General features: G+C 47.7%; 5 protein-coding genes across 13 annotated transcripts; 3 read left to right on the forward strand and 2 right to left on the reverse strand.

The window, feature by feature from the left end:
* Positions 1-7,336: 7,336 nt before the first annotated feature.
* Positions 7,337-11,993, reverse strand: calm2a (calmodulin 2a (phosphorylase kinase, delta)). Its single transcript, XM_027002557.3, has 6 exons — positions 11,869-11,993; positions 11,067-11,097; positions 8,719-8,862; positions 8,476-8,582; positions 8,241-8,376; positions 7,337-8,071 (listed from the first exon to the last, which is right to left on the reverse strand). Exons 1-6 carry the CDS (start codon positions 11,869-11,871, stop codon positions 8,043-8,045), a joined length of 450 nt encoding a protein of 149 aa, XP_026858358.1. The 5' UTR covers positions 11,872-11,993; the 3' UTR covers positions 7,337-8,042.
* A 24,139-nt stretch (positions 11,994-36,132) lies between these two features.
* On the forward strand, positions 36,133-38,843 carry epcam (epithelial cell adhesion molecule). Its single transcript, XM_027002579.3, has 9 exons — positions 36,133-36,421; positions 36,827-36,928; positions 37,076-37,334; positions 37,499-37,561; positions 37,670-37,733; positions 37,828-37,926; positions 38,029-38,226; positions 38,318-38,362; positions 38,476-38,843. Exons 1-9 carry the CDS (start codon positions 36,364-36,366, stop codon positions 38,500-38,502), a joined length of 915 nt encoding a protein of 304 aa, XP_026858380.3. The 5' UTR covers positions 36,133-36,363; the 3' UTR covers positions 38,503-38,843.
* A 2,870-nt stretch (positions 38,844-41,713) lies between these two features.
* Positions 41,714-70,092, reverse strand: plekhh2 (pleckstrin homology domain containing, family H (with MyTH4 domain) member 2). Of its 7 annotated transcripts, none has more exons than XM_081724675.1 (30): positions 69,951-70,092; positions 68,019-68,174; positions 62,197-62,259; positions 61,930-62,079; positions 61,660-61,743; positions 61,486-61,567; positions 61,203-61,373; positions 58,262-59,025; positions 57,859-57,934; positions 57,519-57,613; positions 57,268-57,430; positions 56,988-57,130; positions 56,781-56,894; positions 56,594-56,656; positions 56,101-56,259; positions 50,696-50,776; positions 50,186-50,353; positions 49,856-49,964; positions 49,530-49,642; positions 47,311-47,490; positions 46,550-46,647; positions 46,269-46,446; positions 45,980-46,135; positions 45,594-45,691; positions 45,309-45,450; positions 44,893-45,038; positions 43,595-43,724; positions 43,125-43,211; positions 42,880-43,029; positions 41,714-42,684 (listed from the first exon to the last, which is right to left on the reverse strand). In XM_081724675.1, exons 1-30 carry the CDS (start codon positions 69,972-69,974, stop codon positions 42,505-42,507), a joined length of 4,323 nt encoding a protein of 1,440 aa, XP_081580801.1. In that variant the 5' UTR covers positions 69,975-70,092; the 3' UTR covers positions 41,714-42,504. The 7 variants fall into 7 exon arrangements, 6 of the variants coding, with proteins under 6 accessions (XP_081580801.1, XP_026858377.3, XP_081580802.1 ...); XM_027002576.3 differs by having other exon boundaries at positions 56,594-56,680; XM_027002575.3 differs by having other exon boundaries at positions 42,546-42,684; positions 42,880-43,003; positions 56,594-56,680.
* Positions 70,093-70,324: 232 nt separating this feature from the next.
* Positions 70,325-119,536, forward strand: thada (THADA armadillo repeat containing). Of its 3 annotated transcripts, XM_035531387.2 has the most exons (37): positions 70,325-70,723; positions 70,805-70,911; positions 71,683-71,816; positions 71,917-72,065; positions 72,145-72,177; positions 72,305-72,353; positions 72,481-72,674; positions 72,860-72,954; positions 73,110-73,333; positions 74,078-74,790; positions 74,906-75,060; positions 75,384-75,539; positions 75,636-75,743; positions 76,719-76,842; positions 77,857-78,002; positions 78,215-78,446; positions 78,670-78,805; positions 78,939-79,075; positions 79,364-79,477; positions 79,790-79,950; positions 83,614-83,723; positions 85,176-85,308; positions 85,803-85,925; positions 86,033-86,155; positions 87,405-87,496; positions 91,970-92,059; positions 93,898-94,029; positions 98,779-98,947; positions 102,929-103,044; positions 105,964-106,046; positions 109,051-109,454; positions 111,082-111,206; positions 112,708-112,780; positions 113,199-113,358; positions 113,572-113,694; positions 118,343-118,512; positions 118,774-119,536. In XM_035531387.2, exons 1-37 carry the CDS (start codon positions 70,651-70,653, stop codon positions 119,074-119,076), a joined length of 5,769 nt encoding a protein of 1,922 aa, XP_035387280.2. In that variant the 5' UTR covers positions 70,325-70,650; the 3' UTR covers positions 119,077-119,536. The 3 variants fall into 3 exon arrangements, with proteins under 3 accessions (XP_035387280.2, XP_081580470.1, XP_081580471.1); XM_081724344.1 differs by lacking the exon at positions 111,082-111,206 and having other exon boundaries at positions 118,774-119,068; XM_081724345.1 differs by lacking the exons at positions 85,176-85,308; positions 85,803-85,925; positions 86,033-86,155; positions 87,405-87,496.
* Positions 119,537-121,210: 1,674 nt separating this feature from the next.
* Positions 121,211-124,824, forward strand: LOC113572763 (mRNA decay activator protein ZFP36L2-like). The gene is made up of 2 exons (XM_027002584.3): positions 121,211-121,524; positions 121,854-124,824. Exons 1-2 carry the CDS (start codon positions 121,435-121,437, stop codon positions 123,012-123,014), a joined length of 1,251 nt encoding a protein of 416 aa, XP_026858385.3. The 5' UTR covers positions 121,211-121,434; the 3' UTR covers positions 123,015-124,824.
* The last annotated feature ends 577 nt before the right edge of the window (positions 124,825-125,401 follow it).

The raw sequence follows: 125,401 nt of genomic DNA on the forward strand, positions 1-125,401 counted from the left end.
AAAAAAAAAAAAAAAAAAACCCCCCAAACATCGTTATCCTGGCACACAGCGGGTTTGTATGTTCACTCTTCTTCCAGCTCGAGTGCTCTCTCTCTCCTCTAAAGCGAAGCTCCACCGTCTTATCTTGAAGGTCCCGGCGCTGTTAGTAGGCCGGTCCTTGTTTGCAGGCACGTGCGCGACCCTTCCTCCTCGCTCATCACTCAGGTTTTCCACTCGCCCGGCTGGTGGGTAAGGGGAGATGAATGGGTGAACCAGCTAGCTGATGTATAGGACCACATGGGGAGGTCATAACAGTGGCTGGTAAAGGGAGATGGATAAATGAGTGGCATGGTCTGCTGCTCCGCTCCGCGCTCTGACACGCACTGACCGAGCCTGCCAGGCAGTGCCGTTCATCGCCTGTCCAACCCGAGTAATTAGGCAGGCCGGCGGCTGCCCGCGCCTCTCTGCCGCTCGCCTTTCCGGCGGCCCCTGGAGGGGAGGACGAGACGGCCATGTGGGAGAGCGCTGGGAAGCCCGTGAAGAGCTCTTGATGTCAAAATGCATCTTTCCTCACCACGTAGTGCTTGAACAAGTCTCCAGGCCCGTGTCGTCAGAGCGGAGGTGTGTCTGTGGGCCCGTGTCTGTTCTCATACTAGGATGTATGTGTGTGTGTGTGTGTGTGTGTGTGTGTGTGTGTAGGTGGCTCCTCTGGTTACCCCTATACCGCAGGGTGGCCCCTGGTTCTTGGCGCCGCTGTGAGAGGCTGGTTGGGTGTCTAGGCTGGATTACAGCTCTGACACCACGCAGCTTCACAGCCTGATTGATGTGCTTTTGTTTTGATCACAAGAGACTAGCACTGCGCTCTGCCAGGAAAGCTGGCCAGATGTGCTAATCTTGGCTCAAGTTATTCCTTCATCTTTTTCCGTCACAGGAAACCATTGTCATCTGACACCGCATATCCTATCATCTAAATTATTCCCTAATTAAATCCCATTAGCTTCATCATTAGCTGGTTAATGGTCGCATATCTCGGCGTTTGAGACTGCGATAGCGATTCTTAAGATCCGTGGCACCGTAACCCTGCCTTAATACGGGATCACTTATCTGGAACGTCCGCTTCATCGGGACAGGGGCATGCAGCTCATCACTCTCCAAGTCACCCTCTTCGTATTTCACCGCACAAACAATGGGACCGCTCTCAAACGAGCTCCGCCAGACCAACGGCCTCGTCAAAGTTGCATGAGCCATTTAACGTCGCGCTGCTGCAATACTGACACACCTGTCGATGGACAGAGTCAAATGATCTGAGACCACACGCCACTTTTGTTCGGCTAACGCGTGCGCTCCGTGCCTGACCCTGGCCGGGGCGACGCGCGAGCTCCCACGAAGGCCCTCAGGATGTCCCCGGCCACGCGCCAGGGTTTCGCTGTGGACGATTCTGTTTTTAGGAGAAAGCAGGATCAAAATGAATGGGCGCTTTAGCGTTGCGCCGTCGATTCGTTTGTCTCACACAGGTGTGTATGACACTCGACTGCGTGTGAAGATATTTCGTTTCATTATCAGGCTTATGGAGCGTGAAAAATGCAATTCCTCTTGAAGAGTGATTTCCATTCTCTTTTCCCCAGAGAGGCAGATGCAAAAAGCCATGGTTAATAGGCCAACAACAACAGAACAAATAAAAATATCACACACGGATGTGTTGAACTCTCTGTTCTCCTGGGGATAAATCAGAGGTCCTATATTTGAAGAGTTACCCAGGGTTGCACATAGTCACCAGAGGACGCCGGGCAGGCTCCCAGTGTACGCCACGTGCCGGTGGAATGTTTCGGAAGCTCTCGCACTCATTTACTGCTCGGGCTTTGTTTGGTCTTGGTGTGCGATGAGGAGTACTAGGGACAGCTGTTTCACTGTGCCACACTGACCTCTTTGTTCCAACTGAATGAGTTATGTGAGCGCAAGAGTCATCACAAAAGCCCGTGTATTATGTGGATGGCCGGCCTACATTCAGTTCGTGGCATAGCTGAGATAGAAGGGCCCAGTGGTAGGGCACAGAGCACGGAGGGTGGAACAGGTCAATAATGAGCTAGTGTTGTTGCCATTTGCAAGCTATGCGCCACACACCACAGCAAAGGACGAGAAGAAAAATGCTTCTGAAACACTCCGATCCAATGAGTCCAGCGAGCGTGGCAATCCGCTTAACAGGGATCACTTTCGTTCGCTCATGTGTGTAATGCAATATGTGTGAGAAAACGAACATGTTAAAATCTAAGGTCATCTGGCTTTTTAATGTTAATGTGAAATCAACGTGTACAGCAGTTTCTTTGAATGCCAAGGGATGTTGTTAAGCACTCGGTGAGATGGATAGGGAGAGGATATGGTGTAGAGGTTTGACTGACAGGTGAGCGTGCAGCATTAAAATACATTATGGAAGAGGGGGCATGGCTCGGGCCCCGGTTGGCCTTGGTGGTGAGCCCAGGGGCCGTCAGCCGTGAGGGCTTGGAGGAGCCTACTGTCAGGACAAAGGAAAGGTGAACTTAGGAGAAAACAAAACCCAGGTCATGTAAAAATAAATAGACGAAACTCGTTTTAGAGGCGTGTGTATACAAGCGCTTGCTGCAGTCCTGTCAGAAATGAATCTCGGGGTGTGAGGGTAGAGTATCTGAGATTCTAGCTCGACGTGAGATTGTGTGGGAGTTATGATCCTGACACTAGTACCCGGTGTTCTTGGGTCAGTTTTCATGTTTATGCCCACTTGTGAAGATGCTGTGAAATGTTCTCAAGTGCAGATTTTAGATCAGTTTCTGATGACGGAGCACTGTAACTCACGGAGCACACGCTGCAGAGGCGAGGCACTGTAGACCTGAAACAGGAGGGTATGCCATTAGCCAGATGGGCTTTCAAGTCTGGAGGAGGTCCCTTTTTCTAAATCCATCAATCAAAATAAAAAAAACACAGAAAAATGGCTTAAACCACAATGCTGGAACAATAGCCCAGAGCGTCCCATAGACCGCGTCCAAGTGCAAACATAGCAATCACATTAGAAGTTGCTCAGGATACGTCTGTTTCCTTCCTGAAAACAAGCATAGCAGCCCGCGCCCACGGGCCTCGGCCACGTTGCTAGGCTCCAGAGGAGCCGCCTGCTACCGTGCGGTGCCACTCGACTCCGCAGGCGGCTTCAACACGATCTGCCGTGCCGTGCCGGGAGGGAGCGAAGCCTGGCTGAGGTGTTAATGCAGGTGTATTTCACAGGGCAACACGGGAAACAGTTGGCACCGCCTGCAGATAACGAGACGCCCTCCAGACGGTGCTCTGGACGGCGCTCCGTGTGAGGTCCCCTCGCGGCCATGCGTGCTGCCACTGAGCTCCAGACCATAATCTTGTTACGGCGGGCGTCGCAGCCTGGGAAAGCTCTGTTCAGATAATTCCATTTGGGAGAGTATCGGCACAGGAAGCTTGCAGTGTGTTATGTGGCGTGAGAATCTCAGCTAGACTCGCAGGGCTGAAGAAGCCTTTTCACATTTGCCTTTCCAATTCAGCTTTCAGGCCAAATATGGGCAAAGCTGATCAAGACTGATAAAGAGTTCAATGTTCAACGGTGAATCAAAGCCTATTGTTGCGGAACAATTTACTTGCGTTTACAAAAAACACATGCCTGGCTTGTGTTGCTTAGTAACATTAACTCTAGAAAATATGTAACTCTAAACATATTTTTGTCTTCAACATGAAATTTCAATATGAAAATAAAAGTTTTATTATCAGGTGTTTCATGGAAAGGTGATGGTGAAAGAAATTTGTTGTTGCAATTTGTTGTGCTGTTCTGTCTCTATGCTCAGCAAACAGTGACTGATGATTTTCTGTTAATTGAGGAATAAAATAATATTCTGGTTTATTATGAATAGCCAATATTATTATTTAACCACTTCAGTCACAACATAGACTATTTTTCAACTTGGCTCTCAAAATGAAGAAAATGACCACAGATATACAGCGGTGCTTGAAAGTTTATTTCTGCATAAATTTGACCTAAAACTTCATCAGATTGTCTCACAAGTCCTAAACACAGACAAAGAGAACCAAATCAAGCAAATGGGATAAAAATATTATACACATTCAATTATTTGTTGAGTACAATGATACAAAATTCCATTTGTGATATACATAATATATATGTGAGTGGCAAAAAACCTTTAGGATTAGCAGAAAATTTGAAGAATAAATTTGAGGTTGTGTCAATCAATAGGATGATAAACATGTGAGTGGTTTTATTTAAAGAACAGGGATCTAGCCACGTCTGATCATCACAAGACATTTGTGGAAGTATATCATTCTGGTGAAGTTTTAAATCAAATTTATGCAACTTTTGCTTCTCAACATGTCTCAAGTGTCTTACAAAAGATGCTGCATTCCAACCAGTCAAAGCCCTCACACTCGGCCTAATGCAACCCAAAGAGGGTTTTAGCCGCCTGCGGTTCTGTCGTGGGAAGACAGATGCCAAACACGCTCATGGATCCACCCGGCATGGACTCGCTCCACAGCGGAGCTGCTGCCTCAGAGTTCACTGCCAGCCGAGCAACATAACGCATGCCCATGCCCAACATCCAGGAAAATGGACAAATACAAAAGGAAATCCCAAATATATGTCGACGGTCCGATGCAGAGAGCTTTTTGTTTCTCACAGAAAGCGGATATTTGCGGGAAGGAAGCTGAGCCTCTGCGTGGCCGGAGCGGGACATCGCGTGGCTGCCAGGGGAGAGGGGAGGGAAGAGAGAGAGACTAGTCACGGCAGGGGGATACAGTGCAGAGAAACCAGGAGCTGGGAGTTGAAAGCGGTTTCGGACGGAAGGGGAAAACGGCCATTTTACGTGTTACAGTGTGTGTTGCACGATGACAAACCACACCTGGGGGTGTATTTAATTAAGAGTGAATGCTTACTTGCAAGGTAGTATGGGAAAAGGCATCTTGGTCACAACATAATAGCTTGGGCACAGGACTGTGTCATTCGTTGACGTTTATTTTTCTGACCCATTCGTTTGGAAGTGAACAATAGTTTGTAGAACCCTGCCTTGCCACAGCACAGATTCCACAGAGGCCAGTGCTGACAGGACATGCAGGTAGCACTCCCAACATGAGTGCACACACATTCGTGCTGACCCACCTTATCCCATATCCCCAGGACGCGGTGGTCTGGTTTGTGGGACATTCTTGCTGAGGAGATGATTGGGTAGAATCAGTGAAATGACAAGCCCCTGGCGGGAGCATGGCTCCGTTCCACACACGAGCAAAGCAGCCCGTGCCCTCGAAGCCAGTGGTCGTCTGCTCAGTGTTGAGGCTGGCCTCCTCTGTGAAATTTCACGAGCTGTAGGTGACAGGGATTGGTGTGTTCTGGAAAAAAGAAAAGTAGCCTTGTAGCCTGACAGAAATGATTATTATATGTATGTACAGCTCTTGGTTATTTAACGCTGACAGTGGTAATAGATGGTTAGAGGAAAATAGCCTTTCTGGTTTGGAATATCTAATAGTATTAGCCCTTACCATGTCATTAACTACTTCAATCCAACTGGCTGTTTCTCTCAGTGGAAAAACTTTCAAAAGAAAGCAATCATCAGGCTCTTTCAACCAGCCACTTCTGTCCGTCAGTTCTTATTTCTCAAGGTCTTGAAAAAACACATGGTATGGTTTTATTATTTATTTATTTATTTCAAAACCACATTGGTGGTAGACCCAAGTCTTTCAGCTTTCCCTTATAATGTAACGATGCAGAAACAGCCTTCCGAGTGACGTTAGGGCTCTTTCCCGGCCATGAGAAACCACCCTCCTCTCTTAGATGACTGTTGGTAAACATTCCTCGCACTGTCACTCGGTTCATGTCTCTGTCAGCTCTCACACCAAAGGCTATCTGATGTCGAGAAGGAGGCACCCTCCCATAGCCCGTAGGCTGACGGTGGTTGCTTAGGTACGGGCAAATAATGGGCTTTGGTGTTTACCTATTAATCAGTCCACTGAATTTGTGTATCCGTTAATGCTTTATGGCCAGCGTCTTTTACCAGTGGTCATATTATCCTTTGTAATGTGTAATGTGAAACTCTGGATTGTTTTTGACTTAACCAGTCAGTAAAGAGAACTAATTTTCAGAACCAAAACTATGCCAGTAACAGAGAAAGTGTACTTTCAAACAAGACAAAAGTTCTGGATGCATGTAGTTTATTGCTTTAAAATGATGACACTTTTAAGAATGGGCAAATTTTTTAAGATACCTAAAAGGAAATGTGACATTATTTTAATTTATTTTTTTTATCATACCCAATTAATTTGCACAGGCTAATAATAATCTCCCATGAGCTCCTTCAAACCTGCTTCCGTGCCCATGTAGCAATGCGTGATATGGTGCAGTAATCACAACGTGTCAATTAATTTGGTGAAGGGTTGTCCTCTGTTCATTGCATCATCTCCAGTCTGCTACGATCTCTATGGGAGCTGTTGGGGCATAATGTTCTGTTCTGTTGCTAGGCTACCTGGAACATAATGCTTACAAGTAGCTACAGTTAGGCCTTATGTTTATTCATCGTCAGACCTGTCTCATGTACCAGTGAACATGAACACGTAAGGTCTAATGACATTGTGCACGCTGTGTAAGTTCACTCATTCCAGTTACGTGTGGCCATATCAGAGCTTCTGTGGAGTCCTCTGTAGCTGTAGAGGTTCTGGAAGTTTTTGTCTTAGTTGTTTTTATTTCTTTCATTTCAAATTTATTTGTCCATTTCACAACCATCAGCATCTCCCTGAAGAGTTTATGACATGCATGTTTTGTGCCACGTCTGCTACAAATGTAGCCAAGTTCTGTTCCTTGGTGGTTTTAATTAAATGGGCGAGTTACTTTATTAACATAGGAAATTACCCTAAACTGTATATATATCTTCTCAGTAAAATGGCCTTCTCTAAACCAACCAAGCTTTGTAAATCCTATCCCCCCGCCCCCTTTGAAAATCCCACTGAAATGTTTGTCCTTGTAAACCACAGGTTCGCGTTAGTTGTCAAACAAATGGAATGAAATACAAAAGATGACGTGTACCAGAGTTTTTCATTCAAGAGTACTTTAATGAATGTTTATTTTGCTTTGACAAGGAGGCCTTAACTCCCATCCTATCCTGTGATTACACATAGTAATTTGACCAGTTGACTCAGATACATTGTTATGATGATTTACAAATGAACCATTTCTACTACAATAATTGTAAACATTCTGGTTGATGTAACTGGCGAGTTGACTGAAGTGATCCAATCAGCGGAGGGATACAGAACGGTCAGTATAGTTTCGACTCATCTGGGCCTTAAGGATGCTTTACAAAACAAGGAAACCTTTTCAAATCTGGGTTGTAAATTTTATTGGAAAACAAAAATATACAACTTGGAATGGATTATTTGAGGCATGACAATGCCATTAAGCTGTTTAAAAAAAGGAAGGAAAAAACTAAAGAAAATGAAAGTGAATAAAACATTAAAAAGCATCATAAGATTCAAACAAGTTCTCTGGTACAGAACAGCAGATACAAAAAGTTTATGTATGAGTATCTAGAAGATACACCCGTGTCTTTTTTTTATTTATTTTTCTTTTTTTTTTTTTGTAGTAGTGCAATGCTGATAAATTTCATATATATTATATACTTTGTCCATAGTCCATGCAGAGTTACTCCTCTACATTGTTGCCCTGCCAACGTTGTTGCCAAGTGACAAGACGGCTGGCAGGTCTCCGTTCTTGCTACGCATCGGGTGAGGGACAGACAGGCGTGACGTGCAGGTTTTTTTGTTGGGGTTTTTTGTTTTTGTTTTGTTTTTGCACGTCACCGCCTCCTTTTTGCCGCAACAAGCACCTGATCGTGTAACCGCACCGTCACTCCAAAAACACGATGACAGCAAAAGAAAGAGACATGGAGTTAGATCCTATGCAGTTTACATGCAGTTCCTTTGGACAGCCGGGGGGGAGGGAGAACTTAACGGTTTACAGATAAATTAAACAGAAAAAAAGGCAAATTTTTTATAGAAGAAAGAGGATCTGTACAAGGCTTTCACTTCGCCGTCATCATCTGTACAAACTCTGTGGAGACAAAGAATGCCATTAGACTCGACTCTGTGGAAAACACACACACAAATGGGACGACACAGGTGTGTGACAACCGGCCAGCAATTACTCCTTAATCCCAATTGTGTTACAGAAACCTCAAGACCCTGTCCATGAAGTGACATGGGTGTGAAGCGAGACTCACCTTCGTAGTTCACTTGACCATCTCCGTCAATGTCTGCTTCTCTGATCATCTCGTCGACCTCCTCGTCGGTCAGCTTCTCTCCCAGATTCGTCATCACGTGACGGAGCTCAGCGGCGCTGATGTAGCCGTTCCCATCCTAGGACGGGTGGGGAGGGAGCGGCTGGGGTTTAGGAGGACTGCACTGGTGTAAGTGAATACTGCTGTTAGCGGCTCTGCTGCCGAAGCGACGCAGTACCTTGTCAAAGACACGGAATGCTTCTCTGATCTCTTCCTCGCTGTCTGTGTCCTTCATCTTCCTCGCCATCATTGTCAGGAACTCAGGAAAGTCTATCGTCCCATTCCCTGTGTTGCAGGGGTTGGGGGTGGGGTGGCAGGGGACATCAGATCAAAGTGTTCTCGGTATAAACCACCAATTGCACGTGTGTGTGTGTGTGTGTGTGCGCGTGCGTATGTGTGTGTGTGGGTCTCATTATGTTACCATCAGCATCCACTTCATTGATCATGTCCTGAAGCTCAGCTTCCGTTGGGTTCTGGCCCAGAGAGCGCATGACCGTGCCCAACTCTTTGGTTGTGATAGTGCCATCTCCATCTTTGTCAAAGAGTGAGAATGCCTCTTTGAATTCTGCAGGGGGGGGCGGGGATTGGAGTGGCAAAGAAAAAACATGCCACTGAAACAAAAGGCATAAAAAAAAAACCATAGAAAATGCCTAACAGATGAAAAACAAAAAAACAAAAAAAACAAAACACATCTGCAGGTCCCTTTTACAGAAAGAAAATTCCACATCTACGTTACACCTGCTTGCATGGACGAGTAACCATAAAAGGAGAGGGGGGATAAATAAATTCCACTTCAGAGTCCTTCACTGCTGTGGGAGCATGCCAAAACACTTGCTGCCTAATCAGGTCCCATCTATGTCCCTGTGCAGCCAGCTGCCGCAGTTCGAATGCACCAACATCCCAACCAGTGCCCAAGTTTATAATTCATGTGCATTAATCTAAGAGATCATTTGGAAAGTGGGCAGTCAGCACCCATGCGCACACAGTGAGGAGGACCAAAGGCCTGGTATGTCTGCAATGTGACGGGCCGAGCCACATTGAGCTAGGGCATGAGGCAGCTTGTCGGCGCCATGGCAACTGTACCCCGTGCTCTGGTTCCAGCATTCGTTACTCACGCCTATCGAACAAGCTGTCCAACAAGATGGCAGTCCTTTGTTATTAAGCACTTTACACTACGAGGTCAGATGACCAAGGCCCTTTGAACCCTGCTTCTCTGTAACGTGAACATGAGTTTGTGTTGTGCATGGTTAGTAATTATAGCTGAGTCACTCACGTAACTAATGCAGAACATTTTTTTTAATTATATGGTAGGTGTTTCTTTCTGGCAAAAACAGAAACAGCAGTGGCTTCCATAGCCAAGAGAAGGCAATCTAGACAAAAATCCAAAGTGCTGGAATATAACTCCACTGTGACAGGTCCTTACATAAACCTGCTACTGTTACATCACACTGTCCTCAAAAGAACTCACAACTGAAGAATTACTTTGCCATGCACTAGAACATCAACCCACAGAGACCGTTTCTATGGAGATCAGTGTGACCTCACCCTGTTCCTATGGAGACAAGCTACCGAGACCTAGAATGCACCAGATCCAAAGCTAAATTTCCACTGAACTGACAAGATCTTGATTTGTGACCTCACAGCTAGTTGCATCTCTTCCCACCATAATCTCACAGAGAAACATGGAAACACCGCTGTGAACACACAATCTCTCCATGGACACACGCACATACAACTCATGTGCCTAAGTCCCAGCAGACACTGTGACTTCACCATTGCCATGGAGACAGACCACTGTGACCTAAATGATAGCAATCTGGGTTCAGATTTTCCACTGTGACCAAACACCAATCACCATTAGTGATAATGGTCCTGAAAAGAGGATTTTTTTAAAACTTCAAGACCATAGCACCCAGATTATGGGCTGGAATCTGACAATCTGCACATTTTAGGCCTGGAGGGCAGGGCCAGTGCTCCATTTAGGACAACTGAGCATTCTAGTTACAGTTTTGACTAGATAAGGAACTGAACCATCCTTCACTTCATTGGAACACCCTTTATCCATATTTGTGTTGCATCACACTCCATCCAACTGGAATTGCTAATACAATAAAGACCTATACTATTAATAACTATGAAAATTCTAAAGAATTATGGTCTTGCACAAATGGCAAAAAAAAGACAAGCAACAACAAATAAACCAATGTAATTTTATAAAATTGACATCAACACAAAACTACTTTAACTAAACTGTCCAGTGCAGACAAATTCAGAAAAAGAAAAAGAAAAAAACCTTTAGGTTATATTCCACTGCTTAGAAATCACAGAGATATGGGTCTAGGATCACCAATCGAAGGTATCCATTTGTTAATCTAAGTGGCTAAACAAATAAGAGAAGTCATTTCAGTTGGTGGCCAGACGTGCGGTTCAACAGCGGACACACCCTAGTTGCTCAGCCTGGTTATCAGCTCCCTCCGACATCCCAGTGTGTGCTCAATTTAAAAACTAAACCATGCGCAGTAAAATGCAAAATACCGCCAGCGACTCGTCTCCCTGCATCTAAAAGCTCGTTGTTATTAGCGCAAAGCGCCACCACAGCCCGTCCATTCATTCGGCTTCGACATTCCCAGCACGGTTTAAGGCATGCCATAAAAGGCAAAAATATAAATCCAACGGAGAGGGTGGGGGTAGGGGGGGTGGAGTAGGTGGAAAACCACGGGAATCCACACCACCAGCCACGTGCCAACGGTCGGGACGGTAAAAGCTTACCGGCAATCTGCTCCTCTGTCAGCTGGTCAGCCTGCCAAGAATGAAAGGAAGAACAAAAGACATGTAAAACCATTCAACAGGGTCACCCGCCTTCACCTAGACATGATGCACCCATTCTTTTCCCCCGTGGGCTCTAAGCCGGCGGTCTGCAAAAGAGACGTGCAAAACATCGCATCCTACTGCAGCCAGTGGCGCAGTCCCGCTTCACCAGTCAGAGGGTCTCGGTGGTCTCTTAACGCACAAGGAATACTTCATCATAGAATCTAAACCCAAATGACTATAACGCCTGACAATTCCGCCGATACATAGCCGTCAAAAGAGCGCATGTAGTCCACCTACTCAGAAAATGCGTCACACAGTTGATGCTCAAGTTCAGTGGAGAACTATAATATATAAATATTATATAACAATTACGGAATCCATTTTGCAAGCCGTTACACTGTAACAACATTGTAACACTGCATACAGTTGAACATATTTCTATCGGCTACCCAGGGGATGGAGAAAGAACAGATTTCTCTATGCTAACGAGTGAAATTAAATAAAAATAGTGACGGGCGTCCTAGACAATATAACCAGACATAAAATGACCTGCCACACAACATTGCCACTGATGAATCAGGACAGCAGTTTTACCGGATTAGGCGCAACATGTCGCTACCCATTCTAAACCGATGTTCCGCAGACGGACGCATTTTGCTTCCCGATCCTGGGCAACAATATCACATCTTAGGGAGAGTTTATACCTCGTCTTAAATGAAATTAAATCATAACAACATTATAAACAGAGACGGTAACTTACCATCGCGTCGTTTTAGCAAATGTAGCTCCACAAGTACACCACTTCGCAGCTGGCAAACAAACAGGATGCAATAAAAGACGGCTTGACGCGCCTTTAATGGTAGGTTGGAAACTCCTCCCCGTTTTCTGTTCGTCCGCCAACACGCTTCCTTCTGGATGACAATGGACTCCCAAAAAGGCTCGCAATTTTGGCATTCGATGGTACGATAAGGTTGTTTAGAAGCCCCACTCAGATTCGCTTAATAAAAAGCAATTAAAAGCTGCAAAAAAATAAGTACAAATGCGTGTTTCGCGCCGGAACTACCTTAGGGCGGAAAGATACATTCTGCTAGTCTGTAATTCGTCCAGCGCCGCACAGGCCGCTGTAGTAAGAAGAGGTGGCTTGTGATTGGTGTGTTTGTACCTGCAATGCGTCACTCGCTTAGACTTGCGCTGAGCTGCATTCCTAGTTAGTCTTATAGGCTACATGAACTTAGCGAGGGGCTACATAGATTTCACATGGAGATGGGGTGGCAATTCTCAGCATCATATTTATGGACAGGACGCCATTCATTTGAATAATCAGTATAGTGTGAAGTTCCTTCTGTTCCTTATGGGCTCTAAAACATTTGTGGAAAAACTAGTCAAAGAGAAATAACTTTTAACAAATAAACATTATTATAATTCCTACAAATAATAAATAAATTTTAAAAACCCACATTATTTGTGCAGTATTTAATACTACACACATTAAAAGGAACTATCTAAGCATATCCAAAGCACAGTGTATCCAGAGTAGCCCTTTAGGATATTCTGAAAAAAATATCTAGCTTTACCCTACACTGTAAAAAAGAGCTGAGCATTAGTTCTACAGTACAATCCATTTAATTTCTTTATCAGGTTGATTTAGTAATGCGGGCTGGCAGGGCTCTGCTTTCCTCTACATGCAGGGTTGGGCCGGGGGCTGGGGAGACAGCAAACGGCAACAAAAAAACTAGATTAAGTCTTTAAAAGTACAGCAACTTAAAAGACCGTGGGTGAATCAGAACTTCCAAAGCATACTGAACTGTGGGGCTCAGAGGAAATACCAGCCAGCACTTGATTTCGCTGGGTTCGGAGGGGCCCTTGACGTGAGCGTACACGTGTGTCATCGTGCCAGATGTGGTCAGGGAACAGGCAGCAGCAGGAATGCGGGCTTACCGTGGCCTCGCTATGGCCTCACTGTGTTGACTGAGGTGAAGGTAGGATCTGATGGTCCGTTTCTCTATGCTTGGCTGCCCAACATTCTCCCTCAATTCCAGTGGCCACCTGTCTCTAGACGGAGTCCAGAGAAGTCACAGGCGAAAGATTAAAGACTGTGCAGGTGTTGTCGGGGTCAGCACTGAGTTCGCCTTAAGACTGAATGTAGCAGTGTGCCCGACTCCTGCTCCTGGGGTCCTAATTAAGTAAAATGACCCCCATACATATGTACAAACAAACACAACTAAGTTACACGGTCCTTTCTTGTGAATTGAATATTTTGTTCATCTGCAATTACTTTAATATATCCAGATCTAAAATCTAAAAAAGCTAAAATGAGAAGTTGTTTGCCATAGACTTTATTCGGATAGTCATGTAATCGCAGCACTCACACGGTGTTTCATCCCTATGTATCCGTGTCTTTTTTTTGGTACTGACTATTGTAAGCGTCTTTGGGTCCTTGAAAAGCGCTATATAAATACAGTGTATTATTATTATTATGTTCTTTTGAATGTATGTACCACATTTAGCTGACATATAGAAACTTTGAGTCATGTTCATGCAGAGTCACATTCACACCCAAATAGAAAGTAGATCATCAACACCCCACACCCTTCCACCATCACACATCCATCCTGCTCCAATGGCTAAGACAGCTGGTTAGATTCGATCAGACAGCTTTGGTGAACGCCTTGCTCTTGCTGCTGCCTAACCTTCCACACAGTGAGGTCCATTTACTCAAATCTGTTTTTGTGAACTAGGAATGCAACCCACTGTGGAGATTATGCAATACAAGGACAAGAAGACTCATACAGGACCCTGGATACATTGGTAAGAAGTATGACAATCGCCAGATTCTGACTGCTTTGATGCTCAAGCTTGGGTTGGAAGAGACAGTTTGCTGTTAAAAGTCGTGTGTTATCGTAGTGCTGAAATGTTCAGATGTGAACTCAATACCCGGGATTACTTTAAATGGGATTATATTATTCAGTGAGAATGGTAACAGCTTTTCTTTAATGTTTGCCAGCTAGTGTCGATTGGAATAGAGATTGGCTTTGCCCTTTGAATTTCTTGGAACCCTAGATACTTTTTTACACTACATTTGTTCATAGGTTGAAGGTTTCTAATAAAATGATTTATCAGGGGTTTTAAAATCTGAATGCAGCCCATTTGATGTAGAGCAACTAGGTTTCAGCCAAATACTCTGCAAGCATCTCTCATGGACTCATAGGCTGACTACAAGATTTGAAGAGTCACATGAAGAGCTTTTATGGGAATGGAGAATACAAACTTTCCTTCAGGTTTATATATCAAGTGTTACTGTGTCTTCAGCATATACATTTAGGTCTCCTGTTTGTTGCTCCTGTTCTAGAATAGTCACTGATGGTCCACGAGGAGCAAACCTACTGTATGTGGGCTTCAGTGTGAAGGCGAGCCGGCCCATCATTCGGGTCTGTGCTGTTCTAAATGCGTCCTGCTCCTGAAATGACTCACCCTCCTTGGCTCTCCAAGCCCATTTCTCCACTCTCTCCGCTGGGCTCAGCTCTCCCGGAGAGCCAGCGTGGCTGTGGCCCCGTGGATTGGGGGGGGGGGGGGGGGACGAACCTTTATCCAGCAGCGCAACATTCCAGAAGGCAGAGGGGACGGGGAAGGGCGGTCAAGTCGAGGCAGGCCCAGGAGCCGGATGGGGTCGGGCACCGCGCACGCGACCTCCTGCCACGTCATCTTCGCACAAGGGGGGATGGCTCTCGGAGCCGCTGCTCCTGGCCATGCTCGCGTGACGAGGGATCCTCCAGCGGCCTTCTGTCTTCACAGTTGGTCAGGCTTCAAGTCAGTGAGGCCAAGGCCAGCACCTTAGGCCCAGATGCTAGCCCGAGCGATCAGCCAATCCACTATCTCTAATGTATGAGGTCTAACAATGCCCGGGGCTCATGTCACTAATCTCAAGTGCGTGTGGATCTGGAGTCGTGACGGCATAGTGGCCCTTGCGTGGCATTCTCCATCCACCTACATGGAAGTCACCTGCATATTCCAGCAAGATATAGTTGTATACATATTCTCAACCTCTCACTTCTGTTCAGCTGTTTTTTCCGTGCTCAGAGCTGTACTGTTCTCACGTGTCAGTAACATAACTGCAGACACAGCATCAAAAAGCAAAGGCCAGGATTTCCACAGGCGTTGTAAAGAGGCGATAAGGCTTCCACATCATGAAAGACTTCACTTAGAGCTTTATAGGTTTATGGCTGTGTGATAAGTCCCAACAGTGGGCAAAATCCAGCCGGAGGCTCATGAGCACGACGCCTCTCGGCACTGTTACAGTTCCCATGTTATTGATGTGGAGTTATATCATTCCCTGACTTGTATGTAGGCTGCCTGATGTAATAGTGGTCATTAATGTAAGCTGCAGAGGGCGGCGGGGGAAGGGGGTAGAGTTTCTTGCAGTTGAACGTCAGAGATATAAGATGAATAAGAGGTTATAGAGGGACTACGCACTTTGGGAAGACAACAAAGGAGAGTGGATAGTATGCCATTGAACAAAGGAGGTTTGCTGGGTGAGCCAAGAAATCAAAGGGCAGCCAGGAAGAATGCAAGGAACAGGTAAGGCCTCATTTAGTGCAGGCACTTAGAAACAGGCAGTGTGAAGTAGTGAAAGGCGAGAGTCAGAGTGAGAATGTGACTGTGTGTGTGTGTGTGTGTGTGTGTGTGTGTGTGTGTGTGTGTGTGTGTGGAGGGACATGGAGGCAGTGTGTGCATGTACATGCAGTGTCCTGCCCTTGACCCGCACTCCCTGTGTGGGACTCTCTCTGCAGTGCAGGACTGCAAAGCACTTTGATGATCTCATCTTGCAGGGACCACCAAACACACGAATGCATACACCCGAACACACACACAAACACACACACACACACACTGCGTCCATGCTGCATAGGCAGACCAAGAGCTGCAGAGGTGCAGGTGTCTGCCCAGACTAAAACACTTGCCTCTTGTGAGTGGCTGCTACCTAGCACAGAAACTATTGTATACTGCCACACAGTGTTGAAATATGGGGATAGCACCTTTGTCTAACCAGCGCCTTTGACTCATTATCCTCAAGATTTAGTGATAAAATAATTATGTAAACTATATTTTTAATAAGGAATTAAATAATCAACAGAAGCAAAGGTAATAATAATGCATAAGTCTAATTTTAACAGCACTAAAGATATTTAAACCTTGTTATGTAATTAGATAATTTATACAAAAAAAGAAAGAAAAAATAGTTGCCCTCTACAAGGGGACAGAACAAAAAACAAAAGCAAAAGCAGTTATTTTACTTTATTAAACAGCATTGAGTCTTAGAAAATCATAATTTGGGGTTCATAAAATTGATAAAAATTGAGTTTCTTATGCTTTGCGTGACATGATGCATTTGATGTCTCTTAATGCTGTAAATGTAAGGACAGTCTTCTCAAAAGTGTAATGTTGTGCTATATGTTATTAGCCATTTATAGCCTTTGTACATCTTGACCTTTTAGCCCTCCCTTTATTTACAGTTACAGTGCACGACACGGGCTGCAGGAGCCATTTGGCAGAGTGGATGTGCACGGGGACGATTGTATGTGAAGTTGTCAAGGATACGCGGACTGAAGTGGCTATTGTAGTGCAGGGCAGGGTCGTTGTAGTTGTAGTGGGAGGTGACGTGGTCTTGAACATAGGCTGGCAGCAAGTGGGGAATTCTTAACACAGAATAAAAGACGAGCGACAGAGAGCGAGAGAGAGAGAGAGAGAGAGCGAGAGAGAGAGTGTGTTAAATTCCTGGGAGGCAAGTACATTGTCTCATGTATTTCTAGATCCTAGTGCATGAGGTGTGGCTAATTGCCTCTCTACGCCATATCAGCAAAATATTATGATCTTATGAGATCGAAACAATCGATTTACTCATTAGCTATTGATTAAAGTAATTCTCTGTGAAGTCAGCAGTGGCGAACTAAAGGCTAAAAATGTTATCAAAGAGGACACGCCCTACCCTTATACAATATATATACAATATATATATATATATATATATATATATATATATATATATATATATATATATATATATATATATATATGCATTTTTACAAGTATGCCCACTGCTGAGCACACCTTGATGTAGGATTAACCGTGCCTGGCACGCTCTACAGCACTCACTCTCCGCTGACTTTTTTCTTGTGGCAGCAGCAGATGCAGGCCAGGGCGGCCAGCAGCAGCAGCAGCAGCAGGGGGAGGCCCATGCCCAGGACCAAGGCCAGGATCAGGCTCATTGGCTTGTCCAGGGACTTTCCGACTACTGCGCTAGCGTTGCTGAAACCATCCCTGTCTGAGGCACAGGAGCACTGTTACGACGCTGGCTGGCGCTCCACTTTGTGTTTATAATACGACATGCAAGCACAGCAGACAACTATGTTCTGCACTTTTGTAAATACCTTCACTCAATGAATAACTTGGTTTGCGATTACACTGTTCAAAACGATGCTTTCAACGATGCACTTACCGAAAACGCAGGACTGCGTGTCCTTGACGTCAGTGCTGTTACACACACACCTGTAGCCTCCGTAAGTGTTGAAACACACAGCTGGTTTTGCACACATGCTATGACTTGTGCTACACTCATCCAGGTCTGAGAAGAGAGCATACGCAAGGACAAAGAATAACGAAGAGACGATCAAAAAGACAATCGAACATGAAAATGGCAGAAAATGAGGAGGGCTAATTGATTTTACAGGCCTTCCAAGATCAAGTTTATTGAACACAATTACACACATATTTAATTTTACAAACTAAACCATAACTGAATGACAGTCTTAATTAATCTGTTATTGTGCTTTGAGAAAGCGAATTTGGGCAGTGGCTATAAATCTGTCTGCACTCAACATTCACTTGCTTCTGGTCCCTCACCTCCCACGTAGGCTGAAGAGACGGAGTAGTAGCGTCTCACCCGGCTCAGGTAGTCCATGACGTACCAGTGAGGCGTGTCACTGGACACGTTAATGCTGTACTCGCTGTTCCCGGTCCCTGAGCCTGGCACTGTAATGCTGGCATTGTAGAACTTGTTCTGGAAACCCTGGGAAAGGATCTGCTGCAGCTGTGGGGCACATATAATTTCAGACGCGGTTGCTGGAAGAATGAGACGCAGTGTTTTTCTCAAACACCGTTTTAATCCTGTAGGTTTCCTGGACCTGTTGGTGTAGTTGGTGTGTCATCTATGGCATCTCTAATGAGGGACGGTCAAGGTGATGTGTATGTTATGCTATGTCAGCTAGCACTGAGTGGAGAGAGGGACGTTTCTTTCTGTCAGTCCCCGAGAACATGACCAACTGAGTCATATTTTGGCAGGGCAGGGACTCAGAGCAGGGCCCTAGTTTGACAGTGTGCTTCCCCTTGGCCCTCACCTGTTTCAGTCGGTGAGCTTCAGACGCTTGGTTGCTCCAGGTCATCGATACGTTAAAAATGTTCCAACCTGCAAACACCAAGTAAACTAAATGCTCAACGCAACATACTATCTCCCCACAATATAAAAAAAAATCATAACAATGTCACAACATAACAATATCGCCACACTATCACAAAAATATTACAACATAACAATATCAATATCTATATATAACAATATCTCCACACAGTATTACAATATCATAACAACATCACAACATAACAATATCCAGCAGTGTTTGCGGCATTTCACAATGGCATCTTACCTGCAGGATTTGCAGAAACACCTAAAAAGGTAAAACAGTAAACTTAAATGTCCAACCAATACCGAATAAAATAAAAAAATAACGATGAGAGGAATAACAGAGAAGGAATCTATGTTTATTTATAAAAGACGGTCATGCTAAAACAAGTCTAGAAGAAAAAAGGAATCTCACCACAGCCATCAGACTGCATGCTGGTCTGGTAGAGGCAGGTGCAGTGTACTGAACCAGGCGTGTTCACACACTCGAACTTGGCATTGGGGCAGGTAGCAGGGTCCTGACACTCGTCTATATCTGTGTGCGGCAGAGAGCGCGCAGGTTCGCCGACTACGGTCCAGGCGACGGCCAAGGCCGGAAGTTAAAGAGTGTGAGGGGACCGGAGCTACCTGTGCAGTTTTGTCCATCGCCGGCGAATCCGGGCTTACAAGCGCACGTGTAGTTGTAGCCAGTGCTGGAACAGTTCGCCATGGGGTGGCACGGGAAGGGGATGGGAGGGAGACAGAAATCTGCGGGGAACAGATAAGACGTATCACCACATACTGCTTTATCCAGCAGGCAAGAGTGGCACATCGCAGACAGGGGGGAGACCACTTTACCCACAGTAGTGGAGTAGTGGAGGAGAAGTGACCAATTTTCTAGACGCATTTGAGGTAGATGAAAACTCACATGTTGGGCCTCAATGCTATGAGTGTGTATGAATAATAAATAATTAAGGCGAATGGCCTTTACTATACATTTAGCAGGCTTCTGAAAGGACTGTAAGATGTATTGGCCCTGAGCCATGGTGAACAGAATGAACTGCTGACCAACAGATCGACGCGTACCATTCTGAAAGCACTTGTAACCCTGTCTGTTCATGGAGACAGTGGGGTGAGGGCAGGGTCCACAGCTGAAGCTGTCTGCTTCTCTCTGGCTGAAGCAGTCCACTTGAGGGAAGCAGGGCGTGCCTTTACACGCATCTGTTCTACTTTCACAGTACTTGCCGCCAAAACCAGGTGTGCACAAACACCCAACAACCTAGAAAGAGTAGAGTTAAGGTACATGGTGAAACTTCACCATAACTGATAAAGAGAGAAATGCTAAGCTGCATCACTGCACAATTATATGGCTATAAAATTATTCTCCGTTAAGTTTAGGATGTGGAACCTAAGTTTGAATGTCAGAAGAGCTTAACTGGATCTTGCATACAATGAAGAATTTGATAGTTGTGCCACTGGAATGTATAATCTTTCTTAAATCGAGCACAACAATAATCCAGAGCAGCATTTCTAACTCAGCGACTGAGCAGTAAGATGAGAATATAGCTTGTCCAGTCTGGAAGGGGCCCGAGTACCTGGAACTTGCCCTGCAGTTTGTTCTCAGCCACGCTCTGGAATTGGCAGGTTCCTCCGTTCAGACAGTTGCAGATCTGCACCACGGGGGTGAGATAAGAGCTGGATGTGTAGTCGCTCACCTGCACGGTCAGTGGCACAGGCTGGATGTTGAGTGGGGTCCACACGAGAACCCCGTCGCCTGCAGAAAGACGAAAACGCCCATGCGTGATGCGCCACTGTCATACGGTAAATACCCATAATACGCTGCATCGGACATCTTTTAACAATGAATGCTTAATAACAGCAATGCCTTTGCAGGGACGTTACCACTGCCTATGGACGCCTGCGGTGGTCGCGGGAAGAGCAGGGAAAAGGTGAAAGCGTCTCGGTTCACGTCCTGCACTGCAAACTGCACCCTGACCGTGGTGTTCACCTTACAGCGGATCACCAAGGGCCCACTCACCATGGGTGGCATGTTACCTGGTTCAAATATACAGGATTCAGGATTTGACTGAGGCAGGACAGATTTACCTTTGATAATTACATGGTGCAAGTAAGAGGCTTGACACATCAACCTTACTTGACATAATAATGGGCCAGTGGGGGGCGCTCTCACCGAAGGTGACGGCGAGGTTTCGGAGCCTCTGCTGGTCTTGCAGCGTCTGCTGGCCCAGGCCCAAGCTGTCTGACGCCAGGGCGTCCTGCGCACACTGCATGCTGCCCTCACAGGCTTGCAGAAGGCTGGCCAGCATGGTGGGGCTCAGGGGCGCCAGCAGCTCGTCGGCGCTCACGGGCTGGAAGGGCGTCAGCAGATGAGGGGGGGACAGGAGGTTCTCCGGAACGGGAACGGCCCCTGCGGGACAGGACGGCACAGTGGCGGCGGGTGAACGCGGCCGCCTCGGCAACCCGCGAGCTGTTTCTATTACGGGCACACTCTCCCTAGTACTCGCGCCCCGCGACACACTCACATGACTGTCCGAAGAGCAGCACCTTGTCCTCAGAGGGAAGGATGTTGCCGGGGGAAGACAGCGGGAGCCCGTTGGAGAGGAGGAAGTCGTCGCTAGCGTTGGAGCTCCAGAGGCCCAGCAAACCTACGGTGCGGTTGTAGAAGACCTGAGGCACCACGACCAGAGCGCTCAGCCGCCCCGCGTCCCCCCTCCACACGTCCACGCTCAGACCGCCGTCGTAAACCGCAGTGCAGCGCTGCACGGAGGGGCAGCGCACTGCAAAGCCTTGCTGGACGGGATATACTGCATCTGTTTGGAGAGCAGAGGGCAGAAGAGGGCAGCAGAGGGAAATAAATGCAACACCCGTATCACTGGTCGCTCTAGAACAAGCTACAAGCTGCAAAACATCCTCCAAGTTTGAGATGGGAAAACATGTAAAAGCCATGTAACTCAAATAATATCTGAGAGCTGGCTGTGTGTCTGACAAGGTGTAGTCTGCAATACTGCACGGTTCTGTCCTTACTCGCTGAGACAGATATTGCCACATCATTGATTAGCATGGTAAGGCTCTCGTCAGTGAAAGAACGTTGCCATTCTACCTGTAGTAAAACAAATTCAAAACCTTCAGTTATCAGGGGAAGACATTTACCGTAGATCATTTAGGCTTATTTTGAATAAAATTCTCAATACCCAGTTGGAAAAAGAAGTTATTAAGGCTTGTTCCGTTTTTTTTTTGTGAGACGTAAGGAGACAGCGTGTGCCCCTGTCAGCCATTTACACACAGAGCCAATAACGTTCATCCCAAAATAAGGCGCGAACCTTGCCGAAGGCCTGGTGGTGCGCGGCGAGGCGCACCAGTGCAGGAACTCGTCTGGTTTGGTTGTTGGTCACCAGCGCTGTAGTCTCCCCCTGCAGGGTGAAGACATTGGAGCCCGCACTGGAGGACAGGCGCACAATTACAAACACTCCCACGGCCTTGAAGGTGTAGTTACGGCCATCCAACGTAATAAAATGGAGGCTTCCGTACGCCAGTCCTGTCGGGCGCGAAGAGGGCATGGGCAAGTGTTCCGTGGAAAGTTATAGGATGCGTTTTGTTGCGACAGGTTTGCAACATGTTTATAATACAAAATTGCTTTCCCTTGCAGTCAAACACGTGCACGAGGGTGTGTGCAGTGTGGGGAGGAAAAGAGAGAAAAAAAAGGCATTGTGTTGTCCCAACTTGACGGGTGACAGTCGACTCACTCACAATTATCTACAGACATCCTAGAGCACAGGTTTACCTGCAAGGAACTGCACTTTCCCATGCAGGTTTACCGCGCGTGCTACAGTGGGCAGGGTGTGTGAAGCTTGCAAGAAAGCCAAAAAGGCCTGCCAAACGAAAATGAAAGAGGAATGATAACGTTCCCATTGACTGCCTTGCAGACATGCAGACAGTCGTTCACGTGTACGACTGCAAGGGGAAGCGATGACTTGCAGAGACACATCTGTACCTGCAACACTCAACCAAGCATGCGTTAATAGCACAGCTGGAAAAAAAGACTGAAAAGCACAATGATTTGTAATATTAAATTGGGTGATAATTTGTTCATGATTCAGTTTTCAAAACACAGCTAAAATCTGTTGTGTGAGCAAGAGGCCATCTCATAGTAAAGTGTCTGCGTTTAATCTAAAGAGGGTCATAGACCTTACCGAGGCCAGGTGCTCCCCTGTTCCCCGGTATGCTGGGGTCTGGGTTGCCCCAGCCGTATCCCTGACATCGATCCAGGGGCCTCTTAGCCAGGTAGAGATGGCAGAGGGGGGACTGTATACAGCACCATTGGAAGGGCATGAGATCCTTATCTGAGGAGAGACAAACACTAGAATTACACCACTGCCAACACACAAAGCTGTTACTGATGTATGTCTATATCCATAAACAAAAATGGCTGGGTTACCAATGTGATCTTGCATCTTGTCGTCGGAGAAGTAGCGTTCGCTGTATCCGGCCAGCAGGGGGCCCTGTGGGTGGTACACGCATCGTTTCCCTGCCCTTTGCTTGTTGAACAGGATAGACTGAAAGACTTGCCCTGCGCCTCCACCCCAGCGGAGGTCCCTCAGCTCCTTCACACGTGCGGTGCTCTCCACCGGCAGGGTCTCGGGGCCGAAACCAGGGTCTTCCAGGGCCTGGCCACGGGTGCACTGGCATGGTGCCAGGCCCAGTGCCCACTCGCTGGGGTCGGGCTCTTTCAGGGCCCACGACTGGCACTGTCTCTGAGAGTTAGAGCTGGCCACCGTGGCTCCGGTCAGGTCATACACCAGCAGCCCCAGCTCGCCTGTATTACCTATAGTGGTCTGTGGCCGGTAACGCCCACGTGGGCCAAACAGGTTGTCGTGCGGTGTGGGGACCTCATTAACAAAGCTATTGATGCCATTGGTGTAGCCTATCAGAGCGTTGTGGTAAACTCTCTGCCCTGGGCCCCAGTTCATGTCACGGTAGCGGTGCAGGGAGTACGAGCGGGCTCCGTCTGTGGTCAGGATGCACTGAAATGTGTTTGTCTACAAAGCAAAATTGAAATAAAATGGTCAAAATCTTTTCATTAGGTAGAATTGCACCGACACACCCTACCTACTGCATTACATACAATATATCCATCGTGGGAGTGTGGGAAAAGTTATGACATACTGTCTATAATAAGGTGAACACAAAAAAGCTGGCAAGCTTTTAATGTCAGAAATTGACTTACTGTCTTGTAGAATGATTTAAAAAGGAATACTCCAAATTTAAATTGGAGTTATTTAAAAAAAGTGTTGGGTGATTTATGTATTATAGATTTTTGTCAGACGGTTTTAGAATTAAAAACAGATGTGCTATAGTCTCCCTAAGTACATAATTGAGAAAGTCTAATATATTCCAAGGGTAGAGATGCTTTATTCTTGGGTTATTAACTTTATTTCATGTTGATACCTGATAAAGAACAGAACACTTTGAAATCGTTTTACTGATTGACTGAAGTGATGCGTTCTCACACGACACCGCTTTCCCCCGCAGTAGAGCATCTGAACTACTGAAGCATTTTGACAAGACATCAAAAATGTTATGTCATCGTGCTGCTCCAGCATGCCTTGTGACGATGAGTGCTAAAGGTGATCGGTTCCTTTACCGTCAGCCAGAGATATTGTACTTCCCATGTTTCTCTGCATGGGAAAGCAATAGCGTGTTGAAACGCATCCAGACCCACAGAATTCGGTTACACCCAGTACAGTAAAAATACCTGCAGGCAGACTGTAAGATTCACAAGCTTTCTACTCCTTATTAGGTTTCCACAGAAAACCAATGACAGAACACACATCAACACCATCTTAAACTGATATATTTCTGGACTTTAATGGACTAGTGGACTAGGGTTTAATGGACTAGTCCTTTCCTTGCATGGTTCTCCTTTACTGTTTTGTTTAGTTAAAGGGCTTTGGTTTACTGTCGACATTAAAATGTGAGAGATGAACCTGTCTGTTACGTGTTAGGGTAATGCACACTCTCAGTGAAGTGTAAACACCTGCTTACCTCTGATAAGTTGATCTTTTGGTAGGAGACAGGCATCACGTGGTCCCAGGTGATTTTCAGAATCCAGATGGGGCTGTATGCAGGATTCCCTCTCTGTGCCTCAAAGCGACTTACATCAGCCGCTGTGCGGTTGAAGATTATCTGAGAGTAGGCATCTGAGAGGTTCTGCTGAAAATATTCCTGAGAAACATAAAATAGTTTTAGGCCAGAACAAAATAAACTAATTTACTGCTGCATTTAAAAAGACAAAAATGACATTTAGGTTAAAAAACAAAACAAAACAAAACACAATTAAGTCAGATGTTGGAAACCTGCAATTAACCCTGAACTTGAACCTTTCAAGTGAAACACATAGTACCACGTATAGCGTAACTACAGACATCATTACCTTTGCACATCATATATAATCATAGAAAGCATCTATTATGAAAAGCAGACTGGCAAGATAGTTTAGTGTTTTTTGAGAGTTGTCCATTTTTTTGTTTTTTTTTAATTGTTACATTTTAAACATTTTTCCTTTTTTTTTTTTTTTTTTTTTTTTGGGTAACAGCAAAATAATCAATGTTTAAACTACAAGAGTGCTGAAGCATAAGCAAACAAAAGAATAAAAGGATGTGCGACCAGCATCACTAACCTGGTAGAAGAGCTTCCCCTCCCCTAAGGTGAGGTCAGCGTCATCCCAGAACACAGCCAGCAGGGGCAGACTTTCATTACCACGGAAGCCACCTGGGAACGGAGCAGGAAACAGGAGCTTCTCATTCTCACTGACAGTCTGGAACAGCACCAGGCCATTGTCTGAAAACTGAGTGTTCCACACAAAAGGGTTGCTGTCACCTTCCAGAACACACGTATTTACATCGTATACAACAGGACAAAATATGGCAAAGGAAATATTCTGCTTTACATTAGGTTTGCGATAGTTTAAAGCCCATTAAATCTCTCTAATAATGTTAATTCATTCATCCAATAGTGTGCCATAGTAATATCTTTATACTTTTTAATACTTACATAAATCCTGTCATAGAGAATGCCCATGAACGGAAAACCCATTGGAGGAGTAATATATGGCGAGGTTCCATCAGCCGTTGATATGGGTAACCTCATATCACCGACTTCCTTTCCATAAGGGTACAGTATGCTGACTGTGGATATATGCATGAAATTACTACACATGCTCTCCTATACACATTCACATCATATGTCACGCTTGGTGAAATGACGTATACCGTTATTCAGCAGTAAGTTGCTGCTGTTATGTTAAGTTAGTGCTGAAAACTGACTTGAAACTAGGAAAAGTCCTCAGCCTACTACATTTTGTGGTGCATTCCTGTTAAAAGATAATTAAATAGCTGACTGCCATCTGTCAATATTACAGTTCACTTTGATGACTTCTGTAAGAGTTTTCATAAGCAACATTGAACATTGGGTTATGAAACGCTAGTATGTAAACAGCAAGGTTTTTGAAACTGATTTCAGTTAGTTATTACTCTGTTTGAAAAGATCTTCATATTTGAAGTCAAACATTAATTCAAAGGTGTGATCCGGTCACAGCACAACTAAACATTTCTGCAGGATTATGATGCATTTCCTGACCCTTTTGTGCCAGCTGTTGACAGTTCTTATTATCATCAAGGCAGTTGCAGCTGAAGGTTCCCATTGAGTTTCTGCATGTCATATTGCCATAGCAAGCGCCAGGTGAGAGACACTCGTTGCGGTCGATGCACCCGAGTGGTCCGCTCCCATTCTGAGCCGTCACGTCCCAGCCATGGGTACACTGGCACCAGAAACCTCCCACCGAATTATAGCACAGGGCGGCAGGATGGCACCCGCCCCGGTTTTGCTGGCACTCATCTTGGTCCACGCATAGTGGCCCTAGAGCCAGTAGTCCTGGCGCACATGTGCATGTGTAAGATCCTGGTGTGTTGGTGCAGCGGGCTTGCTGGTGGCATGGCCGGGCCGGTGAGGAGCACTCGTCGACATCCTGGCATCGGATCCCGTCCCCAGAGTAACCCATGGGGCAGTAACAGGAGAAAGACCCTAATGTATTCCAGCATCGAGCCAGGGAGTGGCACACGGCTGTGGCGTTCTGGCATTCATCCGTGTCTGCGCATGTCCCATTGGACTCGTGGTACCCCATGAAGCAGGAGCACTGGTAGGACCCAAGCAGGTTGGTGCACACCTGGTCCGGACGGCAGGAGCCGGCGATCAGACACTCGTTGATGTCGGTGCAGTTTGGCCCCTGGGCCTCATAGCCAGACACACATGGGCAAGAGAAGGAGCCTGCAGTGTTTACACATTCTGCATTTTCAGAGCAGGGACTTTGTTTTACACAGCACTCATCAACATCTTGGCAGATGCTACCATTCAGCTGAAAGCCCAAATTGCACTTGCACTCATATGAGCCTGGGACATTCACACAAGTGGAGTAAGGCTGGCATACTGTCCCATTCTGGGCCCCCGAGCACTCATCTATGTCACGACACTCTGTCCCATTACTCCAAAATCCTCTGCTGCACATGCAGTAAAAGGAGCCAGCCGTGTTGACGCAGCTGCCGTTAGCACACAACGGGCCCAAATCTACGCATTCATCTATGTCCTTGCAGAGGGCGCCGTTGGTGCCGTTACTGGAGAACCCAACTTGACATGGGCACAAGAAGGAACCGGGTGTGTTGACGCATGTGCTGTGTTCCGGACATGTCGAATTATACAGGCATTCATTAAAGTCATCGCAGAATGTTTTATTACCAGTATAGCCCTTCCAGCACTCACAGTAGTAGGACCCTATTGTGTTATGGCAGTCAGAAGAATTAGGACACTGCGCCAGATGGGTGGCACACTCATCGACGTCTAAACAGAGGGAATTGTTGGCAACGAAGCCGGTGTCACACGGACAGCGGTAACCCCCGTTTACGTTCAGGCAGGTGCTGCGCTCCGGGCATGTGAAGTTGCCCATGTCACACTCATTGATGTCATCACAGCGCGAACCATTGCGCTGGTAACCTTGCCAGCACTGGCAGTAGAACGAGCCCTCTGTGTTGAAGCAGTGTGCTGACCGCGGGCACGGAGGGCTCCCGCCCCCTGCTGGGCTGCATTCGTCCACGTCGCTGCACTGCATCCCATTTCCATAAAAGCCCTTCCTGCAGGCACAGTAGTGGGAACCCAGTATGGCACTGCACTCGGAGCTGGTGCCGCAACTGGCGGTGGCGTTGCCGCATTCCCGTTCGCTCACACAGGTGCCGTAGTCGTAGACTGCTCCCAACGTGCAGCTGCAGCTGTATGACCCAGGTGTGTTGAGGCAAGTCATGTTGTTCCTGCAGCGTGATGGGGTCAGACATTCGTCCACGTCCGCGCAGGTGAAGCCATCGCCCTGGTACCCATCCAGGCACTGGCACAGGTAGGAACCCACGGTGTTGTTGCACATGGCGAACTGGCTGCAGTTGCTGGGCAAGGTGGAATTCTTTGAACATTCATCCACATCCGTGCAATCAAACCCTGATCCGGGCATGCCAGTGGGGCAGGCACACTTGTAGGAGCCAGGGGTGTTAATGCAGCCGGCGACAGGGTGGCACCCTCCATTTTGAGACTGGCACTCATCAATGTCTATAAGTCATCCAAAATGGGACAGGGTCAGGGAAACGACCCTAAAAGTACTAAAAAGATGCTAAAGAGAAAGTACAGACAAAACAAAGGTGTAACAACTAGCTTATGGTTGGAGAAGATGGCTTACCAGCACAGTTTCTCCCATCACCAGTGAAGCCACTGAGACAGAAGCACAGATAACTCCCTACAGTGTTGACGCACTGCGCAAAATCACTGCATCCATCTGTTCCAGACGTACACTCATCCTCATCTTGATGTCGGTTGGTGGGGGGGGGGGGGGGGGGTGATGGACAAGAAAACAGTAGAAGAAGAATGTGAAGGAAACAATAGCAAGACCAACAAAAAATTAAATCACTCGAGTATTATTTCACACTTTCACTGGTTCAAAAGCCTAAGGAGGACCTATTATGTTTTGATGTGATACATAGAGAAAACGCGGAATATGGCGACATTTGGGTAGGATTTTTAGAACAGGGCAGAATTAAAATGTGGGTAGGAATATGATTGATATACTGTGCATACAAAACCCATACAGTGTGTATCAAACAATTACCACTGCATTCAGTTCCATTTTGAATGTAGCCCATTTTGCAATCACAGGAGAAGGAGCCAGGGCTGTTCACACACACGGTCTCATTCTTGGGGCACACTTTCGCCTGACATTCGTCAATGTCTGAACAAACGAGTCCGTCCCCATCGAACCCCATGTCACACACACACTGGTATCCAGTAGATGAGGGGTGGCAGAGTCCATATGGATGGCAATGGGGGTTGCAGGTCTTCACGGGTGGAGCACAGGTGTTGTTGTACGCCACTGTGCCGTTCAGGCAAGAGCAGACATATGCGCCAGGAGAGTTTATACATACTGAGAAAGAAGGGCAGGTGGAATTGGAGAGTGCACACTCATTCACGTCAGCGCAGGTGAAACCATCCCCTTCGAAGCCCTGCTGGCACCGGCAGTAAAAGTCACCAGGGATATTGAAGCAAAGCGCACGTGAGTGGCACACGCCAGCTTCCGCACATTCATTCACGTCTACGCACGTGGACCCGTTCCCGCTAAAGCCGCGCTTGCAGGTGCATGCGAACGAGCCGACGGAGTTGAGGCACGTGGCGTTGGGGTGGCACGGCCAGCCCATCGAGCACTCGTCAGTATCGGAGCACGCCGCGTCCTTGACGGGCCTGCTGAACCCCATCTCACAAGGGCACTCATAAGATCCCTCTGTGTTGGAGCATCTCTCATTGGCCTTACAAGGCTTTACCAGCGACTGGCACTCGTTGATGTCTTGGCAGACAGTGACGTTGGCCAGCTTGAACCCCAATGGGCAGACGCAGGTGAATGAGCCCATGGTGTTAATGCAGGAGGCCCTGCTGCTGCACCCACCACTGTTGGTGAGACACTCGTCTACGTCCGAGCATTGAGTCACGCCGTCCCCGCTGTAACCCGCCATGCAGCTGCAGTTGTAACCCCCAGGCAGGTTCACACAGACACCATATGCATGACACTTCCGAGACAAGGCGCACTCATCCACGTCGGAACAGGACAGGCCGTTGCCGCTGTAGCCGGGCAAACATGCGCAAGTGAAGGAACCGGGGAAGTTGACGCAGGAGGCATACGGGCTGCAGTGTCCTATGGCGCACTCGTCCAGGTCCTGGCACTGTGTCTTGTTGAAGACGTAGCCCTGGCCACAGTTGCAGTAGAAAGATCCGGCGGTGTTGACGCAGGTCGCGCTGGCTGAACAGATGTTGTTCACGGCACACTCGTTCACGTCTGTGCACTGCAGGCCGCTCCCCAGGAACCCGGGGCGGCAGGAGCACTCATAGCTGCCCAGCACGTTGGTGCACACTGCGTTTTGGTCACAGCTGTTCACTCCGTTGCATTCATTGATGTCCACGCAGGTCAAGCCATTCCCTATGTAGCCTTCCTGACAGGTGCACCGGTATGAGCCGGGCGTGTTCACGCACGTGGCGAACAGACTGCAGATGTTGCTCATGCATTCGTTGACATCCATGCATGTTTGCCCATTGCTCTGGTAACCTGTGCTGCACAGGCAGCGGTATGTCCCTGGCAGATTCTGGCAGCCCTTGAATCCAAACGAGGCCGAGCACACGCTTGGGGTCTCGGTGCACTCATCAACATCTAGGCAAAGATAGATTCCATTGCCTTTATATCCAGGGTTGCACGTACATATGTATGAACCAGGGTTGTTGGTGCATGTTGCATTCCAGTGACAGCGGCCTGACATGAGGCACTCGTTGTTGTCCTTGCACTGAAATCCGTCTCCGCTGAAGCCATTCTTGCACTGGCAATCCCGGCCGCCGTCTATGTTGATGCAAACTGCATCAGCGTTGCAGCCGCCGTTTCCTGTCAGGCACTCATCGATGTCCGTGCATTGGAAGCCATTGCCGGTGTAACCATCCAAGCACACACAGGTGTAGCTCCCCAGGGTATTGCCACAGTGTGCCTTTGGGTTGCAGCTGTTGAGCCCCATGGCACACTCGTCGATGTCCACACACTGGATCCCATCTCCGCTGAATCCGGACAGGCAAACACAGGTGAAGCTGTCCCGTGTCTTGGCACACTCTGCGTAGGCATGGCATGTCTTCCCTATTGCTAGACAGTCCTGGACACTACCAGCTATGAAAAGGGAGAGATGGATCAGTGCAAGTGCCTTTGGGATAAAAGCAGTGGAAAACATAATGCCCAAAATCTGAAGGCGTGACTCACCTGCGCTGGTGTATGTGGGTGCAGCGCATAAACACACCAGGCACAACAATAAAGCCCTGCACGAGAGAACGTCAGAGTGTTATCAGGATATGATAAACCTGTTCTAGAGTTCTGAATACACAGCCAGGGGATGTTCTCAAACTCAGTCCAGTTCACATTTTTTTGCTTCATCGCCGCTCCCAAAACCCCCTGAATTAAGCAAACAAGAACACCGTGTATTCTGGTACAGTTGTGCCAGAAGCTGGGAGAGCATCGGAATGTGCAATGGGAGTTACAGAGAACTGGGAAGAACATTAATCTAATATAGCAGAGGACAATTTTATCTGCATGTGTCCACTGCACACCCAGTCCACCAGCTGATTAAACTAATGGACTCAGATGAGCTCCTTCTGGGTGGAAACAAACACTTGCTGCCACACCAGTTCTCTGCAGATAGGTCAAAGGATGAAATGAAACAGACTGAAATGAATAATGTTATATTATTTCAGAGATTAAGTTCTTAATGTGCTCTAGATTCTGATGAACGATGAGGCATCCTTTATTCAAAGCAGAAAGACGTCAGCGTGAGGAAGTAGGCCAATTTGTGATAGATGATTATATGGGAGTATAAGCCATGGTTTTTGGTTTCACCTGACTGTAAAGGTAATCTATTTGTACATACAACAAAAAAAAGGTAATGTAACAGTGTCCAATTTCAAATTTCACAAGTCACAAAACTCATAATGTAGGAGTCATAGCCTACAGCATAATAGAGAGGAGAGGAGCTGGCATTCAGACCCAAAAGAGATTCCTTGGTTGTGCAAGCACCTTCAAGGAAGTAGTTTGATTGAGTCATCTTCACTCTAAAGTGGAATAGATACTTATTCTTTCTAAAATGGTTCTTATAACACCTGATATAATGTATATTTTTATGTAAATATCCATATTTTTATGTTTCACAGTTTTCCTGCTTTCTTTGGTTCTTTATAAAGGACAACTCAATAATTTGGATATATACAGATACTTGTTAGCTCCCTTTCAAATAATGAAAGGTGTTGTTAAGCAATCTGGCTGTCTGAGAGTACACAAGGCAGGTGTAACATAATTACACCCTGTAGGCTTAAATCTGGCATTGTTCAACTTCAACTTAAACGTGTCATCAGAAGATATGTTCGTGCAGTTATACTCACATTATGTAAGATATATATATATATATATATATATAGTATTAGCAATAATATAATTATTTCTCAGTCCCCTTACTAAGAGTCATAACAGAAAATCCAAAAAATATGTACACAAAATTTTTAAAAACCCACAATTTTCAGAATTTTCAAGCAAATGTCAGTATTTTGTGTGAGCTCCACTGGCACTAAGCACATCTTGAACACTTTTGGGGAGGCTGTCCTGAGGTTTTCTGAAGTAATCATCTGGTTTCTTTCAATACTTCCCAGAATCGTTTCCTGCTATTGATCAAGTGTCACGGGAAGTCACACGAAATACTTGCAACTGTATCCTATTGATACCAATATATACATATGAATGACTATAGATAACAACGATTAAGTGATGTTTTTGTCCTTTGATTTGATGTATTCTTATTCTTACTTCAATGTTCTGTTGCATTAAATTGCCTTGTATGTATGTACATCATTTATATTATGCTCAAAGCACTGAAAGACCAGATGACCCAGCTCCCAAATCAAAAAGACAGGAAGCTGACACCAAGTATACCTTGGCTAAATAAATACTTTTGACTCTAACGAGGGAATTAAAATAGAGAAATACTCACAGCATATCTCACAAATGAACCCAAAATAATGAGATTGGCACTGGGGAAGGCAGCGTGGGTTTTCTCTCTGGCCCCTTGGACTCGCACTGTCCCTCGACCTTGGATGAGAAGGCTCTCTCTCACTTACACTTTCTCATCTCTGGAGACGGAGCACAATGGACCGTCTAACAGTACCTTGATATCTTAAACCAACCAAAAGGGGAACACCCATATTTTCTTATGGTCATGTTTTGTCCTCCTTGCAAGCCAACTGCTTTTTTTTTTTTTTTGGCTATCACTTGTCCTTTCCCATAAAACACATGTGGCAACAATGCAGAGTCTTATTTCATTGTGAAGGCATCTTCCTTAAAACACCTGCAGTGCTCCAGACGAGGCCCTTTTTAAGTGGGAATGAGTTGGTTCTGCTATGTTTCAAATTTGCACTTCCATGTCTCACTCACCACTAACATGAGTAAGAATTCCACATCTGGAGTTTCATATGTATTTATGTCACTGGATAAAAGAATATATTCGACACACTTGCAAGAGTATGTTTTGCTGCTTGGGGAAGGCTGTCAACAAAATTTCATTGTACTCATGTATATTGACAATAAATATTCTCTCTCTTTATGTATTCATCACCTCTTTTTATTTATTATTCTTAAAAGTAATTGAACAAAATGTTATTGAAAATAGGATATTTACATTTGAAGACACTCTCATCCAGAGTGACTTATAATTTCAAGCATGTTACAGAGGTATGGGAATTTAGTGTTTGGAGTCTTGGCCAAGGACTCTTATTGGCATAGGACTGGCCTGCATGGGGTCTGAACCCCAGTCACCTATGGGAGAGGCAGCATTGTCATACCTTAAGCAGGTCAAAAGCTTTGATATTTAAGGAAATCTTGAACACTCTTAGTCAAATATATATTTTCCCAAGTACTTGATAACAGCCATGGGGAAAACCACATTAGACAAATGGGATTCGTAATGAAGCTTTAGACTAGAGGACTGAACAGTGTTCATTAAGCATCTTTGATCATCTGCCACACTGTTGTATTCATGTCTACTCAGTACATATCTACATATATACTCTTCTGGCACACATGACCCTATGAGTAACTCCAATTTAGTTCGTTATTAAGGGATTAAGCCATTTTTAGTTTAAGTACCTTCAGTGTGACTACTCATAATAGTGTCAGAGATATCTTGAATGATGATCATGACTAAATTATGACTAAATCTTACTGTATTAGAATGTGGAATTAATAATATGTAAAACATAAATATTTTAAACATCTTAAACTGCTATTTTGACTGCAGATATATCCTAAATTGAATTAGCACAAGTCTCAAACTTTCAAAAATACTGACTTGCAAAAGTTCTAAATGAATCTACACGGTAGCTCATAGTTGACATGGACCTTTATGTTGTAGGTGATGGAATAAAATAAAAGAGCTTTATATTGTCATTTTACCAGTGATATAAATATAAAAAGTTCATTTAAAGATCATGTTTGGTGAACAATATATAAATGCTGATACTGTCTTCATATAGGCAAACTACGGTTAACTTCATGTTTGTTTCTTTACTTATTTCTTCATTAATACCGAATAATTAATAAAAACCTGGCTGGTGTTTCTGATAGTACTATGACTTGCAAAACCAGGTATATAGAAATCATGAATGATTATTTTCTAGATCTGACACATGGATATCATTAACTAAAACTCTGTTAAATAAGTACTGTACCTAGGTTCCTTTGGTTTTTTCTTTGTTATATAACATAATGTACATGGAAATGCTAGTATATTAGCTACTGTGTTTGTGAAGAAGCAATGAGATAAAGATGAAAATGTAGATTAGCATGTCCAAAACATTCTTGGTTCATAATACTAACTTCATTTGGAAAGATACCAATGCTAACCAGTAATCCAACATTATTGCTTCCTGTTCATGTGTTTTTCTCCCACATCAAAGAGATGTTTTAGAGATGTTTTATCCTTTGTATTTTTTTAAACTTTGAGGGTAGGCATTAATTTCAGTTTTAACGTAAACACCTTCCCCACACTGCTAAAACATAAGCAGCCTGAAACCCAGAAGAAAATGACCTTGTGACACTACAATCTTATACCCTTTTTCAACTATTAATCTTTTCATCACCGAAGGGTAAAGAAGGTGTGGCAAAACAGCCTTGTTAGGTAAAAGGAATGACATCACCTGAAACAACAATAAACACACCGGGCAAACAGGATAAACCCCAAAACAACTGGCTTTCAATAATAAGTGGCCAATGAACTTGAAAAAATAAAATAAAATGAAAGTGGCAAAATGAAATATTGAAGAATAAAAAAAGGAAAAATGACAACAGCTTTATATGTTAAGTAGGGAACAGTGAAACTGATGCTGACAAAATTAGCTATAATGCTTATTACTTTATTACTCATTATTTACCATTAAGCCTGTTCATTCAACAAAGATTAGAGCTGTATTGAGAAGGGAGAGTGAACAGTACAAAACTCAACCATGATAATAAATTGGCTTTTTAGGCATTTGTTTAGTCACTCTTTGAAGACATTGATTTTTGATAGCCTATTTAGCACATTATCACCTTTTGGTGAGTTTATAACGATAGAAAAAGTATAAAGTGAATAGAAATTGTTGATCCAAATAGATGCATAAGAAACCACATATATTTGAGGAGACATTACATATATATCTTTAAAATATTTACTTTTTGTGAATATATGTATTGAAGCTAAGAGAAACCCTTTTCACTTTTAACAAAAGATTATTATATCACATAATTTCGTCTTTTGTTTAGGTGAAGGATTTGTGTAATATACTTTTCCCATCACTGGTCTATACAAGAATTTTATAATCAGACACTGACAGATATTCCAAAACTGAACTCAGAAAATGTGACGTCAGTTTCGGGTTTTGTTGGGTATCACTGAGGTATTAATCGTGACTGAACTGCTGGAAATAGCGGTAGTCGTAGAGTGTAACTTTACGAGCCATTTCACAGTGTCAGTTTTTAGCCTTTTCAGGAAAAAAAATAAATTATATATATATATATATATATATATATATGTTTTTAAAGCTAGTGGGCCAGAGGCACTACCGTCGTCGAAACTTGTTCATCTGGTTTGAACCTACAGGTTTCTTAACATAGAAAGAAAGAGAGAGAGAAAGGACCAGTGCCTTCCAGAAAAAATGAACATTAATAATAATAACTCGTAAACATAAATCCTATATTCAACAGAAATAATTCATGTTCATCGCTTTAGTCGAAGTTTGAAGAACTTTATTTTCTCAACCGAAACAGGAGCTTTACCAAATATGGTTAAGAGGACACGATACAAGTTTGAGATAGGACAGGCCCCGCCCATATCCGGGTCTTCTTCTCACGTCACATCACTGCACAGGTATAACTTGCCACCTGCAGCGAGTTGATGTTAGTTGAGTGCAGGAGCCAGGTGAGGATATATATTGGTGTGCTTTTAGTTGGGAGTAAACTCGACGTAGATTTGTGTGAAAAACCTGATCTGGATTATAACTTTTACAATTTCTAATCCTTTCTTTTTGAAGAGTTTGGAAGAAAGGTTTTTGTGGGTTTTTTTTTTTTTTTTTTTGGCTTTGAGTTCTTCTGAGACGTTTTTGTGTTTGGGTCTGGTTTCTACGATGAAAACCATACTTGCGTTGTGTCTTCTGGCGTTTGTCGTCGGCGCTTCGGCACAAGGTGAGTGCCTTTTACATAAATCACTCTTTAGGGCTGAGCTGTAAAATTGGCTTTGCATTTTAAGTTGTCAACTGTGGCTTGCGTTTAGTTTATTCAACTGGGATGTCTTGGGTCCCCAGCTACTGTCCCAATAAGAGGATTGGTTGTCGTTGGACGGTAGTTATTTGATGTATTTGGCGCAGGAAGCAAGCGCTTGTAAACGACTTGGGGAGGGGAGCCCCCTCCTGCTTGCGCTGCACTCTTCCTCCCCCTCCCGTGGAACACCTATTGGCTAAACACTCGGGCCACACCCATGTCTGCTCAAAACAGAGGCTCCTATAGTGTTTTCATCTCCAGCGGGAAACATTGCGAAAAATGTATAATTCTACTGTACATTCTCTAACTTTGTTAACCTTAATCCTCCAGACACGTGCAGAACCATGAAATGGGCCACCTGTGACGGAACTCCACCATCGTGTGGTATAACTATTGATAATGGAGATAAACAGATTCTGAACTGCAATAATCGTAAGTTCCTGATGTTTTTGTTTAATCTGTATCTGAAGACGATGTCAACATAAGTCCATGGGGAGTGTTCGCAACTTGGTCTTTGTAGCGGAAATGGAGATGAAACGTATACGGGGTAGGCAGCTAACACTTGCCTTCTCTTTGCAGTGGTTCCCAAGTGCTTCCTCATGAAAGCAGAGATGTACCGCGCCAGGAATAACCTGGAGACAAGATCAATCGGTGGCAAGCCAGTTGAGACTGCGTTTGTGGATAATGACGGCATTTACGACCCCGAGTGCGAGGCTGACGGTCGTTTCAAGGCTATCCAGTGCAACAAGACCGACACCTGTTGGTGTGTTAACAGCGCAGGTGTCCGCAGGAGCGATAAAGGCGACAAGAACATGAAATGTGAACCAGTGGAGACCTAGTGAGTGCCTTTGCCGTCCTAGTCTTCCATATGTAACTCCCATGTTGCTGTCGGTACTTGGTACTCTGTACCTGTCTGCAGTTAAGATGGTATGTTCTGTGTTTTAAAAAAAACAAAACCAACTCTTGGTACAGCTTGGCTAATGATGCATCTTGTTTCTTTAGCTGGGTCCGTCTCCAGCTGAAGCATAAAGAAGCTGGCACTTTTGATTCCAACGTACTGAAGACGTATGTAATCAGCCTTTTTAGGTTAACCTGTAGTAGCAAGTTGTCCAAGAGGATTTAAGTGACTTCAGTCTGTTGTGCTAGACTAACTTGCTATTATGTATACCGCAGGGGGATTTCAAATACCATGCAGAGTCGTTATGGCCTGTCTCCTACATTTGTGAAGCAAGTTCAGGTAAGGACCACTTTAGACCACTTAATTAATTTATTTTTTCTATTAGTGTGGTAGTCCTGCAGGTCATAATGGTGGGTTTCCCCCCCTTCCCCAGTATGATGCCGATGCTCATTTGATTGTTGTGGATGTTGAGAAGGATAAGCAAGACCGTGGTACAGATCTGTCCCGTATGGCATACTATATGGAGAAAGATGTAAGTTTCTAAAGATGCAATTTTCAGCTTTTGTGCCTGATCATGTGGGATTACACGTTTGTTGGATTCGCGTGATGCTGAGCTATATGCTTTTATTTCTAGGTCAAAGTCCTGCCCCTCTTCAAAGACCAAACGCCCTTTCAAGTCAAGGTTGGCAATACCAACCTGACCATGGATAGCATCCTGGTGTACTATGTCGATGAAGTCGCCCCTACGTTCACGATGCAGAAACTGACTGGAGGCATCATTGCGGTCATTGTTGTGGTTATCCTTGCAGTGGTCACTGGTCTCCTTGTTCTGGTCAGTATATCCATCTGCCTACATAAGCTGGATCTGAAAAGGCATTTGTTGCCATGACATGACTTTTAATGGAATTAAATTCTCTCTGCAGTTCTTTGTTAGGAAGCGGGGCAAGGCCCAGTACACCAAAGCACAGGTGGGTAGTTTACTCTGAAACATCCAAGTGCAAGATGCTTCCTGATGCACATCTAGTGTTGTGGCTCCTCCCCACCCCTTATAACTGGTTCATTTGTTCTGTTTGCTCTGCAGGCCAGAGAGATGGAGAACATGTCATAAAAGCTGCCATGAAACCAATGCTGTTTGTCTTCACACTGGGGCATTGTGTAGGCGTCTACTGTATATTGTTTGGCTTTTAAGCTTTTTTTTTTTTTTAAGGGGTTCAGAAAGTGCCTGTTACATGTTCCGTGAAGTTGTTTTTAAACAAAAATGGATCTCTAGTTACCCTTAAGCTGTGTTTAAGCATGCAGTCAAGACTGTCCCAATCGGGTTAGATGGCAATCTAAGGAAGAATAGCCATGTCTAAACATGGCCATGTTGTCTATTTAATGAAATCTGACTAGTGTTTTTGGTGGAATTAATATGTACAGTTTGTGTTTTTAATAAAAGTTTCTCTACCAGTGATGTCTCATGTAAGATTATCTGGTGTCTTGGTTTTGAATGTCTGAACCAGTCAGCACAGCCTTGTGACATGTAGGGTGATAGTCATACCAAGGGTGTGTACACCTTTTAAAAAGGTGTTTGTCTTTAGTTTAAAAAAAAAAAAACATTTCATAATGGTCCAGTTCTAAATTAACCACACTACTTCAACCAGTTTTTTTTCATTAAAGCAGTTTTACACTGGAATTCATGACTGGATTTATGGCATTATTCTCACCTGTGTTGCAATAAATGTAGGTGAGGGTGAGCACTGCTTCAGGTATTTACTCTGTGGAAAAGCATTGTGTCTTGGGGGAGGGTGGAGCCTCTGCCCTGTTGATACTGCTTGCTTTGAATGTCCTCAGGGACTTTCATATGCTAACCACTCTTTACTGAGCAATTCTCTTGCTTGCATACGTACTTTGTGCTGTTTTTCCTCATTAGGTTGTTTAAATGTTGTCATAATCAACCACCTCCAGTGCTTTTATGGCTTTCACTTGTTTAATTAAATGGAAGTCATTTTCTGGACATTGTTTAACTAGTTTTAGATTGAAAAGGGTGCCTGGTAAATCTCCACTGGCAATGTAATCCAATACATGACTTAAGCCTGAGTCCAAAAAACCAGCTGTACAGGTTTGAGTCTCCCCCTCCTTTCCCACACTGGCTGCTCTGTTTCTTCAACACAATGGCTCCCCCCCCCCCCCCCCCCCATGTGCTTCTGTCATTTCCTAGCATAGACTTGTAATTGGACACCTTCCATATTAGGTGCACATTTGCCTATAACTACATGTACTAGTTCCACCTAAATCCTACTTGGAAGTGTATTTTCCAAATAGTCTGTTTCAATGTCTCAGAAAAATCAGTGTTTGCTGTCCTGCAGTTAGTATTCTACATTCTTCTTTTCTTTTTGTCTAGGGAGGATGGTGTCATCAGCACAACACATTACCTAGACACAAGAGCTTACGTTAGAAACACGGGCACAATATTTGCATTTCCCTCCAGTTCAGGCAACCAGGGAATGTCTGTGGCTGCCATGCCTGTTCTCATGGAGGTGGCGGCACATTCTTTTTAATGAACCTTTAATTCTGCATTCAAAAGTCACCATGGTCCTCCTCAGCCTGAATGTTCTGTCAAGAGACCTGTATTCACAGAATACATCTTCAGGACTGATTTTTAGCAAGGACCTGTTTTATATTAATACATGAAAGAACTTTATGACATTATGATGGTATATTAAATGCTTTCCCTATATTTCACGGTACATATTTCTTCAGAAACTTTATATAAACTCAGAACATGTAGGTGTACATTCAGAAACCACTGCAAAAATACTGCCATGCAGTTTGTGTTTGCTGTTCTCCGACTCCTGCTCTGTGGTCAGTTTATCACCATAGGATATTTTTACATCTCTCAGTCCCGCACTGCCAACGATTGGCAAAAACAACACTATTGAGTCCACACTCAAATAGCACCTGGTAAATGGGTTGAGAGTAACTGACAAATTGTTTACAGCCACAGATACATTCAGAAACTGTGAATGTATGAGTGAGTGTCCGAGTAGTCATAGTAAGTAATAAATTATAGTAAGTGGTGAGTAATATTAATTAAATACACTTTATTAAGAAAAATCATCACAGAAACAATACATGTGGATTAAACCTGCATGACACTAATGCTTGTGGCTGGAACCAGGTTAGACCTGTCTGACAAGGATCAGTGCTACAGAAGGGGCTGTGGTATAGTCAGACACTCACAAACTGCTCTTTCTGCGTCTCAGTTTCAACCAAGTGACGTGACCAATTTCATTTTGAGGAATGTGTTAGCTTTTAACAAACACACACCTGAATGGCTAACTTGCTGGTAAAATTTAACTGGCTCCACAAAGCAGCAGCGAGCTTGATGTAGCCTCCTCAATATCCTTGATAATGCCAAACTGGCTTTCACATTGCTGCCCTGAGGTAAAGCCATAATATGGCCATTAATATACCTATATACACAATATATCCAGTCCTCCCAACTCTGTAATTTAACATCTCTCCAATTCCCTCAGTCCATGCAAATGTAAACAAATCGTTTGAATTCTGTTCCGTCACCAACTCCCCTCTGGCACTCAAATGTTTGTCTAAAAAGTTTAGAAGAGAAGCATGTTGCCAACTTCCTGCTTTACCTTCTCTAACTGTTTCACTTTTTTGTGGTGGCGGACACTTTGATGTTCTGAATTAACCAAATGGAACTATCAGTGCCTATAATTGTTGTTTCACACTCTAAATTGTGCCTTCTGTGGCGCACTTTTCATTTGTTTCCCAGCCATTTGTCTTTGTTGTTCTCTTTTTTCAATCTTTTCACAACACAGCCTGCAACCTTTGTGTCAGAGACTAGTTTGGACAGGTTTGGGCAGGTCACAGTTAGGCTTCTTGATACATGAAATGAGTAGTCACTCTCAGTGTGTATCCATGGCAATCCAAGGCGGTTCAACATAAAAAGCCAATCAGAAAGGACATTTACAGTGGTAGGAGGGACTGTGTAGTTGCTACTATCGACGATACCATGAAGCTGCTGGTGACTCAGTGAAACCGGAAAGGCGAATAGGAGCTTTCAGCTTTCATTTGTAGTTTCATCTGAGAAGGGGAAAAACAAAAAAACAAAAACAACAACAAAAAAACACCTTGCAAAACTACAAGGGTCTCTTCCAAGAGAAATAACTTAGGACATACGTTGATATCCATTTGTTCCGATAACCAGTTCATTGTTGAGCTTCCCTTGTAAGATTGTCTATGTAAGACACCAAATGATCACACACAACTTGTTTGGACAAATAACAAACATGGGAAATCAATGTTAAACCACTGAATGAAAGTGTTGCTTTGGTTTTAATTCAACTCAAATGCTACAAGATAACAACAAAATAAAATGATGTCGCATGTTAAACTGAGAGGAACCTGCCACTACCTGTTTTTAACTTGAGGTATAGTTAACACAAACATTTTCTCTTTCCTTTGTGATTCTTTACCACACAGTGATATTCTGACAGTCTAGATCTGCACAGAGAAACAATGCCAACAAACATTCATTCTGTAGAAATTCAGTAATCACTTTATAACCTGTCAAAATCAACTTTATCTACATGCTAACACTCATGGAATGACTTGCATTACTTTGAAAAAAACTTATACACCCCTCCGATGTACTGTTCAGCTTTAACATTTTCTAGGGTTTATTTGGGAGAAGAGTAAATAAATTACTTATTAATTTGGAATGTCCTCAGTTAGCGCAAACATGTCTCTGGACTATATCAGTCTTAAATCATGGAACACATAAATTGATTAGAATAATAGGATGGGTCTTTGGTTAACGTTTGCATATATTTCTTTAAAATGAAATTTGCTTATGGTTGGTTGTGCAATGCTGGCTATGGCCGATGGACTATAACACCTAGGACTTCATTGTAGACCTCTGACATACATGACATGGATTAACACAGTGACTTCAGATGCTTTTTATATGGCAAGTACAATGAAAGGAAAGACCACAGGCCACATAAAGAAGTCTTGCACCTGTTCCTCTCCACTTTGAATATTAGTGCACGCCCGCCCTCAGCTCCAGGTCCTGCGGTAGTGTAGCAAATATCCACTAGGGGGAGCCTCAGAGCAGGGTGGGGGCTTTGCTGGGTCTGCAGCAGGCTGCAGGTGGGGAGTTGCTGCATGGCTCTCCGCAGTGAGGCTGGCCCAGCAGGAGGGCTGGGGCCGAGAGATGGTGCGCTGCTGACTTCTGCTGATGGGCACTGTTAATGTAGCCGGCCAGAAGCAGGGTCAACTCCAAGATCTGGCCAGCACGACACAGAAACACACACGCCTGAATCTTCCGCTTATGTTTGTACAGGTACAAGAACATCAAATAAAAATTTCTGCAGTAAGCAGGCCTATAACTTTGCAAACAATGACTCACTGAGCCATAGTGGATTTTAGCATGCAGATTTACTTTACGCAAACGGATAAGACGGGGTTTGAACTACCCCACCTTAGAAGGGTTCATGGAGAACAAATGCTTCCGAGTGAGCTTCTCCCTGGTCGGGCTGGTGCCGGAACTCTGAGCCACCACCAGCATGAAGTCTTGACGACAACCTCCAAACGTTAGAATTTTCCTAAAGGAGTAGGACACCAGGAGTTTCTAAACAATTGAAAAGGAAGGAAGGAAACATGGGTCTTTATAACGCAATAGGAATCACCAGGTAAGGGCAGCATATTTCAGAGAGGTGTTCTTACTATGGATGTGAACTCCAGCACACTCAGGCCTCCCTCGTGTACTGCCAGCCACACACGCGTGCTCTGCTGTGGAGAAGGGCTCAGGGGCTATAGGGAGGAAGCAAAGAAATACATATACACATACACACAATTTAAATGTGCCAAAAACTCCAATCTGCTGCCTGCTCATAACTGTGAGGGTGTGTCAGATCACATGACTGACAGCAACGTAAACAGCCCAGAAGAAGTGGTGTTGGTGAGTGACACAGCACGGAGGATCGGTGTGGTTAAGCTGTGTGTGTGAACCCTGAGAACAAGAGTCCCTATGAAACTTGTGAATAACAAGTCATACTTTGCCAGTTCATCATAAATTACTCAAAAAATCTATAGGTAAAAGTTTATAACCATAAACGAGCAGGTAGGTGCTTTAAGGATTTTCCACTGGTTGGACACTTGGACAGATTCTGACCCACAAAAATGTTCACATTTACCTCGGCCTCAAACAGCTTTGCTCCGAAGAAAGGCCACTTGCGGGCCACTGTCAGGTAGATGCGCACACACTCAGAGGAACCCCGGCCCCTCAGGGACGCCCAGCGGACCGAGAGCCTCTGACCCAACTGCCTGGTGAAACAAGCGAGCAAGAAATGGAGCAGCCACAAACATGAAGCTAAAATAAAACAAAACCCAGAGACTGCACTGATATTAAAGGAATACAGTAATGTTAAACACACAGTTGAATCTCTTGCTCTCACATATATATATCTATATCTATCTATCTATCTATCTATCTATCTATCTAGATAGATAGATAGATAGATAGATAGATAGATAGATAGATAGATAGATAGATAGATAGATAGATAGATAGATAGATAGATAGATAGATAGATAGATAGATAGAAATGTGTATTGTAACTCTCTGCTCTGTGACCCAACAGCAACATGTCCAATGAAAATATGCCAAATGCGCTGTTGTATTCCATACAGAATATTATATTCTCCACAGAGATGTTTACCTAGTCTTAGAAGGTATTTTGTTCCTTTAAGATATACACATATTGAGATTTCTTGAAAGGCCAACCAAAATCAGGAATGCCAATTAGGGAGAGATCCTCACAAACTCCTGGAAAATGTGTTATGTTACAGCATTTAGCAGATGCTTTTATGGGAAGTGATTTACAATTGTGACTGGATACTATTTGAGCAGTTGAGCGTTAAGGGCCTTGCTCAGGGGCCCAACAGTCGCAACGTGGTGGCAATTGGGGCCTTTATAAAGAGATTGTTATTAGAATGGTAATTTCTGAAAAACTAATTTCTGAATTGCCTCTCCATCCACACTGTCTTGCTATATACATCAATAGAACTTTTGAGAATTTCATAAAGTGCTATTCATTACAGTGACACACGGATATTGTGATTCCGTCACAACGTTCAGAGATGTCCCAGATCACATGCTGAGTTGCATGGAAAAGGGATTACCCCTGGGTTAGAGCACGTGAGCCAGAGCATGTTAGCATGTAGAGTTGGGAAGAAGGCCAAAATAACTTGGCACTGTGCTGTTCCAGTAGTAAAAGCGTTATGTCCTACCATTTTGGCTTTCTCGCCAGCTCCACACACTGCACTGCCCACGGTCAAATGCAGAAATGCATCACTACCTTCGACATTCAATCAAGGGCAGAGTGCTAACAGAACTCCTGGTGTAGTGAGATTTGTTTTTTTAATAATTCATTTGACTGCAACAGTGCTGCTTTTGTGGAGCTCTTGGTAACCCGGACCCACGGGTGTTTACCTCAGCTGCTCCTCTGTGCAGGCTCTTCTGTAGTGCTTGGGGTAGAAGTGCTCAAGAACCTGCTTCAGAGTCTGCTTAGATTTAGCCTGCGCGGAGCCTGCAGCAGCCGCGCTGGGGAACGGCTTTTCAAAGTCACCAAACTCCACCTGCGGGGCGCAGGAAGGCCACATTAGCCAGACCCAGGGACATTTGGCTACAGTTCAAGTCTAAAATCGCAACTTTAATCGACTTTAACCCATTCTTAATCCGAGCTTAATTCTTGATTTGAATTCTGTTCATGCTGGGACACAGCCATGCAAATGATAGCAAAACGAGTTGAAACTGGTTAGGCAACGCAGGCGAAAGCGAATCATGGCTTAAGCATGCGGCCCTGCTGGTTTGGGGCTGAACGGACTCCCTCTGAGCCTGCGGCACACCTGAGCGAGCAGAGCGGACATCTCTAAGGCGAGCTCTTTGTTCACTGGGAAGTGACCGGCGGCAATCTCTTCATTTGTCTGGTATGCCAAGAGAAGGCGCTCTCTCTCCGTCTCTCCTCTCAGCTGCTGGGAGAAGTAAAACCTAGGTAGAGGGAGGAGGAGAAACAGATGGAAACAGAGAGAGAGAGAGAGAGAGAAGGGGAAGAGAGTAATGGAGGATGCTGAGGTGTTGCGTACAGTAGCATCTTCCTCAGCTGAGGTTCTCAGGATCTTTTTCTGGGCTACCTGTTCTTGTACGTGAGTTTCACTGTCCGGGCATTCTCCCATTTGCCCGTGTGCAGCTCCTTACAGGCTTGTTCCCATTTAGCTATGATGTCACAGATCTGCGGAAGTGGGCACAACTACCTTTCAGATGACACAAGGAAGCTGTCTCTCTCTTGGCTTCATTTCATGATGCCGTGACAGGAGATTAGGGGTGTATTCAGTGTGCTGAATGTCTCTTATTGTCAAGACAGGAGACAAGATGCTTGACAAGAAGGTGATTAGAAACGTACTTAACCCACTGAATGTCTATAACTGTCAGTGATTTGTCGTTCCTGCTAGAGGTGCCGCTTTTGTGGCATTGCTCGTGACAGTGTGCTGGAGGCGTGAGCCTCAGTGGGGGCTCCGACCTTAAGGCTGCCATGCAGGTAGTGTTCTATGTTTCGGCCGGTGGGGTCATCCGAGTAGAGGCTGAAGCCGGACTGGCCGGTCTTCCTCATGCCCGTGTCCTGGTTCAGGCGACTCTGGAACTCTTCCACCGTGGTGGAAGCATCAAAACCAACGACCTGCCAATAGAACGCACGTGCACACACAGACACATGCAAACACACACACACACACACACACACACACAGCATTGTTAGACAGACCTTTCCACGGCTGCGCGGTTCTCCAGGGTGCATCCTCCGCCCTGCGGACCTGGTAGGTGCTGTTGAGGAAGTGCACGGGCAGACTGAAGGGCAGGGAGTGGTGGTACGGGTTCCTCAGCAGGATGGACAGGATCTCCATGCGGGAGGGCCGAGCCTGCCGTTCGCCCCTCTGCTGGGTCCGCTCCACTGAGCGCTGGCAGTAGATGGCGTACTTCCCCGCCTCTGTCCTGCGGGCAGATAGGCCCGGGTGTCATTTTTCATGCTCGTCAGTCACGGTGTACGTACGCAAGGCCCTGCGCGCCTGCTCATGGACGCTGTGCCCAGGCTCACCTAGCGTCTGCGTGCTTTTCGAGGTGACACCCAAGAAGCCACAGAATGGGGTGCTGAGGCAGGAAGAGCCCCACGCACAACGCCAGGAACTGCCAACCCTGCGGAGGCGAAGGTACACAGAACTGTAACTCACTTCAGCTGAGACGCAATCCCAAGCAGCATCCACCAGCCACCCTCTGGTGGAGGAACACATTAATGCTCCCCATGGTGATGGTTCACAGGTGTAAACAAAGCAAAAAGAGGCCCTCCCAGCTGAGTCACTGCCGTTATTCTCGTGTTGCTCTCCGGTGAATCGCCGAACAGACAAAAACAAAAATAACAATATATCTCCTAACAATACTTGTCCTTCGGATTGTTTTACTGTTTGTCTTATTGTTGAATTTGTCCTGCCTTCTTGGATGCAGGCTATTTCGTCTCTGTGTGTTTTGCATGTGGTTTGGGATGACAAGAAAGCTGGCCATGACAGTGAATGCACCAGACACATATAGGGATCATTTGTCATACCAGACGTAGGCAGAATGACCGAATACTGAAGCAACAACTGTAAAAATGTATTCGAAAATGCTTATACAAAACATTTCTTTATTCCAAACATTTCAACATAATTAAAAATGAATGGGAGAATTCCACACAACTCTTTATCTGTCTCTGTGTGTGTGTGTGTGTGTGTGTGTGTGTGTGTGTGTGTGTGTGTGTGTGTGTGTGTGTGTGTGTGTGTGTGTGTGTGTGAGTGAGAGAGAAGGGCTGGAGATCAACCTTACCTGTAGTGGGCTCGGCTGGCCATGAGAATGCCTCATGCGTGTCTGTTTGATGAGCTGGCAGTAAATCTCGTTCTGTAGCTCGGGGTGTGTGAGACAAACCTGCAGTGCACACTGGGCCAGTGTCACATGGTAGTCTATGGCTGGCGTGTCAATGGCCACGTTAATGAAGAGCTGACAGGTCTACAGGAGAGGCACGGTATGGAAATGAATAGGGGAGCAGAGCTGAAAGGTTCCAACAAGACACTGAATATAGGTGAGAGCTTGTGACAACCAAGTGTTTTTTCCATAGTTGGTCCATGGAATCTACACTCACCACCCACTTTAGTAGAAACACACACCTTGGACCCACACTGCATTTGAACAGATCTTATAGGTGCATTTGGTAAATTTACAATTACATGCTATAGTCCATCTATTACCATTCACAACCTGTCAATCACTCTATAGCCTACCCATTACTGGTCAGTTTCTCAGCACAGGACCACTGGTGACCAGATACATTTCTAAAAACAGTATCGACACTGACCAGAATTGGGTATTATTTTAATTATATGTATTTGAAATACATATCAGATTTTTTGTATTTTGTAGATACCTTTTGGGATCTATATTTCTATATCTGAAAATGTTAAAACATACTGTAGAATCTAACCCTTCTAAAAACAAATGCTCTCTCACACAGTCTACAGTGTGGAAGAAGCCCGTCACTGAGCCTCTCTCATCCCGGTCTCACTCGCGAGGAAAAGGAAGCACAGGAGGGATAGACAGACTGCTTGGCCAACTGTCTAGCAGCACAGAGACGCAGTAGCGTCCCCCGAGGCTTGTACCTTCCTCCAGGCTGTAGAAACACAGACAGCTGGAACATACTGAGCAGTTTTTCACTTTTCCCCCTTTTAACAGCTTACAGCAGCTTGATTTGTCAATTTCATTTTTCAGATCATCATCATCAGGTTCAATCATGCAATCAAAGAAAGCATTTCTCTTAACAAGCAATTTACAGCCCATAGAGTTTTGCTGAGCACATTGCTGAGTATGTAGGACAAACCTGATCAATATCCTCTCTATTATTTTTATTACTTCTGTCAACATTATTTCTAGTTGGATTTGACACATTTGGAAAGGACGCGTCTAGCCAGGTAACCCCCAGGCCCTGGGAGGGGTAGCTTTTGCAATATTGTGACACTTTTCTGTACAGTAACCTTGAGCTTGAGAAAGGTGCTGGATAAATTCAAAAATAGTTTCTTTTGCTGCTGTTTTCTGTTTTTCTTTCTTTCTTTATGACAGCAGAACTGTCCGAGATGGAGAGAGATGGGAGTGGGTGGGGAAACGAAGAATTAAACCGAAACAGACACAGCAGGAGTGGGGGGCTACGGTGACAGGGGTCTGGGGACCTGTCCACACCTGATGATGATAACAACAGAAACACCAAACACCAACAAGACCGAACAAACTAAAGAGCAACTGGTATCGGCTCAGCAAAGACCTAGGACAAAACATGCAAAACAAGACCAGAAACAGAACCAGAACAGACACCAGGGTTAAATCTGTTGGCATTTCAGGGATAAGAAATACCAACAGATTTAGTTTTTTGATCTAAAATACCAGAAACAGAATCACAGACAGAAACAGAATTTGACATTTCCCTAAATGAACAAGACTGGAGCAAGTAACAGTCATGACAACCAGAAGCTTTCTAAGCCTTCCAATTACAGGACTCTTACGCTAAACTATATCAGACCAGAACATTACTTGTCAATATCTCCTCTGGGTCCCAGTAATTATTTGAGCACGAGCCTTGCCAATGCCATCGCCTCAAAACCCCAAGAAAAGTGACAGCCACCAAGTAGGGAACTTTGTATGCCAACTGTTGGGATGCCAGTCATATGGGATGGAGAGGCAGGGTTTGTTGGTAGGATAGCAGCTTATAGGTTTTGGCGCCAAAAAAGTTCACTTTAAATACTCTGATGGAGTTGTTCGACCACAACTTGACAGAGTGGTATGACAATGTAATTTTTATTTATTTATTTTTAAAACAGAATGGCCTCAGGCTCTTAATTCAATCCATGCAGAACAGACAGTGTTTCTGAACTGACTTCTTAGTTTACACTGCGCAGGATTAGTAATAAATAAATGATAAATAAATAAAGAACTATTTCTGAAGAAGTGTGCAGTGAGTGTATAATGGACACAACGCGCAGCATGACAGGCGTTGTACTGACCTTAAAAAGTTTAATAGCTTCGGTCTGCAAGGCCTGGGAGGGCAGGGAGGTGAGAGGCGATGTCAGGCCGTCCTTACTGAAGCAAAGCGTGGGATGCCTCCACACCCGAGAGCCTGCGGAGAGCGAGGGAAACCTCAACAAAGGCCAAGCGCCTAAACCCTCCCTTGGATGTGCTTCCTCTTTACATGAGGTGATGAAGTTAATATCTCTGGAACTGGGCCTGGTTAAATAAACAACCCTGGAAATTCCAGTAAGACTCGAACTGAAAGAAGGTAAGGAGCTCGTCACCGTTCTGATGTCACTGTGATAGCAAACTCAGACACTACCTGGGTCCCCATCCACGAGGAGCAGCTCGCTAAGCAGCTGCTCAAACTCAGTTCCCACCTGTCCAAGGCGAGCGCCTGCTGCCACGCACAGGTGATACAGCCACGCGACCTGCAGGATACGTACAGAAGTGGATAAAAAACAAAACAAAACAAAAAAAACAAAAACAAAGCCTGCAGAAACTTGTCTTCCTAGATGCAACTGCCATTCTAACATCAGGAGCAAACACCTACGCCTGAAGCATTTATATCGAGTCATAAATACTAAAAAGGTCATATTCGGTCACGACCAGAACTACCATGCCGGAGTACCAAAACAGGGAGGGAGGACACCTTCTCATGCTGGGAGTCTGCGAGTAGGTAAGTGGGGACCTGGTTCAGGGCCTGTATGGAGATGGTAGAGACAGCAGACTGCCCACTCTTACTGTCCTCATCTGGGTCACATGACCGAGCCACTTCTTCCACACGTGCCTCCCACAGCCTGATCTGACCCAGGGGGAACTGAGGAAGAAAGTCCTTGATCAAACACCCACACCCACACCCTAACAAACATTCTGAAGGATGTTTCTCTGAGGACAACCATCCTCAGAATGTTTGGAATTCAAATACTAAGATATCTATACTTGCCAAGAGAACAAAACACCTAACATGATGCACGTTAGCAATCTTCACTAGGCAAAAGGAATTGGTTTAAGGAATACACAATTAAAAAAAAAAAGTGAATGCAGTGTTGTAAGCCTTCATATACACACACACACACACACACACACACACACACACACACACACACACACACACACACACACACACACACAGTGTTAGTGCTATGGGAACTGAGTTCACCTTGTCTTCCTGACATCTGAAGTAGCACAGTGTCTTTCCGATGAGCGCACACCACACACGCCTAGAATAGCCATGCTTTACCTGGGAGAGTCGGATACAAATTATTGTGATATTATACGATAATTGTACAATAATGCAGTAATCCCTTTAAGGAATGCTTGGCCAAAGATGCTAAAAGACTCATTTCAAGCATCACAGAGCTTTATTATTATTATTAATAAATATATGTATTTAAGTAAAGCTAAACTCTGACACACATTCTCATTGTATATGTTCAAGAGTACAGTTATCCCATAATTCCATTATATTGCATTAAATACAAATGCCTTTGAAACCACAGTGTTCTTTAAGACAGTATATGTGTAAAGGCATTTATCCAGTCTAAACAAACACACTGATACTGTCTGGTCTCAACAGGACAACCATCCTCAGAATGTTGGGAATTCAAATACTAAGCTGCCTATGCCTGCCAGGAGAACAAAACACCTCACGGAGCATGAGGCACGTTAGCAATCCTCACTAGGCATCTTGAACTGGTGTAAGGAATACACAGTTAAGAAGTAAATACTGTGTTGTACCATTTCTGCAATCTTATAGGCCTCAGTATGGCCAACAGTGCAATTCATCAGAATAAATTTCATGTATCCCATAACAGTTAGAGAAAAAACAGAAATGAGATTATTGTTGCATTTGTTAAAAATATGCATTAAAAGGATGTTAATCCTTCTCTCTTTCTCCCCCTTTTTAAATGGTCCTAACGGAGACGCATCTTCCCATCCATCCCCTAGCCTTCATACTGCAAAAACCTCAGCGCCACGTGCAGTTTGTATTTACTGAAAGGTTTCAAACATTTACCCTGACTCGTGTTCTTGTGAGGATGCACTCTGGGCCTTTTATTTCCCTCCCACTTGGGATGTGGATTTGTGAAGCATTTCTGGTGCAATTCATCCTTCTTTTTGTTTATTAACACATGTGATGCAATCTGAGTGCCAAAAGATTTTGATCTCAGGATATCAAATGTAGTCACGAGATAAGATTATTGTGAACAGGTTTCTGTTTTGTATGACTTCTCAACCAGGTGCTATGTAATTTCTAACGTTATTTTTGGCAACATTTTAAAAAGATGACTCCATGAACAGTGTTTTAATCAATATATTACATCAAAGTGCCACTGGTTATGTACTGTAGGGGACCAGTGTTCTGAAACTCTGTGGCAGTTAATGGGTTAAAACATAATCCAAAAGTAATGGAAACAAATTTTATTATATTACTTTAATGTTGTAATCCATTGGATTAGGATACAGATACATCTTTTATTAAGTAATCAGTAATCTGTAATGTAATACATTTTAAAAGTAACCCTCCCACGCCTGCAAGTTACTGAGCTGACACATGACTAGCCCCCAACAATTTCTTACTATAAACATGACCTGCATTTGTAACATTTCCTTACTAATCAGTATGTGAAGGTCAGTTTCACTGTGTTACAACCGTATTTACTAGACTAGCAAAGAAAACCTTAAGAAAAGGGCTTAAGAAAAGACCATTTTCTTACATATCAATCTGATTCTTATATTATTAAGGGAGAATAATGCAGTTATATAATGGTCTTCTTGTAATTCATTATATTGTAACCGATTGCCACCAGTAGCTCAGTGAAACAAAGACAAGCAAATATGACAAACATTTATTAGTCAGTGAGCTAAAGGCTACTGGCACGTCAGAAATAGAGACAGAAACATGGAAGGCAATGATGGAACACACACAGTTCGTTGTGTATGTAAGTGGACAGTGTTAGTTGTTTGGCTCTGTACTCCAGCACGTTACGCTTTACTGCCCTACGCCAAGTGCTGCTCGTCACCTTGGCCAACTCTTTATACACCGTCTCAATCTTTTAAAAGGACCCAAAGAAATTGGACAAACGAACATAACTTTAAATAAAACTATGATTTGCTCTGGGATTCACAGATGTTACCAGAAAATGTCTTCACTGGTGGTCCCTTGCAAGGTGATTAATTTGGATATTTTTAGATTCTGCTTAAACAAATTCCCTAATGTAAAGCCTCAAGAAGCACAACTTGCTCAGTTTCCAGAGTAGTTTCAAATCATTTTAGGATGCTTTTTTGTTAAATGTTAAAAGAATTATTAAAAAAAAATGCTTTTAGAAATTAAACTCCACCTGATTGGGTTATTAATCCCATTTCGTGTTGAGAGCTAATGACCAGAAAGCTTGTAAATCTTAGAATCTAACTCGCCCGAACGTTGGGGGCGGTGCTGCGTTTCTGTGCATACTCGCTGTCCTCTGCAGTCGAACACATGAGCTGCACGCCACCGTGCCGTCTCAACACGCCAAGCAACATCCGGCATGGTTTCATCGACTCCCTCATGGACTATCCAGAGGATGACGGAGTTTGCGTGTTCAGTGGCAGGGAGAAGCGTTGCTTCCCGGGGCTGGACCATAAACGAGCGTGAGAGCGGAGGGCAGAGAGCCATTGACCAAGGAGCAGAAAACAGCAGGTGTTCTGCTGTCCAGCCTGGCGCCTCATCCTTTTGGCTCTCGCGCCACCCACCCTCGTCCGCATGTTTGACCGCAGGGGGGAGACGCGTCGCGCAGAAAGCGCTCGCGACGCACGACCCCCGGCCGATCCTCCGCAACATTCATCGGAGGATGCAGCAGCAAAACCTCACAAGGAGCGTGGTTTTTTTAAACCCCTCAGGGACCAATATAAAATGGAATTAACAGTCCAAATGTCGATGGGTGGTCTTTTTTTTTTTTTTGGAGATCACAGTCATTAACTACAGATCAAAGCATTTGACATAACAAAAAAACAACCCCGGAGCCACTGAAACTACTGCACTGCTGAGCACATGACTGAATGCTCAAGCCAGATCAGCGACTCTCCCCGTCAGCGGCATTCCATTATTTTGACTGATACAAAACTCGCCACACAGTGGTTTAACAACATGCTTTGGCACCGTCATGCATCAAGGTGATACATCTGCTATTCCTCTTCATTGCTGTTGAGATCCTTCTCCATACTTCAGAACGCATCGTGCTGCTGTTGCTGGCATTCACATTTTACAGCCGTTGGTCATTGCTGGCAATCGAGTGAGTTTTCACTGACAGCGATACATGCCCCGTGCTATCGTACCACAAACAGGACACTCTACTTCAGGTCTTGAGCATATCTTCTCCACATTTGCTTGTTCCATGACTTTGGTAACCTTTGTGTCATCTGTCTATAAGACAGAAGGTTTTTATGTGCTTTTTCCCTCCAAACTGTAACTTTGCCTTTCTCTTCTTGAGGCTAATCTGCAATACAGGTATATCTGCCCCACTACCAGACGAGCTAAACATCTTCTGCGCTTGTTTTGAGACAATCAACTCCTTGGACTGTGACCAACTCCTGCTCGGTGGATTGTGATAACTGCACACTAACCATCTGTGCCTGATGTGCTCAGATCCTTCAGGAGGGTTCATTCACGCGAGGTATCTGGTCCTGAAGGCATCCGCGGCCGTGTCCTCGAAGCACGTGCCAAACAGCAGGTGGAGGCGTCCGCAGACATCTTTAATCTCTCCCGGAAACAGTCCGTCATTCTGGCGTGCTTTAGGTAAGCCACTACACTCCCAGTCCCTGAGAAGCCTGCCGTCACACATCTGAGCGAATGCCGCCCTGCAGCTCTGAAGCGCCTAGCGCAGACGGTAAAAGCCCACGTCTGTTCCTCCTGTCCGACCACCGCGGACCCCCGCAGATGTGCATATCGTGCAAACAGATCCGCGGACGGCGCCCGAGCTCTCCCGCACCTGGACGAGACAAACGGCTCCATAAGAACGCACCAGGACGACTAGAAGGCGAGACTATCGTGGATTACAGCAGGCCGCCAGGGGTTGTCACTCCTGCTACTGTGGGAAGAGTCAGCAGCATCACATTCCTTGGGGTGCACCTTTCCCACGACCCGGCCTGGTCCCTTCCTGTGACGGCTCAGGAAACTTGGATGACCCCCTAACATCCTAACTAATTTTTCCACCTGCACCATGGAGAACATCCTGACTCGGTGCGTCGCTGTGGGATTCTGCAGCAGCTCACACTGCGACCGTAGGGTCCTCTGGAGAGTCACGAGGACAGCAGTCTCCTGGCATTAAAGGACATCTTCCACCCTCGTAGGCTAAGCAAGGGCACCAAAGCCCCCACTGACTACAGCCACCCAGCACACGGACTGTTCAGTAGACTGCCTGCTGGCAGGTGATATCGCAGCGTTCAGTCCAGGACCGGCAGGCTGAAGGACAGTTTCTACCTGCAGGCTGTCAGGAACTAATGAAGTATAATACAGTCAGCAGCTGTCCTCCCACTCTTCCACCCATCCTCATGTCTCACTCTTCTATTCAAGCCTCACTCCCACTGTTATCCTCAGTGACACTCATGGACAATCATTTCCGTCACTGTGGGCACATTGTAGCATTATAAACGCACTACAATCATGGTACTGTTGAACTCCTGTTTCAATATACACTCTCAATATATTACCCTGTGCAATATATTATCCAATGGATTATATACTCCATAAACTTTATATTAATATTCTTCTGACACACTTGTATAACCATCTTGCACCTCCTTCTATTCATTTCAGTGCCCTGTGCCTACCGTCCCTAAACTCTGCACACAACAACCATCTATACAACTATTCTATTTATAGAATTTTTTGTTGGATTGTTATATATTGATATATGTATTTTGTATTTTCTCCTACTACCCGATACACACTTGTTACAGACTAATATCTAATGCATTCACTCGCTCATAAGCAGCACACATCCATGTGCCTTATATACTCCACGCTCACACACACAGGCCCCGTTATGTCCTCCCTTACGATTGTACTTGCACAGCTGCAGAGCACCTGAACCTCACGCAAGCGGTTCCATGTACAACCACCCTGACTTTCTGCGCACATGACAGACAAACACCTGAAACTTGAACTAACCATATTATTGATCTTTTTGTAAACCTGGGACACAATGTCCTTCCCTTTAGGGTATGCTTTTACAAAGCGATAGCGTCTCCAATAGGGCCCTTTTCTCCTAAATCAACAGTGCCTTTAAGTCATTGAGATTGTTATGAAGGAACCTGCCAGATTCCAGGAGACCACAGTAAGAACAATGTACTAAACAGTTAATGATGCACCTCCTGCTTTGGAGAGCAGACTCAGCATGGCCTGTTGTGTTCACAACGACGCCTCTTTGGTTCACCTCAGCTGCAGATATGTGGCCACTAATTAAAGCGGAACGTTTTCACTTTTAGTCATTTTTTTTCACTTCACACCCAGCACGCTGGAGCATGGAGTTAAAGCAACCACAAATGTGTCACTGTCAGTGTGTTGGGGAAGCACGCTTGGTTACGAACCTTTATCAGATGTCCCTGTATGGTGGGCCGGACGTTGGGCTGAGTGAAGAGAGGGCTGGCTGCTTTGACCCTGAGCACACACTGCAGGACCTTCAGCCACTCCTCCAGCAGGTTGGGGGAGTCTGCCTTCAGATTATACACACGCTTTCCCGTCATCAACTGAGGAGGTCCACGCACACACACACACACACACACACACACACACACACACACACACACACACACACACACACGCGCGCATGCACGCACGCGCGCGCACACACACACACACACACACACACACACACACACACACACACACACCTGATTTTGTGCTTAAGAACTATGGTTTGATATTTGAGAACAAAGGACTTGGATAAACATACACACACACATCCACACACACATACACACATCCACACACACACACATCCACACACACACACATCCACACACACACACATCCACACACACACACATCCACATCCACACACACACAGAAACCCCCAAGTACCTGAAGCATTTGTTTGGCTTCCCCACGGGAAATGGTGGTGGAAGCACTCAGCTCAATCTGACCCTGAGGTTTGCGGATGACATCGCTCTGTGATAAAAAGGAAACCCAATAATCCCAAAAACCACCCGCATCACTATTACTTTGCCCTCTGTTAAGTCCAGCGAGAGCCACTGGCTGCACCACTGACCGGTGACTTGTAGTACAACAACTCGCCGTCCTTCAGCACGAACCAGCTGCGCTTCCAGGTCTTCTTCCAGGTCTTGACCATCTTAAGCAGGTAGCCCGACTTTTCCATTGGTTCCTGGGCCACCATAACATTTGCTTTTGAGTGATCATGGCTGAATGCGAGCTGCAGTGCTGCGTGGGACATGTGAGTGCGCGCATCCTCTCTTACACTCTTGCTGCCGTCGCTGCTCGAGGAGGAGGAGGAGGTCTTAGGCAGCTTGTTCTCCGGCTCGGAGCATTCGGTGTCAGTGGAGTAGGCATCGGGAGGGATGGCGTAGTCACTCTCAGACGCCATGGAGGAGCGGGACATGGCTGGCCCAAGGAAAGCAAGAGGAAAAAAGGTGTCTGGTGAAGGGAGAAGCCTGGTGTGTCTATGTGTGTGTGTGTGTGTCTATGTGTGTGTGTGTATGTGTGTGTGTGTGTGTGTGTGTGTGTGTATATACGTGTACCTCTCCTGAGAGAGCGGGGGCTGTCATGGCTACTGCCTTTGCCCGAGACGTGCGAGTCACCCTCTTCCTCGACGGAGTTCCACTGACCCTCCTCCGAGCTCCCATCCTCCTCCGAGCTGGACAACTCCTCGGAAAACTGACCGCTGCTCAGCAACGTCGCCCTCTGCGGGGGAGAACACAGCAGTAAAGGCCCGCCCTCACCTCCCAGCCAACCGGAGGACAACGTCGGCCATCGCCCAAACCACGCCTACCCCCTTGACTGTAGTGTAGACGGGCGTGCTCATGTTCCTGTAGACGAGAGATGTGTAGAGCGTGAAGGCGGGGTGTGAGGACGGGTGGGAGGAGTCTAGACAAAGAGCACAGGACTGATATGAGCACAGGTACACATGCACACAGACAAAGCATCAGCACCCCCCTACTGGAGACAGGACACTGCACAGAGACGCATCAAAACCTGCCTACGCTGGCAGAGTGCAGGCACAGGCATACTCAGGCCTGTGAGAGGAGGTACAGAAGGAGCACATCTGCGATGAGGTGAAAGCCCGTTCTGGACTGTGGTGCCTGTTGCAAAATCGAAACGTTAAAGCTTACCTTTATTCGCTTCGTCTGCACACGACGTTTCCGACAGCCGGATTCCGGATTTGGCCACTGCGTATATTCTGCTCTCCTGAGTACAACGTCAAGGTAGTGGATGAATGCACAAAGAGAGGATGCAAGCAAGTGCACTCTCAGGCAAGAAAGAGAGAAAAAAAGAATTAAGCTCTAGCTGTTTGTAGAGATGTGTGTGTGTGCACGCAGGAGAGGTGTGGGTGTAGGGGACACCAACTCCGAACGCTGAAGTGTTATGGAGAGAAACAAAATCCCCAGCCACACTGAAAGTGACCCTAATGCTGAACAGAGCAGATTTTTGCATCCATGCTGCTCGGGATAAAAATCGGATGTGTACTTCAAAGACACCGCTCCCAGCCTGAGGTGTAAAGGAGGTGACGCTCACCCAGGAGGGAAACCTGTGCAGAGGCGGGGTGGGTGGCTTGCTCCCAGCTGCAGAAGCATCGGAGGTCTTCCCCCGTTCTGCCAGCGTGTTCAATGGCCCTACGGGCAGTGCGGGCTCGCCGGTCTCCATTTCCGGTTCCTGGTCCAGGTCGGTCTCCTGGGGCTTGAGCGGGCGGAGCATGCTGATGGCGTTGCGGCTCCTCCCGTGGGCCGCGTCGCTGCACGGTGGAGGCTGGCTCAGGTGCTTTTTGGCAAGAGCCATGTTAACACTGAAGGCATTCGGGGTGCGTAGGCGGGGCTGCTTGGGAGAGGCGGGCGTGCCCTCCTGGGAGGGCGTGGGACGTTTCGGGGTGGGTGCCGAGGTTAGGACAGGGCTGGGTGTGCTGGCCTTGTTGGAGGAGGTCAGAGAAGTGAGCCCGTGCGACCGGAAACGCCTGTTCAGCTCGTCCGAGGGGCCATCCTTGAGGTCGGCCACGTCATGACCTTTGGCCCTGCCTGTGCCGTCGGGGCCTGGGGTGCAGAAGGCGAGGCACTCGGCCCGCTGCAAGTCATCATCGAAGAGCGAGCTGCTGTCGTCGGAGGCGGTGAGGTAGGCTTCGCTGGCGGGGCGGCCGACTTCGGGACCTCCGCATCCACCCGCGGCGTCTGACGGGACAGAGGAGATGCCGCCAGGTGACGCATCCAAAGCCTCAACCTCCCCCTCCTCCTCTGACTCGTGCATTTTAGAAGCGGGACCCTCTGGACTCTGGAGCTTCATGCTGCAGTCTATGGAGAAGGAAGAAGGAAGCCTGGCTTACTGCACTCTTCATAGCTGCAATGACACGACTCTGGACATAATATTATCTCTCCAGCTAGTTTGATGCACTACGTTTGCAAAACGCAGCATGGATCACTGATCACGACTGGCAGCATGTCTGATGAGAAGCTTCTCACTCTCATTGTTTGGCTGTCTGTATAACCCCGCCCACATTGCCTTTCATTAAGAAGACACCAAGTGTGTATTGCGCAACAGCCTTGGCCGTGCGGTGGAAGGCTTTATAGTCACGGGGGCCTCCACCTTGGGCAGCCAGAATCACTTTGCCACAGCGCTTCATCTGGTAGCATTTCTGGCAAGACAACAAGCCTGGCTTGGCGGAATTCCCGACACAGACATGCTGCTTACCAGAAGCTACGTGAAAAGAGAAAAATCAGTGGAATGTCTGATGATGACATGCTTGTTTGACCTTTAATTTATGTTTTTCTGACTGAAATTGCCATTTTAGATATTTAAGAAACCTGAGTTTTAGTGACTACTAATACAAAATGTTGTGGCCTTTGAATCTTTTCATGAGATTCTGAATTATGAACATGTCTATTCCATACAATATGAACTCTCTACAGTTTAGTGTAAAATATTACCACTATGCTGAAGAACCTGCAGAAAAGCCTTTATTCCTGAAACCTCACCCAGGCTGTTCTACACTGACTAAACTGCAGGTTTAAATGTACACAGGACACAGGATTTCTCCCCCACTGTCTGTGAGAAGGTTTAGCGATGACTGGGTATGTTTGTACAGCTCATAATATATGTACATACAGGGTCTTGCAAAAGTATTCACCTCCTTAAAAGTACAAATTTACATAAACTGTACTAGGCAGTATTTCTTATCGCAAACCAATATGCTCTAAAAGTAAAAATTCAAACTCAAAATTATTTGTCACCTGACCTTTAAAAATATATAAATATATAAAATGAAAAATGCTGCATGCATGCATGCATGCATGAGTGTTCAACCCATACAGACCAGTACTAGGTAGCACACGTACAACTTTTATGGAAATAACAGCATTAAATCTGTTTGCCTGATTAAATCTGTTGGGACAAGTTTCTACCAGTTTTGCACTCTTTGTGGCAGCGATTGTCACCCATTTATGGTGCAATTTTCTGGAGAGCAGACTCAGCATGGCCTGTTGTGTTCACACCGACGCCTCTTTGGTTCACCTCAGCTGCACATATGTGGCCACTAATTAAAGCTGAAGGTTTTCACTTTTAGTAATAAAAAGTCACCTTTTGTTGTTTGACTGTTGGTGTGTTGGCTTGGCCTTGCACTTGACATCATTGGCCAAACACAAAACTTTTCTTATCTGACCAAACCATATCCCACAGTTGAGATGGGTCACTTTAATGCTTTTGGGTAAACTCCAGATTGCATTTTTTTCTTCAGTAATGGCTTCTTTCTACCACCCTCCCACAGAGGCCACTTGTATGCAGATATCTTGCCTTCACTCCCGTCTCAGCCACTGAACTCTGGAGCTCTTTGGGTGGCTTCCCTCACAAGTCCCTTCTTGCTCAGACGCCATGTTTTTAGCGATGACCTTGTCTAGGCAGAGCCTTGATATAAAGTAGCATTTCCTCACAACGAAGGCAGCAGTGCTCACTGGGATACCCAAACACATGGAAATCATCTTGGGCCCTTTCATATCTAGAACTTATAGGACCCCCCCCCCCCCCAGGTTTCCTTCAGTCTTATCAATGGTATGTAAATCAATGAGGTCCTTTACTCAGAAAATATTCACTTATATAGCGACTCTCAGATAGAGGCTTGTTGTAAGCCAACTGTCCCCTCATTAGGGCAGCAACTTTCTTCTGTGTAAACGTGGAGTCTCCACAGCACAGGGACTGAACACTTCTGCAAACAGCATTTTCAGTTCTACATTTTTGCCACAGAATATTTCCTTACATCAAACCTTCATTTTAATCAATTTAGATCAATCCTAAACTAAATATATGACTTGGTGAAAAACACCAAAGTGTCACGTGTGGCTCAAGGTGTCACATCCAGACGACTCTGAGGATGTTTAAGGGGACTGCATATTTTTGCAAGGCACTGTATATGTGAATTACATGTCCTCCTGAACATAAATACATAACGAAAGATCATGCACACATCAAACTCTCTGACCAGCCGGGGGACTCCTGCGGTCCGTGTGTGTGACGCTCTTCTGAGCTGGCGCCAAGCCACTCAGCACCCGCGGGCTCTTCGCTGGCACATGGACGCAGCCGTAGGTGAGGCGCTGCACCTGTCCCGGTGCGGCCAGAACCGGGCCCATGCGCCCCGTCACCTGTTGCAGGACTGAGAGTCGCAACCAATCAGGCTCAGCCTCAGAACGATGCTGCCAAATAGGGACTGTGGTGAACCGAAGCTATGAGCTGCCTGGTGCATGTGCGTGCTAACGCAACCGTACCCTGAATTTGTCTTTTTAGGTCCTGGATCCGAGACTCCTGCTGCTGATTTGCATCCCTCAGGGAGGCGCTCTCCGTTTCAAACTGAACCCAGGAGGAGGTCAGGCGCTACATTAAAAAGGCAGATTCGTGCAGACACAAAGGCACACGCGTAACACAGCCACATGAACACAAACCTCCTTCAGCTTCTTCATCACCCACTCCTTGATCTTGGCCGCTTTCTCTTCTACGGTCTTGGCGTCTTGGATCCGGCTCCGTTTCTGTGGGAGTGAGGGAGTCGTGAGTCTCCGGGCGCTCTCATTTGTCAATGTCAACTTATTAATACTGACTGATTTCCCATGATTGGATTTTTCGAAAACACTGAAGAGAAAGATGAGTTGGCTTTTGCATGGTGTCCGATTGTAAAAGGTCCTGTCTGCCCCCTGGTGGCTGGTTGAGGTACTGACCTGCTCTTCAAGCTGCTGCTCCAGGGAGGTGATGAGCTCCTCTTTCTCCTGCAAGGCAGCCTGCAGGTCTTGGCAATGTCTGAAGAGTTTCAACTCTGAGTCCCCTGACTGCACATCGGTTACCTTCAGGCGCTCCTCCATCCACTGCACCTTATACACAGACACACACACATGGACCTGGGTGTACTTGTGTAACTTGCCTTTGACCCGGTGATGTAGACACCCAAACACATGCCCAGGCATCACTGCACAGATGTGCATGTTTACCTGTTGGTTAGCTTCATAGGCACGCCGGTCTGCTTCCAGAACCTGCTTCTCCAACTGCTGCACCTGCAAGGCAGCATAAAGAATACAAACACTGTGTACATGAGAGGCAGAGAGACAAAGAAAACTTTAAAAGTGTCCATAAAAGAGATGATCTTATGTTAACAGACACCATTTTCAAAAAACTACTATTCTCCACTCATTAAAGGTCACCACTCCGGGAATGACTATGAAGGAGAATAAGGAAAAACCCGACAGCTATTTGAGCAGGTTTACAGATGGAGTTTCTTAAGTGTTAGTTCAGGAAGCCTTTCCAATACCACATTCTCACAATGGCACGAGCTTCTGTATTTTCCCCTAGTTCTTCTGTTGTTTCCCCAGCACTGCTTCAGCAGAACACCTGCATTAAGTGGCAGCCAAGGAAAGAGGGATATGAGGATGAGCCGCATGTCTGGATGATACTGGAAAACCAGATCTTGTGCTATACTGTTCTAATTTCTAACTATAACTAATTTTGGTGATTTTTTTTTCCTGCGCCAGTATAATTTGTTGTACATTTATCAATGTTTTCCTGCATTTTACTCCTTATTATGAAAACAATAATATTGAAAACATAAGTGCTGAATACTGAAAACTATAATTAAGGTTTTAAAAACATTTTTAAAAATTCTCTCTCCTGCTCCCTCACACACACACACACAAATCTGCACCACACGGATTTCCAGTTGAATTCAACAATATGCCTCTTGTATGGTACATTCCCACTCACACCCCACCCACCACTTCACACATTCCTTGGCTCAAATTTGGGGAAAGCTATCAGAGTCAAATGCTTTGGACGGCTCTTTTGAAGTCACTGAGTTGTAACGCATAACGGAAAAAGCAGGTCAAAAGAGCACAACCTGTGGTCACAGAAAACACGGAGCTTTTGTGTCTGTCCTTCGAGTGCCCAACCAGCCCCTCCCCACACGCCAATGATCACCACGTACAGTGAGCCAGTTGAGAAAAGCCTGGAAAAGCTCTTGCACACTAAACTTCATAGCTTTAGCGCTTTTACAGGCTGAAACGCTACAGTAGCCAGGTACTGTGCTGTGTATTCACTGTTGCGAGTGTTACTTTAAAAATAGATTCTGTTACAGTCTTGATTACCTACTAAAAATGTACCTGGAACATAATCCAAAGGATTAGTCTAGTACAGTAACATAATATGATTACTTTCTGTTACCTTTGGGTTACATTTTAACCTATTAACTGCCAAAGAGTTTTTAAAAACTCTTCCCCTACAATGTCAACTGGTATGGCCACCAACATGTTCATGTGCAGAGCCAGGAGATGTGTGAACAGTTGTCCATATAACCAACAATGTCTCTTCCCCACCAGTCCAGCTTTGCTGCAGAATAGCAAATCCTTATGCTCGTCACATTGGTAGCCTCTTCCAGTGTAAACATCCCAGACATGTAGAGAATGTTTTGGCATTTGTGAGAACAAAGTTCTTCATACTGAACCTGTTTTGCTCTGTTGGAATATACTGTTTGAAAGCACTGGTGATAGAAGATCGTGGACTTATCCATTTCAAAAAAAGAAAATTGTCTATGCAAGTACAGTGTTAGACACTGTGTAGTACTCAACTGAGAAGGTGACGTACCTTGAAGAAGCGGATCACAACCCGGGTTCCCCACCCGCCCAGCACTGGAACTAGACTGGAACGTTTATCTGACAACGTTGAAGGGACGACATAAAAATTCGGCGACACTGGCCATTTGAACTCAAGTTATCTGCGATTTATTGACAACTAAACACAAAAGCAAATTAATATGATCAAGATAACCTTTACTTTGTGTACGGACATATATGAAACAAATACCGTATCCACGAAAAACAAATATCTTTATTAAAACTGAAGAAATGTGTTAACGATAAACAAATCTCGTTTACACGTGAAACAAATCCCGTGATCACGATCGCGCAGTTAAGTAATGCATGAACCACACCAGAAATATTTCATAAATACAGGTTTGTTTTCAGTCACAACTTGCCATGGGATGAAGTAAAAGAACCAAGACGCAAACAGGTACATGTTTTAAACCTTTAAATAAACGCAGGCTACATTCGAGGCTGACTCATGGCAACCATTCACTCGATTAAGACCGCTAAGGGCTATCCAATGCCTCTCAAATAAGCCCTGTTTTTTGTTTTGCAGGAAAACAGTTTTGAGTGAGCATGGTCATCAACGAACCGGAGCAAGGCACACGGGCCTATACGTGAAGATATAGAAGCAGGCGGAACGGCCGTGTAATTACAGGGCACCGTGAGCCCTGCTGGGAGAAGCACAGTGGCAGCGAGCTGCAGACCACCGCGACCACAGCTAATGACAGGAATCAAAATATAGCACAACGCTCAGTCTGATAAGGCCACTAAAACTAAGTATTGCATGAACCTTCTTTACACAAATAAATCTAACGCCACAGTAGGAGGACTGAGATATTTTAGCTGTCTGTTGGCGCAGTCATAGCTGGGCACAAGCTTTAAAAGATATACCATTTGTACATTGCCCCTATTGCACACTATCTGTAGTATGTAAAATATGAATAAAGATGAAGATAATGCGACTTGAGTGCAATGCGATTTACTGATGAGAATAAGAGAAAGAATCCGCTGTAGCGATCCAAACTCTGGCTGAACCACTGAACCTGATCCCAGCACATTTTCTTTTGCAGCACAGACTTCTTCATCACTTTCAAATAATAAACGTATCTCCCCAAATAGCTGACTGGTTCAACCAAGCAAGATTGAAAACCAAACTTCGCATCCTTGCTAAATGAGAAGCTCAGCTGAATTTGCACAGCCAGTCTCCCAATGGCCCTCCTCCTCCATTGACTGCCAAAACAGGACACTGGAAGTACACTTCAGTAACGAGCATCTGCTGTGTCAGCAGGCCAGGAACTTCACCTTCCTTTAGCCCCACCCCCAGGGCCGTCATCCAATCGTTTCATGACTGCCACACACCCTGCCGCCGGAGACGTTGAAAATACACCCCCCAATCACCGCCGGCACCACCGCGCGTTCATCCGATGCATCGATTATGCGACTAAAACTGAACGCCACTTTTCCCTCTACGTCTCTCTGAAGGTCCTGTGCCCCGCCTCTCTGGGCTCCATATGGGCCCGGCTGCAGCCGGCCCCTTCATTCCTAGCATTCCAGGCGGGGTGCCGTGCGGCCTGCCCTCCCTGACGTCGGGGGCCAGCGCACAAAGCCTGCCTGTGTGCCGAGCCTGGGCGATTCTGCCGTTCCGAATTCCCCCGGCATCACCCATCCGCACGCACGACCAGTAATCCGCACGGGGGTACAAAAAACGGTGCGGTCTCGTTCGGGGGGAGTCCAGCGCGCTCTCACCCGCCGCTGCCAAAGCTGGCACGCCCCGACGGCCTACAAACGGGGGGATTTTTAAAGGCGGTGGACTTGGATTTCACAGCCCATACCGTCTTGTCGGTGTGTACTTTTCACAAAAACCGCGTAAGTGGGGAAAACGCTGGGAGAGGAACATCAGAAGGGAACGATGCTGGGATGCGTGTCCGAAGCGTGGCGTTTTCAGGACAGAACAGAGACTGCGAGCGCTGTGGGTCTTCAGAGTTGGCACCCCCGTTTTCTGTGGAGTCAACCTGGGCGTGGCCAACCCGGACGAGCGCTAACCTAGAACAGATTCCCTCTTTGAACAGTGATCTCAGTGGAGTCATGGCGTGTCTGGCTTTCCTCTGCCAAAAGCAAATACACCAGTGCTTGCCTTCTGACTGACAGTGGCTTATGATAAATGCTTGTTATTAATGTGGTGTAAGGAAAGGCAGGGCCAGATTGGTGTTAAGCATTAATGTTTAGGTCATTTTGAATGAGCTTCAGCATGTACGGATTTACTCTGAAGGAGTGCTTCTATCTCAGGGAAATAAAAACTGCATTGGTGTTCTAAAGAAACACAGCCACAGCGCTGAGATCACACACCATTCACATTCAGCCAAAAGCACAAGTGGCAAGAAACAGTATATTGAAGGTGAGAATTATGAGCCTCATCTCTCCTTCCACTCTGAAAAGTGTGGTTGTGCGTGTATTGCAAGTTGCATGTTGACTTCCTGTACAACACACTGTTTACAAACCCAGGCATTTCCTCCCTGGGGCATTTCAGTAATTACGGAAATGGTTTGTTTTCTGCTCTGCCCCTTTTTCCCCCTACTCTTTTTCATCTTCCTGTCACTTCGTCCTCTTCCTCTGCGGATCTCTGTCACTTTCTCTTCCCCGGTCCCAGAGTCCTCTCCTCCATTCCTCCGCCTCTGATAGGCCAATTTTCTCCACTGCCGTCTGGAATCATGGCGGGCCGAACGTCCATTCACGCATATCCCTAAACCCCAGTGCTAATCTTCGCCATTATAGCCCTGGATCCCAAACCAATCCAGGACCTGGCTGGGAACAAAAGCGCAGGCAGGATATTCTGCATAAGCACTTGTTTTTGTTTTGTTTAGTTTTTTCTCCTCTTTTTCTGGGCGACCTCTCCTCGGTCCCAGTGAGCACACCCAGACGTGGGGCAGCGCAGGGTGGGTAGAAGTGTGCTAGAAGGGCTAGTTGTGAATGCATACCATGAGCACTCAGGAAGCAGTGTACGCCCTCACCCACGGCCAGCACGACTAACAACAACAAGAGTTGCCAAAAAATAATAATTACTTCAGTAACGGCCTCATTTACACCTACAAAGTAAGTATCTATATTTGAAAAGAAAGACTCATTTGTTCCCACTCGTGAACTGAGTTTGGCAATAAAATGTGCCACTGTCAATAATCCAATTGGTTTTTACGTCTGATTGTAACTTGGCTGCTTGCCAGGCTGTAATGACTCTAGCTGTGAAAAACGGTTTAAAGAACTGACCGCATTTATGCCTGCGCCGAACACAGCTGTAACGGTGGTTTGGCATCGAGCATGCCCCGGCCCATTACGGGCTGGCACGAGTCAGGCATTTGAGCCTTCAGGCGCAGCCCCTTCGCTCTGGCCGCCCCGAGAGTGGACAGGCAGGTGTATGTGTGGGCCAGCTTTTAATTCTGCCTTTGTTTCGGTCATCACTGAGCAGTAATGAAAACTGAGGCAAAAAACTACAAATACAAGCATCTACAGTAATCATTGGAATAAGGGTATGAGAAGAGTATAGAAAGCTGTCTCAGCAACATGCACATTTTCAGAAGTCGCTGTGTCACATGCTGTCACATCTACCATCTGCAGTTCCGTAAACTTTGTGCTATCCCGTAATGCAGCAGTCCGGAGCCCTGTGGTCAGGCGTCTGTTTATATTAACCGCTTATATTAATCAGCTCTCCCAGTGGACCAAAAAAAGTAGGCCATGGCATCCAAATAAAAACACACACACACACACACACACACACCCGGTTGGCTGTACAACACCAAACATGGTCAATACTTCAGTAAGCAGCTGTTTGCTGCTACTAAAAAAAGCTGTGTGTTTGACTGTGTGCTTTCACCATTTGACTCATATAAATTCAAGTAGTTGTTAATGCATGAAGCTGATGGACTCCATAAACAGGACTGAAAACGAAGACAAGGGAAGCAGCCAGCAAGACACTGGAGGATGGATACAGTAAAACCACATTCCTGTCCTGTAATTAGTTTACTAAAAGATGGGGCTTGTAGTTTTTCCTTTACTCAGCATGAGGTTGAATAAAATGACGTACAAAGACCCTTGAGTAACCAGTTAATCATAGACAAGTGGGGGAGAGGCACAGAGGAGAGACCAGAAGGTCGATATGCGCCTTAAAAACGGTGCCGTGCACTGACCTTTTCGGCAGTGAGCTCCCGAATCACACTCATCTGTCCTCGGAACTTAAAGAGCAGCGCTTCCAGAGCCATGTACTTCTCCTTCCATTCCCCCGGCGAACCCTCGTCTCCCTCTGCCATGCTGTCGGACCCGGGCCCCCTCAGCCCTGCGCCAGACTGCACACACAGACACAGACCCACACGGAAGAGCATTTGGGAGTGAAAAGGAGCGCCCACGGACAGCTGTTTCCGAGAGCTGTGCCAACTTACAAGTAAAACAAGGGAAAACAGTCAAGTATGAGAGTCACAACAAATTCAGGCACTTTTATGGAAGACAGAGGAGCAGTCACGTGAAAGTGTGCTTTTCTTGGTGAAAGGGGGGTGGGGGGGGAAGTGTTCCAGGGTTTGGAAAGGGCCCCAGACAAACCGACTGCCACCAAAATCAACCCGGTTGACGTGAATGGACCGTCACACTTTCCCATTGTACAGAGTTCAGTTATGAAAAACATATGTGGCATAAAAAGGTGATGCAGCTGGGAGAAAGAGTATGGCTGGGGTGATGGAGCGAGAGGGAGCGCGCGAAAGATGCACGGCATAGGACGAAGGAGTGCGAAGGAGAAAGGGGGGAGCAGACTTTCACTATAATAATAATAATAATAATAATAATTAGTCTCGGCTTGAACACAGAGAGAGCTGAAACGTGTAAAACCCAATTCGACATTTTCCGTGAGGTTGTGTGGTAAAATAAGACTCAGCTTTCAGGCTCAGTTTCAATGAAAAGCACATGCTTCACTGACCTCATAAATGGTTAATGGAGTAAATATACAGTTCTGGGGATGAGGTTGAAGAGATGTGTACATCATAAAGTGCCTTTACATGTGATGGTGCATAATAAAACAACAATGAAGTCAAATCTTTCAAAAGCATCAGACGGTGAATCCGTGATGTCTGAATTTTAAATGATGATTCGGCTGGGCTCTCAGCCTCATACTCGACAATACGGTGAAGACTAAATAGCTTGTATACACACCCATCTGCAGCTTTGAAACAGAGTATAACAGACTATTCAAATTTCAAGTGTAATGTCTTATGTAAGCAGTGTGACAGTTCATGCTTAACAAACACCAGAAAGGCAGAGTGTTACAGATTACTGGCCAATATGGAAAGACAAAGGCAAGGCTTCATGATGTCCATATGACATGTGAATTATGGATTGTCATGTTATGCTATCAATAAGGAAACAACACGAGGGTCTTTTCACTCTGGGGAGAGGGAGGGAATTAGATCCACTTCCTGTCAGGTCTAGTTATGGCATTCCCACCAATACGGTTTCTGGTTGAATAGCTAGTGCTAATATCAGAAGTAAATCATATTTTTGTGTACTTTCTGTGCTAAAAACACATTGTTGGTGAGAACTGGAATGTTTTTGAAAAGGCTGCCGTAGATTCCATTCTCATTTTTTACGACAAAGAAATTTAACCTACGGTTAATAGTCATATTCAGGTAATAATATTTTAATTTTAATTTGCGAATAAAAATGAAAAACCGTTGTGTGAGTAGAGGGCACTTAATGATAAAACTAAAGTGCCAGGCCTCGCAGCAATGCTACAGAAAAGTCTGGGTTCAGAGTTCCTCCAGTTCCAGACGGAAATGTATTTACATGTCACCCAACCACAATACAATTACAGTACTGAACATATATACACTTATTTTAAGGCACACAATTAATATTTTAAAATAATCTTTCACCATCTTTAAATAAGGGATGCAGATCACACTTGTTAGCTACGGTATTGTATATCTCAGCAATGCGACAGTATTCTATTAATCCCCGTGTAAAATTATGTATGTTAATATTAAATCGTTAATTTTGAGCTAGATTCCTATTGTCCCACGTCCCTATCCAAAAAGGAAAATAGAGCAATACGTCGTTACAGTGAAAAAACGTCTTACCCTGAGAGAAGGCACGAATGACATAGCCACCGACTTCACTCCATAGTATTCTTCGTTTTTGTTGCTTTATTAACCCGAAAAAGTAATGAAAGCGTCAAAAGATTTTGTTCACTGAAACTTTCAGCATCTTACCGTGGCCTCGCGAGTGGGCGGGTCAAGAGGCGTGGCATTCATCACTAGACCCAATCGGACACATCGTAGGTGCGGCTATGTAGATTTTAGCGCCCGGGAGCGTCAAATTTAACTGACGCGCCTTTTGGCCAATAAACCTTTCAGGTTATTCCGTTTGACCAATAAAAGTAGTATTGGGCGGCCTTATGTGACGATTCCGGAATTTACGTGTCACACGTGTGTTATGGTGGTAAGTGTTGCAGAAATACAGCTCGCTGCTTGCTAAATTCCATTTTGACGTGTGATCGGTGTGTACAGTATATATGACTGTGTTACTTTATGCCGTATAAAGACGTTAATCAAACTCAAATGCTGAATAAAAGGAAACTGTATTAGCATTGCCTTGATGGCTCACTTTGTCCAGTTGGCAGATAGCTGACGCATGTAGCTAGTCAGCTAACATCTAGTAGCTAGAGAAGCTTGTAGTATTTGGCCAGCTCTCAGCGCCTCCTTGCATGCTTTATTGTCTTATGTCAACTTGCTACATTTCTCTCGCCGCCTTGCCTGCCGTTATGATGTAGAGCTGGTCATGGTGGTGAAGAAGAAAGCTCCGACAGTGGACGTCTTGGCTTTGGACAGCGCCAGGCTGGAGAGCCTGGTAGGTGAGTAAGCGGCGGCTTGGGGTAGACTGGTTGCCAGCTTGCACTACCTTCTCACGTTGTGCCCGCTCCTGTCTTGCTTAGCCTCCCTTTCTGTCGATGGAGATGACTCATCCAGGCATCTTGCCCAGATGCTGAAGGACTGTTTGGCTTCCACTGATCCGGTTCAGCAGATCCAGTGGATGTCTAAGGTGTGTGATGGCAGCAATAGGCTGAAGGTGATTGGTTAAAATGCCTTGTAACTATAGGCTGAGAGTGAAAGCTTGAAATTGAAATTTGAAAACGGATCGTCATTCCTAAATTCCCAATTTACTTGATTCAAAGTTGTAAATCCAAATATAGAATTTTTTTTTTAACATTCCAGTCTTTGAAGTTACCTGTATAAAAAAGTAAGGAATGTAAAACAGAAGCACTATGCAACTATATTATTCTGTCCAGCAAAACTCTAAGATTGGCAAGAACAAATGTCACCCCTGCACATTTATTTTTTTCATGGCATCATTTATCCAGCATCACCAGTCATCTAGATGTCTATGATTCAGTCTGTGTGCAGCTGCTCTCGCAGTCTGCTCAGATCGCATGCAGCTTTGCAGCTAAGCTTTGCATGCTCATGCCTCTATAAGCTGCAGCCACTTCTCCGTGAAGTGGTTTTGTTTATTAATCAAGACCCCAGACAAATTGTTCACCAGGACACCACTTTATTCAGACTTTATTCAGGCTTATGAATGGAATAAATTTGGGCCTGATCAAGGAAGTTACCCAAACTACTGGAACGAGCGTAAATGTTTGTTCTGCAGTTTTGATGCTTGAAAATACTTCGCGAGAGTTGGGAACATGAGAAATAGGGCAATCGAGCATCTCCTGATTATCGTACCATGTTAGTACCATGTTATTTATTTATATATATATATGTGAAAAAGGGGGCTGTGTTTGTTAATGAGAGGGTCCGTGCATGGATGCAGGCTGGATCCATGCTGGAGCATTTGAGAGAGGATGAGTGTTCAGCGGGTCCCCTACTTCTGGCCTGCCTGGACTCTTTGGCCGTCATATACACCACACTGCAGCCAAAGAACCCGCTGAAGAGGGCCGTCGCCAAGTAGGTGTTCCTTGCTTTTGTTGTCCTACCCAGTCACGCTCCCCCCTGCGCGCGCAGCTACACCACATCAGTTCTCTCTCGTTGTCTTCCGCGTCCACAGGGCCCTGGGGAACGTTCCGGAGTGGCTGCAGGAGAAGGCCGTGTGCTGTCTGTCTGTGTGCCTGTCTTCGTCCCTGTCCTCTCAGGGTCCGGAGCATTACCCCCATCTCACCGACTGCGTCACTTCCTGCCTGGACGCTTTCCCCGCTGGTATGCCGAAGTCCATTTCCCGACCGCATTAACAGAAGTGATGTGTTTGATCCCAAACGTGCGATTCTCTGTGTTACAGGAGAGAAGTGTATTCATCGCTTGCTAACAGAAGGTTAGTGCTTCCTTACAGTGTGCTGGTTGAATAAACCTCTCATGATCTTCCTTTTTAACTTGTTCCTAAACATTATGTAGGCTTTTATTATTTGGCCTTGGTCATGATTCTCTTGTTTTCTATGTAGTCCTCCACTTTTTCCAAAAGGCTGTGAGGGAATATTTAGAACTCAACAGGTAAACGTGTGACCACGGCTTCAGCGCTGATATTCTGATATTTAATATGCTGCATTCAAGTGACTGGATTAATGATTCATGTAGATGTGAATGCAGCCCGCTTCTTTACTTGGCCTCCTGCGCGTAGGGCTCTGGTCGGCCGGCACGTAGCCCAGGCCCAGCTTATGCAGTCCTGTCTGGCTGTGGTGAAAGCCTCAATGCTGGTGGTTCAGAGATCTCAGGAGCTGATCGGCGCCGCCCTGCTGGGGACGGCAAGCGCCGGCGCCATACAGCAGGCGTTCATTGGACTTCTGCGCTGCTACACTCGCATCCTGACTGATGGTAGGTCCGGAGCCCTAGTCGAACGTCACAGAACTGAAAGCAGGGTAACGATAGTCTGAGATGAGGAAAGCACATCTCTGTGAACCTAGAGAGAGTAGCGGAGTCCTAGGGGACCTCAAACTCATTTATCACTTTCCCTTTCAAAATCCCTTTTGCTCTCTCTCCCTTTTTCTCCATCTGTCCAGAGGAGTTTGTCCAGGCAGTGCAGAGCACAGCTGGCATGGCTGTTATATTGCTAATTAGGTCTGTCATGGGAACGGGAGACGACATGGCTGTCGTAGTGAGTAATGTTTTTTCCTCCATGCGTTTGCCAGCCCCCTTACCCGCGGTTACAAGCCACCAAGTGCAGTAATATACATTTTTCAACAAATAAAAAACAGGGTCAGAACTGCCTTTGGTACTTTGTGTAATGCTGCTGGTTCCTATGCATTCTAGGTGGCAGGTCTGTTGCAGTGCTCGGGGCCAGAAGGCAACAGTGCCCCCAAGTGGCTAAACGAGAGCTGCGCAGGCCTGTACGTGAGCAGCCGGCCAGCAGCAGTTGCTCTTTATCTGAGCCATGGGGCTCTGGCCATGCTTAGCTGGAGAGGGGGACCACTGGGCCCCCAGGCTGAGAAACTGCTGCTCCTCATACCTGATGTGGTCCTGTCTCTGGATGCAAGGTGATTCACACTCAAGTATATACGACGGGGGCATTCAGTGCAGGCCAAAGATTTGGTGGGAGCAACGACTGTACAAATGGACATGAAAACATTTATTTACGTTACTGTAAAGCCTTTCGCTTATTGATTCTTAAAGCTGCGGTAATTGATATTCAGGGTTTATCACTAAATTCTGTCATGGAATGAAAAAGTTCATCTTCTTCCTTTTAAATCTAACAGATTTCATCTGTATGTTTTCTAAAGCCACTCTATTAGTCTGCCTTTCTGTGTGCTGCCCATCGACATATGCAGTGATTGACAGGGAGTGAGGACCGCCTCCTTGCAGAGGAGACTCCTAATTGGTTAATACAGCCAGACTGTGTTGAAATTTTGATTGTCCTGCTCTTTGTAATCAGCAGACACAAAGTCTTGTCTTTTCTCAAAGCTTCTCTTTTAATGAGGCCTACTGGAATGTTAATGTAGCCACAGGAGTCATATTTGTTTAAGTATTATCTAAAATATTTTTTTTTCTTTAGTATCATTTAAAAAAGGATCAGCTTTAATTAGTTTTTGCCTAAATTGTAGTTATGATAACTAGCTTTTTGTGTGATGCATCTGAGAGATTCTGTTTTGAAGTTTCAGTGGGTGTATTGCTGCTATGGCGTTTCAGTGCTAATACAGTGTTTGACATGATGGTGCTTGACCGTGTTTTCTGTCCAGCTTCAGTAGCTATTTCAGGAATGCCGCTTTTCTCTTGTGCCACAGCGTGACGGAGTCCAGCATGGCTATAGCGGTGGCCCGGATCCTCGCCCTGTGGGCCAGTGCCGCCCTGGACTGCCTCCAGACAGATCGCCCTGCACCCGTACTGCGCACCTCGCTCCGTGGGGACTGCCCGATCCCCGCCCGCCTCATGCACCACGTATACGCCCACTGGGAGCACCCGCTGGACGGTGTCCGCCACCAGACGCGCGCCCTGTTCCGTGACCTCCTCTTGCTGCACCAGCGGTGCGCAGACGCCCACCAGGGCGACCCCGCGGGCGACCCGTACATCACCCAACTCACCCGGAGCATGCTGGCGCTGGAATGGCACGTGAAGGGCAAGTATGGCTCGCTGGCATGCCTGGCCGAGCATGTCGGGGCCGAGTACCTTCTCCAGCTCGACGCCGGCCTACCGCCCAGGCTGCTAGGCCTCATGGGGGATCAGAGCTTGGCGCCGTATGCGGGCGAACTCCTGGAGAGGCTCTTTGTCAGCCACAAGGCACAGCTGAACGCCCGGCGCGGGGGCGGGCACACGGCCGCAGGGATGGACGACTGGCACAGGACCTGGGTGACGCCACTCCTGGAGGTCCTGTGCACAGCCAGGCCAGATCAGACCACGTACATCCTGGACTACTTCCTACCCAAGCTGCTGCGCTGTAGCCCCGCTAGTTTGGGCTATATGGTCCAGGCCCTGCAGAAGATGCCGTCCAGCTCAAAGGGTGAGCGGAGTTTTTCACGGAGCGATCAGCTATGAGCCCACCTGCTCTTTAGCCAATCGGAGTTGTCCCTGCTTGTCTTGTTCTGGCTTTTTGGCATGTGACTGTGTGGTTCTAGGATCTGCAGGTGGCAGAGGAGCACTGGGTGCCTTGATGACCTGTCTGCGCGCTGCCAGGGCTCAGGGAGTCCTCCGGCCTGCGGACGAGCGGCTCTGGAGCGGCCTGGTGCCCCTCCCTCTGCTGCGCCAAGCTCTGGTGCACAGGCACGACCAGGTGAGGCAAAGCCAGAGTGCGCGCCCTACGCTATGGTGCTCTCACCTCCTGGCCTAGGGGTTGGCAAGGGGGAACCGCGCCTGTTTCCACTGCATCCAGCAGGACGGGCTCTGCTAGTTATCAAACTGAGATGGATTATAGTGTGTAGAGGCGGGGACACGTTAAGACTGGGATGGACGGTGAGCCCTCAGCACTGAAACGCAGATTATGAACATTGAAAAGTTACCTTACTTTAGAATCTGTTTCGAGTCTCATTTAATCTGTAGGATCTGCGACTGTTTTTGTAGTGAAAGGACTGTGTGTTTGTGTTTTTTGGGGGTTAGGTGCGCATGGATGCTCTGGGTCTGGTGTGCGAGAGCCATCGCAGCACAGAGACGCTCTCTGCCGAGGAGATGGAGCTGATCGGCCACTTCCTGCCCAGCGGCCTGAACAGCCAGTCACCCGGAGTGAGACAGCAGAGCGTCAGCCTGCTGAAGAAGGTCCGAAACGCATGGCGTTCCCGCGGCGACCTCGCTCGGTACCGTCTCCTCTCCAAACGCTCACCGCGCTGTCTGCTGCGCTCTCTGTCTTCCCAGCTGCTGTGCAGGGTGAGGGATAGCGCCCAGTCGCTGCGCAGGAGACTGGCCCAGGAGAGAGATCAGCACCAGAGAGAGAGAGACCAGCACATCCTTCACAAGTACCAGGTGCAGGCTTGTTCTTTCACAGCCTTTCTATCTGATGGTTGGTTGGTTTGTTTTTTGCCACACTAGAAAAGGCTTTTTTGCCTTGAACCTGATGGACTAGACACATTTTGTTATGAGTGTGCATCTACTGTGTTGGTTCACAAACTCCCCCACCTGCACATGTAGCTGACCTCCTTCTGCAGATACACGATGTCATTAACCATAAGGGCGCGTGTCCTGACCTGAAATATTACTGTAGTAAGGCGAGGGTGTCTCATGGAGCGGGCGCTGTATAAACGATGGCTGTATTTTATCTCCACCATGTCCCTTACTTGTGTAAAACGCCCATTCTGCGCTTGGCTGTCTGAGAGGTTATGTAATGTCAGGTAACAAGCGATGAGTGCAGAAGACTACCTGGGAATAAGCATATTTCCTTCATCCATTTACACGCAGTTGCAGAGACCAGAGCCATTGTGTGGCTTTGAAAGAGTTTGGCGATATTCTGTATTATATGAAGGGATGAAAATGCTTATTGGGGCATGGATGGGCTTGTAGTTGTGTACTTTGTTTCTACCGTTTAGGTTTTTTGTTTGTTTTGCTCAGAACTCGCAAACATGAGCTGCTATTTGCAAGCCAACAGGCAGGATTATTAACTAGTTTTATCTGAAAGGGAAGATGAGCTCACATTGTGGGGGAGGGGTTTTATCTGCGAGCGTCTGCGGGGAAGAGGACGGTCCGCATTCTTGTGTGGGGAGTTCTGGATGCACGACTTCCCTGTGATTTAATTCAACCATCCGTCAGTCGAGCGCATGCTTCAAATATTTAATCATCCCGGCCTCTCGAGCCATCAGTTATATGGGGATTAAAAGCTGTATACTGGCTTGTCAAGTACACTCTGATTGTAAGAATGTTTTCACAATAATTCACCTTGGGAGGCATGGGAGAACATGTATCCTGGTTATATTTCTGTGTGTGTGCACGTGTGTGTGTCCTCAGGAGTTCCTGCGCCGGTTCTGTGAGAGGCTGTTCCAGATGCTGCAGCCTGGAGCCTCTTTCTCCAGGTGTCTGGTGACGCTGCAGGTTCTGGGGCTGGTGGCTGATCACTTCACCTTCAGCGCGGGTACCACGTGCACCGCTCCAACCAGCCTGTCCACATGTACCGCCCCTCTTTTACACCAGCAGGCCATGAAACGTCGTTTTCTGCAAGCGCACCGAGAGTTTTTAAACAGTCTCCTCTTCCACTTTGTTCTGGCTGCATGGATTTTGGGGTTTCAGTGTTGAAAACGAGGCGTGCAATTCGTTGAAGAACCAATCAATAACCAAATCTTGCAATCGGCATTGATGCTTTGCCTGTTTGCATTTATAGCCTGTGTTTTCAGTTCGCCCCATTCACTATATTCCTACAGCGTATACTGCAGAATCGAAGATTCAGTGTGATCAGTTTTGTAGGATATTTAATGTCTGAAGTCAGTTTAGTGTAACACCAGTGGTTTGCACGAGTCCATTTATCTGATGTTGGCTAGCATGGTCCATTACCGTTAGAACATTGTGAAATCGTTACCTGCATAACACAGATAGCCTAGTATAAACATCATTGCCATCAGACACAGTTAATGAAAGGCGGCGTGATTGAGGATTGTAGATTTTGGCTGGTGTGTTGCACGCAGGAATTTGACCTCTGCGTTTAACCTATCCGTGAGCAGAGAAGCCCGCCTGAGGAGTGTTAGGGGGTTAGGGGCCTTGAGTAAGGGCACTTCAGCCATGTGCAGGATGATCTGGCCAGCGACCCGCCTGCGATTATGGGACGTGCTGCTCTGCTTCCTGAGCCGCAAACTCAATCTGTGTCAGTGGCCACAGATTGCAAAGTGTCAAGCACGTAACCCCTTCAGTGCATTACTTCTGTGTAGTACTTTGCCTACAGGACGGCACACATCTCACTTCGTTTAAAGTGCAAACGCTACATCGAAAGGGGCCAAAATACTGCAGATGTGTGCCGTATAGAAGGCCACGAAGTTGTCGTGACCGAGCCAAAATGGCCAGGTCTGACCGGGCGGGAGGGGGGGACCCTGACTAAACCCATGGGGCAGAACGAAGCAGGAGGTTTACAGGTGCTTTTTTGCTCTTTGCATGGCAGACCCCGTGGCCTTCGCTCTGGGAGAGTGCGTGACTGGCCCACACACCCAGGCTGTTTTCGGCTGCCTGGCCAGCAACTTCCTGGAGGTGAAGCAGCTGGCCAGCACGCTGCTGCGCAAACTTCCTCCTGCTGCAGTGGGACTACAGGTTGGTTTGGAGAGCAGTTGTCATTTGAATAGTTTTGGCTCGGCGACGTGTCGCAACCTCGCTTGTGCTTAACCGACCGGCTGCCAGACCGTCTATTGCAGGTCTCATTTCGGAAGAACCGTTGTTTTTTTTTTGGTTTTTTTTAAGCTACCTCCTGTGTGTGTGTGTGTGTGTGTGTGTGTGTGTGTGTGTGTGTGTGTTCCCGGGCGCAGGAGCCCGAGAGGCTGCGGTCCGTGCTCCGGGCCGCCCTGGACCTCAGCACCAGCACCAAGCCTTTCGACAGCGTCACGGCCGCCCACCTGCTCAACCTGCTTCTGCACCAGGACGGCCTCCGACAGGCCCTGCTCCACTGTGCCCAAGAGCAGAGAATAGCTATGCAACTGCCAGTACTACTCCAGTCCCAGGCTTCTAAGGCCTGCACCCTGGAGAAGAACACGCTGGCTGGTATGCATGCATTTTACTAGCAGTCTATAAAACGGACGCTTAAGTGTGTGGGTTGGAGTAGAACACGCGTGGCTTGTGGATATCTGTAACGTTGAGATATTTGGTCCCCTGTGGCTGTGTTCGGCATGAAACCCTAGATCTGTCTGTGTGTCTTTTTAAGCCGTATCCATGACGTGTCGTCATCGATGACTGAGTGTCTTTTGATATGCCTGCCATGTTGCAGTGGTGCTGCTCTTGATGGAATGTCTGAAGGCTGACGTAGCGCGGGCGGAGATGTCTCTGCTGCAGGCTGCTGCCTCCTGCCCCTTATACGGCCGGGTCCACTGCATTACTGCTGCCCTGCAACAGCTCAACACTGGGTACCCCACCCCGCCCACACACAGCAGTTAGAATTACCCGTCCATTCTACATTTCTGCATTAGGATTCACTGAGCCACACATTTATTTAGTTATGAGATTTGTTTTAAGCTGTGTGTGTGTGTGTGTGTGTAGGTCTCTCGAGCTGCAGGCTGAATGGAGGAGTGCAGTATCAGGCCTCATTGCTTTATGCTACAGGATGTCTGATGTGGTGTCGCCTGTTGTCCAGAGCTCTTCCCCTGAAGGGCTCATCCCCATGGATACTGACTCCGGTGGGCTCCTCTGGCAGGCTCAGGGTTGTACTGTGGATCCTGTATTGAAAGCTTTTGTTTTTGCCTAGATATTTAATTTCTTGAAAATGACTAAATTCCTGCCTGACTCCCTGTTTCTGAATCCTGACCTACAGTTTGTGGCAGTAGCGCCACTTTTGTGTCATTTAAACTTTAAACTTTTATAAACCATTTATTTTGAATACAGTGCTTTTAGGTTTTGGATGTCTTTGTAATTCTTTAAGTATACATTTGCTGGGCTTTTCAGTGTGTTCTGGGTTTGCTTCTCAGAAACCTCTGCTGGCCTACAGAGGATCCTCCAGGAGATCCAGCCTCGAGACACCAATGGCTTTTTTACCGATGTCCGAGAACTAGACTCTTCACCTGAGGAGCAAACATACACCGGTAAAAAAAAAAAAAAACAACAACAACAAACAACCCACACCTGACAGTCACTACGTGAGACACACACACTCCCCCTCTGGCTGTGTAGGAACTTGATCTGCTATATCCTCAAAGCCCACATCCTCTCTTGCACTACATAGTTTGTCCAATAGGGGGCAGTGTTCGATAACACCAACAGTGTGTTCTGTTTGAGTCTGACTGATAATGTACTTAAAACTTGTAGTTTGGTGCAAATATGAAATTGATATTGTGTGTCTGTGTGCGCATGCGTGTGTCTGTGTACGCTCACGCGTGTGTGTGCACGCTCTGTAGAGTCTGGAGGTGAGGCCTATCGGGTCACTGCGCAGATGGTGCTGGTGTGTTGCTGGAGGAGCATGAAGGAAGTGTCCATGCTCCTGGGGGAGCTGTGTCAGAACATGCCTCTACACACAGCTCACACACACACCCACGAGGGGCTCATCACTGAGCAGCAGGTCAGTAACACGCCATACACACACACACACACACACACACACCACAGAGATGTGTGAGAATAAAGCTGGATATACCCCAAGGACTAGATCACCGTTATGTAATTAAACGAGATACAGTATATTGGAGAATAGTACCTCATCCTTCAGCCCGAGAGATTTTTCCAGTAAGCTGATCTCTCAGGGCTCCTTGGTAATGGCATATCCAGAGTTCAGGTCAAGAAAGACCCGGAGAAACAATGAAGAGGCCGACGGATGAAGTTCGTTCACCGGAAAGATATTAAACCGAAGCCGCTAACCTTGCCGGTGATGTTTTTCACATGCTCGTATAAATGCGCTCGGAGGTTTCATCTCCCTTTACGATTTCTGAGCCTGAGCCTCATACCCAAGCCCCGTGTCCAACATCGGGGATCTCGGATCAGAAGTCCCACTCCGAGATGTTTTGATGAACACGAGCCCCGCCGGTGTGTCTAGTGGCATGTTTGTTGCCTGCGGCGGTATGAAGCCATGGGACCTCATACTGCTCTTTCCTTCCCTTAGCATCCGCCCTCGTTAGTGCGGGGCTTTCATTTAAGCCCCCCCCCCCCCACTGGTTTTAACTGCTCCAACTGTCTTCCCACGCCCGCATTTTTTCCAAACGGCCCCCCCTCCCGCAGGGCTGTATTAATCCCCTCTTATACCTGAGACAGCAGCAGCAGCAGCTGCCAGTCAGCCATCCGCCATGGCCGTGCTTTGTGTGGATATGCTGTACTGTATGGTTGTCTTCTCTGAAATGGCCCTCCTAAGATTTACGCTCTGGGGTCAGAGTGCATGTTTACATTATGTGCTAAATTTACCAAACCAGAAGCACTAAGTGCTTAAGAAAGTGAATAAGAAATGAAACTGGCTCAATCAGTTATCTCACCAAACCTCATTACCTCTGTATTTTGAACTGTTTCATAAATAATGCCACCTGAGGTTTTCTGGTGATTGCCAGATTGTTTTCTAAATCTTTTTGTTCATGAGGGCTGTCTATCCACTGTCCCTCTGTGCAGAAGCCCCTGCATCCTCTGTCTGAGAGATTGGTCCATAATCCTTTTCAAATAAAGATCAACCTTTTTTGAATCCCATCACCCGAACCAACAAATCCCAGCAAGAGACTCGCTTGGAATTTCCGCGTCGGCCTCCTGCAGCTGGAGGAAGGCCTTAGCCAGGCCAGCTGCCTGGCTCACGCAGCTTCCCCGGGAGTCATCGTGCCCTGTCCACGTGTCAAGGTGGCCTGTCCCTTCACTCCTCACACTGGGGGTCCTTCTCGCCTTCCTGATCTATGGTCCGATCCACCAACTGGGCCTACAGGACCACTCGCCCCCTGACAGGGTAACGCCAGCCACCGGGACGGTTACGTGATATTTGTGAGAACGGTTTGCATTCAGGAATTTGAAGGTGGCTACTTCCAGATATGGGGCATGATTCAATTCAACGTTGTAATAGACTGCTCAGACTTGGCGAATGACCTCATTGCTTCAGCAGATGGAGGGAAATTATTCAGTGATGTCACTTCTGCGGTTATTGTAGCATTTCTGCCTGCTACGTAAAAGGGTGATCTAACGATGGAGGCAGAGGCTCGTGTGTGTGTGTGTAGCTCCATGCACCTTGTACCACTCATGTCTGTTGTCAGTCGCCCCCCCCCAATCCTGCGTAATAAAGTAAGTGTGTGTGTGTGTGTGTGTGTTTATGACAGCGACATCCTCTTCGTGAGGTCATGTGTACATGCATTGCTGGTTTCCAGTGTCCTGTTATGGTCTCCCGTCACCATGGCAACGCAGCAGATGTTTCCGTACCGCGAGGGGCACCATGGCAACCACAAACAGTTACATCGCGGCGATGTATTAATTCCTCGTTTTCCATCACCCCTTGCCGGAGATGCGGAGAGGAGGAGAATAAACCGATGCCCCGCTCCGGGACGCCTGCCCGCCATCTTGGTTCTGATGGCACATCGCGTGCACCCAGCGCTCCTCTAGTTTCCTCCGTCCAGAATGAAACGCCCAGCCCAGCGTCCGCCTGCCTCCTTTCTTCTGCTCTTCGTCTCTGCAGCTTCTCCCTTTGCGTGGCTAAGCGCTGTAAGCTGGGGCTAAGCGAGGTGGATCGAGCTGGCTTCGCTGGGGCTTTGGCTTAGCCCCACGACTCCCTCTAACCCCCCCCAGCAGCGCTGCACGCCGCCTGAACTGGGGGGGGGCGCTCTTGGGCCTTCCGAGCACTAAGTGGCTGTGAGCTGGGCTACCCTGTTTAGAAGCAGCCACCTTTTTTGTTCGTCTTGGCTGCCGATGGTAGCTTCGCAGGCATGCAACTGATGTGACTAAAGGCGGATGCTCGGTTCCTGGAAACGCGGGCCCACGGGCTTTTGGTTGCATCTCTGAAATGTCTGGCTTTGATTCACTGACCCCAGTGAACCTCAGCCCAAGCCTCAAACTGCAAATATAATCTGCAAAGCCACAACTACGACGCTAACTCTCTCTGTTAGTCAGGCCTGTCTTTGATGCACTGTTGAGGTGACTTGACAGTTTTGCTGTTTACTTTTCATGGCCTTTGGACTGGTGGAGCTCGTGTGCAGTTTTGGGGTGTGGGTGCACGCCGTCATTCCGACACAGTTACATTCTCACTGAACGCTCTGCCTCCGAGGGATTTGGTGAGAGTAAAGTTATTGGTGCCCCCCCCCCCCCAAAAAAGCAACCCCCTCTCAATGTCTGTATGAGGGGAGTTGCATAATCCCCTCAGGCCTGAGTCAGTGGAATCAAAGCGGAGCGCAAACAACTGCTTTAGCCCCTCGGGTGTGAAGTTTCGTAGCGGCCAGGCGTGGAGGAGAAGCTGCTATTTAGGTCACGAGCCGACCGCATAATTAGCCAGCTGTGGAAAACGTTGGGAAATTTCTCTGCGCATGGGGTGCAGAAGGAGGAGGAAGAGGAAGAGGAAGAGGGGGGGGGTTTAGAAAAATGCAGCTGAAATGGCAAACAGGAAGCATCAGGCTAAATAAAATCCTGTTGGAGCTGAAGCACTTTTAACGGTTTAAATAACTGTCCCAGAGACGGCTGGCGAGCCTGCCTGGGTGCGGGGCGGGGCTTCCCTCCGGGGGGCGGGCCCATGCGGGGCAGATGTGACTGGCACCTTTCCTCCCCCCACTGTACCACCCCCTTTCAGCGTCAGGCTCTTCCCCGTGCGGATCCCCGACGCATCGTTGCATGACTCGGGCGTTTTCACGGCTTTGCTGGAATGCGTTCCCTCCTATTCTGCCAGCATAGACGCTGCTACTGTAAAGTGGTGGCCTGCGCGCAGCCCTGGGCGCTCTCTCCGTGTAAATCAGCCTGCATGCTCCGTTCCCCTGCAGCTCTGCGGCCGTTCATCACTCGTACACCTCCACCTCTGGGTGTACTCCGCCGAGCTGCTTCAATGCGTCTCCTGGCCAGTTAATTTTGGCGGAGTTGAACGAGTCCCATGAGACCCGACGTGACCCAGGTCTTTCCAGATTAGGCCAGTAATTCAGGGTTTATTGATACTCAAACAAGGATGTATTGGTGTTGGCTTAAAACCAAACAGCAACGTTGTGTGGTGGTAACCCCCCCCCCCCCCAACAGCAATTTGCATGTGATTTTCTCTCTCTCTCTCTCTCTCTCTCTCTCTCTCTCCCCCCAGGTGGAGGAGGTGGGGCAGTATTTTCGGGAGCAGCTGCTGCAGTCTCGCCACAGGGGCGCGTTCGAGCTGGCCTACGTGGGCTTCGCGCGCCTCACCGACATGCTGTGCAGGTGAGCTGCGTACACCGCCCACGTTACCCGCCGTGAACTCGCGTGACCTCGGTGGACTGCCTCGCGCGCAGCGTCCCACCACTCCCCGCTGCGTTTGGCGACCGACCCCTGACCTCGGCAGCGCTCTCCGGCATGCTCTCTGCAGTGCGGAGCCGCTACCGCCTCCCCTTAGGAGCCCCTTACTGGAAAGATGGGCTTTTCCAGAACTTTCTTTTCCATTTCCTAATATTCCTGCCTAAGCTTATCAATTCTCCTACATGATCATTGGGCTTCTGGTGAGCCTCTGATCGCTAACCTACTAAAGAAACCGTTTGTGTGTGTGAGCAGTAGTGGTGTTCCTTTTTTTTTTTTTTTTTTTCCCCCCCTCTCTCGCTTCATTTCCTCTCCAGTGACGGTTGATATCTTCCTTATTGCGCAATAACACGGCCAGAAGGCCACACAGAGCACTGCCGCTCCTCTGGCATGCGCACGGCCAGGCCGTGTCCAGGGCGAAACCGTGAGCCCCGCTGGGTCACGTGACGCGGGAACCAGCCTCGCTCTCCAGAACTGCGGCCTGCCAACGGAGCAACGTGGAGACGTCCTCCTGCCTTTAGTGAGGAAGGCGAAGGCCCTGCAGAGGCGTGGGGTGTCGGGGACTGGGGCGTCCTGCGCGGTTTCCTGCTGAGGCGGCTTTGGGTGGTTAGGGCAGACGGGGGTGTGTGCGTGGTGGTTTGTGTGGACTTGGCGGATTGTTTGATCTGGACTGCTTGGTCCGGTGCTCCTGGTACAACAGCAGCACATTTCATGACAGGAGCCCTGCATTCCTCACTGCTGTCTCTGCCCATGCTGCGGGCCTTACACACACACACACACACACACTGGGCATACAACTGCCAGTGCATGCTCTGTGCATGAGTATGTGGCTCATTTTAATCGTGGATGCATATTTGTGTGGAATGCCAATACGACTGAATATGAAGATGTTGGCTGAACTTCAGCTGGTCTTGTCTGTCCTTGGTTGACCTGAAATGGCTTCCACTTCTGAGAGCAGGTGTAGATGGTCCACCTCTGCTGCCCTGACCTGCCTTTGTGTTCCATCACCTTTACATCCTGAACCTACTCAGCCAGGAACCTGGACCTGACATCCCCACTGCTGCAGGGGTGTGTGTGTGTGTGTGTGTGCGCGTGTGCACGCGCGCGCATGTGTGTGCACATGGGGGTGGGGCTTTGAGTGATCTCATTTTGTACTGGGGAACATTACTGACAGGAAAAGTCTGTATAAACCATATAGAACATGTTTACACTTAACACTGTCCTTGAGCCAGTCCATTCAGATTGGCGCCGGGCCAACCTGTGGCCTGTGGCTAGAGCAGTCGTGGGAGAAATGGTTCCCATGGTGTTTGGAGCAAACAGGCATCAGTAACTAATAACAATAATAAGTAAAAAATGCCTCTGGCTCTCTGTGTGTTTTAGGAGCGATAGTGCCACTCTGCAGCAGCTGCCTGCCCTCTGGCTGACGGAGTTCCTGGTGGAGGTGAAGTGCAGTGACCCCTCCTCCACGCTTTGTGCCACCCGCCGCAGTGCCGGGATCCCCTTCTACGTCCAGGTCGCTCTGGCTGCTTCATCTGGGTGGATGTGTGTGATTGGGGGAGATGGGGGGGAGGAGGATCCCAAGAACAGCCCCAGCATTCAGAACTCCGTTTCCCATCAGCTCCTGCCCTAGAGCAGCCTCATCAGCAACACTATGGGTTTCAGTCACTGATTTCTTTAAGTGTTTTGTTATTGAGTTCCGCCCCAGCGCAGGAACCCTTTGAGACAGCTGAATACTTAACAACTGAAGCGAAAGAAGTATTTAAGTGTTTGGATGTTGCTGTATAGAGAGTGTGTGAGATGGAGATGCACAGAAGGGATGTAGAAATTGGAGGGGGGGGGGGGGGGCTTGAACCCGGCACATCTGGCAAGGGCAGGCGTCCCTGTGGGGGGTCGGGGCCACGGTTGCGCAAGGCCCGAGTCCCCTCCCCTCTTGATCGGATCCCACCTGCAGACGGGAATAGGGTGTGGTCATTAGAGTGAGCTGCCTGTCTGGGGCTCCATTCGCAGGCCCTGCTGTCCAGTGAGTCCAAGTCGTCCGGCTGCAGCCTGCTGAAGACGACCATGAGGGAGCTGACCACGCTGGCCATGCCGAGCCCCGAGCACGCGTCCCACTGCAGCACTGTGCCACAGGTCGCGCACGTGCACACACACCCCTGGATAAAAGAATGAATTAAAGAAATCAGAATCAGGCTAACGCGTGCCCGTGCGTCGGCATGCATACGTGTGTGTGTCTTCAGGTCCATGCTCTGAACATCCTGAGGGCCCTGTATCGGGACACGCGGTTAGGGGAGAACATCATGCCCTTCGTGTCGGAGGGCGTGCAGGCGGCAGTGTTGGGCTTCACTGCCCCCACCTGGGCTGTGAGTAGGCGGTTGTTGTTGTTCTTCTTGTTCACGTCGTTGTCATCAACATTATATATATATATTTTTTTTTTCTCCACTTGAAATTGATTATTCTGACTGAGAAACGCATTCACACACACGTGGAAGTAGTTATTTAGTCAGAGTTAAACTCCGTGCTTCACTTGCACAAAAACATGCAACACTTGTCAACTTGGTCTTTTTCTCTTGGTTACTTAAAGCTGTATGACATTATTTGGATTTAGAGAAGGGGTGAAGTCATCTTAGTTTGCCAGCCGTGTGTGTGTGTGTGTGTGTGTGTGTGTGTGTGTGTGTGTGTGTGTGTGTGTGTGTGTGTGTGTGTGTGTGTGTGTGTGTGTGTGTGTGTGTGTGTGTGTGTGTGTGTGTGTGTATATATACATATATACACACACGTGCACACATTTTTTTCTTCACACTGTCGCTCACGTACCCTTGCCTTGTTAAATAGTAACTGTTTTGCAGACCTTGACAGGTTAATTATTAAGAGCACACAGGGCCAAGAGATCTACGTGCACACACACACACGCGCCCGCGCACACACACAGCTGTCCGGAGGTCCTGGCTAAATGCCCTGCCTTAGCCACTTTGATCACCTTTTCACGGGCTCATACCTCCCACAGGTCACCATAGCAACAGCTTCAGTTCACATTCCTCCCTCTTGGCTTCCTACTTTTTTCTGGCCCTGTATCTCTGTGCTGTTACCCTTGTTCCTCTCTAATTTGTTAGCTCTGTGGGAGTTTTCTAACCGGGGCGTGCTCCGTACAGTCAATGGTCTGACCCGTAACCCAGGGCTGACGTACAGGTCGGCGATAGCTCAGCGGCCCGGCTTTCCAAAGTAGCCCGCTGGCATTGGCCGTGGAATGCGCTCGCGACGGCGCGGGAGGCACGCGTTCAGACCCGCGCCCATCTACCCCCGGACCTCCTGCGGCGTCTGGGGACCGCGTCCGTACGGTACAGCTGTTCTGGGTAAATGAGCGCCGCCTACGAGAGGGCTCGCGCGGCCCCCACGGCTCTGGCGGGGAGGGCAGTTCTGACCGACAGGAGCGGCCCGCTTGTGTCGCTGCGCGTTCCCTGGGCCGGCGGGGGCCGCGGGCTTGGACTCGTATGGCTGGATGAGCTCCAGCTGACGCTGAGAGGAGAGGGAAAGTTTATCCAGGTCGCCTCCTGTTTCACCTCTCCGACTGAGCCCTTCCACTCCTCCCTCTCTCTCTCTCCCCCCTGCCTTCAGGTGAGGAATTCCTCCACTCTCCTCTTCAGTGCTCTGATCACTCGGATATTCGGTGTGAAAAGGGGGAAGGATGAGCACTCTAAAAAAAACAGGTAACAACAGGGGGCGCTGTAGCCTCATGCTCCTTTTCCTGCTGCTCTCCTGTTTCAAAGTTGTTAATCCCGTACTTGTACTGTACTCTGGCCCACAGCGTGCGGCACTCGGCCAACCGCTCAAAGGCCCTGGATGCTCCATACTACTCCTTTTTGCCTTTTCTCTGTCTCTCTGCTCATCTCACGTTTGTGCACCCTCTGCTGTTGTTTTGCTTTCTCCGTGTCTGTTTTAAGTCTCTCCACAAACCTAGGCTCCTGCTTTAATGACTTTAGTAAGGTAAAGGAAAGAGCTGAACAGGAATGTAGGTTAGCTCATTAACCATCCTATTTCTTTATCTTCTTCTTCAAACACATTTTATATATATATATAACACACACATTGCCCTTTCATCCCGTCCTCGGCTGATAAAACAGATGCCCCCAGATTAAGCTTTGTAACCGGTGTGGCTGCTTTCACCCCTGAGCCAGGTGCCCGTCTGGGGTTGGGGGTGCAGGATTGGTGGGCGGGGGTAGCACCTCCCACTGTGCCCGCTGCTCTGTGTCATCTTCGCAACCCCTCCCTCTACCAGTTTAGCATACGTGTCGCTTGTCGCACTGGCTCCAGTGCATCTTGGGAGTGGGCACAGAGGTCGTGTTACATGGAGTGTGCGGTTGAAATGCGTTTGAGCGAGTCACAAAATATGACACGATTAGACCAAACCAAGCACACAATGCGCAGACCAGTTCAGATCTGTTTACTGACTGCTGCTTACACTTGTTCATGCGTGCACATAGGTGACAGACACCTGAGGCTAACTGCTAAGAGTAGATCATCTGACTTCACGTGGAATCCACAGTGTGTGTCTGCAGGCTCTTTTATGAAGCACTGTTCCTGCTTATTGGCTTTAGCTGGTCGGAGAGCCTGGTGTGGTTCAAGTTAGCATGATTTCATGTTCACAAATGACCGTTGATTTCACGTTAGCATGAGCAACGTGACTTGCATGAGCAACATGCATCCTCTTACACACGGAATCGCTTTGTGTGTGTGTGTGTGTGTGTGCGTGCACACGTGCGAGAGCGAGGGAGACTGAGTGTCTACATGTGTGTGAGGTGTGAGGGAGTGTTTGTGCTTGCTGTTGTAGACATGGGCAGAGAACAGACAAGTGGTTTCATGTGTGGTAATGTTATGATTACTTGCCGGTGTTTTCTGAAGTATAGGTGCCCCGGCTGTGCACAGTGTGGTGGGGCTTGGCATTCGCTGGCCTCCAGTACCCTCCTTGGGTCAGAGAACTATGCTGAAGGGCAGTACACCATAAGTCACTGTGACATGTTCACACACACACACACACACACACACACGCGCACACACAAATGCACTAACGTCATGTGTTAACAACACTGCATAAAGGATTACGCCAACAGGAAACTAATCTTTTTGTTGCATTTGTTTGAATTTGTTTATGCTGTATGCGCGTTGCTCAACAGCCTGTTTGTCTCTTTCTGTTTACCGCCTTCTCAGTCCCGAGTAGATGAGGTGGATGACAGTAAATGTGATGTTTTCTATTAGTGCAGTAGTAGTATGAGGTTCCCAATCTTCTGTCCTTCTCCTGCAAGCTACGTTTGATTATGTTTGACTCTTTTGGTCGCCGGATGTTTGGGAGTCAGTGATTAGAGAGCTTCAGTCACAGTGTCTTGGAACGGCCTTAAATCAGTTCAGTGCTGGTGCAGCATGGGAGGCAGCTGACATCCAATCAAACAGCGTTCTGGCGAGCAAACGACGTCCAGTCCAGCAGCGTTCTGGCGAGTGGCCTTTAAGCGCTCGTCATGCTGGAACTGACGCGTCCTTCGGCGATGCCATCTCAGCTGGGTTTGATCAGAGCGCTGTTCTCGGTTACCACTTCATCTTTCACCTAGATAAGCTTCAAACTTTGACCTTCGACTTTGACCCAGACCCTAGCATGTGCTTCCGTACACTTCTAACCCAGTGACTTGTACAAAGCGTGTTCGTACGCTTGTCTAAGCACCCTAGGACATTGTTGTGGTTGTACACACACACACACACACACACACACACACACACACTTGAGGCTGATAAGCCTGGGAGAATGCGCTGTCTTATTGAATGTGTTCTAGGACAGTCTGCGAGGTCTGAATAACATGCAGTCAATGGGATACAAACCAGTTTCCCCTACAAGCAAATGTTGTGTGCACATGTACTGGCATTTGGTTTCGCCGAGCTGACTGAATCTGTGTCATCTGTCATGTCCACACAAGCAAGGCTCGCAGTGTCATTGGTGGTGGGTGGGTGGGTGTACGTGTGTGTGTATGTGCGCGCGTGTGTGGACATGACAAATGTTTTACTAGTGTGTAAATACAGACATGTGCAAACACTCCTGAGTGCATGTTATGGAAAGCGCAGGTTGCATCGTCTGTCTGTCTAAGGTCAAGCATGTGTGCAAGCCACAGTAGTCTGTGCTTGGTAATGGTGACGGATGGGTTTCTCAAAATCGTCCCACCAGTGTTTTCTGTGAGTGTCCCTTTGGAAAAGTTCTGCCCGTCCTGATCCTGACAGGGAAGGGGTGCTCCGACTGATCACCAATAACAATATAACTCAGCCTGTTGCTCGGCGTCTAGTCAGAAAGGCCACGGCACTCTGGAGGGCTGCCAGCCGCGTCTAACCACGTTGAGTCATGTTGAGGCTAATTGGTGGTTGTGTCTGTGTGTGTGGCAGGAGTTTTGAGGCAGTTTGTGGGCGTGATAAACGATTATTGTCTCCAGAATTCTAGCTGAACAGCATTAGATAAGCAATATTATTGTGTTGCAGGTTTGGTGAAGTCTGCCACGCGAGTCTTGCAGGGCCTTTCATCATTTCAGTCGCGTGAGCCTTTTCTTCTAGCTGCTATGCAAGTGAACCGGCGGAGAAGATGGCACATCTTAACTCTGGAGGGGAAAAAGCCACCGCTGCTACGTAAAATGATTTTGATTCATGTATGGTTCCTCAGATGTTGCAGATTTAAATTTTTATGAACACGGACTGATTCAGACGAGGACGGACATGTTGCTTTAATTATGGCGGGTTTAGCCTTTTAGCTGTTCATGCCAACGAGCATTTTTTGGTCCTCACGACAGCGATTTATATGCCGCGTGCGTCAGCGCGCGTATTTGTTGAGATTTTTAATTTTTATTTTTTATGTAGCACTGTTAACATCTAAGCATGTTCACGGAGAACATGAACACTTGTTCGGGTCAGGACCAAAATATTGCCAAACCTCATCTGGACGAGCAGTTTTCACTCTCCGCCAGAGTGCCGTCGACATGTTGGTTTTTTGTTTTTTTTTGTTTTGTTTTTTTGTTGTTGTTCTTTCCATTTTTCTGCACCCCAGCGTACTTTGCCAGACTTAAAATCTATCCTAATCTTCTCAAGGGGTATTTTTGAAAAAAAAAAAAGTTTATTTGTAGTTAAGTAGTTCACGTTGTGTTTGTGGCTAAAAATGAAACGTAGAGTTTTGTTATATAAAGTTTGAACTAACCCCAGATTTAGACTGCTTGCGCGAAGGGAGTGGGTCACAAAGGTGGCGCCATTAAAAGCAGGTTACATGGTAATGGTCTTTTAACATTGAGCAACGGAACGCTAATTTGCTTAATAGCATCCCTGATTGTTTAAATCACACCAATCCAGAATCTAATTTATTGGCCTGAGGTTGCTGACAGTGTCCAAGCCTGGCGTGTCCCACAGGAAGTGGAGTGCACGCTTTTCGCACAACAAGAATTTGAAGGTGGACCGGATTCGTTTTGGAAGTCCGGCTGCTACTAAAATTGTTCCTGTGTTTAGGCTGGTCCCAATCTAGATGGGGGAGAAACTTTATTAGAAGGCTTTCGCTTGGTATGGTTTCTCAAAACATGCCGCCTCGGTCAAAAACAGGAAGTTGATGAATTTTACCCCACAGTGACGCAGCCACAGGTGGGCCTTGGCCAGCACCCCAGCAGGACTCCCAGCAGGCTTTTCATGCGTTTAAAGCTTTGTTGGGTGTTCTTGCAGTGCACCACTATGACCAGTGATCTGTAATGAGTGCTTTATAGAGCTGTCTAGGGCTCTGCCTTTAGGAAGTGGTTTACAAACCAGACCTTTTAAAGATCTCTCTCACACCCTCTTACACGCACACACGCACGCACGTGTGTGTGTGTGTGTGTGTGTGTGTGTGTGTGTGTGTGTGTGTGTGTGTGTGTTTGTCTATACATACATACATACATACATACATACATGCATACATACATGCACAAACACAGACATGGCCTCTGTCTCTGATTTCTGCCCTTCCTAAGGACATGCGGTATGTTTGTTTCCCTGTAGTCCTGAGGTAAACTCTGCTTCTGCTGCTAGGAAGATTCTGTTCAGATGATTTACACTCGTCACCAATGCTCACTACATCCTGAACACCATGGTGTTGAAACTGAAACGAATACCCCCCCCCCCCCCCCCGGTCTCTCTTTCAGGATGACTGGACGGGAGTTCTTCACTCGTTTTCCTGCCCTCTATCCTTTCCTCCTTAGCCAGCTTGAAGAGGCTGCCAGTACAGTGAACAGGTGAGGATCTGGATGTGTGTGTGCGTGGCGTTGATATAGTCTTACAGTGCATGCTCCTTTCTCGTTTCTTTGGTGGCTCTGTGTGTCCTGATACTGAGTGTATGAGTTCAGAGGGCCCTTCAGGTCAGCAGTGGGAACGTGGCCCCTGTGCAAAACAAGCTGCCTTCCTCTTCTCACCCGCCTCTCGTTTTCTCCAGGGCTTTTTCAAAATTAAGCTCATTTCAGTAAGTGCCTTATCATGCCTCTTTAAGCCTGTTAAACATGGCAGGCCACACTGATGAACAGCTTCCTGCTTTAGATGGCTCCGATAAGGAAACTGCGTGTGGGAGTGGAGGCCATGTTGGATCCAGACCACACTCTAGGCTTGCGTTGACGACTCCGGGCAGCTGTTTCTCCCTTATCTCAATCGTCCCCATCTAATTTCTCTGTAGATCTCCAAACGTCTCCCAAACGGCGCTCGACTTGCGAAACCGGCCCCCAAGTCAATATTATCTTAATATGTATCAGATTATTCAGACGCATTCTCCGTCTGGTTCTGGCGCTGCTTTCCCACGGTCCGGGCCGTGGAGGCACACACCCCCCCCACCCACCCACCCGGCCTGGGCCATTCCACGGCTCTCTGATTTAATATCGCCAGTAAATCGTTTAGCACACGAACAGGGATGGAAAGGCAGAATGAGCAGGGCTTAGAAAGTCATTAGGGATCTCGTGCCGCCCACGTCAACCGAGCCCGAGAGGGGGCTTGTGAGACAGCTGCAGTGGGATTGTGGGTAAAGTAAGCTCAGGAGGCAAAAAAAAAAAAGACACTCATGACTGAAGTTGCTTGGAACATTTATTTATTTATTTATTTATTTTTAAGGGGCATATTTTTCTCTTTGACAGCTCTTAAAGCTCGTAAAAAACACACAAAAAAGTGGGAATAACAACAACAAAACTGCCAGGCTGGTAAGAGTGATGAGGCCCATGCACCTCCAACATGTACGCTGTTCCTAATGCCATTCAGGCTTCTTAAGCGCAGCGGAATGAAATATGGCTTGGGGTTGAGGGGTTTGCGTCGGATTGGACGGCTGGTGGTTTGCAGCATTCGAGCTCCTCTACCATGGGAAACTGGGCCGGGCCGGGCCGGGCCAGCGTGGGCCGCCGGGGATACTCCTGTGGGAGCTGCTCTGTTCGCATGTGTTCCGTGCGTCTTTTGTCACCCACCCAGCCCAAGCCACTTTTTATTGGTGCATTTTCGTTCCTCCTCTCTCCTCCTCTCCCTCTGTCTCTCCATCCCTCCCTGGCCACGCGAGGGTCTCGGCTACTGCCGGGCCCACCCGGGGGGTGAGTGCTGCGGCAGCTGCGTTATGCGGGTCAGGGGACCCACGGCTGCGGACGTGACCTGAACGTGTTGCCGCAGCGGCTCAGAGGGTGTCCAAGGTGTTGGGTTAGCTAAAGTGTGTGTGACTTTTTTTTTTTTTTAAATGAATTATGTGATTATTCCAGTGCAACATTGCCAGTTCTTTCAAATGTTTGCTCTGGCATGTGTCTAGTCTTTAAGCTGAGCTGAGGGAGAGGGAGAGAGGGAGAGAGGGAGGGAGGGAGAAAACAGGAGGACAGAGATACAGAGAAGGAAGTGAGAGGGCTCCAGGGCGAACGCCTCCCCACTGCTGCTGACTACTCTGGGCCGCCTTCCCCTCCAGGTGGGGCCCGCGCCTTCCAGCATGGAGAATGAACATGGATCTGCATGCTGCCTCTGTAAACACACACACCGCCTGACCATCCAGTGCTCGATCCAAATTGGTCTGTTGTTTAGTTCTCTCTCTCTCTCTCTCCCTCTCTCTCTCCCTCTCTCCCAGTGACTCTGGGCATGTGAGGCTTCAGCCCAGTCTGTTCCTGCTATTGTTGGTGCTGGGCCGTCTCTACCCATCACCTATGGACGGCTCCTCCTCCCCTCTGGGCCTGGCCCCATTTGTTCCTTGTATCATCAGGTTAGAAGACACACACACACACACACACACACACACACACACACACACACACACACACTCCTGCTGCTGGACCCCTAAACGCTGGTAACTGTTCTTCCTGTTCTGTGGAGCTAGGAGATTGGAACTGAGTGCACCAGTATGCGTCAGGAGGAATCTTGAGTGGCCATGGAAGTTGAGGCTCGTCCTCCTTTGCTGGTCCACGTTACATCCCTGTTTATCAGGGTGTCTGCCCCCCACCGTGAGAAACCTGCATCACCTCCACAACCCCCCCACCCCCCCACTGGGTAGAGGAACGTCACGCCATGTTCCGAGCCCAGGGCCCCCACGCCTCCTGTTTGCACATTTCTTGCATTGTCCATCATGAAATAGGCCAAATATTATTGGAATGTGTTCCACGAACACCTTTGATGGCCTCCGTTAAAGAGCTTTAGGCTTTTGGGTGCGTACGCACGCGCACACAGACACACAGAGCTTTGAACGCAATCACACCTCCACACACACACCCCTTAGCAGTATGTCTTGGAACATTCTGTACCTCCTGATGGAGAGAAATATGCCCTGTTTAGATTTTCAGGGCAGGATTGCGTTGGGAAAAACACTGCTGCAGCCGTGAAGAAGGGTCCCGTGGCTGCAACTTAAAGGAGTAGTTTGGTCAAAAATGTCACTGACAGTAAATGAAAGTAAATAGCTGCCAGTTTGCATTATGCAAAAAGTTTATATAGCTGCCGCTTAGCTTTATGCAAATGGTTTATGTAGCACTCAGTTAACATTATGCAAATTAATTATTGATAGATGGAGGGGATTTTTCCATTTTATTTACAAAGATCAGTCTGATCTTTTTTTTTTTTGTACAATGTCAAAACAAGTTGGAAAGATTTTCAGAGATGTTTTAGGGACTAGTATTTAGTTTAAAGAAACACGAACATTAACTTGATGTTCTTAGTAAAATAAAAAGAAAAATGTAGCATCTGTAAAGTCAACACTGCATACAGTTGCTGTTGGCGGAGCTTGTAAACCTAAGAAACTACTCAGGCAGAATTAGAAAATGACTTCACCGGCCAACATGTTATGGGTTCCAGTGATTTAAATGCAATGATCAGTCTCAGTTTATCACTGCGCACTGTTCAGTCTTCAGAACACAAAGAGCAGGACTGATGTGTTGCTGTAGGCCCTCCATAAATACACTCCTTTTGCTAGATGAGGGCTTGTGGAGGGCCTAGTACAACATCTGGATGAGGGGGCTTGTGGAGGGCCTAGTACAACATCTGGATGAGAGGGCTTGTGGAGGGCCTAGTACATCACATCTGGATGAGAGGGCTTGTGGAGGGCCTAGTACAACATAACATCTGATGGATGAGTGTTTTGTTGTAGCTGTTCAACTTTGTGTTTTCACACTGATTCTGATCTTCAAATGCATGTGTGTGGCTGGTTCTGTTGAATTTCTGTTTTGTGTAATTTCATTGACAATGTTTCGGGTCTAGAATACACTCTCTCTCTCACACACACACTCTCTCTCATTGCGCTTGTGTGCGCACACACATACACGCACATGCTCAGAGAGTCAAGCAGGCAGGGGATCAGTAGTTGTGCCAACATTCCCATATTGTAAAAGAGCACAAGTCAACACGGTGCTCTATATTTGCCCAGACATTGAAGAAGCATGTGTTCATGCTGAGGTTTCACTGTTGGTGTGTATGGATTTGGCAGCGAGGGTGTGTATGGGAGGGGGAGGGGGAGCTTTTGGAGGCTAGTTTGTTTATTTTGAGTTGTTCGGTTGTGTGTGTGTGTCTGTTGGTTTTCTGTGTGAAAAGTGTCTGCCTTTGTGTGGTTGTGCTATTCGATTTTGTGTGTGTGCGTGCGTGAGTTTGTGTTTTCCTGGAATGGAGCAGGGAGGCGCGGGAGAGAGGGTCAGGCCAAGGCCTTGGGCTGGAATGCAGATAACATGGAGCACAAGGGAGTACAGGAGGAGACTTTTCTGAGAGAGCAGGAGCACAGGAGGAGACTACTCTGAGAGAGCAGGAGCACAGGAGGAGCCCGTACTCTCAGAACAGTGGCACGCATAGAGCACACTTGTATGCTCGCTCACTCGCTCACTCGCATTCCAAGTTTTCTAGTGCATCATAGTAACAAGGAGGCCACATGCACACCCTGTAAGCAGACTACATACTGCTTAATATCGCCACACACAGAGAGCTTGGTGTAGTTCCATCCCAGGCCTGGTGAGGGATTGAGCTCTTGAAGGCACCAGTGTAGACACCCCATCCACGACCGCGTGCGCGTCCGCATGGACGTTCAGGCTCAAGAGACGGGAGGTGACCAGGGCATCGGTAGGTGAAGATTGCAGCCCAATAGCACCAGCCCCAGACGGGACTTGATGCCAGCCGTCGGTGCCGTCCCACGCCGAAGCTGCTGCTGGTTTGAACTGGAGCGCGGTTGCGGTACACGGTGGATCTGCCTCTGTTAAGGTTTAAGTGCTGTGGGGTGGAATGCCTGGCTGGCTGCTTCTCGTCAGCAGAGGTATGCGAGCACATCCACCCAAATGAAGCCCACATGTGCACTAGATGTTAAATATAACCGCCCCCTCACCACTCCAAACACTCCCCCCCCCTCCCCATCCTAACCCCCCCGGGAGTGTATACGTGTCTGGGAGGCAGCCACTGATTCAAAACCCCCCCCCCCCCCCCCCCCGCTCCTGGCCTCTGCCCGGAGAGAGAGAGAAAGGCAAGACGGCCCGAGATAAGGGCTGTAGTGTTTGGGTTCCCGTTCCGTGATCAGCCGCTGGGGCCTGACGTGGCTCTTCTAGGTGGGGCTGGTGTGGCCTCGAATGCCCAGAACGTCGTGACATGCCCCGCCGTAGGATGCTTGCAGTAGGACACGCTGGGCTGCTGCTTGCAACATAACACCTCCACATCGAAGCTGCATTAAAAGTAACAATACTAGATTCAGCTGTACTGAGCTCTCAAGCGCTCAGGTTTTTGCTTTTTAAGTTATTTCTTTTCGAGGGCCGCGTCATAAAAACGGGCCAATTCCACCTTTTGACTGGTGACTGAAGAAGTCACAGATCTGCAGCACCGCATAAACAAGACGTTTTTATGGGAGTCCTTGTTTCATGCACACATAAACCTTGCCTGTGACATGAAAGCGGCACGCCTGTTCTCAAAACAGCGAGTCCCATCCAGTTTCCGTAAAACTGCGTCCCATGGCTGCGCCAGGAGCAGCAGGTTGGGAGCAGAACGTATTCCGCCGCTCTCCGCGGGCGCTGCGCGAGTCTGGCCGGTCCTTTTGGGGTTCCGTTTGGTCTCGGTGCTGGGTCGGGCTGGGGGCTGTTAGGAGATTGCGCAGTCGTAAGAAAGGGGGAAACTGGACCGCCACGCCAAATAAGAGCCAGATGGTTGTTTGAGCCATAATGGCTGCTTGAGACGGAGCAGAAGCCCCCTGGAGATGGCTCGCCTTGGCCGGCTGTGTTTCTAAAATTACACCCTTCCAAACTGTCATTTCCTCCCCAAAGAGTTTTAATGAGACAAATTAGTGCTGATGGGTAACACATGAGGCCCTGAAAGGGGGCTAACAGGAGAGACTGCTGATCATTAGTGTGTGCGGGTGTGTGCGTGGTGTTATTTCTGTGAACACTGGTGTGTAGTAAGCAAATGACTAACGAAGGTTAAGAGGTGTGTGTTTGGGTGCGTGTGTGCATTTAAGTATGCATTTACAACTGGCGCGTGTGTCTCTCGTGACACGACGAGACACGTGTCCGTTAAGGGTGACTGTTGCTGCGCTGTGATGGTCGAAACAAGCATGCTGTGTGTGTGTGTGTGTGTGTGTGTGTTGGCTCGGAGGCCAGCAGGTGAGAGGCCATGTGTGTAGCAGCCGCTTCATGGCCCAGGCCTCTGGCCTCGTCAGCATCGGCTGGCTGGGGGTTTTCACATCCTGTTCCTTCTGCATCTCCAGGGCTGCCCTCAGCAGCTAAGGTAGCCCGCTCGGCCAAAGCGGCGGGGGTGATCTCCTTTAGACTCCCAGCAGCCTCAGAACATCAGAAGCTCTAGTCCAGATCCGCATGTCTCGAGTCGTAGACGCGTGCACGCGTGCGTTCCTCGTCTTGGCTTGGCTTTCAGTCCACCCCCCCCCTTTTGTCTGGGTGGGTGTACACAGGTAAGCCACTACTCTGGAAGTGTTCACTCCAGTGATTATTCTCAGTCACAATCTTCAGTCACTGAGAGGTTTAGTTATCTGCAACAGATGCATAGGGACCAAGGTTTAAACACTCGTATCTAGTCTCCTCGGTATGCCCAGTAAATGTATTAGAATGGGATTTAATGTGAAAAAATAGTGGTGCCAAATGGTGAAAATAATTAATTACTATTTGTGTTTTGGGTTTATTTTTTAATTTTCTTTTTTGTTGTTGTTGCATTACATTTTTAATGGCTCTAAAACCTGGTTTATTCAGCATCCAACCTGCTGTAATTCCTTTCAACTCCATATATGTGAACAGAATCTGTGAACGGACAGAGTACTGTACTGACACTGCTCAAGAGCTACTGGGCCTTTTTCTAAAACTTGTCTGTAAGAAAGGTTCCTGTTAAGTGTCTGTCTCTGGCGTGCCAGTTACAGTTGCACATTATGAGCATAGTAACACATTAGATCTCCTAGTTGCTGGGTGGTGTACTGTAAATAATGTTTATGAACTAGGTGCTTCATTGCGTTGCCCACGTGGTGTGTGTGTGTGTGTGTGTGTGTGTGTGTGTGTTCTAGGTGTGCCGGGTCCGCTGTGTACCGCACTCGCGAGATGGCCGCCCGAGCACTGGTCCCGTTCGTCCAGCTCACCTGTGTTCCAGCCACCATCCGGACCCTACTGGAGGACCTACCCGTGCGGCCCAGTCCAGGAAGCCGGCAGAACCGCATCCACGGAGGGCTGCTGCAGGTGGGTCGCTCCCTCCACGGTGCCGCGTGTTTTCTGGGTTGATATCGGACCCGGTCGAGCCTTTGAAACCCAGTCTGGGAGAGAAGCTGAGGGGGGAACTTTTTATAGTGGAAAGTGGGCAAAGAGAAGGAGGAGAAGGATGAGCAGGAGGCCGAGGAGCATGCAGTTGCCTAAGACTACTCGGTCAAAGCTTTGTTGCTTTTAGAATGATGATTGCTCAAGCAGAAGGCAAAGAAGTAATTTCAATTGAGTAAAAGTAAGAAAGTGTCTGGTAAAAAGTTACTTCATTGGATCTTCATTGGATCTCAGAACCACAGAATTGTAACTTTTTACCCCCCCCCCAAGCATAGGTGGACCTCACAGTACTCACTTTCAATTTGAATCATTTCCATCAGGCATGGTTTTAAGTGACAAACACCTTTACAATAAATATTTATACTTATTGTAAACAATTGCAGTCTTATTTATAAATATGTACCAGCGTACTTCTAAAATGTACAGGTGTAGGATTTTTGCCCATGTAAGGCCTTGGTAACGTGCCTTGTCAGCAGAAGTCTCCACTTATTCCTTCTTGCCATCTTGTTTCCTCCATGTGGATAGTGATTATGCGAGTGCACTCAGTTCTTGACCTCTTGTGCTCGCTGCTGGTACTACTCTGAGGAGACCACTAACGCACTGGATGGAAAAACTACAAACATCTCTAGTTCTGCCCAGACAAGAACTCTTAATGTTGTTGAACATACTTAACACAGAGCATGATGTCTCAACGCATCATCCGCAGGTCTCCAGTGCGTTGAATCTTTCTTTCTGTAAAACGTATCTTTTGTAATAGATTTGTATACATTTATGGCAATGGACAATGAAATGGTTTAATATTATGCATTATGACACACTAAGCTTATTTTTATGATGTTTGTAGTGTAGAAATAGAAATCAGAACATCCTTCATGTTGTTAGAGTCCAACACTTTAACCTTATTAAAATTACACACTAGGTGAATTCATGTGCAGATATGAAATCTTAAATTGCTAGCTATCTTTTTTTTTTTTTTTTCCCTCTTCTCCCTTCATCGTATTTTTCAATTTTTCGTCGTTGGGGATCTCAGTAATCCTGATCAGTAATCCAGGTCACGGTTACACCGGGAGTAGAACAAAATGAGCGTCGAATTAAAAATGTAACATGGACGGGTTACTTTTACTCCATTATATGTTTTGACGTTGTTAGTTACTTGGGTAAATGTAGCGGCATAAATGTGGTGTGTTTGGGTGCTGTCGGGCAGGGGAGGGAGGCTCCCTTTACTGCTATGGCTGCCTCGTGTGTCAAGAAAAACCCTGCAGGGCTTTTGTTGTTGTTGCGGTTTTTTTTGTTGTTTTTTTTTTGTTTTTTTGGCTTAAATTTTGATCTTCAGATATGGCAGTCTGGTTGCTGTTTTGCCTTTGAATATGGAAATATTTTGTGCAAGAGCAGATCTGAAACCGATAACGTGTGTGTGTGTGTGTGTGTGTGTGTGTAGTGCTAATCAGCTGGTGATATGGCCATAGTGGGGTTAGGGGTGGCACCACCATGCTGGTGGTTTATGTAAACATCAGATGTTCTAAAGAAAGAGTAGATGTACGTATGTAGAGCAAGTATATGGGTGGGTGTGTGTGTGTGTGTTTGGGTTTGTGTTTCTTTAGTTGGCTTCAGGAACTTCACAACAGCCGTGGGTCCACAGGGGGGGTAGCGCACTCGAGTGGTGTAACCGGCGGCGCTAAAACAGACGGCAGTTTTTGGGGACTGCACCTCTCGTGTGTGCGTGTGCATGTGTGTGGTGGAGTGCACGAGCAGGCCGGCTAACCGAGCGTGCATGTCTTTGTCTTGGTTCGGTATTAGCAGCTTCATTGTCTGGCAGTGTCATCGGGTGAATCCCGACATAACAGACGGCCGCAACAGTGTGCGCGGATGTTCACAACATGCTCCATCTCCGTGCGTGTGGACGCCGACCGAAGCTCCCTCCATGTATCACATAGGTCAGATTTGCGTGGTGATTGAGAGGCATGCATAAGTCAACATGGAGTTCGAGGGCAGTTCAAAAGGGTAATTTCGATTACAAAACCACCTCCGCTGAAGACGTGCCGGCACCTGTCCGAGCCTGCCCGCAAGCCTTGTTTCCATAGCACTAGGGTTCCGCTTCGAGGCTAAGAAGGGAAACAGACCAGGTTGCACTGATGGCACCCGACGGTGCTGTCTCCTGTTCCTCCACAAAGGGTACTGGCCAAATACCCACAATGCAACACTGCTTTTTCTTCTTTCTTCATTGATGTTCAGCCATTGTTATCAAGCAAATCCCCTGTGCGTTTCCACAGCCTGGGTCTGATAAGAAGGTGCGTGGTTTTCTGCAGGAACTGTACACCTGTAGAACTCCCTTTCAGAGGACTGAAAGCATGCACTAGCTGAAGAGGACGGTCCCTTCCTGCCAGGCTGTCCCAGGAAAGAGGCCTGCAGTAGGCAGTCCTCAACTACAGCTGCAGGGCATCGCGGCTACGCTCTGTGGATGCAGCATGGACTGCCCCCAAGATGCATGTCAGCTGGAATTTGGCCCACTGCCAGAGAACCCGGAAAAATTGAGGCTATTTACTTTCTTCATATTTAGTTCATATTTCAGAAACTGCTCCCATCAAGGCTCCGTATGTGCCCAATTCCAAGAGGTCAGCCTGTAGAGATGCCCTGCAGGCTCTGCCGGTGTTCGTGTGCCCGGCACGTATATGGGCCCTGCACCGCGCTGTTTATTTTTGCTCCTCATTGCCGCTGCTCTTGCCGCCGCTGGCTCGCGGTCCGTCGCGGGTTGTGCATATGGTCACCATAAATACCCTCCGGCTCCCGCCACCAGGGGCCCGGGAGGGAAGGGAGCTCGGGGGATGGGGTACCCGTGCCGGCCTGCCTCGGGCTCCGGAGAGCGCGGCCGGCGCCGGGCCCCCGTCCGGAGGTTTGGAAAGGGGGTGTCGGTGGCCCGGCGGCCAGGCGCGGAGTTCAGCGGTCAGATTTGGTTTTGCCCTGCGCCTCCCCTGCCTGGCGCGTAATGAATGGCTTCCGCACTGCGGCTACGATGCAGCCAAAATAGCCAAGCTGCAAAGGAACACAAAGCCTCTATCTGGCCTGGGGAGACCAATGTGCTTAGAACACGCTGATTTAAAACGGCAGTGTTTCAGTTGTTGTTTTAAGTAGCTTTCCGGTTCTCTTTGGACAGGCCGTGAGATTTGACTTGGTTATTCTTATGTGAGTCCAGTGTGTTTGTAGAGCATCTAGGATTTCAGCTAACATAAGCACAGAAGATGCAGACAGACACGTGACAGTCGTGAACGTCATGTGGTTACATAAGCAAGCAATTTTACTTTTAATATCAAACTGTAGAGTTGGCTATATTGTCATCAAGTGTGTCAAGTTTTGTGTGGGGAAGAAGGATAATGTGCATTTGCCCATAACACTAGGTGGGGATAAAAAGGGTTTTTAACGTCTTACTGTGTCCAAGTCCAAATGTCCAAGTCCAAGCCCTCGGTGAGCAAGCCAAGGGCGACAGTGGCAAGGAAAAACTCTCTAGAGCATGAGGAAGAAACCTTGAGAGGAACCGAGACTCAAAGGGGGAGCCCATCCTCTTCTGGCTGACTACGGTCACCGCCACAGTAGCAATTTTAAGAGAAAAATTAATTGCTTATTTTTTAATTATGTCCAACTTTCTAGATGTCCTAGTCTTGTCCCAATGGTGCGCATGTGTCCGAAGCCCATCACGCAAGAGAACGTCCATTAAGGGCAAGAGAAAAGCAGTTGGCTGGGGTGGAGGCGTGGTGGGCTACAGCAAGGGGGCATCAAGGGGTGGTGGGACCTCATGTTTTAACTTCATGTGATCGTAAACTGCTGCTCTTATCCTCGTTAAACCTATCCTACACTCTCTTCTTCCTCTTTCTTTCTCTCTCTCACTCTCTTTCCCTCCTTCTCTCTGGGCAGGTGCTCTTCCTGCTGCGCTCCTACCTCACAGACCCTCATCGGCCGCATATACAAGGGCGAGACTGGCACGTTGATATCATCAGTGCCCTCGTGCCGAGACTGTGGCTGGCCACAAGGTAAACACACACACACACACACACACACACACACACACACACACACAGTGTCAGGCAGCCAACCATTACACTAGGGGAATAGTTCAACCTTTTTGGCAATTGGACCAAGTTTATAATCCCAGAAGCATGTAGAAAAGTGCACGTGGGGTCACCAATTGTCTCGTTCTCTTCCTTGTTGCTTGAACACCTCAGCTGACGTGTGTTTAAAAGGAGCCGGCAACGGTGCCAGTAAAACCCGGGAACTCTCATCCCGATCCTCGTTCAAGGGAAAAGAGATCATCCACGGAGACGCACTTCTCATGACCTGCGGCAGGTCCAGCGTGTGGCTTGGCATGTGGCCGTCACTCCTTTTGACCGGCCGCCACCACCATGCCCTTTCCACTCTCAGCCGCTCCGCTGACGTGGCTGGCGCCGGCCCCCCGGTGAGCTGCAGAGTGCCCTGTGTGGAGCGGATGAGCTTATCTCCCTCCAGGTGGGGAGAGGGTCCATGCACAGGCTCTTGTTGGTTGAGGAGACCGGCCCCTCGTCTCCCCCACTGCACGCCAGCTCCCGCTTCAAAGGCCTGCCTGGCTGTGGCGCTCCATGCCCTTAGAGCAGACCTGCCCGGGGCTTGCAGGGAGTGTGACCCCCGAGAGAGAGACGCGGAGAGAGAGACGCGGAGAGAGAGACGCGGAGAGAGAGACGCGGAGAGAGAGACGCGGAGAGAGAGACGCGGAGAGAGAGACGCGGAGAGAGAGACGCGGAGAGAGAGACGCGGAGAGAGAGACGCGGAGAGAGAGACGCGGAGAGAGAGAGACACACACACAGAGAGACAGGGAGAGAGAGAGACACACACACAGAGAGACAGGGAGAGAGAGAGACACGCACACACAGAGAGACAGGGAGAGAGAGAGACACGCACACACAGAGAGACAGGGAGAGAGAGAGACACGCACACACAGAGAGACAGGGAGAGAGAGAGACACGCACACACAGAGAGACAGGGAGAGAGAGAGACACGCGCACACACAGAGAGACAGGGAGAGAGAGAGACACGCGCACACACAGAGAGACAGGGAGAGAGAGAGACAGGCGCACACACAGAGAGACAGGGAGAGAGAGAGACAGGCGCACACACAGAGAGACAGGGAGAGAGAGAGACAGGCGCACACACAGAGAGACAGGGAGAGAGAGAGACAGGCGCACACACAGAGAGACAGGGAGAGAGAGAGACAGGCGCACACACAGAGAGACAGGGAGAGAGAGAGACAGGCACACACAGAGAGAGACAGGCACACACAGAGAGAGAGAGAGAGAGAGAGAGAGAGAGAGAGAGAGAGAGAGAGAGAGAGAGAGAGAGAGTCCGTTCCCAATTTCAGTACAATGAGAACATTTATTCTTGGAACACTCTAGGACAGAGCAGCGAAAGAGAAAGATAGGTGAACCACATGACCGCTGGCCCTGGACGGCGATGACGGTGTAGACTCCTGCTCAGCTGCCCCAGGGTTCGATCGCTGGGCTGTGCCTGGGCTCCTCCTCAGCCCTCTGGCAGGCACTCCTGCCAAACGCGGCCCTCTGTGGTCGTTAGATCTGCACGTACTAGTTCAAATGCTGCTGCTAGCAGTTGGTGGCCCACCCATTTTCAGTACAGAGTCCCTCCAGAGAAGGGCTCATCAGGTTGAACATAATCTAGAATGTAATGTAGAATGTATACAGTATATACTGTATACATTCTAAAGAAAATTACAGGGAGTAACTTTAATGTAGTTAAAGATGTAGATGTAGTAACAAGGTTTGTGCACAAGGTTTCAAAGGACATTTTAGAGAATATGCAGGGACATTTCAGACAGAGGTCCTAAGTCTTGCTGGGTGTGGTGCACACACAATTCATATCTAGGATTGGTCCCTCAAGCTGCGGCCTTCCGACTTGTTTGTCTCATAAAGCCCACGAACACATCCAACATTTAGTCAGTAGTTTGGCTCTGACACCATTTGTATGGTAACAAACCAAAGTTTGGGACACCTCCAAGAATATTCCGACACAGTTATTAGTCCCAGGGTAATTAGATGCGTAAATATTCATAAACGGCTCTAAGCAGACCAAATGCACCGTCGGATCCAACTTTGTGTCCTTGTGAATTAATCGTGGAAGTAAGCTGAGCTGGTGCCTGCCTGTTGAGTGTGTGTGTGTGTGTGTGTGTGTGCGTGTGCGTGCGCACACTCTGGCCTTAGACCTTTTATAGCTCAGACCTGGGAGGTCTGGCAGGCCTGCAGGTAGAATGAACTGAATCCACATCTATCACATGTATGTCTGTGTGTGTGTGAGGGTGAGAGAGAGTGATAATGTGCCAGTTGCAGGTTGAGAGGGTCAGGGTCATGGCTGTAAGGGAGAAAGAATGGGAGAGCTTGCTAGCTTGTGTGTGCATGAGTTACAGGAAGTGTGAAATTAATATGACGCACTGACGTCAGCCCTGAACACTGCAGCCCTTGTTCTTGCACATGCCCATGGCACTGTGGTCGCGCGCGCCGCACACACACAAGACACGCTCCACTGTTCACACAGCCTGCACTTCTGTTGAGGCGAACACGCCCACAGTTCCGCCCGCCCGCCCGCGCGCTTTATCCCTGCTGCTAGTCTGAAGGAATTCTCTACGCTCCAGCACGTGACGCTGCAGATCTGTGTGACACTTTCCTGTTAGGGGGAGCCGGAATCTAGATAGACACTTCCTAAGGTTTCTAGGGATCACTCCAAAAATAATGCCACTTGCCTATATTGTAAGTGGTTCTCAGTAGTTCAGTTTCATTACATGGTTTCTTTCACCATTTTTTATTTAAATGGCAAAGAATGACATGCTTGTGGTCTTGTTAATTTGTAAATCTCGCTCTCTCTCATGCGGTCTCTCCTGGTTCTCTCTGGTTCTCTCTGGTTCTCTCTCTCAGGCAGAACCGGTGTCTGGTGACAAGAGGTGTGCTGCTGGATGTCCTTAGTGAGCTGTGTGCAGCACTCCCTGCTGCAGTAGCAGGTATGTGATCCCTGTGTGTGTGTGTGTGTGTGTTTGTGTGTGTGTGTGTGTGTGTGTGTGTGTGTGTGTGTGTGTGTGTGTGAGACTCACACACAAAAAGGAGAAAAGTTCAAAGAGGGGTGTGTGTGTGTTTATTAATGGATGGTTGCCCAGTTAGAGAGGTAAAAGTGTGTGTGTGTGTGTGTGTGTGTGTGTGTGTGGTGTGGTGTGTTTGTGGGTTGTTTTTTTTTTTTTTTTTTTTTGGCAGGCCTTGTGTTATTCACATGACCGAGTGTTGGCATCATTTTACTTTAAACGAACCCACATTCTTTCCCTGCCCACTTCTGTACACCACACGTTCACACAAATACACACACATGCATGGGCGCATGCGCACACACACAGGCGCACACTTCTCTTGCTCTTTGTCTTTTTTGATTATTCGTCTGTGTGTTTCACACACACTGTCTGTCCTCTCAGGGCATGAATGTACTGTGTTGCCAAAGCACTGGAAGTTGGAACCATTTCATAAAGTGAATACAGTTTAAAATATTCAAGAGTGCATTAATAGCTGGATTAATTCAAGTAACAACACCAACAACAATACTAATAATAATCACAGGTTAACATCAGTAACATTTATTAGTGGCAGCATAAACAAGATAATATGGGAAGATATTTATCCAAGACATGACGTGTGGCGTGATTACACGGGTAAGACGTAGCAGTAGGGAGGTTGTCACCAACCGTCTCTCATACGCTGACGATCTGCTGCTGTTGTGCGCTCTATTCCAAGAAAGGATTTCGTGTTGAGTCACATCGAGATACGGGATTCGATATTCCCCCTCTGCTTTCCAAAAGGCCGTGTCTCATCAGTGTCACCTGTCAGTGCAGCAGCACAGGACCAAAGGTTCAAAGAAGGCTCACCTTTAGAGTGGTCACCTTTTGAACTGGAAAAGAGGTCATCAGACAAATCGGCTTTTTCCTGGTACAGGCTGCTCAGGAAAAGCTTGAGCCATATTGGCCTGCGTGCGTGTGTGTGTGAGTGTTGGTGAGGGGTATTTCTCAGGCGGTGCTGTTTGATCCATGCAGACTTGTCTCCCCACAGCTAAGCCCTCGCCAGTAAAAACAGCAGTAGCTCAGTTCACTCCCAGCCTCCAAGCCAAACTGCTCAGGCGCTGTTTCTCACACACACAAACACACAGAGATAGATGCTGCCTTACACTTGTGCACTGTATGGGTTTGAGGTGATCTGAGAGAAGTTGCCTGGTTTCACTCAGTGGCTCAAGGTTTATCGGGATGTTTGTCTTGTGTTACACTTTGTTTGGCCAATTAACTGTTGAGGGCTCAAGATTCTTGGCTTTATTTACACAGAATGAGTTATTCCCTCTGTTTGTTGGCAATGCGCATTTCTGTCACACGCTCTCTCACACACACACACACACACACACACAACCCCACCAGAAGGTGCTCATCAGGGGAGGGTTCCTCTATGAGAAAGTAGTATTCTTCTTCCCCACCACATGTGCTGCACATCAACTTCAGCTGCCTCTGGTTTGGTTTTCACAGCTTGTGTGTGTGTGTGTGTGTGTGTGTGTGTGTGTGTTGGTGCTGGGTATTTCTCAGGTGGTGGTACTACAGAAACACTGCTGCTGAACATAAACATCTGTTGTACACTGAATTTGTAGTGCACACATGCACCTTCTTTTCTACTCTCTATGTGTATCTCAAGTACACGCAGTCCTCATGCTCTCTTGTTAGTGCAGTGGCAGGAGATGTAGAGGGGAGTCGAATGGCATGTGAAGGACTATTGCTGTTCTCAACGGGATGAAAAGGAGGACCAGGAGATCCAGCGGTTGGGGACCCAGGGGCTGGGGTGCTGGTTCAGACCCTCACCTTGCTGATGACCTCAGCCCTGGGCTTCCGTTGCCCTCCTCATTCGGTAGACGAGCATTGGTGGTCGGTTAGACCACAGCTTTCACTATAAGTCAGCCTGAGGTGGGTGGGTGAGTGGGTGTATGTGTATGGGTGGGGTGGCGGGGCAATGTGTGTGTGTGAACAGGAGAGAGAGAATCCGCTGCATTCTTAGGAAACTCATTTTTGAGCCTCCCTCCCTCCCCCAACATACACAAGCTGTTTTCAGGCACTGCTTTTATTTCCTAAACAATCATTGCTGTAGTGCTCCATTTCCTCAAAGCTCACAGGCAGTTATATATTAATAAATGCCACAGTGCGCGCTCTCTCTCTCTCGCTCTCTCTCTCTCCTTCCCCCCCGTGTGTATTTGGAATGGGTTGAAGGGTGAGAATGCTGTGCTAGTCCTAATGACTTCAGGCTGGGCTCTCTAGGGTTCTTTTAAATTAATTTCAGTCATCTCTTGCTCTGCAGTCCTTTGTGTGCTTAGTTGCGCATGTGGGGTGCGTTTAAAGGAGGCATTTTGTGGCTTTAAGCTCGACTGTCTGTCCTTGGGAGCGTGTGAGGGGAACATGCTCGTGTTGGTATGAGCATGAGCATGAGTCATCGTTTGGAAAGTGAAATGAAAGTCTGGATTTGAGGCTTTTGTGTTTGTTTTTGAGATTTTTGTGGCGGCAGCCCGAGGAGCCAAGTGGCATTTCTGCCTGGAACCGTTGCGTTGGGCCCAGCCATGCACATCCCTGTGGTTTATGGGTAGTGTTGGTCCTATAGCTGCAGCAAAGGACGTGCTGTGAGTGCACCCAAATGTCCGTGTGCTTAGAGGAGCATTGGGGAGGGTTTGTGCTGTAGTTAATCTCTGGTCTGGTAATGCAAGGAATTGTAATGGCTCTTCAAAAGAATAAGAACTTTACAACCCATGTATCTACATGTTCCCAGAGTGCTTTCAGCTGTACAGGTGTGAAGTACCAACATTTAATGTTGTTCGTAATCTTCGTAACTGTAATGTGCGTCTATAGTGCAATGTAAAATAATCACTGGTTTGCTCATTAAGGTTTTTTCACTTTCTGGGCCTGATGGAGAATGTGGACCATTCTGTTGTGCCTTCCCCTTCAGACTGTCAGCTGAAGAACCTACGGATGGAGACGCTGGCTATCCTGCTGGATTCTGAGTTCATGGGCCCCCGTGGCTCTGAGGAGGTGCACCACCTGGGCCCTGGGGCCCCGCAGTACCTGCTGAGCCTGAGCCGCCTAGCGACCAGCATTGCCACGGAGACGGCCGGCCTGTGGGCGGGCCTCGGTACGGACAGGGACGGGGCACAAGCAGACCTCCTGAGGCGCATGCTGGAATGTCCGCATTACGAGGTGCGGCAGCTCGTCCTGGAGCGCCTCCTGGAGAGGCTTGAGGCAGACCAGGAGAGCACGCAGCGCACCGACCCCTGGCCTCTGCTCTCCGACCTCAGCACGGCCACATTAACCTCCTTGGCTTTGCACGAGCCTCATCCCACATGCCTGGCCAAGGTAAGAGGGTGTGCGGCCTTTAAGTAAAATGCATAGCTATGAAGTTAAAGCCTACACAAAGGTGGATTAGGTACCTGCTGTCAAAGTCCATCTTGCAGACTATCATATGGTCTGTAATTCGGTGTTGTACGGCCTCACATGTGGCACCAAGGATGCTGTCGGCTTGTTCTGGCTGGCTCCCATTGGTTCTATAATCCCTAACATGAAACTATAATCCTTTTACGTGAAACATCTTTCCTAGTTAGTTCATCAGCTTTGCATGGGATGATTCCAGATGCTTATCTTCCTGCGCCCGACCCAACACACACACACACACACACACACACACACACACACACACACACGATTAACAGGGTGACGGTAAACATTGGCCCTGCGACAAGCTCTAGCCTGAAAGCAGCTCACAGCGGCAGTGCACAGAGCACTGGATACTCAGTGCAGTTTCCACTCTGCACAGACTCCGCACAAATGCATACATGCATGCAAGCTCACATGTACGCATGCGTGCACGTGTACACACACACACACACACACACACACTTTTGGCAGTAGCATGAGGGGAGCAAGCTGTTTTGCAGAAAGGGGTTGTGTTTCAGTTCCTCATAAACACTCAGTCAACCATCACTGCTGTTTAGCCATTCCCATCGTTAAGCCCCATTCAGACGCAGCGGGACGTCGCGAGGAGTGTGCGTGTACAGACATGTGCATACCTGCATATACACGGTGTGGGTTTGCACGTGTGCGCGTGTATGCGTGCATGCGTGTGTCATTACTGGCCAGCCGTCAGTGCATTAAAAGTGTTGCTGTGAAGCTGCACTTGCACGCTCTGGTTACTTCCTTTCTGTATCGAGCCTTGTGCGCCACTAAAGCATTCTGGGAAGCAAACCGAGGGGAAGAGGAGCATGATTCCTGGCTTCTTTGGGGTGGGGTAGGGGTAGGTCTCACATGTTCTCGAGTGAGAGGTTTAATGGCGTGGCTCTCCGCCACAGTAGAGCAGCACCTTTCTGCCTCGAGCCATGCTCACTATACACCCTCAAATTTCTACACGCTCTGCAGGAAATGTGCATGTGCATGTACGTCGTTTTGTATGTGTGTGTGTGTGTGTGTGTGTGGGAGGTGTGTGTGTGTGTGTGTGTGCAGCAGCTGTGGGGCTCTGCAGTAAGATGTTTGAAATATAATCAGGAGCAGAAAGGCGTATAAAGAGCCCCAGTCTGCTCCGGCCGCCAGTAAAAGTCTCTTCTTTAGGGTTCCAGTAAGAGGCTGGCACGCCCACCGGGTCATCGCCAGCCGGATCTGGGCAAGGAAGACCTGGTCCTGCCGAGGGGCTCAGGCCGGACCCATAAACGGCTTTCTCCTCAAAGGCACCCCGCCTCTCCAGGTCGGACGGGGAGCCGGGCCAGCCAGACCTGAAGCAGATGTGCTTGCGGAAAGATCTGGGTGGTGGGGGTGGGGGACGGAACAGGAAGACCTCGCCGGTTTTGTGACAGAAATCTGCAAACAGATGGGTTACAGAGAGAGGGAGTGAGAGAGAGAGGGAGCAGGCAGTTTAGCCTCTGCAGATAACTTTTTGTAACTCGTTTCTGCATGCTCCTCTCTCTCTCTCTCTCTCTCTCTCTCTCTCTCTCAGGTTCTGCACGTCCTCTCTGTCCTCCCGTTGCCCTGTCTCTTGCCGTGGTGTGACGGGGCCACTCCTCTGGCCAACGAAGAGGCCCTGGAAAATCTCCTCTCCGTGGCCGAGACCTCCCCGCACAGGTGGGCCGCCCCCACGGCTCCATGCTCATGTCCCTCCAGATCCGTTAAAAGCACGTCATTCCCCACCATGCTACCAGCCGTGCCAGCGCAGCCCCAGCCCGAGTGCCTCCCGTTCCGGACAGGCCTGCTCAGCAGTTTCATGCGGGGTGCCCCCGCTTTTAAGCTCTCGCCACACCCCACAAAAAAAGGGGGCGAAGAGATTTTCCATCGTCCTGTGGCCCGCTTCCCGACGTCTGCGGGGGAACCCGATCCCGATGAACAGCGGAGGCCGTGTCCGCGGGCGCGACCCCAGCGGCGGCCAGGAGGTTGCTCGCTGCGCGGAGGGAGGCAGGGCTGATCCCCAGCAAAGTGCAGTGTTCTCAGATGTGGGCTGCGACCATGAAAGGGACCACACATGCCTGTAGCAAACATCTGCACACCCCTACCCTCCACACACCCATTCATACTTCACAAAGGGCATGCAGGATATTCGTTTTCACCCGCTGCAGACTTACGGCTACCTACGGGGATGTGTGTCTGCGTTGCCGTGTGGGTGTGCCCCTGTGTTGGTACAGGGGGAGGGTGTGTGTGTGTGTGTTCTGTGGGTGTGTGCTGTGCGTGTCGTGTGCATTACCACATGAATGCTTGTGGCGCTTGCCTCCGCTCGCTTGGGTCCATGTGCCTCACACTGGTGCGAGCCTTATTGGGAAGGTGCTCGTCTGGGCGCGCACAGGCATGCGTGGGCGTGTATGAACCTGCGGCTCAGGGTCGTGCACCTGGCGACAGGTGTGAGTGCTTCACCATACGTGGCTGAAGGGGCCTCCAGCCTGGATTACACACGCCGTCCCATTTCAGGCCCACATGAATACACACCCGGCAGCGTCGGATTACAAAGGGGCCGCGGAAACCAGTCCGTCCCTTCACCTGGTCAATGGTTCGTTTGCTTCGGTGGAGATTAGTGCTGAGACGTGGTTCGGGACGTATTGTCCTCCTCGCCGACATGACGCCCGTGTGGCGGAGTGCAGCAGTTGCTCTGTGATCAGGCAGTATCATAAAATCTGCTCTGTGCGCGTGTGTGTGAGAAAGATTGTGTAATGGTGTGGCACTTGTCCTTTGACTCACGTTTGCTGTTGGAGGCGTTGCGTAATCGCACATTTGCTGGGCGCACGCGCCGTGGTCCACCTGTTTGCTGCTGGGCCTGCAGAAAAGAAATGGCAGCACCACAAAGGCCTGCTTGTGACAGCACTGAACAGCCCTGCTGCTTTCAACAAGCTTGCTGCTGCACTGTGGGCGTGTGTGAGAGCTGCACACGCGTGTGTGTGTGTGTGTGTGTGTGTGTGTGTGTGTGTGTGTGTGTGTGTGTGTGTGTGTGTGTGTGTGTGTGTGTCGCTGTGCATGTTGGTGTTTGTGCTACCAACCTTTGCATTGCACAGTAGAGTCGCTTGCATATATGTGCGTGGGATTATTCGAAGCAGAAGATTGTTGTGCACGTGCTTCATGAGCCCGTGTATGTGTATTTCAGCTTGGAACTGCACTGTGCTGCCCTCACCTTGGCCTCTCGACTGATGGTGCATCTGGCAGAGAAGAAGCAGCAGGTAAGATGAGTCTGCAACTGCATGCAAAGGCACTGGACGCAAGATCCAGCTAGCCCACACGCGTGACCTTCAGAGTCCTGCCACACCATGCTAAGCTCAGAGGAGGCTCAACATTCCTGGTGCAGGCAGACCTCCTGCTCGGCGCGCCGTCCGCTGCCCCGTCTGTATGGCACGCGTGTCTGGGGTCGGGAACGGCCCGTGGAAAGATCGTTCGGCAGGGTTTCGTGAGCGCTTTATTGAGGGCTGCTTGCGTCGTTTGTAAGTCACTGAGATGTTTGTGAATTGCCATTAGGTGATTAGCTGCTTGGTGTGAGATGAGGTGGGGTGCTTGGCTCCCTCTGCCGCGACGGTGAAATGCCAGTGACTCACAGTAGCGAGGCTGCGTCTGACGTTCAGAACGCGCTGCGTTTGCCTGCAGGAGGGGCTGGGTGGCACTGTGGTGGGGTGTGCGGGCAGCTGGGGGGCGCTGGTGACCCAGTGCTGCGGCGAGGAGCAGCCAACGGAGGTCAGGCTGACCGCTGCAGAGGTGCTGGTCAAAGCCACGCCCACTCTGCTGACCTCTCCAGCAGCGCCCCTAGGTAAGTGCTTCGTGCAGGCTGCCGTGTGTGTGTGTGTGTGTGTGTGTGTGTGTGTGTTCGTTAAGAATGGAAATGAGAAGAGTGTGTAAGTGCTTTGTCCGGGCTGCCGTGTGTGTGTGTGTGTGTGTGTGTGTGTGTGTGTGTGTGTGTGTGTGTGTGTGTGTGTGTGTGTGTGTGTGTGTGTGTGTGTGTGTGTGTGTGTGTGTGTGTCAGGTATGGCACAGACCCTGGTGCTGTGGCGGAGTCTGTTCACATTACTGCAGGACGAGGACCAGGATGTGAGAGACAAGGCTGCCGACTTCGTCTGTTACACACCAGCACACCTCCTCAGCACAGGTATGCACACAGAGCTGACGGACTGGACAGGGTCACATGACTGCCTGTCTGCCGCCCCCGTGGAACATGGAGCTGTGTTCACGCGGTCGTTTTACACCGGTCTGTCGGTCTGACCCAGATATGGCAAATTGCACTGCGAACTGTGTTGAATGGTTTTAGGGTTTTGGATGGGTGTGGGTGGGTTTCTATTTACGACCTCTGACTGAGCAAAAGGACGGGTGTGCCGGAGAGGAGGAGACCCAGCACACTCCAGACCTTTGAAATGGAGGTGTGAGAGTTGACGAGGCCTCTTTAAATCAGTCACATCAAACTGGTCACTGCTGTCATGTCTGGCCAAGGCCTGATAAGCAACTTCACACACCCATGGGTGTGTGTGTGGGGGGGGTGTTGGCCAGAGGGTGCATGCTCTAAGGAAAGCGCTCCCTTTCAAAGACCTTAGATGTTATCCTCAACTTCCTCTCTCAATACTGCCTCAAACATGGCCGTGTTTTAAAGCAGTGTTTAAACCCTGTGTAGCGTGTTGTCCTGAAGGGTCAGATTCTTCCTTTTCCTACCACACTGTGACACCTGACCTCTACGGCCAGATCAAATCAAATGCAACCCTCTCTCCCCACTACAGTGTTTTAATACGAGTCAGGCAGGAAACCCGAGCCCCTCTCTACCAATTGCCTGCCGCTTGGCTCTTGGCGTGGGGGAGAGGGCCATGTGCAAATGTCATTAGGCGGGAACCAGACGGGAGTCTTGGACAGCGAGGCCACCGTGCTCGAGCTCATCGGCGCGGCCGAGAGAGCCATTCCTTCCCCTGCTACGTCTGGGTTCCGTTCTGGTCCCTTCGCTGTACTTGCACGTCGCCTACATCAAAACCGGGGGGGGGAGGGTCGAGGGTGTAAGTTACGCCGTCTTGGCCTCCAGAGACACCTTTCATTTCAGCTCCCTAGAGCAGAGCGCACGAACTGTCGGCCATGACGATCGACGCCTCGATGGCGACGTGTTGCGGATCTGAACTCCCGAACCCACGGCCTGGACGTGAGCACCTCCACTGTTCCGCGGCGCTGGCCGGCTCTAGTTAAATGCTCCAGTAATTGCCAGGTCAGCAGATCGAGAGCGCAGTTATTCCTGCAGTAATGCGTAAACACGAAAGCTGTTTTCCCATCAATACGTCCAAGTTCAACATTTGAGCGCAGCGTGTCAGAAGTGGATTTGCAGGAGTTTCAGCATGTGCTGCTTGCATTACCCCGTCCATGTTGTTCTTGGCTGACCTGCTCGGATTTTAAGAACATTTTTACATTTACAGACACCATCAAACAAGCGAGGCAGCTAATGTCTTAGCAAAAACATCGTCTGTGTAATGTCTAGGACTACTGCAACCTGGTTCATTCTAGCAAATTCCCAAGAACAAACCTGGATTAAAACGAGTCTGCTTGTCTCAACAGTTCATTCAGTCATCGGCAATTCATCCATTCATCAGAATGTAAGTGGCCATTTTTGCCAGGCCCTGGACCGAAGCAGTAAGGTTTTCATACATTTGTTCTAAAATGGTGCTCAGAAGAACCTCATGAATGCTGGACTGGGAACACTGGTTCCTTTTATCTTTGTCAAGTCTGTTTCCCTCCAGGGGACAAACCTTACGCAAATGGACATACCGCTCTCCCTAGGCAGGTGAAGGCATTAACTGTCTAGCAGAGGTCTTAGTTTTTGCAATAATGTGTCAGATAATGGCTGTAACACACACACACACACACACACACCCCCGCCCCTGAGTGCCTGTCAGATGGTGGAATCTGATTTGTCTTATCTGTGTCTACTCTTTCTGTTTTAAGTAACAGGAAGTAGGATGAATTGTCTGTCTATTTTGTCCTAAGACTGTGCGGGACTGATGTTACACACCTAGCCCTCATTTGGAAGTGCATGCACAGAGCACAGAACACACTCATGTTTCATGTGTTTCTACAGCTTACAGCTGCACATTCTACACTAGGTAACACCAAGTGTTTTAATAGACGTATAGCGCACATCTTACATCCATGTGTGAAACGTGCCGTACTAAACAACCTGAATGCTCTGCGTCGCCTCCAGAAAAGAGCAGAGCACCCACACACCTCTTGCTCCCGTTCGTCTCTGGAGGAAGTCGGAACTATAAAGGGTGACGTGGTGTTTTCTCACCTTGATACCACTGTGTTTCACACCAGCACTTCCTGCCCCAAGTCGCGCGTTGTTTCCAAGCTGTGAGTGAGCGGCGAGTGCGCGAGCGCGCACGCTGGACCCACTAACACTCTCGCCTTCACGCCGACAGGCTTTGCACCAGCTCTAGATAAAATGACTGCAGTGCTTGGTGAGACAGCACGCCGGGGCATTTGGGATCCTGTCCGTTAGACACACGATAGCGGCAGAAGTGGAGAAAGAGAACGGGAACGATCCTGCTTGCGCCGTCTCCTTCCTGTTCACCACTAAAGCGGTGAAGCAGCCAGGGCGGCTGTGGACGTTTTGCACGGGGGGGAAAATTTTCCCAACCTGGCTCGCACCACCAGAGCCCCTCTCCAGACCACGGGCATCTCCGATTTCAGGGCCTTGACCACCCCCCGAGCACGCACCGACCGCCCGACCGTCCCACACGCAGACACCCGACACTAGGCCAGCTGCACGGCCTCGCATCCCGGATCCACCGCACACCGAAGCCCCTCGTTACTCCACTGTTTTTTTTTGGTTTTTTTTAATTAGTTCCAGTCCCGCGACTCCAGTAGATCGATTACGGGAACAAGGCTCCGGGCTCTTGGGTGCGCTCTGGAGGCCCGGGCGGGGCTTGTCGAGGGAGGCCTGGCCGCGGCGGGTGAAACGCTTCGGAAGCCAGTTCGCACCGCGAAGCCCGTGTGCAAAACCAAGACCCTCATTCACACACTCATCGAATTTAAATCTAACAAAAAAATATGATTAGTTCTTATTAAACATGGTTTTAGGCTTTGATGACTGTTTATACGTGTGGTATTGTTTGATTCGTCAGTGATGCACGTTATACATGTCATACTCTCTACTGTCTTGGTTCTATACTGTCATGTGATGCTGTTTTATATGACTATGGCAAAGGCCAAGTTTAGGACTTTCACATACTTTGGGTTTTTTTTTTTGGGGGGGGGGGTCTGGTCCACTTCCTCTTTACATATGAAGTTCAACTTTAGGTCATGACATCCTTGCAATAGTGCCATGGTCACGTTTCTTCCGCGTGCAAGCAAGCGGCAACTCCCCAGAAAACGTCCGTGTCCTGTACAGCACGGGCCGTGCGTAGAAGACGCGCAGGAACGCGGGGGCGTTGCGCAAGCCGAGGAGAGGTTGGGAAATCGCCTCAGCGGCAGATGAAGACACAGAGAAAGGGAGCGAAGTGGAAAGCAGCTTGAGTTTCCTCTCTCATGCCTTCAGCGTGTGGGTGCTGGGGTGCCAGCAACCGGCTCAGGCAGTGCCAACACGTTACTTTCGAGAAAAGCAACCCCCCCCCCCCCCCCCCCCCCCCCCCCGTCACTCGGCTTCGGCTCATTTTAGTCACCTTGTAGCGTACAATCACACAATCCCAGGCTTTTTGCATGTTCTCAGCACGCACCCCCACTCCCGCTCGGGTTCTGGAAGGAAAGGCGATACACACACACACACACACACACACACACACACACGCACACGCGTGCGCGCACACACACGCTGAGCCACGGAGCTTTCCCAGAATGCTCGACGGGGGAGGGTGTCACGGCCGTTAAGGTGTCGCTTTGCTCTCCTCCAGCGAGGGCGGCTTTTGACTGGCGGCTGCTGGTGCCTGTCGACTGGGGAAGTTGCCGGAGTAATTTAGACGTTGGCTTCAGGGGAGGGAACGGAGAAGGGAAGCCAGAAAGCAAAACAAACTCGCTGTGACTCACTCTCACGTTGCCACAGAGAAGGCTTTGAAGAACGAGCAACCGGGGTCATTAAAGTCAGGACTTGACAGGGATTTGACTACTGCCTTAGGTGGGTGTTGCTGTTGCCCACCCCCTCAACCCCTCAAACACACACACACACACACACACACACACACACACACACACACACACATTTTTTCAGTCTGGACTCCTCTCACTTCCTGTCTCGTCGTTTTTTGCCTGAGCTTCCCGGAGCCGCCGTCCATTCGCGAGCCAGCTCTCGGCCGGCCTCCGCGTTTGTTTTGTGCAAGTGTGCGTCGTTCTCACTACATTCCTTTCCGACCTCCACAGTTATTGGACACACACTCTAAAACACACTCTGGCTGTCCATCTAATGCCCTGGCAGATTGCAGACTGAGAGCAGTTCAGACTGCAGGACTCCAAGTCCTATGCAGACCGACGGATTAATCCTCCAGCCAGCCTGCAGCTCTGCTCTGATGTATGTGGATAGGGTCCGTTTTCAAACGTTTTAGCCTGATGATCCAAGATCCGCAGCCATTTTCCAGTGTGCTGGTATTCGACACACCTGAGTGCAGTAATCATTGGCTTTACCTGACTCCAACATAACTGTGGAATACTGGATTGGAATACTTTGTCCCAGATGACGTCTTTTGAAAATACTTTAGCAGTAGGTTCAGAGAAAGTTTAGCACCTGACTTTTAAGCTCAGTGATCGGCCATAACGAGCTGTTCTGTTCGTGCCCCTTTCTGCAGAGGTTGCCACAGGACCAGTCTCTTCCCCTATCGCCCTGGAGATGGGGGTGGGGATTCTGTGCCAGCTGTTCCAGGTGTGGGACCAGGTGGCCATTGGCATGACAACCCTGACCAAGTGGCTGCTGGGCAACGACCGGGAGGAGCCCGGCAGCGAGGACACACCCGTGCTGGTAAGGGCATCGTGATGGTACAGTGCGTGATGGAATGCCATCATACTTCCGAGGAGAATGTAGGCCACGGGAACCTTATCTGCAAAGCCGCAGCGTGGCTGCTGGATTTGGTTTCAGCCAAGCGAGAGCACGTCAGTTCAGCCGCTTGAAGGCCAATGCAATTTGAAACTGAGTGGCAACGAGGACCCGCCACCGCACTGACCGTTTGCTGGTAACGTTCCCGACGTCTCTAATCTCTGCTCCTCCCTCCACCTCCAACAGGACTTGGAGTTCCTCTTCGAGAAGGGGGACCTGAATCTGTGGGTGGAGCCTCTGCAGTGGGCACGCCTCTTGCACCAGCACTTGCTCACCCTGTCTGTGGCGCCGGGCTCGCCCGCCCCATGCCAGGCGGAGGTGAAGCATCTTTCCACCGCAGCGGATAGCCACGCCTGTGCGGTGCAGCGCGCGATGGACGCCCTCCCCGCTCTGCCCCAGTTCACTGCCACCACAGAGTACACCAAGCTCACCCTGCTGAGCGAGCGGGCCAAGCTGGCTCAGAGCGCGCTAGCGGTGTTTAAGCGCTGAACGGATTGCAGAAAAAGACCAGACACCTATCAGGCCCTCTCTTACCTTAAAAGACATTTTTAATAACTGAATGGACTTAAAGGCAGTTTTATGGTTTCTTTTTTTATTATTTTTTATTTTTATTTGTTTTTGTTTTTTTACTTTTAGTGGAAATGGATGTAAAGTTTTAAGGTATTTTAAACTCTCTTGAAGTTCTCACAGTGAGTTTAGGAGATTTTAGTCTGTGTTTGCCACCTGTCATCCACACCCATATAACTGTCTATAAATATTATGCTTATTTAATTATGTCCTGCCCTACCCTTTAAGATGAACCCAGGTCAGGACTGTAAACTTTGTTTTAGTATATTAAGAATTTATTTTAAAGGTGTAGATGATCGTTCTAAATGTGCTTCGTTGACAAGTGAGGCATGACAAACTTTTTTTTTTTTTTTTTTTAATGAAAATAAAAAGTTAGTTTTAACCCACTTGTTTGCCTGTGCCATAACGTGCGTATGTTTGGATGATGGTGTGTTTGGGAGGGTGAGGAGAGAGGTAGCGTGCACGTCTCTTAAAGATGAACCTCGCCGTCCTTTCTCGTATGAAGGGGTGGACGGAAGCGAAGAGGGAAGCGCTATGCTTTCTTTTCGAAAGAATAAGACTGATGGACTAAGAACAGATTTGGTGGCTGTGTTGCAAAAAATCTAAACTGACCAAGAAACCTGAACTTGACTAAAGGTCAAATCTATTTTTCAATCCTGTATTTATACACACTTATAAAAAAAAAAATAGGCTCATGTGGTTAACATTTTGTACAGTCTGCCATCATATTTTTGATGCAGCCTTTTGCACGGTTCCCACAAAAAGCATGGTCCTTCCTTCGTAGGTTACGCAATCGGCCTAAAACTGCACATTGGTAGCCGGGTTGCCTTCGGGGCACTGTTAGTCGGCTACCTTTGTAACTAAAATGAGGTCAGGTTTTGGAGCGATCTGAAATCCCAGAGTCCTTGACACCTTACGAGCATACGCGGTCAGAGCATGAAAGTCCGGCGACCCCTCGACTTTTACGCTGCGGGAGCACATGCAGGCAGACAGACGGCTTGCAGGTGGGGCCGCACTGCTCTCTGTCTCTCTCTCTGTGTGTGTGTGTGTGTGTGTGTGTGGGGGGGGGGGGGCCTTTAAACTCAAGTAGCCAATTTAGACATTAGGTGGCGCCCTAGACTTTCTGGAGTTGGAAATCTTAGGCGCCTTTAGGGGGCAGTATTGGATCGTTTTACAGGAAGCATTCCTTCAGTTGATTTTAATTTTCGTCCTGCTGGGAAGAGAATAGTGTTGCTTTTATGGTGAAACTGCTGGAATCAAGACTTTGATAGTGTCCAGTTGGTTTTATTTTTGTACATTAATAACATCTAAAACGTGACGTGTTCAAAGTCAGTAATAGTAACGCAGCTTGTCGAGTAAACACGACCAATGGAGGCTTCGACAGTTCATTGTGTTGTGTGTTAAATCTCTTGATGTGAATGCCATTATTTATAGATTCCTGAGTCGGTTGGCAATATCAGATCTGGTTCACTAACTGTTTATCGGTTAAAGAAACTAGATATCTGTCGCTTCTGCTTGGTATATCACTTAGTTACATTTATATTACATAAATATGTTTTCCTCCATTCCTCTACGTCCTTTACGTACAAAATCGGAAAACTAACAAAGTAGTTCAGATTTTCCTCCCTCCTCTCCCGCTATTTGATCGCGCAGCACATTTCTACAATAAAACCGCAAGTGCTCGGATATATAAATCTTGCAGCCATTCTTGGAATCTGGAGGAGAAAACGGCACATTTTGAAGAACGCTGTAAAGCGCATGCGACGCAAAGCGTGCTGTTTGAACAGATGTGCAGAACTTAGGAGTTTTGGAAATAATCATGTTTCCTCAAGTCTAGTCCGAAACGTGCTGCGGGCGGGGGATTGGACAACTCTTGAAAAGAGGGGGCGTGACTTTGTCGAACTTAAAAAAAAAAAAAAAAAACCACACACAAGAAACTTTGGAGATTTCGACTAATTTTTGACGCCCTTCCAATGTGGCCACGCCCTTCCACTGTGCCCCCCCCCCCCCCCCCTTCCCGCGTCCCGCTCCGGATCTTATATGTTGGGCGGCGGGCGTTTGCTGCTTTACTCTGGCTCGGCACTTCACGGAGGGAGACGACCAGCAACAAAAGCAAAACGAGAAACTTGAGCTTTTCGTCTAGCGTCAGACTTGATCCAGGATTGCTTTTTTTTTTTTTTTTTTTTTTTTAAAACTCCGTCTCTCCGACCGACTTCACAAAGCAATCGTGGCAAACTAAAAGCTGCCCCGTGCACTCCGGGATCTTGGTAGGGTCTTCAAATGAAAGATCAACTCCGGCTAAAAACTTCAGAAACAGAAATGTCTGCGACCATCCTGTCTGCTTTCTACGACATCGAAATGCTCTACAAGGTAGTATTCCGTTTATATTAACGTGGCTTTCATTGTTAAGCTTCTACATTAAGGCTAGAAGGAAATCTTTCTCGAAGTGTTTTGGGGCAATCGCGGACACGCCAGCGCAGCAAAAACCTCAGCTAACTTGGCTAAGGTCAGCTAGCGAACCAAGTTAGTGAAAAAAAGAAAAAGTTCGTGCGCATTGTTGGGTTTGATGGCTGCCTCGTAAACGGTTTTATGTCCTGCAAGTTGTAGATGTAAAACTCCATGCATGTGAGGTCGCCTGTACGTCGCGGGTTTGCACTTCTAACCTTTTGCTTTCCTTCTCCCCATGCTCGCTTCCACAGCAAGACAAAAACCTCAACATGAACGCGATCCACCTTAACAGCATGCTGGACAAGAAAGCCGTGGGGGCCCCCGTCACGGCTTCCAGCATCCCCACCAGTTGCTCGTACGCTCCGGGATTTTTCCGTCGCAACTCCAGCAGCAGCGATTCCGCCACGAACAGCAACAAGTACCCGGCGAGCTCCTACAGCAACATGAAGGACAACGCGAGCACCGTCACAGCCATCATGAACAAGGAGAACCGGTTCCGCGACCGGGCGTACAGCGAGAGCTGTGAGCGCGGCCAACAGAAGCCCAGTTCGCAGATCAATTCCACCCGGTACAAGACGGAGCTGTGCAGGCCCTTCGAGGAGAACGGCGCGTGCAAGTACGGCGAGAAGTGCCAGTTCGCGCACGGCTACCACGAGCTCCGCAGCCTGTCGCGCCACCCCAAGTACAAGACGGAGCCGTGCCGCACCTTCCACACCATTGGCTTCTGCCCCTATGGCCCACGCTGCCACTTCATCCACAACGCCGAGGAGCGCCGGCCCGCCCCGAGCAACGCCAACGTCTCGGCCGAGCCCAAGGCGGGGCGGGATCTGTGCGCCTTCGCTGCGCGGGACGTCGCCCCTCAAGCGGCCGCGTTCAGGGACAGGCCCCGGCTCCACCACAGTTTGAGCTTCTCGGGCTTCTCCAGCCACCACGGACTGGACTCCCCCCACCTCGAGAGCCCCACCTCCCGCACGCCCCCTCCGCCTTGCTCGGGCTCTTCGTGCTCCACCAGCTTCTACGATGACGCGCTGTCGCCAAGCTCCATGGCGTGCGTCAACGGCGCCTTCTCGTTCCCCGGGCAAGACCTGAAAGCGCTGCTCGCCCCGCTGGCTGTGCACACGCCGGGCAGCTATGGCAGCCAGACCAATGGTGCTTACTACGGAAACTTCCAGGCCACGGTGGGGCCCCCTTCGCCGCCATACAACCTTAGCCACTTGCAGTCCCTGCACCGCCTGTCGGAGTCGCCGGTGTTCGACTCCCCCCCCAGCCCACCTGACTCCATCTCAGACCGGGAGAGCTATGCAAGCGGGTCCCTCAGCTCTTCTGGGAGTCTCAGCGGCTCAGAGTCGCCAAGTTTGGATGCCGGGAGGCGTTTGCCAATCTTCAGCAGGCTGTCGATTTCTGATGATTAAGTGTGTGTGTGTGTGTTTGTTTTTTTTTCCCCCCCTCTTTGTTTTCTTTAATGGACTTGGAGGAGTTGCGATTCCAAAAGTTAACCGCTATTAAAAAAACCGCCGTCTCATCATGGACGTGTAGAGTTGAACAGACTTAAAATGCAGGGAGATGGATTGTCAGGCCCTTGACATGGCATTAGTTTCACATTTTTGTTTCGGGGGGGTTTGTTGGTGGTATTTTTATTTTTTTTTTCTCCTGCTTGAACTGATAGCTATGAAAGTAGGTATCAACAGAAGGCATTCCATCGGTGACTTTGTGCTGCGTTATTGCAGCCCTTTTCTTTATCAAGACCATCACGTTCCGGAGACGCACACTTTTTTTTGTGCACAAGACTTTTGGACGTGAAAGCGGTTTCAGATTTTCCTCCATCCTACCAAGAATATGCCTTGACAAGTATCAGTTTGCAAAGTAGCCTATGTACGCGCTTCTGAAAGCTTAAAAGAAACTTCATTCCAAAAGTTTAACCAGTTTCACAGTGCCACCCAGTGGTTTGGTTGGTTGTTGTAGTTTGTTGCTTAGTTGAAGCACTCTTGTTCGGTTTGTTGGGAAATCACTGCTGATGGTTGAATATATATTTTTTTAGCTGTTTTGAGTGATTTACATAGCAGTACATAACTGGCTATGAACTATTTAACTTATTTATTATCTTGTGGAAAAATATAGGCTACATTGGTAATTATGTCCATACTGTATTTATCAAGTATGTTGAAGCAATAGATCTATATTCTTTTATGTTTAAATTATGATCGCCATTATTAATCTACATTAAAGTGGAGTGTATGTTCTTTTCACAGTAATATATTTTGTTTGGTCTCCTTTTGTAACTTCACTTTGTTTATTTTATTGTAAATGAGTAAAAAAAAAAACCTTAATTTAAGAGATTGTATGTGATATATTTATTTCATTAATTTTGTTTCCTTGTTTACGTTCATTAAAAAACATTTGCGAGATTGTTGCTTGTGGAAGACTTTCCCTCCTCTCCTAGATGTATCCCTCTTTATCCATATGTGTGTAGAATGTAGAAGCTGTGTGGATGTGAAGACCGTCCAAACCAGTAGGGTTTCTTTTGTTTTTGTTTTTAGAAGGCAGCCTTTAAATGACAAAGATCCCAAGTAAATAAATTAACCAAAAAGTATTTCTACCCCCTTTTGTTTATGCACAGAGTCAGGTTAGGACTCCTACAGTGTGCTTTGAGAATGTAGCAATTCAATGCCCCAGTATTATTGTGTAGTGCCTACGGGGTCCACCATCTTACACGCCTTACAATTAACCAAATAAAGTATTTTCATACATGTTCTTGTTTTAAAACAAAAGGAGTTGAATGTAGGTTTGAATTTAAACTTTTTTTTTCAGAAGCTTGTTACCACTTCAAGAGAGGGGCTTGGAGCAACCGGCAAAGCTTTTCTTTCATCTCCCTGTTCCTGTAATGTTTAGTTGGACGTTTGTTTTTGTTCTCTTGGTTGCCTATGATATGACATAGTAACGGTATTCCAAGCTTGCTGGATGGGGACGAGGTTGAATACGTTTTGTTTGTACATAGTAGGTACAGGGGATTGGCACTATGTACTTTTCTTGACTACTTTCAGAAGTAAAGCTTTTTGAATGTAATTTTAAAAACAGACAAAAAAAGATGAGTTGTAAGATGCTTGTTTTTTTGGGGGGGGGGGGGGTGGGAGTCAGTTCACTACAAATTGCGTGTGAGACTGTTAACTTTGTACTGTACATTTTTGTAGTTCTCCCAATAAAATTATTTTGGAAAATAAAGTCTTCTGGACTGCACTCCGTGTGATTGACACTGAGGTTCTATAATATTCTCTCTCCAGAGCAGCACATTTCTGTACTAGTCTCCTTTTCCTGTTCATTTCTTGCTCATTCTCTATTGCTTCTGCCATCTGGGTTTCTTAATCTCATGTCTCTGTGTCTCCTTGATGTGCACGTAGGTAGTTTAGTGGACTTTTGACATCTTGTGATAAGATCATAAAGGCCTGTAGATCCTCCATTAGTGTTGACTGCACATGTGGTTAAGATTTGTAATCTTTCTTTAAAAAATGACACACCAGATTGCTGATACAATTAATGTTGCTTCTCAAATAATCTGGCAGATTATGATAGATTTTAAGATGTTAACTTGTCAAGAGGAGATCAACAATTAAAATCCAGACAGCTTTGACCCATTATTAACAATCTGAAATCTGTGTATAAAATCACAAATCTCATGGAGTTCATTTAATCTGAAGCCAAATTATGAATCACAAAAATGAGAAAAACAGACTCAGATATGTTATGAATCATTGGCATTATATCTATATGTTTCTTTGCTATACATCAGAAATGTCCTGAATAA

This window comes from Electrophorus electricus, chromosome 12 (assembly GCF_041902795.1).
Source record: "Electrophorus electricus isolate QZ-2024a chromosome 12, ASM4190279v1, whole genome shotgun sequence".
Lineage (NCBI taxonomy): Eukaryota > Metazoa > Chordata > Actinopteri > Gymnotiformes > Gymnotidae > Electrophorus > Electrophorus electricus.

Coding starts and splice junctions, on each gene's coding strand:
- calm2a (XM_027002557.3), bottom strand. Junction 8,377..8,475: donor CATTCCGTGTCTTTGACAAG/GTACTGCGTCGC, acceptor CACCCGTCCTAG/GATGGGAACGGCTACATCAG. Junction 8,072..8,240: donor TGGTCAAGTGAACTACGAAG/GTGAGTCTCGCT, acceptor TTGTCTCCACAG/AGTTTGTACAGATGATGACG.
- epcam (XM_027002579.3), top strand. CDS start 36,364: ATGAAAACCATACTTGCGTTGTGTCTTCTGGCGTTTGTCGTCGGCGCT. Junction 36,929..37,075: donor GATTCTGAACTGCAATAATC/GTAAGTTCCTGA, acceptor TTCTCTTTGCAG/TGGTTCCCAAGTGCTTCCTC. Junction 37,335..37,498: donor TGTGAACCAGTGGAGACCTA/GTGAGTGCCTTT, acceptor TTGTTTCTTTAG/CTGGGTCCGTCTCCAGCTGA.
- plekhh2 (XM_027002576.3), bottom strand. CDS start 69,974: ATGTCATTCGTGCCTTCTCTCAGG. Junction 46,136..46,268: donor TCCTCAACAGCACCTACCAG/GTCCGCAGGGCG, acceptor TTCTATTGGCAG/GTCGTTGGTTTTGATGCTTC. Junction 45,692..45,979: donor ACCTGCATGGCAGCCTTAAG/GTCGGAGCCCCC, acceptor CCACTTCCGCAG/ATCTGTGACATCATAGCTAA.
- thada (XM_035531387.2), top strand. CDS start 70,651: ATGGTGGTGAAGAAGAAAGCTCCGACAGTGGACGTCTTGGCTTTGGAC. Junction 75,540..75,635: donor GCGTCAGCCTGCTGAAGAAG/GTCCGAAACGCA, acceptor CTGTCTTCCCAG/CTGCTGTGCAGGGTGAGGGA. Junction 113,359..113,571: donor CTCTCCAGCAGCGCCCCTAG/GTAAGTGCTTCG, acceptor TGTGTGTGTCAG/GTATGGCACAGACCCTGGTG.
- LOC113572763 (XM_027002584.3), top strand. CDS start 121,435: ATGAAAGATCAACTCCGGCTAAAAACTTCAGAAACAGAAATGTCTGCG. Junction 121,525..121,853: donor ACATCGAAATGCTCTACAAG/GTAGTATTCCGT, acceptor TCGCTTCCACAG/CAAGACAAAAACCTCAACAT.